General features: G+C 31.3%; 6 protein-coding genes across 9 annotated transcripts; 2 read left to right on the top strand and 4 right to left on the bottom strand.

Annotated features, from left to right (window-relative positions):
• Positions 1-1,271: 1,271 nt before the first annotated feature.
• On the bottom strand, positions 1,272-21,973 carry cad (caudal). Of its 2 annotated transcripts, none has more exons than XM_068771479.1 (3): positions 21,542-21,973; positions 3,499-3,644; positions 1,272-2,831 (listed from the first exon to the last, which is right to left on the bottom strand). In XM_068771479.1, the coding sequence occupies exons 1-3, from the start codon at positions 21,885-21,887 to the stop codon at positions 2,586-2,588; spliced, it is 738 nt and encodes a 245-aa protein (XP_068627580.1). In that variant the 5' UTR covers positions 21,888-21,973; the 3' UTR covers positions 1,272-2,585. The 2 variants fall into 2 exon arrangements, with proteins under 2 accessions (XP_068627580.1, XP_068627579.1); XM_068771478.1 differs by having other exon boundaries at positions 21,527-21,973.
• A 4,534-nt stretch (positions 21,974-26,507) lies between these two features.
• cass (cassowary) lies at positions 26,508-32,394 on the top strand. The gene is made up of 8 exons (XM_068771642.1): positions 26,508-26,723; positions 26,796-26,957; positions 28,673-29,017; positions 29,365-29,562; positions 29,921-30,112; positions 30,734-31,006; positions 31,141-31,305; positions 31,381-32,394. Exons 1-8 carry the CDS (start codon positions 26,655-26,657, stop codon positions 31,660-31,662), a joined length of 1,686 nt encoding a protein of 561 aa, XP_068627743.1. The 5' UTR covers positions 26,508-26,654; the 3' UTR covers positions 31,663-32,394.
• A 264-nt stretch (positions 32,395-32,658) lies between these two features.
• MED7 (mediator complex subunit 7) lies at positions 32,659-35,358 on the bottom strand. Its single transcript, XM_068771874.1, has 3 exons — positions 35,014-35,358; positions 34,673-34,941; positions 32,659-32,956 (listed from the first exon to the last, which is right to left on the bottom strand). The coding sequence occupies exons 1-3, from the start codon at positions 35,200-35,202 to the stop codon at positions 32,752-32,754; spliced, it is 663 nt and encodes a 220-aa protein (XP_068627975.1). The 5' UTR covers positions 35,203-35,358; the 3' UTR covers positions 32,659-32,751.
• Positions 35,359-36,412: 1,054 nt separating this feature from the next.
• On the top strand, positions 36,413-72,560 carry Btk (tyrosine-protein kinase Btk29A). 3 transcript variants are annotated; one of them, XM_068771440.1, is made up of 17 exons: positions 36,413-36,523; positions 36,891-37,042; positions 48,854-48,985; positions 51,567-51,660; positions 55,070-55,240; positions 61,456-61,526; positions 62,870-62,947; positions 63,025-63,089; positions 64,427-64,492; positions 64,611-64,739; positions 64,980-65,170; positions 66,093-66,264; positions 67,396-67,561; positions 68,089-68,184; positions 68,959-69,100; positions 69,994-70,127; positions 71,160-72,560. In XM_068771440.1, the coding sequence occupies exons 1-17, from the start codon at positions 36,508-36,510 to the stop codon at positions 71,247-71,249; spliced, it is 1,965 nt and encodes a 654-aa protein (XP_068627541.1). In that variant the 5' UTR covers positions 36,413-36,507; the 3' UTR covers positions 71,250-72,560. The 3 variants fall into 3 exon arrangements, with proteins under 3 accessions (XP_068627541.1, XP_068627542.1, XP_068627543.1); XM_068771441.1 differs by lacking the exons at positions 36,413-36,523; positions 36,891-37,042; positions 48,854-48,985; positions 51,567-51,660; positions 55,070-55,240 and adding an exon at positions 58,890-58,995; XM_068771442.1 differs by lacking the exons at positions 36,413-36,523; positions 36,891-37,042; positions 48,854-48,985; positions 51,567-51,660; positions 55,070-55,240 and adding an exon at positions 59,184-59,244.
• Positions 72,561-78,563: 6,003 nt separating this feature from the next.
• On the bottom strand, positions 78,564-82,381 carry LOC137928771 (uncharacterized). The gene is made up of 4 exons (XM_068771738.1): positions 82,087-82,381; positions 81,360-81,569; positions 80,853-81,064; positions 78,564-80,192 (listed from the first exon to the last, which is right to left on the bottom strand). Exons 1-4 carry the CDS (start codon positions 82,240-82,242, stop codon positions 80,096-80,098), a joined length of 675 nt encoding a protein of 224 aa, XP_068627839.1. The 5' UTR covers positions 82,243-82,381; the 3' UTR covers positions 78,564-80,095.
• Positions 82,382-90,457: 8,076 nt separating this feature from the next.
• On the bottom strand, positions 90,458-93,360 carry LOC137928752 (uncharacterized). Its single transcript, XM_068771705.1, has 7 exons — positions 93,168-93,360; positions 92,767-92,957; positions 92,457-92,605; positions 92,228-92,373; positions 91,691-91,944; positions 91,123-91,284; positions 90,458-90,706 (listed from the first exon to the last, which is right to left on the bottom strand). The coding sequence occupies exons 1-7, from the start codon at positions 93,358-93,360 to the stop codon at positions 90,458-90,460; spliced, it is 1,344 nt and encodes a 447-aa protein (XP_068627806.1).
• Between the last annotated feature and the right edge of the window lie 25,751 nt (positions 93,361-119,111).

Below are 119,111 nucleotides of genomic sequence, written 5' to 3' on the forward strand. Positions count from 1 at the left end.
TTAGTAGGCTTTTCCCTTTACTTACCAAAATTTCCTCTCATTAACAAAAATCATTCGTTTTAAAAAACAGTGATAATAATGTTAAAAATTACCAAAAACACGCACACATATCTTTCACAGACTAAATTTAAAAAAAAAATATTTATTTTCAAAACACTTCATAAAATAATGATGCATTTTTAAATCTTCACCTTTGACTGTATATTAAGTAAGGTTTATAATAACAAAAATGCGAGTCAACATCATATTAGACATAAAACTGTCAATTTCAAAAATTGACGACTAGACGACAAACAAAATTTATAATATTTCTCAGTCAGTCAAGTAGAAATTGCTCTCAGACAGCAATGTGGGCTAAAGAGTAGGACAACACTCTGTTATTATAAATATGAGTGCTGCTGGAGTTATTTCCGCAATTTCATTAAGCGCCAACGCTTTCCAAACTGATAGTAACGTAAGTACTTCGTAGTAAGTAGTTAACCAGGCAATGAATGAGCAAGTCGAGGTTCGACTCAAAGCCGTGGTTCCTTCCTGGGGGCCCTGTGCAGTTCATTCTATGAAATTTCTGCCTAAGCGATGTAAGATTTCGGGGGCCTGTCAATCGGTTTAAAAAGTAATATAGTAAAGAGCTCCCTGAGGGAGTCTATGAGCTTACCTAACAAAAACGAATTTGCGGAATCTGTACATACCAATAAGGTAACAGTAATCATCCGTTACAATTAAAACTAACTGCTCTGCTATTTAGGACCAACACATGTATTCAATGTGCCAGAAAAAAAATATTAAGAAGTAATATTCGACACATTAAATCACTGACGACCAGTGTGAGAGGTGTAAAAAGTTTCATAAGCAAAGCTTTTTATAGTTTCACGGCTATTAAAAGTAAAGCATTTACACTTTATTAGTATTAAAGTTTGAACCTAGAAAGTAAGAGTAGATAATATTGATGCAATATATTGGATTTCGTGTTTAAAAACATTTTATTTCGTTTATTTTTAAGGCAAGAAGTTGCCGACTAGAAGTTGCTAGTTTCTTGATAGAGAGATCATTTGTAACTTTAGTTATACATTTTAACATGAAGTATACTCGTATGTTTTAAGGGTGTTTTTAATGTACGATAAACGACATTAAAAATTTGCTGTATATTTCAAATGTACTAAATGTTGCATTTTGTTATTTATTATTGTCATTACATGGTCAATGTCCTTCAGTAAAAATTTCTTTTAAAGATGTGAAGAATAAATAATAAAACGGTTGGAAATGGATTAACATGGTTTTATTTAGTTTATCAAGTAAGTTTCGTGATAGTGCCACATACATACTAACAAATCAGTGTTCACAAACGTTTTCAAACATCAACACAACGTTACTATTACAACAAGCGGGAACGAATAAATTTACAGTGAACACCCTAAACTTTAATGTGATTCCGTATTCAGTGGTAGAGCAACTACAAAACGAGCTAAAACTGCTAGCACCATTTCAGACGTTGCTGGTATCACAAAACAATACGATAAACATCCCATCAATTTCAATAAATAAAAAGATACACTGTCACACATTAATTTTAGCTAATAGTGTCAATATGTTCTTAATGGATGATGTCATCAGTATGGTGTGAATGACATTTACAGTGTTATTCTGTTATCGAAACTGTGATAATAATTATAGCTAATTCTAAACTATTATTTACAGTAGTTCTTACGACTACAAATAATCTCATTTAACATGGAATAAAAGTTAATAATTTCTCAAAGCTATGCCGCTGGTGTTAAATTAATTTCACTGGAAACTAGGACGAAACGATAATGAGATTCTTAACTAATTCTTAACTAATACAATAATAAGTAAAATTCACATTCAAGTTTGAACTAAACTCATTTTAGTTACAAACAAAATAAAATACCGCATTTGTAAGAAACATTTTATTAAACAATAAAATGTCTACAAAACTATAAATGCCTAATATATATTAATCTCATAATGAGCAGACACAGATTTGAGAAATATTATTTCACAAAATAAAACCAAATTTTTGAATACTTATATCTTAAAATATTATAAAAATATAACCATCTATATTTACATCGACAACAACACTGGTATTGTTTTACATGTGCAAAACAATACATTAGTAAAGCAGAAAGAAAAAGAAATGTGTTTACAGACAACTGACTGTCAAATAATGTTCACAGCCCAAATTTAAAGACTTTATAAACTAAGAAAGATTCGAAGTTGATAAACAGGACGTAAATGCCTTATATGCAAGTATTGTATTTAGTTAATAAAGCCAGTGAATTTCAGGCGTCAAAGCTTATGACAATTAGTACAGAAGTCTGCTACATTAGGATAAAGGTATACTACTGACAATCGGTAATGTAATCTATGACGAAAATATTCGTACACAAGTTATTGAATGTACATATTCTGTTAAGAACATTGCACTAGTTTATCACATATTTATACAAAGATCAAAAAGATTAAATGTAGTAGTCGAATGTGGTTCACCATCATTTGCGGTTTTTATAATTACGAAGTCACTATCCGTAACTATCACTGTGAACACAGAAGTCCTGTTGTTGTGGTCACAGTAGTGTTACTGGAGGCACTCCCGGCACCAGTGGTTCGGGAACGCCTTGTAATACACCTTGGTGGTAGTGATGATGGTGCATCATACCATTCATCATCTGTTGATGATGCAGCATGGTCGCGTGGTGGAGCTGTGCGTGTTGCAGCGACGCGTGATCACCTTTCTCTTTCATCACTACCTCTTCGCGTTTCTTAACCTGTTTACGTTCCTTGGCGCGCCGATTTTGAAACCATATTTTTACCTACAACCAAAGTATACTAATGTTACTAATTAGAATCCCAATGACTGTATTAAATAAATGATTATAAATTCCCTTGAAACAATATGCGTAAACGAAAGAAATGAATCTGCTTAACCCAGCAGGCAGGTAAGTAGAAGTGGAAGCTGGCAGGTCATGTAATGTGCAGTAAAGATTGTGGCTCGGGCCTAAAGCTTTTGGAGAAAATACTACAGGTCGGGAATCGTAGCGCAAGACGTGTACACTTATAGGGGATAGATGACATTTTTAAGGTTGAGGAAAAATGCTGAATGCAGGCTCCTTCCAACCGGTCTTATTGGAAATCTATAGGGAAGGCTCAACTCTAGCAGTGCACGGTCTGCAGTTGTAATATTGTTTATGAAAGGCGATAGTAACAACCTGAGCGAACATGTTTACACGGTAAGGTTAAAGTACTAATTATTTGTTATACTCAAAACTCTTTTTTGGTCAAGTGTATAACGCATTATTAAAATAAATAAATGTATTTAAAATATATTTCCTATTAATTTGAATTAAAGCGGAATCATCTTTTTTTGTCTTAACAAATAGATTATTTTTTAATAAATAATACCATTCTTTACTAAATAAGCTCACAGGCATATTGAAAAATCTATATACGATATACGATATAATGTTGTTTTAGGCATACCTGTCTCTCAGAAAGCCCGAGGCTTGCAGCTAGTTCAGCCTTGCGCCGGATAGTGATATACCGACTGTAGTGAAACTCTTTCTCCAACTCCAGCCGCTGATGATCAGTGTACACAACCCGGTATTTGTCCTTTGTGCGGGTCTTACCTTAAAAATAATATTAATATAAGTATCTAAGTAGTAATAATGTACAACGATATATTTTGATTTTAAAAAAATAACCTTTCTTAAATAAAGGTGTTTGGCATTAAAAGTAAACTATAAATGAAGTAAGAATGACATAGAAGACAAGAAAATATAATAATTCGAAAATAATATCCGATATACATATACAGGTACACTCTATCATCTTCCTGAGTATAGTAAAAGTATAATGATATAACAACTTTGATATTATTATTAGGTATTAACTTTGTTCCGCAGAGATTATATCTCGTATTTTACTTTAAGTAGTCACCGTTATAAGTTTTGAGTAACAGGCTATTTAAAATATTAAATAAAAAGAAAAATAAAAAAACTTTTTCAATATTTACTAGTTTTTTTTTTACCTTTGATAACTAAAAATTTAAGAACTGGTTGCATTGTTTAATATACTTAATATTATTAATATTATGATATACTTTTACAATATAATAGGCATAAATATATAAAACTTAAAAATAGTTATTAAAATAGAATATATTTAAGTTGTAAATATGCAAGTCTAGTTTTCTCAGTTTAAAATTAAAAATATAACCCAAAAAAGACAATCTTTTTTGATAATTGTATTAAAACCTTATTAAGAGTTCGTTTTTTGTTTAAATCATTGTAGTTAAAAATCTTCACTTCATATTTACCGTGTCACAATTGTGATACTTCTTGTGAAAATAGATAAATTAATATGTAGCCAATAACTTACATCAACTTATATATCACATGATGATCATGATCATGTCAGCTGATAGACGCCCACGAAAAACCTGGGCTTCCCCCAAATATTGCCACTTTGACCGGTTTGCGCTGCCAGCATCCAGCGTATTCTATTTAACTATTTCAATAATGTCTTTGATACAAAATTTAAATTTAAAATTTCACAAAAGGTTACAAATTTTAGACTTAGATTCCTATAAATGATTGTTATAGTGTACAAGTTATTTTGAATTCTAAATAAATAAAATTTACGGTACATTATATAAAAGAATGTCTCGAAGACTTTAAAGATGGTTGTATTTGCTAAGATAAGTTATGAAGGAGTGACGTCCCGAGGGTTCGATAAGGGTAATCCCGCGGCAAGAAGAACTGAAGCGCCGCACAAGTCGACTTACCGCGGGATTAAGCGGGGACCACACCGCGAGATGGCCGCATTCTGTCTGATATTTTATGTATGAAAATACTATTTGTAATCAATTAGTTAATATTAAAAAGTATTATAATAAACAATAATGAAGAAGTTCATTAGTTTATTTTTTTTAATAATAATTCATAAAAAACCCGTGGTGTCCAGATAGGACTTGTTTTAAAAATAAATACGGAATTAATTTTGTGTTCGTAATTTATGCAGCACTCAACCCTCCGTTTATGACCCATGATTCAACACGCATCAACTTACAAACAAAAGAAAATACATGGGATTTTTTGAACATTTCTGATTGTGTCGAAAAATGGTAATTTTTATTTACAATTTTTTATCTGCTTTGTAGATTTCTCAACGAGTAAAATTACCAAGATACGTAGATCTGTGTACATAACACTAAGACACAGCTGAGGTGTCTCCTTGTTTACTCGGAGTGTGTAAATATTCCTTATCTCGGTATTAAGAACTTCATAAATTATGTTTGTCACATGGAGGAGAATCGGCGTAGAATTAGAAGTTACGTAAACGGTGTCATGTGTGAGTACGTCTGTACTCGATGTCAAATAAAAGGTAATTTCATTTACCGCCCGTAATTCACACGCAGACGGATGATCACCCGGCTTTAACCATAGTATTAATGTCGTAAAGAATGATTGCGGAAAAAATCTATTTTTAATTTTAAGTCTTCTCTAAATAATTATTAAAATGTTCTGAAATCTAGAAAGTTAGCGTTAACTCATCTATGATTTCGAGTATTTATGTAATATAAAATGTCTTAAAATTAAAAAACATATTTTAAAGTTACTAAACAATGGACTATGCCAACCACTTTTTAGTGTAATCAAGTCTTTTTAAAACTGAATCAATATGTCCTTAATATGTTATTTATATTTATTGCTATATATATTATTACACATTTGTGAATGCAAAACACAAATTTACAGAATGATTGGTTACAAGTGTACTTACTTCCTACCTGTACAGAAAAAACACTTTCACAATTTAATTATAATTTTTTTGAAATCTTTTTAATTTGGAAAACGGTTTTTCTACTATCTATTTTATACTATATTATGATTAACATATTGTTTTTTTTTTTGTATTTTAAAGTTACAGAAACATTTTTGAGTCTATTTAAGAATAGACATAATCTTGAAAATTAATATAGCCTTCACCTTTTAATTGCAGTTTGTTTAATAATGATCTATTCAGTTGGGCAAATTTCAACAAATTAATATGCGAAGAACTTTTAGAATAATAATAAATACTGATTTAAATGCTTCTTTGATAGAATATATTCTACTTACAACATAACGTATATGTATTATCAACTTCAGAAAAAATATTTTTTATGAGTAAACAATATATAATTAGTTGTAAATCATATTACATAGTGCTGAGTAATAAATTAAGCCGTATGTTTTGGAAGTACAAAACCGTATCTAAATCAGCCACGTACCTTTTGCAAATACAGTATTTACATTAACCATACCGGTAGAGCAGGTCTGTGTATCTTTTATGATTGATGTACCTTGTTAAGCAGTCCCATTGTATTACTCTATTTGTTGTGAACATCGATATATAAACTTTTTGAGAACATACACAACTAGAAAAGATGTTCAATTTTTTTTTTGTTAAAGAATTTGTGAAATTATCTGTGTAAATAGCTTTTTTAGTAATATTATATATTTACAGAGACCATGAGATAAATAACAAGCTAAAGTAACCCAGATGGCCTAGGACAGTGAGCAGGCCACATAGCGCATAGAAAAAGTGGCTTAAGATTCTGGGGAAGAAACCACTGAACGGAAAACGTAGTGTTGGGATGTTCCCCAATAAGGTGGACAGACAACTATGTTAAGGTCTTCAGAAGACGCCAAATTTAGGCCGCTTCCAACTGGATTTAATTGGAAATCTATGGAGCAGGCTTATATTCAACAGTGGACGGCATACAGCTGAAATGATGATGATAATATAAAGATACATTAGTCATATATTAACATTCAATGGGTGTATAAATCTTAATCAAAACTTTTTTGTTCATGTATAAAAAAACAAGACTTGTTTTCTTAAGAAACTCGGTGCATTGTTTGGAAGAATAAACCGTCGAGCCCGTATATCTATTAGTAGATAAACTCTTTGGGAGTGCACGAATGACAGAAAATTATAACTTAAATAAATTTCCTGTTAGGGGAGCAAACAAAAAGCGAACTAGAAAGGCAAACAAAATATGCTCTATCTATAGGCGATGCGGTGTTTGATAGAGGGTGTTAATTTTTGTGGCAAACGTGGACAGGGATGGCTCGAGCGCTCTCACATGTTCATTCTTACAACTTAATTTTCTTAACTAATTTGTCTAATATTGAACTTGGACTTTCGTAATTCAATATCGAACCACCCATATAAAATATTTTTTCTAAAATTTCTTCTTTAAAATATAAAATTATACAACTAAGATTAAAGATCGATAAATAGATAATTGTTGAGTAAAGAAAATATTCGTGATTTAACTTCATTTTAAACAGCATAATCAATATTACATACAAACGAAGCTATAGAAGTTTCTCCTCGCTCAACAAGTATATTATATCAAACAAAATTAAAACTAATAAACTATTCGTATTAACAATAAATAAAAGCTAACCTACATGTGCGAAAGAAAATTGTTTTAAGATCCATTACGCCCTCGTTAATTTTGGCTTTTTTATTTTTTTCTTTTTCACATACTTCTTTTAGGTTTTTCACGGACTCGAATTTTTGGAATTTAAATATATTTTAAAATTATTGATTAATTTATTAGCAATAAGGCAAACCTATTTTATTTTATAAATATTTGCAAAATTTATCGAAACTAATTTTCTGTTACACAAAAACTGATCATTATGTTAAGTAAAACCTTAAATAATCTGTAGTTATGAAAAAAATAAAAATTTTGAAACAAAATCAGATTCTGTTAGTATTACATTTGCTTGTTTTCATGCATTTTTTTAATATCTGTTTAACAAAAAATTGAAAAAGGTAGTCATTTTGGTTATACACTATCATTATTGATTAACCATCATGTCACGTAAAAATCTACGAATCTTCTATCTAAAATAATTCAAACGACAATGTAGTAGCCATCTCGCTGCAGTTGACTAAATTCCGGAGACCCGTAAAGACGTAGTAGAGTGGATTGTATAATTACCACTTCATGATGTCTAATAATTCGACATCATATAATGTTTCAAAACTAAGAAGGGTCCAGAGGCTACCGTGATTTCGTTATACCTACAAACACGCACACGTCCCGAAAAATGGGTAAAAGTTTTTCAACCAATCCTGATTTGGGACACGAACACACGATAGGCAGTAAAGATTCCAAAGTCAAATTGTTTAGTAAAACACAACAGTGCTCTTGATATATGTTATTATTATTTAAGTTATTTCGGCTGGAATATCTTCATAAAGTTACACAGAATTAGTGGTGATAGAAATTATAACATTAAGTAGAGCAAAATCCTCAATGGATACTTTGTAGTCCTTTTCCAGTTGAAATTAAAATTGTAAACGGATTTTGACAACGGTCTGTTATCAAACACTGACGCGCTTACTATAATGTCATGTTCTGCATACAATTGAATACGCTGTACGCGAGCTTGAAGGTTGTAAAAATACAAAATTCCACCATAGATACAATTCGGATACTGAAACATAATTTTCTGTTGCAGAATTCCGCAAAATGACCAAGTTCGTAATGAAATCAAAAGTAATTTGTCAAAAATCAAACCACGTTTTTGTTTCGAAATGAGTTAGCAAACATTGTTTTTTCGATGTTAAAATTATAGATGTTTTCTGTTTTATGTAATTTTGACAGTAAAATTTTAAAAATAGACAACATTTTTGTGTTGTTTAGTTGACAATAAAATTATTTTTACCAGCTTTATGGTTTTGAGAGTATTTTTAGGTTTTCGTGCATTCAATTTCAAAAATGCACTGTAAATTTTAGTTTAAAGTCGAATGGTGAGGAGGGAGTAAAACGGGTAAATCATCCTCACCAGTTATCTTTTGTAAACACACCAGCTGATAAAAAGAATCCGAACATAACGCCGTCGACATCTAGCCAATCACTATATTTTCGATTGAAATTGGACGCAATAATCTTTCTAGTTTTAACAAATTTTTAACTTGAGGCTAAGTATGCAGCAAAAGGTATTACAAATATACTTTTTTTTTCTTATACAATCTTTGTAGAGGCGCACTTAACGCTTCTTTCTTCTTTTATATATACATATGTACTTACATATATAACTATATATCTGTATATATGTGTATGGATATGTATACATATATATATATATATATATATATATATATGTATATATATATATATATATATATTTACAATACACTGCTACATACATATGTTATATAAATAATTCGTTATTATATGATTATATTTATAACGATTCTTCCGCCAACAGGCCTCGAATCTCCTTTTTAAACATAGTTTACCAGTTTGCTGATTCTCTAATGCCGAGAGGAAGTTTATTCCAAAGCAGAACTCTATGGACAGGCAAAAAACAATCAATGAAGTCAATTTTGTGTGAAGGACAATTATAAAAGATTATTTGACGATCTTTGGTTTCTTTCATGGTTTGATTCAAGCAATTGCAAGCATGGAGTTATAAAGAAAGGCGGAGTGTTATACATAAGTAAGAAACAGAGAGTAGTTAAGGCACGCAAATTTCTCCGTTCGCGGATGGGTAACCATTTGAGATATAATAGACAAGCAGAGACGTGGTCATGTTTCCGTATGTTATAAAACGAATCGAATGCAGTTATTCAGAATACGGTCTAGTTTATTGAGAAGATCTACATTTAGGTCGAAATAGCATACATCATCTCGGTGATAGGGAGAATGATCGACTACACGAGTTCAGTCTTGGTCTTGATCGGAAGGAAATTCTTTAGGCGAAAGCACCGGACACCTTTTGAGAAACATAATTGACCTGCGGATGCCAGCTTGAGTTACTGTTAATTAGACATATTTCTTTTCTTTGGTCCCCGAAGAAGATTACGCGCGAAATAAAAATACAGGTAAAAATTAAGAATATGTTGAGTCACGACAAGACAATGTGTATCTTTAATTTAAGTAAATACAGCCTGTAATAAAAAAAACTAAATTTAAATAGAAAAATAAATTCAAGCCTAACATTTTTACATGATGTTACACATCATTAAGTATACAAGAAGCTAAAGCCTAAATTTTCGCGAATCAAGCGTATTTGTAAAATATTTTTCAATAATTACGTTCTAATAATATATTAATTTCCGCAAATGAAAGAAATACGTAAAAGAACCAAATAATCGGTTTATATAATAATAAATCATATTTCTGTATTTAAAAAAAAATAGAATAGAATGCACTAAATCTTGTCCGGCCCACAACATTTCCAAACTGATACTTTCTATCTATCCATTTACGAACTAATATATTCTATAAAATTTTAATAATGAATTATTGAAGACATCTATTTCTAGTGATGTGGGTGAAAGTAGAGTTCATGTTATGTGTTATTTCTCCTATCAGAGTATACAGGATGCTTTCAGTAACGGACATAGGAAAAGTGGAATCCTATTAAGAACGCTGATATTATTCAGCAGGTTCAGATGCACACCCTTTAAAATCTTTTGCAAAAACACTTAGTTTAAGACGTTCATTAAATTGATGGATTTATAATATAATATTATATATAATTTTATTAAATACTAAAGCCTCTTTTGTAAAAAAATACATATAACCGTCATAATCATCTAATCGCGCTTTAACTCAATCTTCAAAGAGGTTTGACCCAGCAGTAAAGCTCTGGGTACAGTGAGCCGCCGAGGAACTTCACCACCGCCCACAGATAAGGGACTGTATAATGTGTGGTATTTATTGCGTATGTAGAATTTAGTAATGACGTCCTGCATATATATACGCTGTTATTAGAGAAGCCAATGAACATTTTGGCGAAAGACGAGGACATATTAGCATTAATAAAGATTTTTTTGATTTGAATAGACACTATTGCCTTATTGACATTTACAAAATCCGCAGGTTTAAGGAGCCAGAGAGAACTTAGATCGAAGTTTTCCTCGGAAACCTTAGTTCCGGTCGGGCTCGGGTTACATTATGTGCAATATTATCGGAATGAATATTTATACTGCAAATAAACTTATTGAATAAAATAAAGTGATGGTGATTTTTATAACAACATAGTTCAAGTTAAAGAAATGGCCAGATAATATATTATTTATGATATAGTAGCTGTCCCCCGCCCACTACGCATTGCTCGCACTGTCTTTTCATGATGTAATTATATAAAATACAGTTACAGTGATTAATAACATGCCCTTAAAAATATTTTGGCCAAGATTTATACCAAAAAACAACCAAAGGTAAAGTTTGAAAATATGCTAGTTTTAATGAACGCCCTTTCAACCCAATCGGGAACGACTGGAATTTCGTAAAATCTGATGAACTATACTCGGTGAAAATAGTTCTATTTTTACCATATGGGCTGTTTACGTCTTCTATAGTAAAAAAATACTGTACGGATTTTAAATTCAGACTAAACTAACTCAGACACTAATTATATTTCACGTTTCGCTTTATACGCATAAGCCGTTTATTGTCGAATTTATATTTCATTTATACATATATATATATATATATATGATGTACAACTACTAGTCTACATTCATTTATTACACTTACCAGTATAAAGATGATTTATGAACATTTAACGGGCTTTGCCATATTTTGGAAGACCATAAAAATATTACACAGTATATAAAAGAAAATGTGAATACAATATGGAATTACAATGCTACCGAAACAGCAGTACCGCGCCTAAAATGTGCGCGGTGAGACGAGGGAGTGTTAGCATCTCCGATCCGTCATATATATATAATTATGGGATTGTATATATAGGTATGAAAGCTTAAAAGGGATAAATGCATAGCTCATTTATTAGCAAAAGGCTTTTAGCATGTTTTTTACACATATTTCCTATCACTACATAAAGTGATTAATCTAAAATATGTAACATTATATATAATTTTTCTATAATAATGCGACAGGCATTGCAAGCAACTTGTACGGTATGATACCGGTACTAAGTCTGCACAGGCAATAGTGAACAATAATTAATATTTAGTATTCCTGAAAGCATTGTATTTTGGGTAGCGTATACTATGTGTGTGTGTCTTTAATACAAGCTTTAAATAAATCTTACACAAAAAAAAAAACAAACATAAATATGGAATAGAAAGCGTTTCGACATTAAAACCAAATAACTTATAACAAGGCGTCAACACTAATAAAATTAAATTAATTAAAACCATAATGGTATTGAATTTATTCAAATTTTATTTATTACAGTTTACATTATTAACTGTTATTATATTTTATTAACTTATCAAATTTTATAGTTGTATTTTATGACAGTTTTATGAGTTAAATACCGTATTATATTTTGCGTTATGAAATTTTGGTTAGTGTAAAACCTTTAAACAATATAATTAATTAATCTGTGTCTATCGCAGTAAAATAAAACGCTATATCATAATGAAATTGTGTCTGTTGAACGTTGACTGTATCAGAGAAAATCGTATTGTTTTTAGTCAATATTCGTCGGATAGGACATCCACTGGACATTCGCCTCCCGGTAGACTTATAATAAGGCCGGTTTAAACCTGCCTGCATCCAAAGTCTTTTAAAGATTTAAAGAAGATCGCCTGTCCACCTTCTGAGTGTACTTGCCAGTCCGTGATATTAACTACCGAACCTTACGACCGCAGCTGTCATCTGTTAAGTCCCATTGCTACATCAAATGTCAATATGCTTAGCTATATTGGTTACTTTCGTTCGTCGACGGTGGTAGAGTATCAGCAAAAATCTCTCGTTTATTGCACATATGGGCGCCTAATAACGACTGAGTTCTAATATCCTGGTTTATTTATAGAGCCGTGATAGTAATTGCAGTTTAACAGACATCGCTTGTATCAACCGTATCTAGTGCAATATTAGCTACGATAACACGTGTACGAAGCAAATAATATGTTCGACACGATGTTAAACGCTGTTTGTAAACGGAAAACAATTAATCGGCAGTTATCGGTTATGCTCGGCGCTTTGTCGGCCTGCCGAAATCCCGCTTTCAGTAATACGCGATTATCGCGGTCGGCCGGTGATAGCGGCGCCTTTGAACGTGTTGATAGAACGGCCCGTATCGCATGTTGCCTTCTTGTAAGCTTGTAATGTATTTTTGATGGACGAGGGCGCGGCCGCTATCAACGCGGGATGATAACGTACGGAGAATCACGATCGCGATCCCGCGAACCGTTCTAAAGATTTAAGATTACATCGAGTGGCTCGATGAAGTAGGTACTTAAGCCGTAGCACTCCTCTGGGAGGGACGTTGTGTCTGAGGGTTCGCAGAGGGCGGGCTGACGAGCGACGCCGCCGCTTTATGTAACGGTTTACGTCTGTTTAGGGCCCCGGAACGACCCGATGACGCCATGCTTGTGTAAAATAATCTTCAAATCACAGTAGTATTTACTTATAAAGAAAGTGAAAATATCTTCGTATTTTGAAACAAATATTCAAATTACACTTTTACTCAAAATTAAATTATATTGCATTATTATTACTTTGAAACAATAACAAAATGATAAACGACTTTTAATTGATTACAAGCGATATTTAAATCCACATTTAGTTAAATAATACACAACAATAATGCAAAATTTAAGTTCATTATGTTTTCTATTGCATTTTATAGCAATGAACCCTTCCGACACTTCAATGTTGTCTAGGAAGTCTTTACATTTTATATTTTATAACGAGACAGGCGTAATCTTTAAGTTTTACTAAAGTTTTTCATGGTGTTGTGCGATAAACAGCAATAATCCGAGTCAGTGCTCCGAGCCGTTGGTAGCTTTATAGTATTGAATTAATACTAAGACTATGTAATAAATAGTAAGTTGCAACTCCTAATTTCTGTTAAATTTTAAAAAGCTCTCTGGGCAGTTGTTAAAAAAAGTTACTGCTATTAAGAAAAATCAACAACTGTTATGAATATCATGCCACGGCTTTATGTGCACGCATTAAAAGTTCAAACATTATTGAATCAATAACAACATTAGCGTGTAAGACGACTACTCATTGCCCAAACAGTGAACTATTAAAATCAATTGCCATATGTTGACAGCAATTGACAGCTTGACACGTACAAACCTCCATTAGTCACGACCGGCACAATAACAAACAGTCATCGGTATCTACTGTTCGCTTTTGTGTTCTCGCTCGCCAGACTCCGCGGGGCGTAACCGCAATAAGAAAGAACTTTCAACGCTTGCCTGAGCTTTCTCATTCATTCCGACATGTTGACAGGCCATTCATAAAAATAAACGAACCACTTTGTATCTCAATTTCATTGAACGAAACGCCAAACGTCAAACCGTCGCTGATTGGGGAACGAATCTGGACAAATGGAGAATTATTTCCACGAACATCCATGTCTTTATGTAAACAAGACTTGACAAATACAGACAGAAAGGTTTGTATACTCAGAGCCGACTAGGTAGGTACGATGTGGATACAGCACTATGTAAATACAAGTGTAAATACAACGCTAGATATCCCTATTGATATAACATAATGCTTTGTGTTTAGATGATGCACGACTGCTTCAAAATGTAGCTAAGTTTAATGCGAATTCCATCGGCGGAAACGTTTTTACGCATTTATCAGCCCTATTAATAAGAACCAAGAACGATTATTAAATTTTGTTATGACTTACAAAGTTTCTATTTTTTGTTACAGCAGTGACTACTGTCAAACTACTTATATTAAAAACTGTTGGTTTGACTTTGTTTTCGTATATAGGAATCGACATTGCATAACATTCGAACGTTTAAAGTTTTGCTCGTATTACCAGAAAGTTAGAAGCAAAGCGGAGCGACGATGCACTAAATAAAGACAATAGCTTGGCACAATTACATTTCTACACGCGACCGCGCGAACTTGCCGAAGATTTAAGTTGTTCGGGTCCCCGGGGCGCCGTTGGCGGTGATTGTCGCCGGGCGTAGCCCCCGTACCGGGCTGCCCGGATTAATTGCTCACACCATGCACTCGATCCCAGGGCACGCGTTAACAGTAACGCTCGACTTCAAAATAACACAAAAGTAAGTAAAGATAATTGCAACGTGCGAACTTAAATCGTTATGATGATAATTATAACAATTTAAATGCATAAAATTGATCGAATTAAATTCTGTTTTACTTACGTTACTTATATAGACCCGCAGTTCATTGTTCAAAGTAAAATAAAAATTAATTACTGATTCAACATAATACACTAAAGATAAAACATATTGTACTGTTCAAGATATAACATAAAAAATGTAAATTCTTATTACATCTAGCATAAAGCTTTGTAGGTTGATAGATGTAATAATTAATTTCAATTATTGTTATGATTATTGTTACTTATAATTTATAAAAAAAAACAATTTGTTAAAATTATAATTCCCGGAAGAGGATCACCCTAAAGGTCAAAGATTAGATATTAGATTTTCTATTACATATTTTTAAAGTATTGAGTGTCGAGAAACAATATCAACGAGTAGTGCTTTAAGTATATGATATTAACCAGTGTTATACAATAAACTTGAAAGTTTCTTTTTAAATAAGGTAACGCACATTTTAACAGATTGGCAAAGAAATTTCACACAGCATTAAGTACTATGTAGTAAAATAGAAAGAAGTATTTCATTAAGTTCTACATACAACTTCGCATTTTGTGCTTAGGTTTTCATTTAAGATGCAAATCGATACCTTAACACGAAGCCTATAAATCTTAAAAAATATTCCAGCAAACATGTTACTTCTTTGTTAATTATATTGTTTATACTTGAAGTAACATTTTTAATATTCTACGTATGACTACTACTATCAAACATTAATAACAATATTGACACTTGATCAACGGTGCAAGAAAAAAGTTATTTAAAAATTAATTCTGCATAAAAATGAAACCTAGTTTTAGTTTTTATTTGGTCACACTATATCTTGAACACGATTTTATTGATGTCATTCGTCAATTTTTAAATATAAGTTCTGTAAGATGTTGTTGGTTTGTTTAGAAAAAAAATTATGCAAAAATTTTCAAAAAATGTTATGATTACTGGAACTGCGCATTTGATATTTCGCTATAGACTTTGTAAGATTGTCAGTTCGCGACGAGATTCGAATTAATTATTGATAGGCAAGTCATAACGTCTATCAGGACGACTATTTCCTTATTACATATCTAAAGTAGTTATGGTCGCTTTTTTATCTAGATTATATTATTCCATAGTACAGGTACAATTTACTGCCATCTGTAAAAGCCGATTAAAAAATAGTCAGGTTTGCTGGTGTTAAAGGTGGGCCCCTTCATCATCAACTCAAAGCGAATCCGATTAGTGCAGCATCATAAAGTAACTCTTGTTTCTGCGATACAGCAAAGATACCTAGGGAGGTCTATCTATCCCCTGGAACGTGCCTTCGTGAGAGATCTTGACGCCACGTTTGATATTTTTAGTGAGTAGGAATCCCATATAATCTCAGCCTTCCTTCTGAAGGACAGCATGTCTTGTGCATTTCAAAAAAGATATGCGAATGATAGACATAGCCCGCAAAGTGTTAACTGTTTTTTAAGTCTCTTTCGAGAGATTAGCGTTGAACACTTAGTATTTGTTGGCGACCTTTTAATCTAATAGGTTTAAATGTACGATCTATAAGGTGATTTTCGATGAGAAAGCTCGTCCTTCGTTTCGGGATTGTTAGCGCAAGTGTTTATATTTTTTTTCTGAACACATACTTTCTGCTGACCACCCTGTTTTTGTTTAACATTTACTATCTCTAAGTAGACCAGATTAGGACAAATAAGTTTCATCTCTAAATCTTTAAAAGACGCCTCTTTGCAGTTGCATAAAAATAACCTTTGTGACGTATATTCTGTAACTTCCAATTATTCACACATACCTCACTCACCACTTGACCTCCAGGATGTCTTGGACATGTTAGCAGCTGGTATTAAGTTTAATTATAGCAGATTTAAAGGTGCATTAATTGCCAGGGCCAACGTCCAGGGGTGACTATTGCCCTAAAAGATACTTATTTTCGTCTCCAGCTTTAGATCTTGACACTTGTTCAGTGAGTCGAAGCAGCGGTATTAGGTATTTGTGATATTACTGTTACGTTATGTACTGAAAGACGTCTCTTCCAGTGGTTTCCTTGATGCATTAGTTTCAGCGCAGTCAAATCTATTTATTTGTTGTTGTTTGAAGGTTTAAACTATTGATACACTTATACACAATATAAGTCGTTATCAAAATTGGAATAGTGCGTCAATGTAACTTTGGGAGAATGTACATTTGTACCTTCTGTTGAGGCATACATAGCCGGCAGATATCTCCAGTTTTTTTAAACATTTATTATTCTTTAAATTTGAGAATTAGTCCTGAATGTATGGGGACTTAATTAAATCATTCAAACGAATTAGTGAAAATCTTACAGCTTACATATTACCATTAATACATTATTTCCTTTGTTATTACGCCGATTAAGTAATATTAGACAGCGTGCGTTAGTTCTTCGGTCAATTAATGGTCCCGCTGTAGGAAATTCCTCCTTTTTCCAATGAGACGCAAATGAACAAAGATTATTTTGTACTTCCGCCATTCACAGTTGTCCTCGCGGCTCGTACTTCGGATCGAAAGTTCTAGAACCAAAACATTAAGGCCAAAACAGTACTCTGTCTTCGTTTGCGGTGCTGGGTAAGTATATGTCATTAATTATTTGAGTAGTTTTTCCAGCGCTGACTTCACGCGTATTTAAAGATGGCGCACATTTTTTTAATGAAATGATGTTAAGACAAGAATACTTAATTTCAAAACGAAGTTGTTTAATTTGAAATAAATTTAAGAATCAATTCTTAACCAAACTTCCTGATAATTAGGTTTAAAAATGCCACCATACACTATCGATAACATTAAAGTGAAGGACTTTATGGACTATTACTACGAAATATTATTATCCGAATACCACGATGATCCTTTAGGGTAATCATATTTAAAACTTATTTCTCTCCAAAACTCTTATATCGACCTATGCAATGTGTCAATTACGTAATGAGAAAAAACGTGAACTATCACAATTGCTCATTCTCCATAGAGGATTGTAACATTGACATTGGTAGCCTGAAGACTAAGCGCTGATTATAACGATTACATCTCGGTCCCATTATCAAGTGTGTGTATGACTACAATGTTTTCAAAATTTGTCATGTGTAAGTTAAGTTTTTTTTAATATTATTCAATCAAAAATTGTGGACGTGTCTCAGCCTGATAGAAATAATAAATAAACATGTGTATATGATTTATTATCTTAATAATAAACAGCCAATGGCTGACAAAAATAAATATTCTATTTCGTACATTAAGACTTTAGTAATAATAAGTTATACTATGTATGCTGTTATTGTACACGATAGTTTGTTTGACGTCAGTTGTTTATCAACTGAGACTAAGTATTATAATTCATTTTTATTTTCTCTTTTTTCAATCTCCACTCCATCCATCATCTTTCTTCCGAAAAAAATTAATAAAAAAGCCGTCCACGAACTTAGCTTCATATCAACATATTTGGCGATACAATGTTGTCTCTATATTTAGATAGATATGCTTAGAAAAATGGAACGTTTTGAATAAACTAAATTTGGTTATTGCAAACTAATTTGCAAAACTAAAAATTGTTTACACCGCTATTTTAAATTCTAAAGAAACGAGAAGAGTAATTTATTTACTTTTTTTTAGTAATTATAAGGTGACTTTAGGTATAGATAAAAAAGTAATAAATCTTATGTACATCCTCTATCAATAAATTGTTCCAACATCCAAATATCCTTATTACATAAATTATAGTCTGATTTGAATTTGGTTTGTTCGCAATTTCATGACTTACACTACGGAACAGAAGATTCCGATCCGACTGATAATTATTTAAAAATTTGGGCACAATGTTAATCACTAGTTGCAACTTTGCGCCCGGGGATAAACACATATGAAATGGACTTTTTTTTACTTTCACTTTCTACGTTTACTTTAACAAATCAGACAAAATACAGATTCATAAAAAATATGTCATATTTTTAATTTCTTTGTCAAAAATATCTATATAATATTTTTAAGCTATAATTTAGTTTTCATTTTTTATATCTTTGTTATAATATATAATAGTAATAAATAAAATTAAAATATTTTCCTTAGCTGTCAAAATTTGATCTAAGCGGTGAACAAACTCATCTTTAGCAGCAATGTTTAATATAACAAATTTTTCAGAAATAACCCTTAAGATATTATCAGACCCTGGTATGTCCAGTCTTATATAAGTTTAATTTTCTAGAATACCAGAGATAATTCTAAATGACAAACTAAATGTTTCTTTTCACAATTATCATTCCCCCAACAATATTTAGGAGATTACGAATGTCGTAAGAAACCTATTACAATGTATTCAAAGTTGTATACTTTTACGTTTCTCTTAAGAGATCTGGCGCAACTTTTCATTTAACATTGTAGTAATACTTTTATAGGCTTCAACATTCACTACAATGCAAGAAGTTACATCTAATAACTTTACTTTTAATCATCGTAAACAAAAATGCACATCGCAATATATGCACAACACAATAAATGCATTAATAAAACTAACAAAGAAATAAAACCCAAACAAATAAAATACAAATATAATACTGCAGCACATTTTAACGATTAGTTTCGCATTTAATCACGATACTCTTTTATATGACCTTCATCAAACCTGTTCGGTTTGGAATATTTCTAACAATCGCCAAGATCAATCATAAATTATTAAAATAAATAATAATGGTAGGATGTGTAAATGCATTTATGCATTACTTTGAATTGTTTTACGCAAAATATTACCTATATCATTCACGAGTCCTATTTTAAGGTTATTGAATATAATATTAGGTTTTTTTTATCAAACCTGAAATCCCCTGCAATCAAACAATGGGGATTTTTTTATGATCTTTACTTAGTTTAACTAACTTGGATAATTTTTATATTCAGCCTCATTTTTGTATTCATCACCCACTGCAAGGCATAGATTTCCCCCAAAGATCGCAATGATGATTTTCTGGGACTTTGACAACGTAACGCGACCTGTAGTATCCGTTGAAGAATCTTTCGGTCCTAACTAGTTCACACGGACAATGTGCCCCACCCATTGTTGGTTCAGACAATTTTTTGAACTACGGCGGTGACTTAGGTTGCATATCTGCCTACTCTGGCTCAATCTAGCAGCGAAGCTCGGAGTATAGCGCTATGCAATGATCTCTGAGTGATTCTAAGCCTTTTCATAAGGTCTATCATAAACAACCGCGTCTCTCTTTTTCGATAATATTCTCATTTTTACTTAATTTCCATTAAAATTATACACTTATCGTAAATGATCATTACAGGGGTTGGTTTCTATAATTTGGTAATTAGCTTATGTATTTTACTCATACACACGAGTGCCCCATTGAGTTAAATACATAATAATACAATTATATACAGTTACATATATATAATATACATTATGTTCGGTGACCTCTTCTTTTCTTATTTTGGAAATTCAGGACACGTGGATCCCGGTATTTAAACTATAATTGATAAAACAAATGGGCAACAAGTTTAAATCTTAGGTCATGCGGATGTTTTTAAATCTTTAAATATAAAAAACCCATTGACAATTTTGAAAACAAAATTTTCACGGTTAAAAGTTATAATAGGCAAAACATGCAAAGTCAGCCTTATCCTATTTTGTGCATACTCCTCATTAAATCGAAATAGGCTTTAGTTTTGATTACATAGAATGAGAATTTTCTAATTTTTGATTATTTTGTATACGTTTGAACACAACAATTAAAATTTCTGAAATTTCAATTATATGTTATAAATCCGTTATTTACCAACAAAAAAGATTACTTTATGAAAAAAAAATGGAGTTAGTAATAAAAAAACTTAATTTAAATTATTGCTATTAAACGTCAAAAATCTTCTCTGTATTATTTACTTGTTATTTCTTTTATTATTTACTTTATTATATATGCTAAATCAAAATTTATTTGTATATTATAAAGTTATTTAATGTTAATCGCATAAAACAAATATATATAGCTAAAACAAATAATTTTGAAAAACCAATGGTGCAAATTTAGTTTAACTTATTTATTTTTAATTTAACATGCCCTATATATCCATTACCATATTAATAACGTTTTTATTATAGATTCGTTCGCTAATAGTATTAATCAATTTTGATGATTTTTTTTGCTTTACTTTGCTAATAACATTAAAACTTCAGAGAATATAGGTAATAGTTATCTAAACATGAAGTAAAATTTCAACACATCTACACATAATTCTTTTCAGTAATACTACTACGAACATATAGGAAATGTATTTATGTAAGCAAAGAAAAATATTGTAACCGCAGGTATTAGTAGAATATATCAACTTAAGAAATTATTATTATGAAAATTTTATAAATACAAAATTGAGGTTATTGAGAGAAGGAGTTAAGAATATAACGTAATTAAATAATTGTAGGTACTTGTAAAATAAAAACCTGGATTAGGTTGTGTCTGGTAATTTGGTTTTTTCATCCATTCGTAGGGCGAACGGGGCGGCGCCGGCGGGTGTGAAGGCTGCGACGGTCTCGACCCCGGCGAACCTTCTCCTGGACTTGCTAAGTCGCCTCGTGCTGGAGACGGCATTTCTCCTACTTCTCTCTCGCCAGGCTCCCGCTTTGGAAAGTGATGTGGATCCGACGGCCATTCTCCGCCGGGAGCACCGTTCCATGCGCACCACTGCTGTTCCTCGAAGTTCTGATGCTGCCAACCATACCATCCTCCTGCTCCATACTGCCCGCCCTTGCCTTGATACATGGCGAGCGAATTGACGTAATTCACCATGCTTTTTCACCGTCCGCGCATCGCACATACACTCGCCACAACACCAACGGGAGCAGATCACGATCGGGGATGCACCGCGCGAGACGTGGCGGACGCGACTGGCAATCACAGCAACAGCACGTACGCCCGCAGCGGCGGGAGGGGCGAACCCGTGGGAGGTACTAACCAATGGCTTGGAGCTCCGCCCCATCGCTGGGCCAGCCGCCGCGCCCAACGCTATCGCTTAATTTGCCTAATTACGATGAAAATAATGGACACCGCCGTAATGAACTCTACTTTAGCCCGCCTGAAAATATAAATAACTTGATAACTCACGCTTACGTTTATTTAAATACTTTTGTTTGTATGAAAATAGTTATTTTTTCCTTAAGCCTTCTTAGAGAATATATTATTTTTGACTGCAACACGGCACGCACAGCTTTAACAAATTTGAGGTGGAAGAGAGCTGAGGGCACTCAGGCTACACCTCGCTACTCACACTCAATATTGACATGCTGACATACATACACACACTAAATACTGTATGTTTTTACTGAAGGCTTCCCTAGGAATTCGACTCGAGCCGTTAAATAATTGATTTCACCGTGATAAGAGCTAATCACACTCTGACTTATACGGACATTCCATGGAGTGAATTCAACAAGGTTGCTCCAGAAGTCCGAACGGCACTATTGGTTACTATCGCGTACTATCGTTTAAACTTGTTAAAAAGTAACATAATTTATTTAATTTACTCGTTATTTATCAATAAATAGTTGAAATCATTCAATAGCAAAAGAATAGAAAAAGTAAATTTACAATATCGTAATATTCAAAATGAGAATATAAGATATCGTTAAAATAATGATACTTGTATAACACCTTTTTTAGTTCTTACTACTGCATATCACAGCAGAAATTGGATTCCATTCATGAAATATTTTATATTTAACCAGTACAAAGGTTTCTTGATTAACCGTGTGATGATCTTTTACACATATACAAACTAAAAAGTTTGAAACAGACACAAACATCTTAATTGTAAACGGCTTGTCACACATTTTCAAACTATGTTTAATGGCCACAAAAAATACAAAATGGAAAGGTAAAAGCGCTTGAAAACAAGAACAATAGTTATTTATTTCCTTACCTGGAATAACTTCTGCCAAAATGTTACGCGGCATTGTTTATATATTTTACAACCATTCGCTAATCCCATTTTAAAATGCCGACAAAGGTTTTGTCTTTTGTTTAATAACACAAGGCGTTAGACTTTATTACAAACTTTTTTTAAACTTTTATTACTGTCGTACTTAGTTATATTAAAAAAGGAAAAATAATTTTAAAATGTGTTTTGTATTTGCTGTCATAAAATAACGCGAGATAAGGCGCTCGCCCAAAGTTGTGATGCTCAGTCCGTTACAATTTTGAGTTAGACTTTCTAAATTCAAATATTTAAAAACTCCTTACTCATATCAATATTACTGAATTGGATACATCTATAGATGATTTTTTATATTTACGCGTTATATTTAGTTTTTTTAACGACTGTTTTCTTGGGTATATAAGCTACAATTACTACGCTAATTTCAAAAATTTGAGAATACACGCTTCGGCTGTACAATTATTATAATTGAAACAATATAAACACGACTAGTAAAGCGCATGTGCTCCCTCTGGCGCACTAATTATAAATTCTTAACGTGATCTCAATGACAGCTCAAGTCGATTTAAAACGCCCTTTTTACCATAATATTAATGCTTTTTTCTGAAAGCATTGATTTCAAGATAGTGTTTACCATACATAAATTGGCATCATATGAGTTATACGTTCACCACTTTAAAGCTTTTTCACCTACAGCCAACTATCTTGCATGCATGCTATAAGTATTGTTTATATATTGAGTATCCAACGGTCTCAATTTGAAATATTAAATTAATATGTAAAAATCGAGGCGAAGGTTAGATGGTTCATCTCATTAGCACTGGAATTTAACTACATATGACGAATTAAAACCGAAGCTATTGTACTTATGGACCACTACTTTGCCACAAATATCGGCGCACAGTAATTATCTATCCTTAGAAGGTCCATCATTAGTAAACAGATATAAAAATGTTTATTCCCGACGCATACATTATTATAAAATGTGTTTAATATTTTAAAATACTTTTTTTATGCATGTCTCACACTAAATTAGTTTAAATTTTTTATTATTTAAAATTCGTATCCCCTTTTTCTTTTTAACAAATTACTTGTCTTTTTTTCGTAGTCCTAAAATATGTAGTGCATTGCCATTATTTAAACCTACTCGTATTATAAATGCATTATTCATAATACAAGTAGGTTTAAAGCAGGCTAAGAATTTTTTTAACAAAATGAAATAATGAATTAACAAACTGCTCATTCAATTTAAAATAAACTATGTAATTTTGTAAACAGAGTGATTGGTTGCAGACGTAAAAGCTTTAAAGTGCTTTGTCAATTAATGTATGGTACTCCGTATCTAAAAATCAATCTGATCAATGAAATTTCTAAAACCAGAAATAATAAATAGTTTATTAATCATTACTACGAATTAAAATTAATTATTGTTGAAAAGTTAACGGTCTGTCGCATTCCAATAGAAAAATTAATATTTCAGAGTTAACGCTTACACACAGGGTGAGTGTAAAACTTAAAAGCCTCTACACATGCAATTACAGTTCTTATGACATTTAGATTTTACTAGAAGTACTGAAAATTATCGGACCCTATAAAATTCAGTTTCCATTTTAAACACAAGAATTTTAAAATGAAATTTAAAACAAACATTGTATTCCACAATTGTTAAATAGGTTTTAAAAATAAAGTAACCTATATAGTGCAAAACCATTTACTCCACTGGGCACGGCGGCGTACGAAAAACGGAGATCGGAAAGGAGTATTAGTATACTATATATATTGATAGTATACCAATCATTATATTTATAATATGTATTAAACCTTATTTATTATAAGTATATATGTTATGTACGTATGTATGTATGTTTAAGTATGTATATCTATGTATGTTCATGTTCGTTTGTTTGTAAATATGTATTTTTTGTACACGTAAACTACCCATTATTAGTACTTTTAACTTTTTCATACTATGGTTGTCTGTAAGAGATTGTTGAAAACCTTGTGTGAAAAGACCGCCCATTGTACTTTTTTGTATATTATTGTAAAACTTATTAAATGTATCTTAACTTGTACAATAAAGAATATTAAATAAATAAATTAATTAAATAAACTAATCTAAATGTTGTATAGATATCATAACACACAATAAGTATTGTAACTAAATTTATTTCTATGTCATGCACTTAAATTTAATGTTTTACATTTAATTAAAACTATATCCAAAATGATTAATAATTTTAATTTAAGTTATTAATAAAGATATCGTGATTAGTAAATAAAAAGGGAATATTTCATATATACGTATGTATAGTAATAGATTTATTATATTTCTTGTACTGGTATTGGTACGTACAAGAACACACCCGCTTAACGAGTCATTGAGAGGTGTGTGATCGGAATTTTACTGTGAAATGACATCAGGAATGAGGAGATTCGTTGACAAACGAAAATACATGATATAACCCAGATTGGCAAGTTAAAGAGACAATGAATAGGCCACAAAGCGTTCGGAACTAACAGCCGCTGGTTTTACAACATAACACAGACAGGCTCGTTTGTGCTTCAAACAGATATCTCTCAACTCTTCTTTAACATTGGAATTGCGTGGTATTTTTTCGATGAAAATCTTTAAAAAAGCTAAATTCTTCGCTGCCATGAAAATCGTTTTAACTTTGTCACCCATTTTCGAAACAGGCTTGTATTAATTCGATAAACTATGGTTGTTTAAAATAAAAATGTAATCAAATCTCTACTTTGTTCATTTAAAATTAATTTAAGCGTTCAAATTCAATTATGTAATAGAGATTGATTAACATAAAATAACTGCTATACATTTTAAATGTTATACACATTCTGGCTGTGTAAGCGGCATACTTTATTAGTTCTTTAAAAGAAAGCATAAATTTCGATTAAAAATTACTACTTTTTGTTAAAAAAAATTTAGTTTTATTCATAAATATTATTCCTCCCAAACAAAAAGAACAAATAATGAATAGAAAGAACAAATTAAGAGAAAGAGCTAAAATGAAAGCTGAAAGCTAAAATATTAAAATTTATATTCATCGTAAGCTTTATTCATCACTTATACTTATATTAATGATTTCGTCTTTTTGTTTTGAAATAAGATTATTTTATAATGTTCCGTAAGATTTGTCCAATCAATAGTACCTACCAATAATTTATTAAATTTCTAAATAATACTAATCGTTTACAAAAAAAAAAATAATATAAAAAAATTGTAAATAGTAAAATAAATCTTTTCAAGTTAATTGTGAACATGATGTGGTCAACTGTTTAAATAATTTTCAGAAAGATTGATTAAAAGATTTTGCTTATTAAAAACACAGTTACAAAATTAAATCACGTATAGTCAATAAACTCATAACTTTTTTTTCATTTCGATAAATAATTTGGCAAACAAAAAATTGGCAACATTGTTTAAATTAAAGCATAGTTTTTGGTTATGGTAAAGAAGACATTCCTTTTGTAAAAGGTGTGCGCGTCGGTTTCTGTCAATATTTATCTATATTAAACGTTTTATTTTAGTTGCGTGGGCTTTAATAATTACTAATATATATTAAATTTACTACATTAATTTGGTGTGACACAAATTTCAATACAAAATGTCTACTATTGAGAAACTTTATCAAAATTATGGAATTCTCGCGGATGCGAAAGATGATATCTCTAAGGTAACTTGAATATATTTCATTACTAACTATTGGTTGTTTATCGGTTATAATATGAAGTAATCTTACTTTTAGCATGAAAAGGAGTATTTGGAGATATTAGCTGCAGTAAAGGGGTCTGATAAAGAAAAACGCTTAGCGTCACAGTTCATTGCGAAATTTTTTAGTAGCTTCCCTAATCTTGCTGAACAAGCTATAGAGGCTCAATTCGATCTATGTGAAGATGATGATGTTGCTGTAAGTATAGTAGTTAATTTCACTAATGCAATTTTATAGGTTAGTCACACCTTACACTAAAATGGTTAGTTCATTTATTTATATTCAGTTTCAACATTTTTTTTAAGTATACCAATAACAATGGTTTTATGATTAAGATACTTGGTAGTTAATGAACTAGTAATGTGTCACTCAAATATTAGTTCCTCAACTTCATCCTATGCAATTTCCTAATAATTTAATTTTATTCTGTAATTAAAGCTGTTAACATTAAAAACATATACAGTTTAAAATATATGGAAACAAATTAACTGAATTAAATTTTAGCCCTTAAGAAAGACTTAAGAAATTGCATAGACATCTGAAACTTTAATCATGCGAAGATAAATATTACCTTTGAGTTACTAAATAATGAAGAAATAAATAGTGTAAGAAAATCCACACAATTTAAAGAGATTCTTTAGAACTATTTTATTCTATGATTAAATATGAAATTTAACATCAAATCGTGTCTCCATGGAGGTTTCTGTATATTTGTATTTTATATCTTAAAAAAACGTGTTGACAAAAAATTTTCACTTTTAATATTAAATTTAATAAAAGTAATAAGAATTAATAAGTATATAACATTGTACTCTAGTACAGTGCTCCATAACTGGTGTGCCATAGGTCAGGTACACGTGTGCTGCAGTAAAAATTAATAAATTGAAATTTTATAATTTTTCATTGTACATATTTTGTATTAAAGACAGTGGCATGTCACATTCACTCGTCTCTCAAATTTAGCTTCTGGTGTCCTCTGAAATTCTTGGAAAGATTTTAGTGTGCCGTAAGTAAGGAACATTGTGGAACACAGCTCAAAGATAAGAAAGGACCAATATCTAGCCACCTCCGCACATGCAGTGGTTGTCGTGCATGAAAGTGCACCTCCCGCCAGCCCGCTCGTAAATGCGCATGCGACAGACAATGCCAACTATACAACCGCCACCGTAAATTCACTCAACACGTGTTTCACCCCTCCACGGGGCATCTTCAGGAGTTGTTACACCGATTAGTGCTAAACACCGAGTGTTTGTAGTAGTTGGCATTGTCTGTCGCATGCGCATTTACGAGCGAGCTGGCGGGCGGTGCACTTTCATGCACGACAACCACTGCATGTGCGGAGGTGGCTAGATATTGGTCCTTTCTTATTTAGGATGGACTTCCGCAATGTAACGCCTGAATCCATTAAACAGCTCTAAGACTTAGCAGCAGCATCTTTTAAAGTTTATCACTAAACTCAAGAGCTCTACTATGGACGCTATAAATTTCAGTTTTTACTTAAGAACCAAAACAAAATGTTTCATTGTAACTTTTTTTTATTTAAATCATAAAGTTTGTGTTTATAAACCAAAAATTAGTTTATCTTTTCATTTTAATTGCTTCTAGTTGCGGGTAATATATTAGGGGGACCAGAAAAATTGATTGATTTTTTCCACTCCTGAAAATTTGTATACTAGATGGCAAAAATTTGTTGATAACGAACATGAATGTATTGATGATTGGAAATAATAACCTAGTAAAAACATACTCATGTGAATTTAACTTAAGAAAGTGCCATTATTTTCGGCTACCCCTAATAATAACATAAAATATGGGTGCAAAGGGTTTAGTACATGCCTTAAATGAAGTTATTTTAAAAAGTTAAAGTAACTGTTTTATTCATGAGTTATATTAATCAATAAATAATTTTCTAGATCCGTAAGCAAGCTATTAAAGATTTGCCAACAATGTGCAAAACAAACAAAGAACATACACAAAGGATTGCAGATATATTGGCTCAACTTTTACAATCTGATGATGTTACTGAAATAAATGTTGTCACAAATTCATTATTGGCTATTATAAATAGTGATCCAAAAGGAGCCTTAACAGGATTGTTCTCTCAAATACACCAGAGTACAGACAATGAAGTAACCAATGAAATAGTTAGAGAAAGATGTATAAAATTTTTGGCAACAAAGGTAAAACAACTTGGCAGAGAAATAATCAACAAAGAGGCAGAAGAATTAATTATTGTTGAATGCAAGAAAATCTTAGAGGTATGTAATGTAACAGAAACTTTTTGAATAAATTAATATTTATCTTATATATATATATTGCAAATTTCTTTTAATAAATAATACTCTTATTAATCAGCCATGTTCTATTGTTGGGCAAAAGTTCTGCCTAACTGTATTTCATTTTTTTGGTTTTAGTGTAAAAGTTTATTTTTTGCTTAACTGGTCATTTTTTAAATTATAAAATGTCTCATTAAAAAAGAGTAGGCCAATGTCAAAATTAAATCAAGTGATAAAATGTATAGTTACCAAGTTAACCCTCAAAAATATAATCAGGTGGAAAAATATTCTATGAACATAAGTTAGACACAACAAAATTGTGTTTTCAGGATGTTGTTGCAGAAGAATTTGAACACATCATGGAATTACTGACATGGTCTCGTCTAGGTAAAACACCAGCAGGAAAAAAAGAATTAGCGCAGCTTGTGGCAGCTTTGGCATTTTCAGGGGATGACTGGCACCCTGAAGATCCTGAATATGTAGACAGAGTTATACAGTGCTCACAACATGCTCTGCCCTTATTTTCTGTGAGTTTTTTTTTAATTAACTTATTCTATTTACAATATATCATATACTACATACTAGCTGTAATTTAACTTTAAACAATTAAGTTGAATTTAATCACAAAATAAACCTACTACTGGACAAAGACTATTAATTTGTAAAAGCTATCACTGAATATTAAAAAATTTGAACAGTTTGTCTTTGCTTCTTCAAATCAAATCAGGGCACATTTGGTATTTTCAGTATGTAATCAGATTGAAGAATGCCATTTTCACTAAATTTTAATTCACTTCTATCAAATCAGGTTCTTCAGTTATTCTTCTCGTGACATATGAATGAATGTTAATGTTATTTTTGTAAAATTCTGATTCTTTTCAACAGATGCAAGTAGAGTCTACTCAATTCGTGAATTTTTTTTGTGATCTAATTTTGAAGAAATGGAATGATATAAATGCGGCAGAGGGAAGTGACACAAAATTGGAATTATTAAAGATATTTGCCGAGATGACTGAATTTTGTGGAGATTTAGAAAACTTACAGAGCAAAGTAGACACAGTTTATGATGTATTAATGGTAAATACCTCAAGTTTTTTTAATTTATAATATTTAATAAAGATAAAAGAATTCATTGTTGAATCCTCTTAATTATATACATTTCTTAATTTTAACAACAAGTCTTTCTTAAAACTCCACTTTGTCATTCTTTTCTAAAGATAACTTTTTATCAGAAATGTTGTTTGATGTTAATTATTTATGTTGTATCAAAAAACAGTAACATCCTGTAATTAGAACAGAAACTTTGTTTTATTTAAATTTTTGAAATTAGGCATTAATAACAAAGGACTTTTCAATCTTTTTGTTGTTGCACATTATGAGGTTGTAAATAGTAACCAATCAAAGAATTGAGCTCTTTTGGGTACACTCAAGTTGGATTGTTGTATGCACATCAACAGGAACATTCACAGTATGTCTGCCTCAGTGCCATAAAAGTATGGTTGCCTCTGATTTCTGTGTAAGCTTAGAGGTTTCAACTAACCTGCTAAAAGTTAATTTTTCCTAACATCTTGATCGCTAAAAGTAAATATTGTCATCATAATTCCATCAAAGTTAAAAGCTCCTTTTAAAAATATATTACCATATCATACTATACCACAGCGTAAATTTTACTTACATCTGAATGTTTGTCTTTAACAGAACTACTTACCTGAAGCACCCATTGAAGTTGAAGGTGAAAAAGAGAAACCTGAAAATATAACTGGTAAAACCGAAGAAACTAAAACAGGCACAGAGCCATTGTTACAATTTTCACATGTTGAATGTGCTCTCTTTGCATTACATTCTTTGTGTCGCAAATCACCAGAAGTTCTCAGTGCTAACCCTGCCAGACTCAAGGCTCTTCGTTTAAGACTTCAGTACACAGCAAGATTGACTCAAGGATATATAAAGAAATTAAAAGAAGTGACCGAAGTAAGTCATCTTGAATAATTTTACTTCTTAATAGATGAAACACTCATTAACATCTTTCACTTTAATTTATGCTTTAATTTGTTACAAAGTAATAATGTTAATTTTTTAATATTGCTATTTCTTCCAATCTACAGAGCAAGAAAACGTCAAATGATACATCTGAAGAGAATAAATTAAAAATAGCAGCACTAAATACGACTTCTAATATCAACACTCTCATTAGAGATATATTTCGAACACCCCCCAGCTTTAAAAGCAAAGTTCAGTTGTCATTCCAGACCAAAAAGACAGAAAAAGAGGTTTGTTTATTATTAGATGTTTTTGAATATCTTTTTGTATATCTATTCTTATCATACAATTTTTAATTATTTCAGGTTAAGACTGTCACACCAAATGACAAAGATGAGACATCTGGACCAAAACGTCACCGACCTATAACTTTTGACAATGGAGACAAAAATGAATCTCCAGAAAAAAGACCTCGAAGTGGTGATAGGAATTTAAAAATGTACACACCACCATCGGGAAAGTACAGTTCACGATTAAACAATAGTGGACGATTTACTGGAAATTTTTCGGGGAGGGGAAGAGGGGGTTACGGTAGAAGGGATTTCCGTAATAACGGCGTTCCATTTAAAAGACGGAATAACTATTAAATCAAAAAAACTTTACTAAGATGCAATTTATGGAAACAACAAATAATGAAAACTGCCATATAAGAATTGACCTGTTTTCATTAAAGAATTTCTACAATATTATTGATGAATGTTTCTGTAATTTAACATCACAAGATAATAAAGAAGTATAAAATATTTACAGAATGTTGAAATATCAACATGACGAAATTTCTTATTGATATTGAAGGTATAGAGTTTAGTCTGGGTTGTTTGGAGTCTTGTTTCTTTTCAGATTCTCCAGTAGCAGTAAAAATAAGTTTAATTTCTTCAGGTATCTATTTGATGGCCGATAAGCTGTTTCCTAAATTAAGTTCTGGTCAAAGTAAGTATATTGTATTATACTTAGGTTATCCAAGGCAATCCAGAAGACTTCCAGCAGATATGCAGATGTAACGTCACCTCTCATTGCGTAAGTAATTGCTGTAGATGAAACAAGTTTTATATTTGTCAATTCAATTATATACTACTTATGGGTGTTCGAGCAGCATAAGGTTACATGTAAGTATGGTCTTTAATTATTTAATAAATGAATTCTTTTTTATAGCTTTCTCACCTACATTGGAGTATGAAGACAAAGCTGATTTCAAACTTTTTCGAAAATGGTTTCTATTTCAGATAACTAGTGTAAATTTTTTTCGTTACCAGCCAGGACTTCTCAAGAAGATTATATATTTCTCCATAATATTATTTAAATAAAAATGATTTATAGTACATATGTTTCATTGTTTTCTGATACCTTTTGAACATAAAATTATTAAATCTGAGATCAATATGATAGGTTTCTACTCAATAGATAGTAGCTATAGTGCATGCTACAGCCCACATTTCATGTAAAACAAACCTAATAAGAAGGTAGTCACTGATTTAAACCCAGGCCCACACCTAATACCTTTGTTTTAAATCACATGATACTATATAGATTTTTAATAAAGGACTCATAGGTTTTCCAAAATAGAAAAGTTCAATGGTGGACTTTTCAAAAATGTAGCAAAATTATTTATTATTACCAGCATACACAATTTATTTTAAGTATCTTAATTTATAGTTTTACTGTCTAACAAAAAATGTTTATCTCATGTTATCAACAATATTACACATTAGACGGTCTAGTTCAGAATATGAATCTACATTCGCACTATCACTAGGGCTGCAATCCATTTGTTCAAATATCTCCATAGGTACTTTAAAGTTTGTTTCAATTTCATTTTGATCTGGTAAACTTTGGAGTGCATTTTGGAGAATATCTTGAACTTTGTCAAGGTGTTTCTGAAATCTGAAATATAATTAAAAATTTTAATGGTAATACACACATTGAGATTTTATTTTAAATTTAAACACAAAAAATTATCAAGTATGAATAGATATTATTTAAAAAGTTTTATAATAATAAAATAATATGGGTCATAAAATGCTACAAATTATTCACATAGTGTAAACAACTGATTGTTGTTTGAAAATTAGCTTTCAAAATTAAATATTTCAGCCATTTTAGTCTTACAAAATGTAAGAAAACTAATCAAATTGTAAAGTTAGTTATAATATTACGGAAATTCCATAAATATTTTGTAAATTAAATAAAGAATTCTAAACAAAATCACTTTGTAATAATTACTTAGGAAAAATCATTTTTCAAAATGCTAAGCAGGTCAGTCAAATCCATATGTTTAACATTTATATTTCTATATTAATATAAAAATCCATCTCAAGATATTTTAAATAAAACCTTTTTAGTAATGTTAGATCCCATTATTAATTCTTGTTTTACATTTTATATGAATTACATATAATATAAATACCAAAGTTCCACCACTTTGGATTTAACCATTGTTAAAATCACACTAAATAGTCAAATACATATAAACCTAATCTCAAGTATCAAGTTATCATGATCAACAATTTTGCAAACTAGTTATAAATGCAACAGATGGATTATAAGAAAATTCATTTCTTAAACAATTAGTTAATAAAGCAAGCTTTATTAAAGATCATATAATCATTTGGTTTCATTTGAAAATAACAATATTGTTAACTTGAGGGTTTAGTTAGTTCTAACTCAGACTTCAATGGAATTGCTACTCAGCATAGTCCTGCATTAGACTCACAAATAGAGTCCCAAAATATATTCAGAGAAGCCCTCTCCAAAACAAAATAGCACACAAATCGGCTATGTTGAACCTAAGTTTACTTAAGCATTCAATTAATTGTCAAATTGAATAATGTTTTTTAAAAAAGCAACCTACCAATTTTAAAATTTGATTATATTCTATGTAACACTAGACACAATATTAAATTTTAATCACTGTAACAATGTTTATTTATTACAGGGACTAGTAAGTAATGTTTCTGTTGACATAATGAGTTGTACACAAATCGGCTATGTTGAACCTAAGTTTACTTAAGCATTCAATTAATTGTCAAATTGAATAATGTTTTTTAAAAAAGCAACCTACCAATTTTAAAATTTGATTATATTCTATGTAACACTAGACACAATATTAAATTTTAATCACTGTAACAATGTTTATTTATTACAGGGACTAGTAAGTAATGTTTCTGTTGACAGAATGAGTTTGTATACTAGATGGCAAAATGTTCTAATGAAAATGAATATATTGTTGATAAGAAATAAAAACTTGTTAAAGATGTAGTATGTGAATTTAACTTAAGAAAGCAACACTTTTTTCCAAGGCCCCTAATTCAGACAGCAAAACAGACAAAAAATAATATCTACTAAAATAAACAAGTGTTAGAATAATCTAACACAAATAAATAACTAAACTCTGCGAATATTATGAATCTGATTTAATAATTGTGATACCAAAACAGTGAAAAAGATTTACAGTACTATAAATAAAAAAATTAAGAAATTTCATATTTTAAACAATTTTATGGAATCCTGTTTTAAACTGGATAAACACACTTTGAACCATTTAAAATAGTTACATTAGCCTATACACACTCAACCCCAAATACAGACAGAAAATATTACCTCATTGCAGTTTCCACTCGCTGCCTTTTTTGCAGCTCCATCATCACCCGTAAGGTTTCTCTAGCTTGATGGGGTCTGAATTCATTGAGTAAATGATGAATATGAATAAATAATAGACTCAAGTCTTCGACCTTTTCTGCTCTTTTCGGTGAATCTGGACAATGAACCAATAAATCTAAAAGATCTAAAAAATTAACTAGTAACGAATGATTCAGTTTCTTTAACTCCCGTCTTCTTTCAAAATGCATAGGATATAAACGACGAAAACCCTGCAAAAACTTAACTATAAAACCACAAGCAAAGAAACATATTGTAAAAGTTAATAGTTATGTTATACTCACTTGACTTTCTAAAGATCTTATTATAGTATCGTCAGCGTTAAAAGCATGTCCAAACATTGAATAGGAATCGTGTATTGGACGCGGTGGCAGAGGTGCTCTATTTCTGCGTACGTTATCATCAGTGTAAAAGTTTATATACTGCATTGGCGGTAGTGGTAAGGAACTAACTTGAGCGGTGTCAGAAGACATTTTGTGATATTGAAGTAAATGTGTATTTGTAAATTATTTGTTGGCAATATCTTCTTGAGAACGATTTCAAATAATTAAAACATGTATGCTTTTTCTAATCTTTGTAAATTGGGTCCAAAATATTTGGTAATCAATTTTGACAAACGCGAAACATAGTTCTTGGTAAAAAAAATTGTAATGACAAAGGCAATAGACTAAGAAGTCCTCTCTGGGATATAATATTTTGCTTTTTTTTTGCTTTACTAAATAGACCGTGTGCTCTGGAATTTTGGTATCAATGTTTTTGATTAATATAATAATTGGCAAATGTAATTATCTATTTGGAATTTCAAATTATTTTTTACTTAACTGATTTATTCAACAAGTGAAGAGATTTTAAGCGTTGCATGAAAAGAACAAATTTTAAGTGACAGTTTTTAGAGAACATTTTAAAATAACGAGGAGTTCAAAAGTTCCCCTAAAATGTATGTTGATATCAATTTCAAATTTTTTCTAGAAAAGGATGTCATCGCGGAAAATCTTCCAAATTAAAAAGGTCCGACCCTGTCCACATGCAATGAACATGCTTGCGAGCATATGTTTCCAATACTAATTGTTGGACAATTCGAAATGTTATATATTATTCAAAAGGAACAGTCTGGCATATCAATCAGACTTTGTCCAACGCTTTGGCTTTTTTGTGAAAGATGATTCTCGTGTTAAAATTCCTAAAGTTGCTCCGTTAAAATGATTCATGATGTGGTGTACTTAATGGGTGCAGAAATGGCATGAAAGTCAAATTATTGCAATTGGGCGTTGAAAAACATTTGAACTTTTGTAGATCTTCCAAAAAATTTTTTATAAAAGTGAAATGTTAATATATGTCGATATTATAAGTCAATACACATTATTACCTTAAATCTTTAACTAAGTTGTAACAATAGTGATGCTATTTTTTTTAAAGTGGTCTAATATCGTAAGCTATGTTGTGTGTTATATACTTCTCAACCATTTTGTATCTAACAAAACACAATATTATTAAAAAAAATATTTTAAAAAAAATTACTAAATATTGAAGGAATTTGTCCTCGCTTAGATTAGCAACTACATATAACAGATGGCGGTGACTTTAACGAAGAAACAAGTTTACTCTGTCTGCGTTCTCAATTTTTACATATTACTCTACGGTCAGGATGTTTTATTTCATTCCTAATCTCTAATGTTATGTTGATTGTGTTTGTTGTGTTCTAAGTTTGGGTGACTAATTTATGGAATTTTAAATAAGACTTGTGTCCATATTTCTTAATATTGAATGATAATGGTTATATGCTGATTGTGACAGGTATTTGTTTTTCCATTTATTGGTTTATGTAGCCGGTCTCCTTGTGGCCGGTAGTATTATGTATTTTCCTGATTCAATTTTAGGGAAATGTTTTTGGAACAGTATAGATTAAAATACAGAACAAAATTATGGTCTTCATTGAAATTTAGTAGCATACATTACGATTTTTAATATTTTTTGTATTATGTACTTTATATTATTATATATATGATTGTTTAGTTAATGTTATATTATGTTTTTGCACAATATCGTATCAAAAAATTATTAAAATTTGAACATAAATTGGTATTAAATTGACATATTGGTTAATTTTATCAGTGTACATGTTTATAATTATCGTTATTTGAGAATAACCTTTTGTTTTTAGAAATGTCTATCAGAGACGAAGATGAAGTAATATGCCAAACATTCATGGTTAAACGATCTCAGAATAAGAAGCTTTTTACGCCTGTTAATTATAGAAAAAGATTTTTGGTTCTAACCAGGAAGGCTCTTATTTATTATGACTCTGATAATCAGGTGAGTGCTGGCCATATAATGTTTCAATATGGCAAATATTAATAAGATTTATTTAATAAAAAAGTTTTAAACGATATTTAAAATAATAGTGTATTCTGTCTTTTTTTGCTAACAAGGCTGTGTAGTAGAGCACATAAAGGTAAGAAACTAATACTAGATACTATTTTAGTTTAGGAATGTATTTATTAATTTTTAGTTCACTTTTGCAAGAGGCATTACGATTTATTGCTACAACCATAACCTCTGCTTATGAAAAGTATCTAGAAGCTAAGTCGATTAGGTAAAGAAAAGTACATTCATTCAGTGATGCAGAATAAGTTTAGCTTTTGAATGAAATCAAATTGTATAATTTTTGTTATTATAAATTATGCTGTTTGTGGAAAGGTGGTCAAAGTACCAGGTGTTTCAACATTGCCATTGATAAAAATAATGTGTACAAAAATTTTAATATATTAGGATAACTTAATAACCAATGATTGTTATTAGTTTCAAAAAGCATTTTCAGCTTCACTTAAGTTATTTATAAAAAAAAAATTGTCTGCTAAGAGGTTGAAAGAATAACAAATCCAATATTTGCATCCATCAATTGATAAACGCTAAGGATTGCTCTATCCTCATATATTGGCCTCAAACTTTTTTTTTATATAAATCTGTTGCATTTATTAATAATATTGCTTGGAATAATCTGTTTAGTTTGGGGATAAGTATGGTTGGGTCACTTGTTTTTTTAAATTATTTCTGAAGCATTTTAAAAAATTAATCAAATACTATATAAAATAATACCATAGATTAATTATGACTTTATTTTTTGTGACACAATACATATGTAAAGATTAAATAAATTAAAGGATTATCATAAATTATACTGTCAAATATGCCTCTCAAGACACAGGCTTCTGGGAATATATTTTTACTATTCCTTTTGTAAAGATGTACTTTAGAATTATTATTTAATAGCTAGTATATAATTTACGTATTAGGAAAAAATAATTGCACCTTTCATGTTATATTAGTGATAAGCTATTATTATTTTTAATAAAGTAGTTTATATTAACAGTTTTTTTTCAGTGTATTTTATAATATCATCTGAATTCATTGCAACACTTACAAATGAAACATTTTTTTTCTTATAAATGTGAAATAGCTCTAGCTAATGCTATCAATGTATGCATCTGTTATTATGGAGTTAGACTCATCGTTATTTTTTGTGTGCCACAAGTTCAGAAGTTCCTTTTGTTCAACATACCTTTACGTGTGTATGACTCATGCCCATTCCCGTGGTATCTTATAATTATTGACTGGCTACATACACGGTTCCGGATAGTTTTGACCAACAAAAAATAATGTTTAAACAAAATTAATTCTTAATTATATTTACCCGTTATCTCAGTAAGGCTTTTTATAAAAGCTTTTCTTATTTTTATGCTGTATTTGTTTCCTTAATAGTGCCACCATTACATATTTTACGTTTCCTTAAAAACATGGAGTTTCATGATTTTAAGTTATTTTTACAAAAAAGACGTTATTTATAAATCGTATAGAGTATGACCAATAAATCAACAATGAGTCGTAGTTTAATTGCTAGGGCAGGTTGTAGCTAACTCCAGGAAAATTATTTAGAATTCTAATTTACGTGTTTAAAAAATTACAGTCATTCAAAATAGTAAATGTAAGAACATGTATATACCGTGTGTCTAATAACATCTTGTATTTACATTGCTTCGAGTAATGTGTTTGTTGCAAATGTTGGATTTCACTTTACATATGCGGGCATACTGACAATTTTTGAATAAAACAATGTAAATATTTCTGTCCACGAACCGATAAACCCTGTGAAAACATTTAAGCAGAATGTTAAGTAACATTGTAATAACTTTTATTTCGAAACCAGGGCATATTGTGCTCAACTTTTATGTACTATATGACAGTCAATGTAGTCTATACTATATAAATATAAAACCCCGACATAATGCAACAATATCTACAAAACCGCTATGAAAGTTTCACAATCAAATAAACTTATAATACAATGTGTATTTGAATGTAGCTTAATCTAATAGTCTTTCTGCGAAATGGTTGCGAGTTTTATGATGATGAATGGTAATAGACGTAAAGGCTTTAAAAAGGTGTACGTATTGCTCTTTTGCTGTCAATTAATGTTTGGTACATTTAATCGAACACTCATTAGTTACGGAAATTATAAATAATGAAAAAGTTTTTATTCGAAATCCGGATTACTATATATTAAAATTAATTGTTTACTATCTATACTTGCAGTATCAACTAACAGCTATTGACCTGACGTATTCTTACAGTTTCTGAGAGATCACAGGATGATTGGGAATAGGTTAAAAAGTTTTAAAACTTCTTGCTGACAAATGAGCTATACATTCACTCATTTAAAGCTTTTACAAATATAAACAATCTCCCTGTGTAATACATCTATTAATAAGTAAAATCGATGGATTATTATAACAGTAGCATTGTACAAATAACACAAAAAGATCTAAGAACCGTGTCGCGTTTATATCATATTCTACAATGTCTTGAATGATCTTTTACAGAATTATTAATATTGTAATATACTACAGATAGATAGTTTTCGCATATCTCTGTTACTTCATGGAACCGGAAGATTTAGAATTAGTCACTCGTCGAAGCCGGTTGCGTAAACCTGTGTTATAGCAGGGTATACCGGGAAATGTAAACTGGATTAAGAAAGAGGTCAAAAAACTTCCCAAAGAAAGAGATTTAATAAATTATAATAGCGAACTTACTTCGAATTTATCGGACAATATGAAGCTACATAGAAATTAGAAGAATATCCTAATGTTATTTATACTGTTCAGAAAGAATTACATTTGCTATTTCAAATGTAAGATACGAAACTCTCGTATGTATTATAATAAACAATTATATACAATGTTTCAAACCAGTAGGTTGGCTAAAAGGATGTGACGATATTATTCGTTCTGATAAGCGTAGAGCATTTTATTCAGAGGAAAATAAACGAATTTGATAACAATATTTATAACACAAAAGTTCAATTATACAATAATCTATGATTATTTTTCGACCTTGGTTAGCTTATTAGTTAAATTCAACAAAAAATACCAAATAGTGTTGTAAGCTTTCTCGACAAATTGCATTGAATGGTGTCATCGTCATCATGTAAGCCTTTAGGTGTTCACGGCAAGGCATAGTTCTAGTCCAAAGATTGCTACGACCGGCTTTGCGAAGAGTGGCGTTTGTATAATATTTTGTGCAATTTTGTGGATACAGACAATTTTATTTGACAAGGCTTCAGAGATGCCGGGTATACAAAAATACTGAGACACATTACCGTAAAATATTTAATAATTATATATCATTACAAAATTTAATATTAAAAGTAATTTTTAAATTGTTATATCAATAATAAAAATATATCACGATTTAGAGAAACGAATTTTCAATTTGGCATTTTTTTAAAAACATTAAACGTATTGTCACGTCAAAGAGATAAAGATAATAGACCATATTAGTAAAGAGTAATAACAGACCTCGGAGGTCAGTGAACTGCAATGCCAACATCTTTAAAATAAAAAAATATAAAAGACCACTAAAAGAAGAACAAGAATAACACAATTAATATATCAAAATACAAAAAAAAATATTTCACGAATTGAAAAAAAAAAACACATTAGGGTTAGTTTCTTTGTTTTCTTTTGTGTATTGTATTTATTTTTATTATATAGTATTTATTAGTATTTTTATTATTAGAAGTGACTATTTTTAGTTCAACAGAATTCTTTTAAATGAGGAAGTATTTACTGAACTTTGCTTATCTCATCGTATTTAGATTAGAACAGACATTTAGATATCAAACACATAAAATCCTAATAATAATCCCGTTGTTAATGAAATTGTATATCTAATATGTTTATCGATCTATATATAATGTAAAAAATAATCGCTATATTTACTGCTGAACGCAAAGCTTAAGTATGGCTACAGCAATTGGGCAAATTTTTCGTATTTTAGGTGTGAGGAAAGAAAAAAATTAGGAAAATAGAAAAAATACTCTTTTTTCCGAAACAGTGCACAAAGTAAAAAACCTGTTCTTAGCTATTAAACATTTGATGTTATTTCAAACCAACAAAACTCGTGTTAGGATACAACGAAACAAAAAATATCGTGTCCCATAAAGCAATACAATGAAAGTGTAATCATCACAATATTAGTCTTAGTGTTTGACATTGAAAAAATATTTTCTTGATTGTTGTCCATTATTAAAACACGATCACAAGGTCGTCGAAATACACTGACGGTTTTTATAGAGGCCTATGTCCAATCGATGTCCTACGGCTGAAATGTTGATGAATAAGACATCAAACCAATAAAGAAAATAACTACACTCTGAAATATGTTTTATTTATTTTTTTATCGGACTATGATAGTCCAAAAACATCAAACAAGATTAGTTTATTTTTAAAATTTGCACGTATAAAATGTTATATTATGAATATTAAATACATTTGTTTGTCTGTGATGGATATATCACATCTGCATCTATAACATTTCACTTTTAGAAGTATAACAATCAGTTGCTGGTTTTTTAATTGTCTGTGTGTATTGTTTACAAATATTTTTTATTTATTTAAGAATGCTATAAACTAGATAACATTGTTATAGTTTGTATATTAGGTTTTTTTTAGTTTTAGTGCTATCGGTCTTTTATTATTTAAGTAATTAGATATTGTTTCGTTTTTTACTATACAAATTGTCGCTCGGAACAGGGAGATTGCAGTTAAAATTTTTCGTGATATTACAACTGTCGAGGTGGCTAGTTATACTACAAATTAAACGTTTCATCACTTACTTATACAATATATAGAACTAAGACTTAATTTCTTATTTAGTAAATGTTTTATGAGCACTGTAAAAGCTTTTAAAAAAGGAACCCAGATAAAGTTTAAAAAGCTTCTATTGTTAGATTTTATAAAAAAAAAGAACCTATGTGTGATAAGGATTACTGCACTGCAAATAACGGTATAAGATAGCAAACCTTGGAAATTATGTGCTCGCATCCCGGCATTTCAATGTAAAAAAAAGTATTTTATTTGATACGCAAAAATATACATATAGACCCGAAGACAATTTTTACCTGCTCTTCCAAGGCATTTACTATCCGAAAAGGTAGTGGGCTCAACAACAATAGGAGATATAATCTGTTAAATTTAGAATTAAAAAATTTCCTATATGAATCTTAAATAATTAAATTTTGTCGCTTAAAATGAGTCAAAACGTATGCAAATATGAAGTCGAAATTATGAATGGAGCAAAAAGATTCACAATTCCGCGGACTGTCACATGTGAAAAAAATGGAGGTTCAAAATTGGAGTTTACGAAAATTTATCTGCTTTCGATAATAAACAAATATAATGTTAGTTTGAGATCATCTATGAATATAGGCAGGTAATATTTCAAGAAGCTCAGTAACCGTTACTAATAAAAACTTCCATATTCCATATTCAAAACAACGCAAGGAGATTAGCAAAAAGCAACATTCTCATGTTTTTCTTATCGAAAACTTGATTCGTGGTTGCAACTTCTGGATCGCAAATTTTAAACGGAAACAGTTAAATTTTGAAAGCGGTGTTTGAGGATAAAGGTCTGAGAACCTCAGGAGTAGAGCTTCGCGCATGTGCGGTTAGGGCGTGTCTGCCGTCAGTGGCGGCGGCGCCCGACGGCAGTCTCGCACCGGCACCGGCGTTCGCCCACTGCTCTGCTAACCCGGTAATACATTTCACTATCACTATTTTAACTTGAGTTATTAAACCCGTTATACTTCAATTCTATTGAAACTCACTAATGTTGGTTGGTTTATTCGAGTAATACTATGTACACTTTGATATATCTTGATAACATTTGCGCAAAACAGTTATAGTAGTAGCAAAAAGGCACTGATTAATCTAATAAGTTTTTTCTGTATCCTTTTATTTTTTAGTATTGGTGATAATTTTTTGTTAAAGAATTCTTCACTGCACTAGTCAAAAAATGTTATCCAGCCTTTATTAATAAAATGCCATTATTCTACGATTTTGTCTAATTTAACAAATTTAGGGATGATCGGTTATAGCCGTAAAATCAAATGGGTAAATGTATTGCTTATGTGTGAGCAAAATCATTTAAAGTTTTACCCTGATGTTACATTTATTTATTTTACCTATTACAATGCGACGGGCTAATATCTTCTGGCATTATAAAGTCTGCAGGGAAAGATAGTAAACAATAATTTATTTCGATATTCAGTAATCTGTATTTTGCACATGCTTTTTCGTACTTTATTATTAAACCAATTGTTATTTTAAAAGGTGTAGCGTATATTAATGGAAGTCAAATGAGCTGTACATTCCTCCCTTTAAATCTTTTACATCTATAACAAAATGATTATCCTGTAAAAAAAATGTTATGTTGATTAATTCTAGTCTTTAATATTATTATTGTTAAAAGTCTGCAAAATTTTATACATATTTTCTTTTCAATCACTTTTTATTAATGAGTTTCTAGCAACCTAGCTAAATATCTACAGTATTTTCCGGTTTTAAAACAGGACAATTGCTTTTTACGCTGGTGTTTTGTTAAAAAAATAACGTTCGGTTGTTTAAATTGACCTATTAAAACTATGAAATAGTTTTAATTGCAGAGATGTTATACGAGTTCTTTTATAGTTGCAGTGTTGCAGTTTTTCGAATATATTTCATATCTAATTTGTAAGTTTTCTTTCTAATAATTGAATAATTTAATCTATTAAAGGTTTTTCTTAAAAAAGCAATTACAAAAGTGACGAAAAAGAGAATAAACGTTTTTATTTATAGATTTAACGTGCATTGAACTTATAGAAGCACTCCATTTAATCATAGGGTCCGCCCCCTAAGTATTACAACACGTGTGTGAAGACAAGCCACGGTTCCTATTCATGGGGTCGTGAGTAAAGATTTACAGTCTTAAAAATATACAGAATTATTAAATTAAATTGCCTTTATTTATATCCAAACTTTCAGAAATTGACTTCCTCTTCAATTAAAAACATTATTGAAAACTATAATTTTTTTTTATACAGGATCATTGGTTATAGATGTAACAGCTTTAAAGTGGTGAAAATATAGCTTATTTGGTGTTATAGCTTATGTACAGTACGCACCCTTTCTTTGAAAAAATAGGTGTTAAAGCTTTAAAGTGGTGAAAATATAGCTTATTTGGTGTTATAGCTTATGTACAGTACGCACCCTTTCTTTGAAAAAATAGGTGTTAAAGCTTTAAAGTGGTGAAAATATAGCTTATTTGGTGTTATAGCTTATGTACAGTACGCACCCTTTCTTTGAAAAAATAGGTGTAAAAGCTTTAAAGTTGACAGAGGTAAATATATTCACCCCTTTAAAGCTTTTACGCCTGTAACCAATCGCCATGTAAATCAAAATATGAGTGCCTAGCTTTCTTTTAGGTTTTAATGTAGATCTTAAAGTTTTTGTGAATTAATTCACCTTTCAGTAATTATATGCTTAATAAAAAAAAGTTTAAATCTCTGAAAGTCTATGTTACGAAGACTTTAATGAAACAAATATCATTCCCGTGCGAAGATTGGCGCTATTGTTTTAAAGTGTACGAGTTATATCAGTATAAAGTGTACCGTATTTATAATATAGTTATGTGGACATATAATTAGTAATTACGAGAAAAAAGTTTGTTTCATTATGAGTTTCATGCACAGCATGATTGGTTAGCTTATATAGCTTTAAAGGCGTAAAGTTCATTTACTATCACTTACACAGAAATAATTGAAGATAAAATAATAAGTAAAAGCATTTTCAAAATACGGATTACTATATATAACAACTGTTTACTATCGTCGTATTCCGATAGAAAAAATAAATTAATGTAAGATATGTCAGAGTGAATGGTTAGAAATAAAAGCTATACATTCACCACAATAGAACTTTTATACTAATTACCAAACATCCACAGGGTATGATATTAAAAAAGACAATTTCATAATCGTGTTTATTGAAATACATTTGAACCATTATTACATTTGATTAAAATAGATTCAACACATTTTATAAGTAAGTTAAGGTGCTTTTTAAAACGAGTGGCTGCAGTAATTGGTTGTTGAAAGCTGTCAAGCGCATGTCATAGATAGGGTAAACTTTAATTATCCTTTGATCTTTTGTAGAAAAATTAGCTTGATGTTTAAGTATTTTATATATATTACCATCTTTTCGGCATAGGAATCCTAACCCACTATCTGTTCCTTATGGTAGCAATAACTGAATCACAATTCTCTCTTTGTTACTTATGGTAGCAGTAACTATCAAATACTCATTTTTGTTGCGTGTTTCGCGTGGGTTGAATAATTTGGCCCTACAATTTGATTTCGACATTTTTAGTGTCAAACCGTGTGTATTATATCAACGATTTCTTTGGTTCTCGACTATAAATGAATTATCAATTTGTAAAACTTTGTTACATGTACGTAATCCCTATCCCTATTTATACTGTAAAACTTATTAAGTAATTTTTATTAGCTTCGATGTAGGATTTCGATCCTTTTGTAAGTCCATACTATATTAATCATTCTAAAGGCGGAAACCCCTAGCGCGATGACCGCCTGTTGTGTATGTCGCCAATTATCATGTAACTAATATTTTGTTTCTTCAATGTGTAATATAAAAATAAAATAAATAAAGTATAAATAAATTATTAAAATTTATAATCGGATAACATTTACGTTGTATAAAAATGCTAAATGCGTGACCCAAGCATAGATTCTCTCGTGGAGCAACCGTCACTACATAGACTGTTAGTCTATGCGTTTTTAATAGCCTTCCGATCCATAGTAAATTATGTAACAGTTCCAGCCAAAGCTTCTGGCTTTCATGCTTTTTTATATTCTTTAAGCTTGACGCCTTCAGATATTTTACCTTAACTAACTGAATTCATGACTCCTCGAATAAATTCCTGCCTTATTGTGGCATGGGAGATAAGTAGCCGTGGACTCGTTACCACACAGTGAAGCTAAGGTGAATGTATATGGTCGGTTCAAGGCGTAAAAGTTCGAGGTGTAGGCTCTAGGCCGTATTAAAAAGACGTGGTAAGGCAATTTCAAAGACGAGTAGGTGGACTGTGGAGCATAGGTAGAGTCACGGAGGGAGAGTATATTTGATGCTACGATGCGACGCACTCACTGCCGTCCGCTACTAAGCGGGGATGCACCGCGGTTGCGGCAATAATGGGTGATGATCATTCTTCATTCCAAACTATGGTTGGCGGCGTAGCCAAAGAAGGGATCCGCCTTAAAGGGTGAGAGCGCTTACGTGTGGATATTCGCTCTAGGACTGGATCCTTACTTCTCTGCGAAAAGAAAAAAATGTGAATTTGTGCCATCGGCCAAATAATTTGTCCATGAATAAAAAAAACATAAAAAAAATTGAAAGTGCGGTTAATAAGTATAATGACTAATTGTGAAATTAACATAATTAGTAATGGTTGATTTAACATAATTGGGGACTGACTAATTTCACAGGTATCTGATTTGAAAGCTCAATCGGATCTGTATGTCATTATTCCATTCGTTTTGGAAGAAATTAGTGTTCTAAGTACGAGGAACAAAATAATATTTAATTACATTCATAAATTTGAGTGTTTTTTATGGAGGAGTTATGGTTGTATTTAATCATATAAACAAAAAAAATGCTTTTAAATTAAGTGCAGTTATAAATAAACAAATTATCGATTTTTTTTTCAACATAGGAAAATATAACTTTGTTTAATATACAGGTTGATTGGTTAAATTTGTAAATGCTTTAAAGGTGTCAATGTATAGGAGACCATTAGTGAAAAAGCTTTGAAGCTTTTTAATTTACTTTCAATATCTCTATATAAAGTAATTAATCTAAAATATGTTACATTTTTTGTTTCTTTTAGAATGCGTCAGGCTAATAAATTCTGTCCGTATAAAGTCTGCAGGGAAACATAGTAAACAATAAAACCTATATATATATATATATATATATATATATATATATATATATATATATATATATATATATATATATATATATATATATATATATATATATATACTCGTAGATATCAATTCCAGTTTTGAAAACGTAATTATTTATTTTATAATTGTTTCGTTAATATTTCTGAAACCATTGATTGTTAGATACGGGGTACTATATGTTAATTGACAGTAAATGAGCTATATATTCACCCCTATTATGTTTGGATTTGAAAATCACTTGAGTGTTGACAAGAGCGATAGCGTAATTTCAGTTCAAATAAATTAAACAAAAATATAAAAGTTAAAAGCGTTCTCTATCTTGCGGTTTGAAGTTCCGCGCGGAGGAGGTCCAAGCTTGGAAATTTTCACATTCCGATTTTTGTTTCCGCCGCAACGAACTCAATTAGAGTTAACTGTAGCGTGAACCGTTTTTACATTGTGTCATTTTTTTCCGAACCTAACGTGTAATTTATCGCAGCGTTTGTGAATAATTTTTTAAACTTTTATTTAACCTGAGAACGTTTCTTGTTTATCACTCTATGGATATGTTTTTTTATAACTTCTTTCTTCTTTTAAACCTCAATACGAAATGAACATAACATTTTGGTCATTTGTTATTATTTGTTAGAAACTGGACATATAGGTTGATTGATTATAGTTAAAAAAGCTTAAAAAGGGGTAAATGTATCGCTCATTTGCTGTTAATTACTATATAATAAATTAATTACTATATAATAAATACTATCAAAAAATCAATGGTTTTAGAAATAATTTACTCCGTAAAGCAAATATAATAAGAAACACTACTCATTAAAATTAATTATTATTCACTATCCGTCCCTGCAGAATGTACTGACAGAAGTTATTGGCCTGTCGCATTCTAATTAAATTTTTTTTTCATAATGATGACTTCACACAAGGTTTTTAGGAATACCTGTAAAATCTTTAAAGCTTCTTGCTGACAAATGAGCTATACATTTACCCCTTTAGGCATTTCAACATATAAATAATAAATCTGTTTATTTTTACAGCTTAAAATAAGGATATATACAACTATGTAAAATTTAAGAGGAATATTTACAAAATGTTTTGTGTTGTTGCAATAAATATGCTGTGATGTTTAAGATAGTTTCAGAAAAGAGAACAATATTCTTGGGAAACGGGGACGGTAGGCATTGTTACGAGCACTGGAATGTAGCTCAAAGACAATTTTCTTAAAGTACGTCTACGTGCTTAAAAATGCCTACATCAAAATTTCTTGTGGTTTCAAACAAGATTGTAAATGTGTTGTTTCATTCCTGTATTCAAAAAAAAAGTTTTTATACTAGATAATTCAAATTTATTCGCTATTAAGGGTTTCGGAATCAACGGACAGTCTCTTTCTATTCATCTATTATTTTGTTCTGAAAATTTAGAAAAGCTTACAGAATAATAGTAAATAATAAATGTTAAAACTAAAATTGTCTCAAGTTTGCTAATAATGAACTCACACTTATACTTTATATATATAAGCATGTACCCACAGAAGCAATATATACTAAATACTAGAAAACATTTAACCGATTAAAACTTACATGTAGATATAAGAAAAGGGTTTGAGCTCAATATACTCTCGTTACTTTTACAGAGTGCATCTAAAAATAATTCCTACAATTTTACGCCTCATTGCCAAACTATTAGTGCATAATAAAGAAAATATATAAACTTCTTTGTATAAAAGGCTGATGTGTCCGCGGAACATTAATTTATTCCTTTTTTTATAGAGGCGGAAGGAACGTGGGCGCATTCCTACGGGCACCATTCATACGGTGGAGCACGCGCAGTTGGGCGAGCTCAGCAAACAAATACCAGACGAGGAAGGGGAGAAAAGCCCGTTGTATAGGTATCCTTTTCAGGTAAATAATATCATATTCCGTACTGCGAGAATATGTACATTAAATGAGGAATTGTTCATATCATAATATTTATTTAACACAATGCCTTGTCACAATCTTGTTTGTTATACCTATCTCTTCATAAAATTAGTAACTTTTGTTGGCAACTGTGTACGATATTACACACACTCCCATATAATATCTCTAATAAATTTAAGAAATTAACTAACTAAAACTAAACAAAATTGTAAAAATATTCTGTTGTAATATAAAACATTTTCAAGTGATAATAGAGCTTGCGTATGAATTGATTTCTCTACTGTATTAACACTAATCATACCATAACGGGTCAAATGACCCATTTTGAACTTTTGCATTGATAATGCACGTATTATCTTATTACTTCTCCAAATTTAACTTACTGACTTTTTCTGACTAATTAAGTCTAGTGTTCTTGTACTATTTTTATAATTTTTTGTTTTGTTTATTTTGAGTAATAACTGTCGTATATCGTTGTCTACCACATCGGGTCATTTGACCCGGAGAACATATTTTTTTGTTTTATAAGCTTATCAATACATATTGCTTATCTTATTGTATTCAGTAAACTGCAAATGTATGCAAAGACTGTAACGTAAAGTAGTTCAATCAAAATAGCTGGGAATAATTCAAGAAAATATAAAAATTTTAGATTGAAACTAGATTTTTGTGTGAAAAAGGTAGCAAAAAAAGAAAAGTTTAGTACATAGTTTTTGTTTTATTTTGATAGCTTTATTAGTGATACAGGTAACTATTTACCCATAAAATGTCGAAACGAACGAGACAGTCCAAATTCTTAGAAGATATAAATGATATTGGAGAAGAGCTTTCGAGAGAAATCAGTGAAGATGAATTTTCTGAAAACGAAGATATATTGGTTACAAACGAAAATGAGTCTGAATCTACAGATACTGACGATGAAGAGAAAAATATTGTGAATATCGGTTGTGGACGAAAAAGAAGAAGATTACTGTCAAGTTCTGAAGAAAGTGAAGCAGAAATAAATAAACAACATGTTGCATTGATGGATCTGTTTGGGAAGAAATACAAATAGGTGGCACACCTGGAAGACCACCACTTCATAACATTTTCAGGCAAGAAGTAGGCCCAACAGGATATGCTAAACGTCATATAATGAAAGGTAAAGTTAGTACTGCATTTTCATTGATAATTGACCACCGTATTATGAACCATATAAGAACATGCACAATAGAAGAAGCAAACAGAGTGTTAGGATTCGATTGGAGTTTATCTCAAAAAAAAACTTGCTGCACTTATTGCAATTTTATATGCACGAGCTGCATATGGAGCAAATAATTTGGCGAGAATCAAATGGCGAGGAAATTTACTACAAAGTCTAAGTCTTGTAGATGGCTACTCCAAGTTTATTTCAATATCCTTGATTTAGTTGGTATAAATGCTGGATTTTATACCAGCAAACGACAGCAGATAATATCTCGAGACAAGAAGAGACGAACTTGCCGACGATTTTCGAGTTGCCCGTGAACAACCAAAAGAAAAAGCAAATACTAAACGATCGTTGCCTAACCCTGTTACAGATTCTAATAAACGTAAGAGGTGTCAAATAAGATACTGCAAAGAAAATAAAACTAATAAAATTTGCTCCAATTGTAAAAAATTTGTTTGCGGGAAATGTGCGACGGAAACGCTTATGTGTAAAAAATGCGATGTATAAAAAAAACTCTTATTTTTTGCGTTTGAAATAGAAACTGTAAAAATACTATTTCATATAATTATAATACATATTTTATTATCATTATATTTTTATTTCCTTTCCAACATCCATATTTCATACATAAAAGTAGGAAACATAAATTTCGGGTCATTTGACCCGCTATGGTAAACAAGGTATCTAATAAGTGTTGGTATGATTAGTGTTAAGAATATTGTAAAAGTGACCACAAAAAACCCTTCCAAGTTTGATGTGGCCTCTTCATGGTTTAGAGCGTGTTTAGAATTTTCGTAGGTGTAAATTGAAAAATGCCATTATAGGACAGTTCAATCACATTCTAGTTTCTTTCAAATTCGACACTTTTGACAATCTGCATTTGACCTACATAAGTGGACAATTTAAATGATCACAAATGGATTACAATATAAAAGAAAAATAAACTAATTTACTTTTGGGTTTTATGGGTGGCATACTTACAATCATACAATGAGTAACCAAGATGGACGTTTTAAGAGACTTAAATTCAACCTTTTAATCGAAGCATGGAATTCTAATACTGTTCTAAACCAGTAAGGACTCTTTAAAGCACTGTACTGTGAGTGTTTGTGTCTGTAGATAAAAACGCGTTGTTCCGTACATATGTAGTCAAGGAAGACAAATCAAGTTGAATATGTAATGGAACTTCCTATACAACGGACTCTCGAGGCAATCATCGATCTTATTATACAAAATGTATGAGACAGGGAGAAGTGAACGTTAACGAGTAAATAAACTTTTTGCCTTTATACTAGTCTAAATAAAGTAGTAAATACTTCGTTTGGTCCGTGTTTGAGTTTTGATAAATTTGACGTACTAACCCCTTGTGTACAGGTCTCGTACTTGGAAAATAACACAGACTACACTCTATATCTCGTCGCTGGAGACCACAGCGAGCGACTGCGTTGGATTCACGCCATAAGAACAGGTACATAATTTACGTAAACATTAAAAAATAACAATTTAATTTAACGTGATAATCAAGCAGTTTATCGGTTGCATTGTTACAAGATTGTTAGTAAATTTTTTTAGATTTTTGAATTGTAATTTTTTTAAGAATTAAGAAAATTGAGAATCAAATCAATAATTTAATTACGTTTGTTACATTTAAATCAGATCCATATGACATATACGTTTCATAACAAAGTAATAAAAGAAATGAATATGAAAATCGTGTTTTAGTTAAATTTAATTGAATGCAAAAAGCCGCCACTATTGCTTAATTATCGCCACTATGTATTTCAATTCTTTGTTATCGACTTGTCTTCTGCCGCAAAAGGAAGTCCTTCGTTCCTTCAATTACCCGAACTTAATGACAAAGTAACCAAAATCGGACTTAATTAAAAAAAATATCACTAATTTTTAGTTGATGTAGCGAATTGAATGATGACAGGTAATGCAGTTTCAGTCACTTAAACGCTATTTTACTGTGTTTTAGTGTGAAGGACGACTTAGTTAATGATCATTATGCCAATGTTATATATCTCAAAGCGCAAACGAGATAATTAGGGCCTCATAAATTCTATATAGGATGCAGCAAGTGTGTCCGTTGTCACACTCATCACTGGAGACTGCCTCTTTATTTTTTTAATATAATATAGCATGTTATGGAATAAAGTTTTTAACTTGCCAAAGCCGTGCCATACTCTTCAAATTCTATTAGAGATGCATGGATTCATCGAGTGGGTACAGAGTTCATCGCGTTTTAGGAAGAAGTAAAGAGTACGGTTCTCGAGGTTGACAATTCGGCATAGCAAGTGTATGGAGGCCTTCTTACAATGCATAGGCGTTACAACCATATTCCTATCCTTACGTAACCTTGAATTTTATATGATCCTACTAACAATGCTTTGAAAGTCTGAAACGACCTCTTGACAGGTTTGAATACTGCAGCAGCTTATAGAAAAGCTTCGCTGTTATACCTCTCTTTCCATCCATTTTCTTTATTTTCCTCTTTTTTATAATTCACGCATTTTAGTAGATATCCTTAGGTATTACTGTCAATATAGTATTATCATGTCTATGTACTTAATTTATTTTGTTTTCACTTCATCGATTCACCTCTATTTTTCCTTTTATTCAGTAACGCATTTGACGAAGCTATCTTGTTATTAACATTTTACGTTGAATTTGCTATTTTTATAAACACAAATGTTAAAAACATGCTCCCATGCACTGTTTTTAGAACAACAGTTACGGCATTTGGAATTTTAGAAAAGCATTGTTAGTCTGCAAAAAGTTTTAAAGGAGCCTAATCGACAGCAAGACCTATGAAAAGAATAAAAAAGGAAAAAGGAATAACATAGTATCATTCACACCTTTGTTACTAACGAGAAACGTTTTTCGGCTTTAGTCAGTGTTGCTGAGGTTTATTTGCAGGCGTTTTTTTGTGCAAGGTATTATATTTTACAATTTTTTAATATTAAATATAATGATCCATGCAACTTAATTAAGTACTTACTAATTATTCATAATCTTTTACTTTATCCACATTATAAAAAAAAATCTTTTAGTTAAGACTTCGTTTAGATGCTTTCTTTTTTAAATTAAGCGTACGTAGGTTTCGACTTATTAGTGAATTTCGGTGGTGCAGTAATCTTGACGAAGATCTTAAAGATTCTGGAACAAAATAAAATGAGTACTCAGTAGTGTATATATTTTAAAACGGTGCCCATGAATAAAAATAAATTAAATATTCCACTTGTTTTCTATAAAAGCTTCAAGCTTCTTAATAACACTATAAAAATTTTCTTTTGTTAGTATCTGATAATTTAGTATTATTATGAGTCAGGAATAAAAAAAGTCAGTTTACATACAACTGATCTGTTAACAACTACAGAAAATTAATGAAAAATGATTTTCAACTGGACATTAGTCTTTAGATAGCAATATTAAAGTTTGTTTAGCATTAGTAAATATAATAAAGTGTTATTCAGATGATTCGTTCCTTTTCAATTTTAAAGATGAAAGTTTATCTAACAATTCTGGGCATCAGAATAGCAAATAACGAATATGATAATTTATTTCAAAATATATTTTCCTCACTTGCATCTACTTACATATTCTGTTAACAAACTTGGAAACAACTTCCCATATAATTCTAGAGTGAAATGTATAATTGCGTGAAACTTGTTAATTTTTTTTTCATGTTAATTTTTTAATCGTGTTGTTTAAGTTTTTGTTTTAATTTATATGCATGCGTGTTAAAATTCAAATAATTTTTTGATGCAACTGATTGTTTGTACTTCGAATACTGTTAACTTTGAAATGGAAAGAAATAGTAGTCATGATTAAATGAGGGGCCAGGGAGTGTTTAGTTTTATGTACTTTGTGAGGGAATTCACCCTTCACCAGTAAATCTGTTTAGGGAGAGGGGCTTGCGTGTTAAAGTATGTTTAAAATTTTATCTAAAGCCAAGTTGAAAATATTGTTACTGCAATATTTTAACTTGCCTTACTGCTGCATTTAACAGCGATATGAACATGTTATTTATTTAAATTCAGTTTAAGCTGGGAATTATTTTACAACTTGGTTTGAAATTTTCTATTTATATAGAATATTTATTAAATATTTTTCATTTTTTATTTTCCTTTATATCTTTAGTTAATAAAGTGGTCTAGGTGGACCAAGAAGTGTTTACAGGAGACTCCTCGAAGTCGACGAAAATAAATGTGCTTCCGACAGTGAAGAAGAATGTTAACTTGACTTCACCCAATGTTGGCAGATAATATTTTAAAAAGCTCAGCGACTGTTACTTAATAAAACTCGCATACTCCATATTCAGTACAAAGTGAATCGATATTTTCAAAGCGTCGCTGCCGTCCGCAATGCTTGCTCGGACGTGCAAAGGGACAAAACGCGACCCGGGTTGTGTGTGCTTGCAAACTATTAATTCGTGCTGGACCTCAGCCAAACTATCTAATCTTTTGGTACGCCGGAACCGGTAGATAAATAAATTTTGAATTTGGTGTTTGAGAAAAAAGTCTGAGAACCTCTAATATGGAGATTATCGTTTAATATACTTGTAGGGTTATTTGTGTTAATAATGTTAACATGTGCTGTCACCTGAGCACGTATCTGTCTCCTCTTGACGGCGAGGAAAACTTTTTGTGTTTATTTTTACAGAGACGATTTACATTTATAACCTTATCGCAATGGCAGGCGCCCACATCGCTGATGGCGTCAGATTTCAAATCAGCGTTCAAATTTTCAGAATTCGAATTAGAACGCGCGAGAATAATATAATATAATAATTTAACACTGAAGTATTGTGGCCAGTGTTGGCCAGCAATACGGAGCATGAAAGTTACATACTCAATGGGAATGTTTTTTCGCAGTGTGCGTTTCGAACTCGCGGCGTGCGAGGTACCACCCGGCGGCGTGGTTCGCGCGTCGCTGGGGCTGCTGCCAGGACGAGAGGCGCTCCGCCCCCGGGTGCACGCTCGCCACCTTCTGGCCACTGCCGGAACCTGAAATCGAGCTCATAGTGCCTTCCAGCGATACAACACGTGGGTATTCACTTTTGTTTAAGCATTAACACTATATATTTAATTATATACATACCAATTTTTTTAATTAAATATTTGGATCATCTGTACAAAGTAGGATTGTGATTAATTCTTCTGCTTGTTAAATATTCTTTTTTCACGCTGAAACATCTTTACTTTATTACTATAATAAATTTATCTTTCATGACATACCTGTCAAATATAATAATGATATTAATAAAATATTAAGAAAATTCACATTTTTACTCACTTTTTCCTGACTTGTACACCTATAACCAATCATCATGTATACTGTTGGCCTATCGGAACTCTTTATTTTAACACGAACTCGCCCTTGAGTTTGTGTCACAATAAAAGCGTATCATACCACACGCCAGAGTTCATTTGTACTGGACTATTGCGTGCTATATGCGTCCATGGGATGTGACGTGCTATAACCGTCCAGGATTTTATTTTGAGAAAAATTTACAGTGCTCTTTTGTATTTTGTTTTCATTGTGAGCAAGCAACAAAATGCAAGAAGTAGGTATATAACATTGTTGTTATATGTCTGCTATTGAAGTAACATTGGAGACAATAACTCTGATCACTTTGCGGTTGCATATTTGGTTCAGCTTACGAGTCCAATTATTTTATATTTAAACCAAATTAATTATAATGATTATACCAAATTTTTAAGTTTAGATTATAATGATTATACCAAAAGCCCGGCCTTGCTAAGAAGAGGAAGGCAAAACATTTCACCTCATAGAACCTTCCATTTCACCAACTAAAAAAGATGAGTTTCAGCTACCAGATACAAGTAGGTTGTGCAGGTTTCTGAAGCTCGGAAAATTCCGTATCTCTGTGTCTATTAAACGTAATTTGCTGTGTTCTCTTGTTGATTACAATTGACGTTGAACAAGTTTGGTATGGAAATAAATATAAATAGGTTAGAATGAAAAGCTGTTATTTATGACAGTGAGATTTCTTTTCTCTTGAAAATTATTTGAATTAGACTCATTTTAACATTGATGTGAATTGTAACTTTTTTTAATTGCGCGGTACAGATGACATTAAGCCAAGCTTTAAATTATATTATTGTGATGTTCTAATCTTAGGCAAAGCTGGCTTATGATTTATCGCCAAATATGAGTCTAATGGGACACTGGCATGAAACCAAGGTGGAAGGAGACTTATAATCATTTATAATGAGTTTAATTTCGCCCCGTTATTAGAGTTTCAATCCACAGTTTAAATATCCGCCTCATTAGAGATATGTTAAATTCTCAGTGGTTTGGATGTGAAGACCTGTGAACGTGATTGCTTACCATCTATTAAGTAGTAATTACGTAATAAGGATTTGTAAGGTGCCACAAAAATTGTTTTCTGTTCTGACCGTCTTTCTAAGCCAATACAAACAGGCCTTTTGCTAAATTTTAGAAATTTATTGTGCAATCTGTGTTCGATAAGGATCATAATGAAAATACTTTGGCTGTGAATAACCAACCGTCGATTTATAAAAGGTATAAATACCACTAAGTCCAAATAATTCATAGAGATTTATCTAGTGTAATATACTATTTGTCGCAAAATGATAACTTGTGCATTAATGTTCCTATTCGAATGCACCAAAACTAGTGTAATTCACTGGCTAATTAGGCGTACCATCTCAAGTCTTAAGGCGAATGGACACAAATGTGGACATGTATCTGTGTCGCTGTGTGCCGTTCGTTTAACATTTTTTTTTAATATAAAACACTCAATAATTTCTTTGTTAACATTATTCAGCTAAATTGGATAAGCATTTTAAGACATTTCAAGGTAGCGTAGGATTTGACAGCACTTGCGTATCTTTTCAGCGCTAAAACTGGTTTGTACTTTATTATCATATTTCAGAACGTGTATTAAAGCCGTGTTTGTTTTATCTCATGACATGTTTGACAATTAAAATGGCGACAACTTTTAAAACGAAATAAAGCCAAGGACCACTTGGTTTTGTAGTGTAGCTGTTGTATGCAAGTGTTGCGTTGATTGTTTGTTGTACAGTGATGAATTATAAGGCTTATCGATTACTTATAGTTGGTAAATCATTATCTTTTCAGCCGTAAGACGTCCTCTGCAGGACATGCTGGATAGGTGGCGGCCTGCATCTAGTTTTTTCCGAAGACCTGACCGGGGTAGTAGTAGTAGTCTAAAAGTTTGGCGGTCTTCCAATCCGGTTAAATAATTAATGTGCCCGAGTCGAGGCTCGTTGTAAATGCGTTAGCCGTATAAATGTTTTGCTCTCTACCTTCTAAAACATTGAAGATATAAATGTCCACGTAAAACATTATTCAATGAAAACTATAAGAAAGACCAAAAATTCTTTTCTCTCCTTTAATTGGACCAAGATATGGGAATGATCTTCTTCACCTTCGAATAAATAACTTTAAGCTAGTTAGTTACTTTTACTGTACGTAATATTTATCTTTTAAAAATGTGGAAAATTTTGTATATAATCGCTACTCAAATTACACTTGAATAGTGGCATAGGAATTCTACTGAAAAAGAGTTCAAAATTGATCGAAATTCATTCATGTCATTCAATCTGATTTATTCTCATAATTTTCTTACATAATTCATACTGAGTTCATAACGCCCACTAGGCATAGCTTTTCAGTACCCCTTGATCTTAATTTTTTGCCATGAAGCTATGATTCATTTAGGACATGATTTTTGTTGCCTCCTTTCTCCGGCAGCGTATTTTCGATTCCTTCGTTGTTGTTGGCAATAAATATTGTACGTGTTCATTTCGCATATCGTGTTCGAAAATACCTTAAAGATATTTTCACATATGTCCTCTGTTGAGCACACGTTGTGTTTATCTTCTATTACTTATTAATTCCCACATATTAATGTCTTTTAATTATATTGATAAATTTTATAACAACCGATGTCTATAACTACAATCTAAACTTGTAGGAAAGTGAACTTTATAGTTATTGTAATAAATGTCATCGCCAAAGTGCAATACTTTTATTCACGTTAGTTGCCTAATGACGTAAATCTTTCATCTTCTTCTTACATACGACAATATACATTAGTGAAGTGAGAAGAACTATACGCCTGCGCGTAAGCATCGAACGGTGAATGTAGGCCGCGTGCGACCATCGTTGATGCCCTCACTGCCTCGTCTCGGCCAACGTAAAGCCTCGTCCTGCGTGATACTCATTGTAAACTTTCTTTAATACAACTATATTTTTAAATAGATAATAAATTTACAACGGGTTATTCAAAAATATATACCATTAATTTTGTATATTAACGAAAAATAGATGTAAGGCGTTATATGTAATTGTTTTACGTATTTATTTTTAGAATCAAATTTGAAGTATAAACAAAATTGTTACAATTGAAGGCTTCAAACTATATAAAAATATTTTTACATAGTTTTAAGCTTTTCGAATTTAAGATGAAAAATGTAATTGTTTTATTTTGATTGCGTTAACAAAACAATGCAATTTTATAAGAAAATACATGTGTTTACAATGTTTTAATTTTTGCTTTAATTTTATTTAATGCTGAAGAGTTAAAAAGTTTATCATCAATATGTAGCGAGCCTTACTAACACAACGGTACATTGACACGCCGTTCGGCAGTCGACGGTGAAGTGTTGCGACGGACGTCCGTTCGCAGTTTCCATGTTGCAAAGCAAAGTCGACGAGACGATGGTTACCAAGAAGAAGTCAAAGATACCTTGCCTCTCTTTATCTTCGTTCCTTCCTGCATTAGAGGGTACTTAATTCGGTTGACCTTTTTTTACGAATGGCCTTGTCGCCACCGGTTGCGTTAAATCGTTTTGTTGCACTCACTTTCTTGTCTCGATCAAGTGTATGCAATGCGATCAGTTTGTGTTCAGTGATACCGTGTTTATGTTTAAAAATAGTGCTTTTGATGTTTCAATTTTGTTGATAACCATCATACTTCCTTAAGGCTGTATCCATTTCTGTGTTTACTTTATTTTCAATAATATGTTTCTTCAGTGTAAGATTCTAAATTTGTTTAATTTACGGCATTAAATAATGTTTATTTATAAAATAACAAATAAATAGTATAGTAGTGTATACAAACAGTATAGTTATATTTGTACATTAAATAAAGTTTAGTTTAAATATAAAATTAAAGATGAAAAAAAATTAAACCAAATATTTTTCGCATCGACAGATTATATTAAACTTACGTATAATCAATAAGCAGAAGGTATAAATATTTTAACATATTATATACATAGAGATAAAAAATCGCCTTAGAAAATTCGAAAGAAGTTTGCCTTTCGAGAAATCAATTCTTTATCCAATGTAATAAAAACATTTTGGCCAATTCAGACACCGTTGCAAGGATAACCTCTTTTTAACTTGATTACTTACGTGTGTTTTCGTCTTTTATGTAATTTTTACCTTATTCAATATGCCAGTTGTTTTGAGTTTATCTATGTACATGCTCCTATCTATTAATAAGAATTATTACAATATTTTAGTGGAATTTTTTGGATCTACAATAACTAATTGTCAACGGGAAAAAAATTCGTTATAAATGTATTTGTTATTATAGTTTTAAATATAAATCATTCGTTTCTTGGACCAAAATTAAAACTTTTCGGAATATTTGACGTTGCAGTAAAAGTACAATTGCTTTAATACGGCTGTAGACTTCCAAATGTGATAACTTAAACACAGTTTCTTTATTTGTACTGCCTGTTTACTTTAGCGCTGGGTGTTTTAATAAATCCATGTACGTAATATTACTCAACCATAAGTGGCTCGATCAAATTTGTAAGATCGTTTGTGTAACACTCAAACTTATCAATACATTTTTTTTTCATTTATAGTAATCTGTAAAATATAAAACAAAGTCCTGTTAGTTCAACCATATATAACTCGAGAAGCACTGGACCCATTTATGGTTTTTTTGGTTTTGAATTAATGTTCGTCCGGAGTACGATAATAAGTATTTATTAATATAAAAAAAAATAAAAGATCAGTGAAAACATAGTCAAGCATTGTAAAAATTGAACGCTATAACTTTGTTTGCATTTGAACATCCAAAATCTGTTTCTTCATTATTATTATGCCTTGACCAACGACATGGTCAAGGTCACGGAGTGTCGCTGAATGCAGTCCAAAACCTTCCCTGGCGATGTTTAGGGGAGGCCTATGCTTTGCAGCTGACATAGTAATGATGATGATTACCAATTGCGGCACGAAGTTCGCTGAATCAGCTAGTTAGCTTATAAACACTTCAAATCATCGTTCGCAGTTTTCATATTTATCATGCTTGATAATATCGTTTAAAGAGAAGCCGGTGCGTATTAATAAAACCTTCCAATTTCCAAACACTTGCCAATAATTTTAATTTATATTGCAAGAAATGACGCGTGAATACATTTTCTATATTTAATTTATATATTAGGATAAATAGCATGAGGCATTAAATTTTAAAAATAAATTGCGGACGTTTCTAAGTGCCGAAAACAAGTCCTGTAGCTTATTGTTTCTCATAATATTTATTAAAATCACTGTAAATATCAAATTCAATTTTTAACCAATTTTTTTTTCGATGCATGTTTACATGTTGTGGTCTCCTGTAAGCGAGGAACACGACACATTGTGAATTGTAAACATTGTGATTTTCTTCTCCATGTATCACGTTTATACCTCGTTGGAAATTCTAAAATAAATAAATAAATGTTATTTTTTTATTAACTTTCACATTTGAAATACAAATACAGGATTGGTTATAGGTGTAGAAGCTTCATCAAAAAGGCTTAAAGCTTTTGTGCCTATTTCCAACCACCGGTTTATTTTTTTTAAATGGTACTGGCCAGTAACTTCTGGCAGTGCAGTGTCTAGAAATTGATATTAAAACTTAATTAATTTTAATATTTAGTAATCCGAACTGTGAAAAAGCTTTTTCTTACTATATTATCATTACTTAATTTTTATTTCTGAAACCTATCGGTGATTTTTTAAAGGGATAAGCTGCACATATATCACCCTAAACCTTTTACTTCTATAACACACTCTGTATAGCACTTAATAATTTTAACTGTTGTGGCCAGTACGAATCGTTTTTTTAAGTTATATTATATATTACGTGACTTTAGATCTAATTGCTTAATATTTTAATTATGTACATTTATTAAAAGCGTTGGTAGTGGTTTAAAATATTTATAATTGTACTAAATATTTGTTATAGCTGTGACAGCGGCCGTCACAATGCCGGGGGGAGGAGCGCCCCCACCCGGCACGCCATCCTCAAAACCAAAGGTGAGAGACAAATATTATTCTTTGTATAAACTGAAAAACTGAAAAATGATGTCTTTCTGCCTCAATGAGTAGAGCCCTAACCAGATGTACTGACTGACTGCACAGTAAAGATCGAGGGAAGTCAATGGGTCTAACGCAAGACTGGTCACTGCTGTGATCTTTTAGAGGCCTATGTCTTGCGGTGTGTGCGTCTATCGGCTGATATGATAACGATGACCACCTCAATATTTAGAAGCTATATATACATTATGCACAAGTCATTACCATAATAGAAGAATTTTTGACAAGGGATATTTCTGAAACAAAAGTGACGTATCTAAAAGTGTATGTCACGGTCCACCAAATAGATCTATTGTAGATGACTCTCAAGTCTTGTAACGTATCTAAGAATACGTAATTGGTCGTTATAAATAACAAAGTAGGTGTAATGAAATGAAATTCAAATTTAAAGTACATTTTTCGCAAAGATATTGATAAATTAATTGTAAAAAAATATAAAGTAACTCAACTTTTAGTATCGCTTTCTTCTCTCCGCATCGTTTTCCTAACCGCAGAGGGTCGCGAAGTAATGCGTGTATTATGCTGAGCGCAGTATGAAGTTTGGTATGCTGTGTCAAACGGATTTAGTTCGACCATCAGGTGAAACTACGATTTCTTGGATGTTTTGCCTTGACTTTTTCGATCACCATCCATTTGTCGAAGTTATGTCCGTCATTCCAATGTGACCGAAAAACCCCAGCACTCAGCGCCGGCAGATGATAGTAAGCCCGGTTTAAATATTTTTAAATATCGTTTAGAATGAATTCGTTGGTGAGGAATTCGGTACAAGAAATCTACAGCATCTTTCTCCAGGACCATATCTCAAAAGCATCTATATGATCTCAATCGGCCTTCGAGATCATTCATAATACACAACTAATGTTCTATTTGACTAGTTTGTTAAAACTGTTATTAAAATGTATACTTTATTTCCTTTTGAGGATTTTGTGATGACTTATTATTATTTATGTAAAATATTGGCCGACCAACCTCATACTTATCAGAGGGAACGCGACGTATTTTCTGTGATAAAAGTGTCGATACCTATAATATTCTGTTTTAGTTGATTTAGGAACTATTTACTTTTTTCCAACCGTGATAGATTTATTCTTGTCTACGTTTATATACAGATTATGTTACAGAACTAAATTGTAAATTGTTTCACACCAGACAACCATAAATTTTTCTTTTTGTCGTAAAGTACCATTTTCTTATTCTAACAAATGTTTCAATGTATGTTATTTTTCAGATAAATTTAAGTCACTAAATTTCTTTCAAATAATCTGTTCTATATTTGATTTCAGGAGAAACAGAAAACCAAAGTGGTGGTAGCTTTGTATCCGTTCAAAGCTATCGAGAACGGGGATCTTTCACTCGAAAAAGTACGTTTGAATTACATTTTAAATAATAAAAAAAAATGTTTTAATTCGATCGTGAATTTAAATTGGTTTCATTACAGGGCGCCGAATACGAAGTAGTGGATGATTCTCAAGAACATTGGTGGAAAGTTAAGGATGAACACGGGTAAGGGAAATTAATTATTTTTTTTAAATTCAAACTGCAAGGCTTAGAACTCCCCTAAAGACAACTATTTGCATTACGTTCATGTAATTTATTATTTCATCAATCATTTTTTCAAAGGGTTTGGTGCCATACATTAAATGATTGCAAATATATTCACTCTAGTTTCTCACCTATTATACTTCGCTCTGTTATGTACTGTATTTGTATATGTGTAATTTATGTATTATATCATTTAATGTATATGTTTATTAGTTATTAGATAATAAGTATCTATCGTGTGTATTTTATATGTTTTATAATATTTTTTATTACATTTACATAACAAATTACTGGTTATTTCTACACTATACGAAATTAAGTCCGCATTGAATCAAGTAAAAAGGATAAATATCGAGATGTATCTATCTTTAAAGAAATAAAAGAAATAGCGGGATCCATAAGCTTTAATTCATGATCTAAAACCTTTTCAAATAAACACCTCCGTAGTTGATAATTTTGCCTTATTTGTTTCGAAGTATACATTTACATAGAATTTTGGATTTGATGATAGGCATGAAAACAATTAATGGATCGCAGGCGATTAATTCTTTGTGATATCATCTGTTAAATCAATTTGATTGCTCGTTGTAGCCATGTTGGCTATTCCGTATTGATGCTATTAAAATAGTTTGTTGAGTGATGACATAATGTAGATTTGTTTATACTAAAAATTAGTTATCTTGTTGTCGCAGACACTGGATGCAGAACGCTCTCAATTGATTCTATCGGAAATCTTTGGGAAAGGTCTATGTCCAGTATTGGAAATCCCACGTGATATAGTTATCATATAAATATAAAATGTGCTATATTCAAGAAAATAAACAGTGCAAAGTTAAATAGTTCCAGCGGCTTCACAACATTAAGACTTTCTCTTAAGTTTTATTAAGACTGTTCAAAAAGATAACATTTAAGAGTTTTTCTAGTAGTAAAGTTATAGGTTGTCGCTTACATGACGTATTGGGTTTAACGTAGCAGAGCATTGAAGGTGCTTAGCCTACCCTTCTTATCCGTTTTTACAAACAAGATGTCAATGTAAAGAAACATCTTTAGCATTCTTTCATTCATCATTCCAATCATTCTTAAAGTCGAAACGAAATATTCGATAATGTCTCCTTATTTTCGTATACCAGGAGTTCTCATAAGACTCTTTAGTTACCATTCGTAAGTCCCAAAAAACGTATGTTAAAGTTAGTATTATTATTGTCAGCTGTAAAGAATCTGAGAATAAATAAAGTTCTTGTTAATATTACCGGTTCATTGTTGTGTGAATATAATAAAATTTAGTTGTTTTGTTACAGGTCTGTTGGTTACATTCCAAGTAATTACGTCAAAGAGAAAGAAACAATAGGTTTACAAAAGTATGAGTAAGTAATTCTTTATTTTCACTGATTTAGGTGTAAATATTTATTTCAAATGGATGTTTTTTTTGATTAGTTAAAAAGTTTTACCTTTGGGTTGTATAAACAATTTGGGTAATTCCAGATGGTACGTGGGAGAAATGTCACGTCAACATGCCGAGTCGTTGCTCAAACAAGAGGATAAGGAGGGGTGTTTCGTTGTGCGCAATTCTTCCACAAAGGGAATGTACACATTGTCACTCTATACCAAAGTGTTAGTATCTTGTTTGACAAACTATTAAAAGATCAAAAGAGATCAATTAAAAAAAAATTGGTTACATTTTACCCGATTTGGGGTATTTATATAGTGTTATATATAGAATACTCTAGATAGTAATTATGTGAACGATGTTTATTTATTTAATTAGATTAGCGAGTATTTCTTCTTTATATTTTTGTAAAAATAAATATTTAAACCACATACAATTAAAAGATTAATTTTTGTCGTTTCCAGTATCCACCCGCAAACAAAGCACTACCACATAAAGCAGAAAGAGAGCGGCGAGTATTACCTGTCGGACAAGCACTGCTGCGCGAGCATACCAGAGCTGATCAACTACCACAAGCACAACAGCGGCGGCCTGTGCTCACGGCTCAAGGCCACGCCCTGCGACCGCCCGCCGGCCACCGCCGGGCTCTCTCACGGTACCTACCTCTGTATTTTGACTTCCCGCTTAGCGGTGTATACTTACAACTGCCAACACGCCCAGTTTATAAAAGGGGCATCTTGACACTGCCGATACTTGACATATAAAGTCAATGATATAGTAAGCGGACGCTATCATTCCGACGCCCTGCCATCCTCGGAACGAGAAATGTGCAAGAATCTACGACACGACTTTAAGACAAGCATCATATAAAATCCTCGATATATGATGTAGGATGAGAGTTGCTGGTGTTCTTTCCGTCAATTCTTCACCACTAACGTTTTCCAAAGTGGTCGTAATGTAAGTTAAACAAACCGTGGTTCGGTTTTCTCGGGCGCCTTTGTAACGAAATGCTAAACGGGTATTATCGACTAGTGAGTGACAATCGGAGTCGAGGTGAGGTCCTCTCATGGAGCGTCTGTTGTAATTCTAGCATGCAGCGGTCCTAGAGCTTCTCTAGTTAAAACAGGTAAAAGAACTCTTTAGGCTAAGCGCCATCTGCGCTCTCAAACATGAAATACACAAGGCACGTGGACTACACTTTTAATCTGTAATAAATTTTAGAAATTTAAAGAAAATAATTATTATTGCCTACGTTTTGAATTCGGCCAACGTAGTAAAACTATTAAAAATTTGGAAATGTACATGGTTAACACTTATTTCATTTTATTTAATAGAAAAAATCGAAGGTCTGATTTAATCCAAAACTCCCAGCTCCGTTTGTTTGTATTTATATGAAAACAAATTTCAATCAAAATCACTTTATAGACTATTGTCTAGTTTAATGATTACATCTCTGATAGGCATTCTGAAATTATTGTATGTTTAAAGTCTGGTGTACATACATAAACTATTATTAAACCATACAAACAATTGATGTTCGTGCGAAAATATTTAAATGTTTTAACATACTGTTACAGATAAGTGGGAGATAGATCCGAATGATCTAGTATTGCATGAGGAGTTGGGCGCGGGTCAATTTGGCGTGGTGCGCAGGGGCAAGCTGTTCGGCACGAGGGACGCGGCGGTTAAGATGATGAAAGAGGGCACCATGTCGGAAGACGATTTTATCGAAGAGGCTAAGGTTATGACGTAAGTACATTCATAAATAATCAGATTTTTGTCATTTCTTAATTTGCACCTGAGGTATTATTTATATTTTAATACGCGACGAGATCTTAATTTATATATAACTACAACTATTGTAATTTTTTATAGAAAATCACGGATGTATTACACAAACCTCGTTCTTGTCCCAATTAAGCTGATTGTTAAAATAGTTACATCAACATAAACTTTTTGATTATACATGCTTTCATTGTTTGTATGTATACCATAATGTAAATTGTATAATTTGTATGATACTAGCATAAAATAAGTATGTTTATTAATATTGTCTAAAATTCAAAATGTCTATTCAAATAGGCATTTATATGCACTTTTGTATCCTCGATTATTTTAACACTATAATAGTAAGCGTCCACCGGAGCATAATACAAATTTGCCGAGAAAACCGGTAGAAACTCAACAGTTGCTCTTTTAAACGAAATTTAACTATTTGTGATGTATAAATTATAATGTATATTCAATGTAATAACATCAACCATGTGAATGAGTCAATAAACCACGTTCCGCTCATTCCGGTGAACTAAAAACTTTTGAACGTTATAACATGATTTATTTAACAACATACTTTTAATTTAAAAATTAAGAAAAAGAAGGTCTCGAATATCTTGTGGAATTTTGTTATAAATATATACACTCACACTCATGTGGGATTTGTTAACTTTTTGAAGACGAAATATAGGCGTTACTAGTTTTTTTTTTAATTTCTTGTATTTATCATGTGACTCACTATTTTTAAATAATTTTTTTAATCATTGCGCATAAATAGTATGTAAGTAATGGAAGCCCAGCGGTACAAGACAGACTTGCGGTCGTCGGTCATGGGTTCGATTCTTGGGATACTATCTTATGTTATTCGCACTATGTGCATTAATTAGCTCACAAATAAGAGTCCAGAACATGGGTAGCAGCGTCCTCTGCGTACCATAATACGATACAGCGATCGCAAACCCACTTCCCAAGCGTGGCGATTATGGTATCTTAATTTATCTCTTACTTTATTTATAAATAGTACGTGCTGTTCCTTTTTGTAAAATAAATATACAATTCCGTAATAAAATATTGTGTTTATAATCGAAGTGGAATATTAATTTTCAGAAAATTACAACACGACAACCTCGTACAGCTGTACGGCGTGTGTTCGAAGCGTCGACCTATTTACATAGTGACCGAGTACATGTGCAACGGCTCGCTGTTCAACTACCTCCGGCGCACTTCGCCTGAACACCTGGGACCTGCGGTCTTGTTAGACATGTGTCTACAGGTACGTACACCCTGTAGTAATAATTAAATATGTATATATAGGCGTTGAAAGCAGACTAGACCCGTTCACTATGCCCCTTATAAACTATAAGCGAAGGCCTCGGGTTGGTTGGCACGCGCTTTATGTCGCCTTATACTGTATTCAAATATGTCTCGTAAGTTTATTCGATCGATTCGAATCCATCCATCCGATCATATGGTGAAAGCCAAAAAGTCATGACCTATACATATGCATTCCAAATCACACAAGAAAGAATAAACAAATTAATTTTCCAATAATCCAATATTCGAGTGGTTTACTGTACAAGTATTTTTAAATTAGTGTTATAATTATACAGAAACAATATAACGATAAATTCTCCTACACGCATTACACTTGTAATATTATTATAAAAGCTTTTAAAATGTCATTGAATATTATATGTTAACTTTCCACAGATTAATAAACTATGCATGGAAGTTACTTTAACAGTTAAGTGATTAAATCTTAAAAGTCTTAAATTAACACCTATGTTTTACAATTTCCAGGTTTGCAAAGGAATGGCATATTTAGAAAGACATAACTATATACATCGAGATCTAGCCGCGCGAAATTGCTTAGTTGGTGAAGCTAATGTTGTCAAGGTGAGTCAATATTTTCAGTAATATGGAAGGCCTCGAAAAATGTATTAAAATTTACCATTTGGATTAGGTTTCGACATCTTGCTCACATTCACTAAAAGATCAGTTATATTTACTGTACTTGGGCCATAGATGTAATGATTAAAAGAAATTAGTATTTTGGCGGTTGCTGCTCAATTCATATATTATAAACATTTTGTTTATACCCCAAAATTAAAGTTATTAATAAAAATATTTAGTGACAACTTAAGTGACAAATTAAGTGTACAATAGTTACAAGAAATAAAAATGAATTTGTAACGTCCAAATTTCATTTTGAAAAGTTAACATACTTTCAAGTGTATATATGTGTAAAAAAATTACCACGGGATATCTTAACCTTCCTTTTCTAGGTTTTATATCTAAAACTCAATGTATATCATTTAATAAATATTAATTAATCGTTTTTAGTAGATGTATGAAACTTAGTTTGGTGTGACTCATTTACACAGTTGATATAATAATGTATACATAAAGTATTATTCAATTTTATTTAATAAGAGCAACTATTACAGCACAATTATTGATTTCAATTTGCATCTAAATACCTTTTTGAATGAATAGCTAATATTTTCCATAAATAAATTTAGTAACCACTTACGAAGTTACACATATCTGTAAATATTGGCATATACTTATGTGTACAAAATATCAATTGGCATATTGAATGCCTTGGAAATTATAACGATATTACTGCTAATTAAAAGAAGTATAAATATTTCAACTTATAATTAACAGGTGGCTGATTTTGGCCTGGCGCGATACGTATTAGACGACGAGTACACGAGCTCCGGTGGCACCAAGTTCCCTATCAAATGGGCGCCGCCCGAAGTCCTCAACTACATGCGTTTCTCATCTAAATCAGATGTTTGGGCCTTTGGTAAGGAATAATATACAAAAAAAAAATTACTTTTCAATGTCAAATCGGAATTTTAAGTCCAATAGTCTTATTTTGGACTTATGCAACTAAATAAATGTCCGCCTTAATCCTACTAATACATGTAAGTATCGCAGAAATCTATTTACAGTGACAGGGTTACTGACATATTAGCACTGTTAATTTCCTCTAAAAATAACACTTTTATTTTTATTTAATTTATTTAGATAAAAAGAAATAAGATATTTGTCAATAAAATCATATTTTTATGTAATAAATACTGTATGCTATGCTCCACTTGTACAAGACTATTGTTCTTTACATTTTTCTTCTTTAAAGTTTACTTTCGTTATTTAAATTTGTATTGATAATGATGTACTTCATAATTGGCGGCGTAGTTGATCTTTAAATGTCCATATTTTGTTATGGTTGTATACATGTGACAGCTGAGAAGGACCTCGAAGAAATAAATAAAGAAAATTTACAAGTAAAGGCACATTAACAACGCTGACACAAACTTTTACGAAAAACAGCACGCACATACAAATAAAGTGTTATTTATACCATTTATAATTCAAGAATAGCTGAACCTATTTTTAAGATTTTGGTGATTTTTAATTGTCTTCTTCTGGAATAGGATAATAAGTATAAAAATGTATATTTATCAACTAAAAAAAAAACACTAAAACATCGGTCTGGCTGTGAAAAAAATTTAACTCAAAAATCTTGGGTGAATTTGAAAATTCTAGTAATTCATTTACTGTTATATGGGAAGATGTTGAGGTTGTGCGCAACGTCTTTAGATAAATTAAGTAAAATAATAAAAGTTTATAACAAAAATACATAAAGAAGATAATAAAATACAAATGATTTAATAAAACTTATTATCTTTTTAGGTGTTTTGATGTGGGAAGTGTTTACATGTGGCAAAGTACCATATGGTCGGATGAAAAATAACGACGTAGTTGACATGGTTCAGAAAGGACAAGTACTGGAACGGCCCAAGGGATGCTTAATTGAAATTTATAATGTAAGTGAATTTTTTTTGTATTTGCTCAACTTTGATTATTTTTTAATAGCCCATTCACTTGTTACATTGCCCGGAAAGTATTGTTTTCTATGTTGACATGAAAACTATTTATTTATACTTTTTTGGTCACCTTAGACAATAACTAGACTAAAATTTTAAGTACAAGAGACAGTCTTATCGCTGGAGACGGTCCCTACCAGACAACCGTATGAAGCGTGTAAAAATAGTGATAAATATTACAAAATAGTGATGTGGACAAAATTAGTAAAAGAAGTAACTAGAAGCTAGTAATATCTTTTTTATGGATTTCATTAAAATAGTTCTTTCTTTTGAAGACTGTTCTCTTATATGCAATTTTTACAATACCTCTCAGTTATCATACAATAAGTTAAAAAAGTTAATTAAACAAAAATTTCAAATTTGTTAAGAATTTGGAATTGTTCTTATTACAGTGTTAAAGTTGTTTGAGTACAAAAAAACGATTGATTTTGTTGTAAACTTTTCTCCGGACAGGATGCGTTTGTATCTATTGTAGTCAAGTTTTAAGTTGAGAGGTCTCATAATAAGGGAGCTCAAATTGATTAAAAGAGGCCATTTATAAAATCCGTTACCTGAAATTTCACTTGTCTAAATCCTTCACACCTAACATCACGCTATCTGCGAGCCCTCAGGAAATATTAAGTCTCAAAAACTTCATTGAAGTGCCCCTGTGCTTTAAAGAATAATGGATAATTATACAGTTAGGTAGTTAGTTTTAAATTTTTTAATTATTAATTATTATATTTTAAAATAAATACGTTCTTTATTGTTGAGATATTTAAGGGTTCCACAAACATTCGAAGACATCTATAATTGGTATTGCAGTGTCCTGGCGGTTATCGTTTAGTTTTCTTACTCTCCGGTCTCCCTGTGTCGCTCCATGCGATGCTTAGCGATCCCAGATAGAGCGAATGTATTTATGAACGGCCCCAAAATACAAAAAATAATGTAGTACATAGATGTAATTTAATTTTTTTTGCTTTAATTTTATAGGTGATGCGAGCATGTTGGCGCCAATCGCCCGACGAGCGGCCGTCATTCCGCGCACTCAAGGAGGAACTGAGCGTAATGCTTCGCGATTGACTGCGCCTTCTGCTGTCGCTGCTGCGGCCCCAACCACCCCCCTCTCACCGCACCGCCCTCGCACCGCAATTCCTTATCCTACCCGCTTCCCCCGCATCGCCCCCGCAAACACCTCGCGCGACTCATAGTCGCCCCTCTGCCTCCTTACCGCGCAGCCGACGGTTACACGCCTCACCCGTTTGAAACGGTTTTAAATTTTCGTCCGTTTGATAATTAGGGCTTCTTATTAAGCGATATCTTATCTGTGTGTTCAATAGTAACGCACTTTAAAACTCAATTTGCATTCAACTCTACAGAAATTCAGAGCCATAAATCAAGTTTTCTTATTCCAAGGCAACCATCAATTATATATATGTATATATTGAAAACGAATAAATACATCGCGAGAGAGAACAGATAAATCAGTATAAAAATAACATAATAATTCCTATTGTAAATTCCGATGACAATTTATCTATGAAATTTTGGAATCAAGAAAAAAGTAGCGCTTACGAATGTTATATTGTTTTACACATTCCTTACATGCCTTGTTTATAACAACGATCGAGTATTTAGATACATATTTGCGTATATTTTGTGCTGAATAATTATGGAAGCAAAAATTTAGTTACTCATAGATTGAATTAACAAAAGGTTTTTTATATCTGGAGTCCACCTAGGCAGGTGTATGTATCAGTAGTAAAGGAGTTTCCCAATTTTTTTATACATGTAGCTCTTTCCAAAATAACTTTAATTTTTAAGCTTTTTTGGAGTTAAGGTAAAAATTTATATGTATATTCAATCCTTGCACATAAATTATATTAACATCAAATGAAGTTGATCTATTTTGTTTACATTGTCTAGTCCAGGTTAACAGTTATATTAAGCAGTATTACAGTTACATTCTTCGAAAACAAAAGGCTTAGATAATTTAAATTGATTATTTGTATTATTTTAATATACATTATTGAATTTTACATGTAAGTTCCTAATTTCATTTATACCTTAATTATTTATATTTTTGTGATGCATCAAAGGTTCATTTTTGAATATACTTTGCTATTACTGGACATATAACATTTTAATATATAGATATGATTTAATGCGCCTTTGTTTATACATTTGAATTGATGTAGAATAGTTGTAAATTCATTTATTCCAAATATCATGTTTGCAAAATTAACCAATCAGAATAAATCGAAAATATTCGCCATTATGACATAAATATAAATCTCTTTAATATAATATTTAATATACCAGCACTGGAATACCAAGACGTTGTAAATATTTACCATTTTAGTTTTTATTGTATTCATATATCAATCTCCGACGCTTAAGATGAATAATTATTTTTTTCCTATTCTTATTTTCTTTTCGTTTTATTTTAGATATTGTATCATATACAATAGTTATATATAATAAAAATATTTATAAATATAATCAAATATATATATAACAATACTGATATGCAATGCAAGCAATGCAAAACTTTTACATATAGTTGTAAATAATTTTAAATTTATACATGTTTAAATACACCTTTTTAGGGTTAATTTTTTCTTAATATTATGATGAAACTTGTTTTTTCCATTTATTTTCATATGATTTATGATGTATTTTTTTAGTTATAGTTTTAATATGTTTACCAATATTTTGATTCCAAAATCTTTTTTGGAAAACAATGTACTGTATTGTGTTAACAAAGTTCCAAGTGACTTATTTAGAACATTCGCGCTCTAAATCTGCGTAGTAAATACATCACTATCCATTTACACAGATTATTTTTCGTTTTTGATAGCGTTGTTTATGTGTTATTTAACAATTTGCCCTATTGTTGCATTTTAAGACGGAAAGGACATTCCAGTGTCACCATAATTTAAAGACAACTTGTCAAATTTTATAGTGATTTATACAGATTTTAATTTTTAACAGTTTTTCTAGATTTTTTGTACAACTAGTTGTATGATATGACCTATAAGCAATATAAATGATCGATTCATAACTAATGTGTCGTAAAAAGTTTAAATATTATTATGTATTTTTGTTACAATTAAATATACTAAATTTGCAACATGAATATGCCTTTTTATAAGTAACAAATGCAGAATTGTAATATTTTTATGAATCTCAAACTTTGTTGAAGCAAATAACATATATCTGTTACATGTGACATATATTTGTTATAGGTAACAGTTTGTGCGTATACACAGTTGCAATTGGAATTGACATTTTAATGTAGACAAATACTGAGTACAATTAATTAATACTGAAGGATTGACTTAATAGCTGCCAAACTAGGACAACGAAATAGCCTTTGTATAAAAAGAATAATGAATAGCTCAATGCATTCCATCTGAGACAATAACACTCGAAATAACAACATATTGATCTGTGACAAATTTTAAACAGCTTTATGGTATAACATTAGCAAATTATTGACACAATGTTTATACTTTAAGGATTAACCTGTTTTTTATACTAGTTAGGAACTTTTTATGTAGGTAAATTTTTTTAAACGTAAACAATGCCGGTTCGTTACATATCCTATTTCAAAAAACATAATGAATAAGGTTGGAAAACTAAAGGGATTATTTTTAAGACATGTTTATTTGCTACATTTTTCACAATTATAAATACAGTTCAATAAACAATTTATGATAGATGCAAATTTTTATGAAAATTCAAAAATTATTGAAAATTTGTAACTTTAAATTTTTAACTAATGCATTTTATATCTACTCATAAATTACATATTACACTATTACATGTAGTATCAGTGGATATGTCAGTAAAATAAATTTTAGTATTAATTCCAACACATGAATTGCATTAAATTGAAATAATCGTAATAAATACATTTTATAAATTGCTTTGGCAATATTTACTCATTATTACATATCAGCTTTACCTTTTGTGCTGTACGGAACAAAATTAAAGACAAAATTCGTATTTTACCTTTAAGCAGTATTTTAAGTAATCTCAATCATTTGTTCCATTTATTACGTACGTAGATTTGTACATATAAATTAGTTTAGCTGCATAATTAATAAATAGATTTGTAGTAACCATATTACCAGGATGTAGTTTTAAAATCGTGACATTTTTTGTATTGTTTTCTTTATACACTAAGTTAGTTTTTGAGTTCCCATTTTCTTTACAGGATTCATTGTTGAATTCAACAATATTTAAATATTTTAATAATAAAATTTCTAGTATTGGAGTTGTATGTAAAATGAAGATCAACAAATAAGTAGTGAAAATTAAATAAAATTTTAGCAATGTCACAAAAACATGGCGATAGAAACATTCAAACCTAGTCACTCGTTTGTCGACGCGATCACGCACTGTATAATATTCTCATATACACGTTTTATATTTTTTCGTCCGTCAACACAAGAAGACAATTATTGTCATATTGTCCAAATCATCACGCAAAACGTCTTTTCACGGATCGTTTAATAACAATTACATGTCTTGAGCAAATGTTGCTTCGAGTCGCTGTAAGCGATATGCTTGTGATATGAGATGTTTCGTCGAGTAATATTTCTCCCGGCGGAGGCGCTCTGTGCCCCGGATCTTCAGCGACACAATTGTGCCAATAAGTTTTGCGATGACTACTTAGTATGGAATTTATGTAGATATTATTTTTAAGCACAACTCTGACTGAATATTGTGTATAATGATTTGCAGAGTAGTTCACGAAAGTTGATTTAGTGTTGATTATTTATAAAACGGTACTTTTTTAGTGTTAAGATTTTAGTTTTTATTTTTTAATATTAATATTTTTGTGATCTTCAAATATTTAGTGATAAGTGAAGTATTTATAATAATATCCAATAATTTTTATTTGGTACTTTTTACCGTATTATGTAATCAATCCTATAATACATGCTGTTATTCTTAAGTTTTTCAGTACAATAACTTTTTTGAGTGGACATGAATCGTAATTTGCATGAAAATTGTACAGCTAATAATTTGTATAACAGATTTTTTTACTAATAAGTCGAATAAATATATGAAATCAACATATAGTTTTATTTATGAATCAAATATATTAGTTTTTGATCAAAAATCCTTAGCTTATTGATAACTTTTTATTTAAAATGGTTAATGTATAAGTATAGAAAAGATAAAAAATAATATTGAATATATCTAATTATCTACACATAATCGGTTGCATTCGCTTGGATCTACACTCGCGTGCAATCGATTCAAACCTAGAAAATGTACATAGTATTTTACTATACATTTGCTTAAACTATGTACATAAAAATATATATTTTTTGGAAAACTAATCTTTCAACCATTAAAGTTGTATTTTTATTTTTAAAATCCGTTCAGTAGATTTGAAATAATTTATGATCTGAGTGGACCGAGTCCCTGTTGCAGGAATACAAATTGGGAGGCTTCTTTGGATGTAGTATCCAATTTGCTTAATATTTGGAGATCGCAACTTGCGGAGATATAATCAAGAACACGTCTGTTTAGCGACTGATAAAGGTGCATTGTCTTCGGAAGCTTTTACAGGGGGGTGCAGCTAGCTACTTCTGTATGTGAATTTCCGATGCTCTCATAAACATAACGATATTTTAAATACTACTAGGCGCATTTAAATTGTAATAAAGTCATTTTTAAGCTCAAAGGCTATGCTTTTATATATACATGTACATGTATACGTAGTTTGAGCAAAAAACTTGTAGATTTTGTAGGTTTAAGTCGGTTTAGTCCACGCGTGTGTATATAAATTCATTTACTAAAGGAATGATTATTACCAGTCCATATATTGTTCTATAGTTATGAAAAGGCGTCTGTTGGCGTAAATAATTTTACATGGTTACACAACAATTATTAAATGTTATTAAATTAATGTTGGCCACTGACTGAGTCATTTAAAACCTATTATTTTTATTTGTTTTTTACATTGACAGGTTGTGTCGCGATGCAGTTATGCATGTTCGTTTGTTCTGTCAGTCTATTGTTACGTATTATTTTACTGTTATTTAGTTTTGTAAAATAATAATTAAATTACCAACATCATTTTCATTTATTTAATCCGTTAATGTAGTCCACACGCTCGCCTACATTTTTAATATCATGTGCGAAGATGAGTTGGGATGAATTTACTGAATATACTTAATACAAAATACCTATTGACATCACGAGTCCACGTTAATAAGATTTTAAAATGTGATTACTGTAATAACTAATTTATAGATTTTTAAAGAGCATATCATGGAGTTGCCAATAATGTTCAAAACGGAGTATTGTGTTTTATGCACGGTATGCTAAACTTAATTTAATTGAGCTATTTTATCGACGAACGTTTTATTTTATATTTGCAAGAGTTGTTTCTAAACGTGGTCGTTTAAGAGAAAATTAAGTAACTTTCTGCGTTACACTTGCTGGTCCGTGGTCTCCACTCCAGAACTTTAAAGACCCAGAGACCACGTATTTTGTGCTGTTGCCTGCTTAGCGACATTTTAACTTGCTATTCCGCTGAAATAACTTATTCGTATGTAATGATATTAACATAATTCGCGTGGGAAAAAAATATTTCTCTGCATGAGTCTTTGGCTACCAATTTAAATGGTAACGTTGATACTATTTGAATCCCGAGGCCCGGCCTAACCTACATCTGAAATTAATGGCTTAGGCGGTTACAATAGCTCCGGAATATAAATGTAGCTCGAATATGAGATGTGGTTGACCTTTGTTTGCATCATCCTTCTAAGATGACGATATAAAATAATATTAGTGTCATGCGTGGCTGTAAGCAAGTGCTGTGCATGGTCTTGTTACTTGGACATCCGCTTTGAACTGTAGGAGGTAATATCTATCACAATGTGAAACTTCGTTAGCAAAAAAATAGTAGAAAAATTATGAAGAGCAGGCTGGGGATCATAGAGGTCAGGGTTGCTATAAAGTTGTAAACGTGGTTCCATTAACATTTCGGGTCACAGCTCATTAGAGGCGTCCAATTCAAACCGCCTCGTAGCTCAGCGTCTATTCCTTGGCAAGTGCCACTAGTAAACGTCGCGTGGTCAACCTGTAGACCCTCCAGCTCAACTCATGGATCTCACGTGTTTACCGAATCGACATTGCGAAGTCAAGGAGAGATAATCACGGTGTACGGATTTCAGAGTAGTCTATCAGCGATTAGTACCAGGACTTCGTGCCTATACCATTTTTGACATGTTAGAACCAAAGGCTAGAAATGATTGATGAGGAACGTCGAATCGCCTACGCATTTATTCTCGCATGAGACACTCGCGACTTACGAACGAAGCTATCCGGTGACACAACGTAAAGAATACTTATCGCAGGAGGTGTGACTTTTTTACGGCTCCCGCTAATAAGGACCTCTTGTACAAAACCTGTCTAGGGGTTACAGGGACAGTTTTTACTAAATAATTCATTCACTTTCTTTTCTTATTATTTCCTCAATCTTGTTTTGTCCGTCTCAATACCTCACACTGGTTTTTTATTTTTCTTTTACACAATCTTTCATTTCTTCATCTTACATGCATTTCCTCCTGGACTGCTTTTATTACATTTTTTTAATCTGTATTTTTAACAACTCTGCTTATAGTTTTTAATTTCTTTTATTAATACTAGTTATTTATATATCAACATTTTTTGTCAGTCAATTATGTATCACAGCTATTTTCATTTTCCCTTCCAAAGACTTGTTTTGTTGTATTTTATTAACTTACGTATTAGCTTTCTGCATATTCTAGAAAGGTCTGGAAACTTTTCTCTTCTTCTTTTAAAATAGCGATGTTTCCTTCCTCTATTTTCTTCAGCAAAGCGAACGGGCAGTGCATTCCGCACCAAATACGGGACAGCTGGTTATCAGTTGCGCCACGGTCTGGTGCACCACACCAAAATCACAGTGGCACGAAGGACTTTCCTTGAGTTTAAACCTAAACAAATGTCCAGCCTAAGCCGTCACTTGTCGAATGAAACAGAGCATCTCTCATACTCTTGTTACCTTTTACTCTTCAGGGAGGCGGGGTTGAGTTCGGATGCCTCTAGTAAGCAACATTTTAATAACTATTCTTCGTATACACCTAGTCGACGATAATAGTAAGATCAGTTTTGCTATATATATTTTAAATAGTAATTAGGCCCTTTACTTTTAGGTTTCAGTTTATCCCTTGGCTAAATATGCTTATTGACATTAACATTTTTATATTATTAACAACAAAGACATGCAATCCGGTAAAATAAATGATGTAATGGGCCTAATAGATGTTCTTGAGGGAGTCCACGCCACTTCAAATTAGGTGAAGCTGTAAATGCCAACAAGAAAACAGTCCCTGACAAAATGCATATTTTATTAAAACATCAGGTACATTTGTATCCATACATTACAAATTATAGACTATAGCAGAGGTAAAATACGAATAAACGCATTTAATTTAAACTTTAAAACATATAACCAAATAAAAACGGGTGTACCCTGTTCTTAGTTCAGGTATTACAAATATATAAAAAGATGCGCAACCATTTCTGAATGGTTCGATATACACATGATTGATTGTGTATTAGAATATATACTTTATGTGATGAGCTTTAATTTTGTTTTTTAGCAAGAGAAGACGGCTCTGCAGAGTTATTGACTCTGCAGAACAGTCTTGTCTTGCTATTAAAAAGATTATAAGTAAATATTAAATTTTTTAATTACAATGTCCCTGCAATTACATATGTGACAACAAATCAAAATTTATTTGTTACTTTATATTTCTTTGATAAAATCATTAGTGAGTAGTCTTATGAAAGCTGTATAATAAACTAGTATAAAAAAGTTTATCTAAAGCTTTCGTTTGGATAGTATTTTCATAAAAAAAACCTTTGAAGGTTTTTTCTTAAAGGACTTCATCCATATGTTAAACAATTTATAAAAGAGTAAAGAAAAAATTTAATAAGAAATAAAAAAAGTGGAACTTTAGTAACAATAAACTCAACAGTTGTATATATGGCACATGTTACATAACAATGAATAACAAATATAACAGAGCATAATTATTGTACTATACTGTATCCTACTGACAGAGTTAATTCAACAGAATATACAACTTGTTTTATTAGTAAGACATAATGAGCTTCTAATGTGTTTACTATAAGTTATTTACATAGTGTGAACACATGGTATTCCTATTAATTTGTTCCAATTACTCCTATTTAACTTGTGTGTTTTTGACAATGATGACAATGTAATGTAGAAAAATTATAAACTCTTATTTGAACATAAGTATATTCATGCATTTTAAACCACAAATGTGTAAATTTTTTATACTTGATGAATTCAAGTACTTTACTCTTTACTTGCTACATATACATCGATTAATTAATAAAATTGAAATAGTGCTAAATTAACTCTGTTCATTGAATTAATTATAGGCTTACTATAAACATTGAAACAATAACAATTTTTGATTATCATTAGTAACCAAATAAAAATATAACTAATATTTAAATATTATTTATACAATAGTTACATTTGAAAATGTCTTTTAAAAACTCTAAAGTTGTTTTAATGATTAACTTTAAAACATACACAGTTGTACTTGTAACTAACATTAATACTTTAAAATGTATTTTTTTTAATTTTTTTTAGTTGCAATAATATGCATTAACCTCATAACCATGGCTCATTTTGACTGCTAGATTCAATTGTTTACTTTGTATATTTTCGACATATGGTAAATGAAAAATTGAAGATTTGATTTATGAATGTAGCATGATATGAATAATCTCAAAATAACAGACAGCTATAATATGTAAAAAAAAGATAAGTTTAGATAAAGTCACTAGTGATGTTTCCTACCTTATAGGTTGAAATATAGCAAGTTTTAATTTTTAGATTACATATCAGTTGGTAAGATATCAGGTATAAGATATTGACAAAGATCCATTTCAGAATTCACGAATGTTACTTTACCAGCTGTATTTTCATCTAACCTGAAAAAAATATTTGTGAAAATTTAATAATTTTTATTTTATACCTTGCGCTATGTAAATTCTATTTAATTTCAAAGACAAAAAAAGGAAGTGAACACACAATTTTATTACATTAATCATCATCACACTCTATAGATTTAATGTGAAAATGTGAATAATACACAAGCTGCGAAAAAAATATTTTGTTGCATTTATAGATCTTAGATACACTGCATAAAATACAGAATGGTAAAAGTTACACAAAATATTTTAATTAGGCAGCATATTCAAATTGGGTGGCCAATATTCAAATTTTACACAAAAGCAAGTATTTAGTATTTAGGGTGTGTTGGATATAAACTGCTATATATTCAAATAAGTAAAGCTTGTTATATTAGTATATAGCATAGTATTTTTAAAAATATTGGTGATTTTTGGAAGAGGTCAAACATAGGATTATAAGAAATAACTTTTGGCAACTACAACAATAACAAAAAAATCCTTAGTGAAAAAGAAGTTTTATTATATGTTCAGTGAAAAAAATAATTGTCAAATTGAAAATTTGTTAGTAAATATTTTCACCATCTATGTTTTGGTTATATAAAAATTAACATCTTAAACTGCTTGTATTGGTCTATTGAGCTGAATAAACTATGCATTTTGAAAATTAAAAAAGCTTACCATCCTTTAATAACAGCCCAGCAGCCAGAGAAGAAAGTTGGGGCATTAATGATGAGGCAAATACCAAGCCTCTCTGGGTAATGTCTACTTAGCAGCCAGATCAGGTTTTTAAGAACTTGATAATCCATACATGACAGTGTAAAATTGTTTAAATCAAATACAATGCACAAATTGTCCACAACTTCTTCAAAACATTTCTTACTTGCTTCTTCCTAAAATGCATATGAATGCACAGTTAAAACTTAGTTAACAATTCAGATTTTGAATTGTAGTTTAAATTTTGAATTCAACAAATTAAAAAAAAGAACAAAGTTTTATACAATAGATTCTTAGTAAAAAGTGAAATATGTTTTCAAATGTTGTTTTATAAATTATTCCTATAAATATAGTACATATATAAAAATAATTTAAAGTGACTTTAAAAATGTTTACTATTTATATAACTTTCAAATGAGTAATTATTTCTATAGTAATTAATGATTACTGTAATTAAAAATTACAACTTACCAAACAATACACAATAAATTTAGTAAGATCTTCAATATTTCTATCATTTGTACTGTGGTTTTTAGCTGGAATATAAATAATTGGTCTTCCAACCATATCTCTATGTTTTAGAACTCGAGCCTTATCACTGTATTTTTCAATGAGTTCTTTATTCTTGTATAGTTCTGCTACTCCATATTCAGATCTCCATTTATTAGTTTTTAATATGGCCTAAAATGTTAAATAAATAGTTTCGAATTATATTTAATTACAAATAAAATTTGAATATGTAATGAAAAAATAAAAAAAGTTAATTGTGTATTAATTTTTACATATGAAAAGTGATTTAATTTTGTTTAAAAGAGCATCTGTTGTATTTCTGGAAACCTTTTACCAGCACAGCATTCTGAGCTTTGGTAGTTTATCACTTATATTGTTAAAATAATTGTTGATTCAGAAGAATATGTAAATGCCTACTTAAATTATGAAATGTTGAATTTGATTTTTTTGATAAAAAACCGGTAAAAGTCTTATCTTAGATATAATTATGTACCATACCTTTACATTAATACTCAAAGTAGCAGGGCCCATAAAAGAATTAGATGTGGTAATCACGCGCAACACTTACTTTTCAAAGAAAACAAATTAATTATTTATTTAATTAAAACTTATCACTAAAAGTCCAGAATCAAAAGACAGTATAAATTAGGCAAAAAAATAGTTTTATAATACTTAAAGAAAAAAATACCTGAAACGAATTGTTGACAGTTTTGAAAGCTCGTAAATATCTTCTTAAAGAAAATTCATTGTGGTATTGTGCGGGATCTGCGCTCGCAATTAAATTCATCCTTTCCTTTAACTCCTTTAGATCATCTTCATTTACAAGTTTCGATTCCTCTGCCATTGTAATTATTTAAATAATCTGAAAAATATTACTCGATGTTTTAAATAAAAATATAAAAAGGTTGGAATATTTTCAGGGAAATAAAGTTATTATTTGTTTCAGTGCATAACTATTGAAGAAATAATATTGCGAACAGATAGCGTACGTCACGGAGATAAGCATAGACAATGGTTTTAAAATTTAGTCAGACTGATAATACTAGCATACCAAATTCAGTCACAGAAGCCAATTTAATACATATAGATTAAATATAAATTCTTTTATAAAAGTATAGATATATTAGTGCGACTGTTTTAACAGACGGGTTATTCAGCAATGGTTCCCTGGTCCTTCGTAGTAAAAGTGCGCTATATACCTTATTTTTCACGGCTCATGTTTTTGGGGACTTCATTTTACAAAAATTTTTTTTTCATCATATTATTAGCGTTTTCATTTTTTTCCTTTTCAGTGTCATTTATGCATTCTTTACAAATTCCTTTAATTTTTTTTATAATCCTTTCATTCATCACCTCATTTTCGCCGCCTTCCCACCAGAATCTGTAGTATTCTTTGTAGTTTACATGTTGTTCTGTTTTGCTTTATTTTTATTCTCTTGTTTCCTTCTCTATAATTTAATTTTTATTTGTCTTATTTTTACAGATTTCAGTATTTATGTTGACAGAATACTTTTTTAGATACTTTTTTGCCTACTTGTTCCTTTTAATGGTTTCTACTATGACCCTTTTGCAGTATTATAGGAGGGTGTCCGCGATTTTTGTCATTGATTATAAGTGACCTTGGACCCCTTGCTACATGCACACCTTTCTTTTATTATTCATTTAAAGCGGGTGGCGGACTTACTCGAAGAGAGACCGGGTAATTACAAATGCGAGCCCCGTTCAGTTGAATACGGAGGACCTGGCATTCTTATATTAATTTTTTTATTTATGGTCTGTATCAAATAAATCATTTTTAATCCTTTTTACAACTTGCTCTTACAATAAGCTTAATAAGTAAATAGATACTTCATAATAGAAAGTTTTTGAAATCAGTGGAAGAGTAAACGTTAGCTAGTTATACTTAACGCATGTTACAGCAGTTTTAATAGGAGTGGGAATTTTGGTCTTTGTGATAAACGAACTGTTTGAACGACGCACATACTGATATGGTTTTGTAGCGACTTTCTCATCTACTTGATATTGAACGTTCCCAAAGGCAAAATCCCTAGAGTCCACGAAGTCATTCTTTCACTCGCGCTACTCGAAGATATGAGCTGTTTATTTTGAGAGTGGCATAAGTATCTTTTTTAAAAAAAATCGAGGTAATGGTATAACTAAATATATTTGCAACGGTATCTTTTCATCTTTAAAAAAATTGCTATCAATAAGTTGAGAAATATTGAGATTTATTCGAGAGAAGTATTGGTAATTAACGGTATAACAAAAATGTTTATTATGAAAGCGGCATAAATCGTACTCAGGAAATTAATTACGGGACTTAGTGTGAAAGAAACATGTGATAAGTATTGTTTTGAATTATTATTAGTATTTAAAAAAAAGTTGTGATCATTGGACATATTTTTATAAGTGCGAAAGAATAGTCCAGTTTTGTAAATTATATTATAATATACGTCACTATAGTGACATCTTATATAGTACACATATTTAGCATTATTTTATTAATATTACTTTTATATGATGTTATCAGACAGCGAATCAAGTAAAACATACTTATTTTATTTATGGAATTAGGTGGCTTTCAACACGCATTATTATTTTATAGAAATATTTTCTGAATTGAGCAAAAGCGTTAATCCTAGAAAGAAACATATAAGAGTGATTTCATCAGATGAAGAATCGACTTTTATGGAGTCATCAGAAAAGGAAAACTGCATAACGGAAAGGAAATACCATACGATTTTACCATGATATTCTGCATAAAAAGTTTTATAAACTAACTTCAGATGAAAAAGATAAATTTCTAACTTTGGATTTGTCACCAAAAGGAAGACCTAGGCGTTATTCACAAATAAAGATGGATCCGCTATACGCTACAAAAGCATGATACCAATAACACAATATAAAGACATGATGGACTTGCATAATTATATACTCCCAATATACCATAGATATTTTAAAATTTGGAACAAAACACGATTTCCGAGGATTTAATCACTTCTATGAATGATGAAAATTAAACTGAACTCATGTATTTTCATGTAAATTACTTAAGTATATGTTTCAAAATGAACAAATTATTTTTGTAATTAAATGTATGAATGTTAAAATAAAAATACTTAAATCAAACCTCTATATAAATTAATTTATTCAACAAAATTAGTAAATTACTGTCCTTTCAAAACATCACTTCAGTAAAATACATCGGACGTAATTAATATAAGCCAGTCATTTTTCTAAATTATTTGTTATGAAAGTGACTTTAGTCACTTTCCCGTAATGAAAAGTGGTTTTTTAATGTTTATGCGAAATATTTAAACTAAGAAAAATATTAGTATCATGAGATAACGAATACAAGTAAATCTTCTCGAATGTTGCATCCATATTCTAAACTTGTCAAAACGCAAACAAAATGTGACTTATGCCACTTTCAAAATAAGCGGCTCGTCTATGACTCACCTTAGAAATTTCTAGCTGTGGTTTTCTCGTGGATCCATGTAACTTACGCTACGTATAGCATTATTATATCAACTGTCATGGTTTCATTACATCAAAGTAGAAGATTATATCCCTGGGTTTAAATGATGAAACCCTCTCTTCTAAGTTTCCGGGATATGTACCAACAATGGGCGTACCGCAGGGTTCAATATTAAAGCCTTTATTAATTTAATATATATATAAACGATTTACCATACTTAACCCAAAAGTTTTGGGAGATTGTACAATTCGCAGATGACATCTCTTTTATTTATTGTGGATAGAAAGAGGATAATTTTGACGACGTAAACAAAGCTCTCGCGAATATTGAACTAGTTTAAGTATGTGTAACAACTTATTATGAAATTCTATAAAAACTAAACGTGTAAAATTTTCTTTATCGAATGTTAAATCAAACATCCCTCATAATAACAAATTAATGATGATTTTTTAAGCTTTATGGACTCTACTCTGCGAAAATTGAAAATATATTTTATTTCAAAAGACAACCATCCGTGCTATTTACGGCTTAGGGACGCAAATTTCCTCAATCTATTATAAATTAATCAATGTTACTGTAACGTAATTTAAGTTTTCAGTGGATAATGTGTTTATATTATCGTTTTCAACTTTTTACAATTTGTGTTTGGTGTGGGTTTCTTTTACAAGAGATATTGAATGTCGTGGCTCCTTGTTAATGTTCCAAGCTGTAGTGCTATTATTAAAAATATCATTGTATCGTAACTTGATATAAAACTTTATTTAAAAAAGAAACAGGCGATGTTATTAAATAACGTAGCTATTAAATATTAAATGATATTGCACTTAGCTCAGGACCCAAAAATTCTGAAAATATGTCTAATGTCTACTAGTCTTTAATGGATAACACAACTTCTTAAGGAATATTATGTTTCAACATTGGAAAAAATATTTATGTATACTATAAAGAGCGTTTTTGTTAAAGTAATGTATCAGAATACATTTAATAAATGGTATTGCAGATGTTCCTATGACTATAAAAACACAAAAAATATTACATATTTTTCGCACTGGAAAAGCGAAATAAAGTGATGTATCGGTTTTGCGATGTTGCAAGTTAGAAATTGTGATGGATGTTCGTTTCGAAAAAATTATTTTATAAAAACTTTTCGTTACATTAAATCTCAACGGCTTAATGTAAGATTTATTGAACGGAATAAATCGGTGTTTTGTTTCACGATGTTGCGTTTGTCAGTCTCTTAATTTAATTATTTCAATCCTGATTTATCAAGTGTGATAATCATTTTTATAAGAAATTTGTAAGTCTCATTTATAAAGATCGAATAAAGAATGTAAATAATGAAAATTTTGCTCTAACTTAACTAGTATAAAATTATTTCGGTTAATCGTTATTCTTGATTTTATACAGTTCTTCTGTTAGCTTATCTTGCTTGGTGTGAAAAATCAGGTTTAAAAATTCTTTACCATGCTTTAATATATGATTAAAAAATATGTGAGAAAAAGACAAACCTTGGAAATTTTCGACTAATAAATAGTGAATAATTAGGAGAAAAAACATTTATTTTTATGTTACAATTTGTGAAGAAGTTTTGATGTTTACAAATACGACACATTGTACACGAAAATTGTAAGGCCAATTTTCTATTGTAGGTCGTGAGCTAGTTCCATCATATACCTACCTAGGTAAGTACCTATGTATCGTCACCGTAATCCCCGTGAAAACCGTGTGGCACAGGTTTCTTTTATGTGGAAAGATTAAAGAGCAGAAACTGAATATGTTTACACATTATTTATTAGATTAAAGATTTTGTCAATCCTAACCTTTTTATTATTTGCTCTCTGCCCAGACAGGTTTCATACTGTCCAAACTCACTGGCCAGGCTCGGTTCATTCATCGGATATTTCAGAATGATTCATATCATTTTTACAAAAACATATTTTCTTTTTCAGACTTTCTAAGACTTCAGTTATCGTATGTTATTGTATATTTTGTACACGATACTTTGGTTTATTTCATCCTCACATGTCTTATTAGTGAGTAATGGTAGCCCTGCTGTTGAGGACTGAGACTTGCGATCATAGGCCGCGGGTTCGATTCTCGGGATACTATCTTATGCTGTCATACCATTGCTTACAAACAAGATTCCAGAGGATAGGCAACAGCGTTCTTCGTACCATAATACTATATTGCTATCGGCAACTCGTCCGCCATGCTTGGCAATAATTGTAAATCCTCTTATAGATATCTTTAGGGTAGGCTTATGCCTTAGAGTGAGTATCCATCGGCTCAAACGACAATGTCTTGACCTCATATGTTACATAGATATGTGCAACATATGATGTCAATCAATGTGGTTTCAGCTGTTCTATAAGAACCTTTGCAGTTAGAACACAATTGGCGATTTATTTTTATTTAAATAAATCTTATTATTATTTTCAATTAAGCTATTTTGTACAGCCATTTGACAATAAAACTGAATAATATTAAATATCTCCTTATATCGTTATGTAACAGCAAAGAAAAATTAGAATCTAAAGTCGAAATTGACGTGGCTATGTTAGGATCTCAGTTTTAGTCAGTTAAATTTCGCGACTAGCACTATAAAAAAGCTTAGCTTAGCTGACGGATAGGGTATCCAAGCTTATGTACTTTATAAACGAATGCACCTAAAACAATATAATAGTTATAATCTATTAAAACATTTACCTCGAAGAAACAGGTCAGAACGGGAATTTGCTTCTTATCATCATGACGATGGTAAATGTAAAGTAATCGGTTCTCAGCATTACGCAATTGCCTTGCTCTGAGTATGTCAGAATTTCACTTTATTATAGTCAGCTCGTTCGACGAGGGTTAGATAATTCTGCAAAGTGGAAAGTCGAAAATTTAGATATTTGTACAAGAGACGACAGAGTTTAATATTTTTAGAACACGAGATAACAGCGTTGTAATATATACTATTAAATGTGATATTGTATTTTAACATTTTTAAAAGTATGTTTCGCAACATTGACGATAATAGCAAGAGAACATTTTTATATCACGGTTTCAATAATTTGTAATGATAGATTGATTTTATCGGAATACCTATTCATGGTGCCGTCATTCACTACCCAGATTTAATTAAATAATTACATTATGTAATTTAAAATGTATATTTGAACCAATAGGTTTATCATCATCATTGGACAATTAGGCTTGCCCCGTAAATTTATTTCCTCTTTCCTCAAACGGAAGGGACTATAAAGGGACTGGCTGGAAGCGGCCGGCGACTAGTGTCTTCCGACGACCTTGTTTAGTTCGTATGTCCACCTGTTTAATTACCCGTATCTTTATCCAACAAATTAATCACTACATAAGTAAGTTCGTTTTAATAATACTAAACAGCTGTACTATGAGCACGCATAAATTGAAGAATCTGAAGATTATATATTTGAAAATAATAAGAAAGACTGTAATTACAAAAAAGAGATGCCAAGCACGAAACAAACAAACGAAATTAAATTGGAAATTGGAAAGGAAGATAATTAATGTTAAATTATATTCACTAGAAAGACATTTAAATCCAGGGAAAAAAGAGACGGATTTTTTTTCTTTTTTGTGTTAAGGAAGTGAATTTAAATCGTTTTTATTATAATAACTGATTCAATCTTCTACGACTAAAACAAGAATATGATAAAGGATAAACATATTGTTTGTTCCGAAATCATCCCCGACCACATCAATCAGTAATAACTTATGAAATGTCAGTTAAATATTGCGCATGAGTTGTCAATATTACATAAACGTGTAATATCTAAAAAGATGTTATTATCAAAGCAAATTTGGTTTATTGATTTCGTTGTCAATGGAGTAACAAATAACAGTTTTGGATAGTTCCGCATTGAACTAGTCTAATCCAAAAATTGTATTATTATTGAGATGAGACGGAGTAATTAAAATATAATTGTATAAAGGGTAACTGTTATAGGCGTAATAGCTTAAAAAGGGCAAATGTATGGTTCACTTCATTTTTTTTAATTTTATTTTTACAAGTTCAGGAATCTTAAAACTACATTTTAACAGTTTAATTTAAAATTGTTATTTTAAATTAAATTTGCTATCAATTGATGTATTTCTATCCTAAATACCTATCCAAAAGTCAATAATTTCAAAAATATTAAGTAATTTAATGATAATATATAAAAGAAAACATTTTCTAAATTCTGTTTGTTTCTGAAGACTTTGTACTGTCAGAAGTTATTGCTTCTGACAAAACAAAGCCTGTCGTATACCAACAGAACAAATAAATTAATGTAACAATAAATTTCAAAGTGATCAATATATTATACATAATAATTGTCAAATGAGAGCTCTACATTTCCTCTTCAAAGCTTTTACATAATCTATTACTAATCGCTCTGTACACATTATTTACTTACTAGCCCTCGGAATTCAAAATGAAACGTGGGCTCCGGATCGTCTACCTTAATTATATTATCCTATTACTATATCATGTAAGGTTTCGGTAAACTTAAAATATAATATTCATTATCCAATTGATGATAGTGTTTTGTTCAATGTTGAAACAATGTCGTTGAAAAACCTTTTTTTAAAAGTAAGTATTGTTTTCAACTTATTAATGTTTTAGTAATATTTAAAATATATAATTTACTTTTACTCCTATAATATTTAATAAAGAATTATCACTGGTCTCAGAAAGTATAAAAATCGAGAATTCGAAAATAATGTTTAATACTTGATTATACAAACGCCTCTAACGTCATCGTGAAACAATTCATCAAATTAATCTCGATAAGTTTTTGCCTAAATAATTAATCCTTTCACAAATATTGATATATTGATTTTGAATTTTGACTCAGTGAACTAGACATTACTTGAAAATACTTAAGCTTACCTTGAAAGTGGGTACCTTGTTATTTATAATGTTTCTTTTAAATTCTCTGCCTTGGAGGTTATTGTTGACTACAGATTGAAACTTTATTTCGAAATTGTCTAATAAGTTATTAACTATATTAGTACCATTATTACTTTCAAAAGCAAAAACATATATTTATCTTGTAATACATCATAGGATATTGTGGTTATCAGGCGAAGTCATTAATTTTATCTGTATAACAATCAAAAACTTGAAATGTCAAACTGGCATAAACTGGTACCACAAGGCGAAATTCTTTCACCAATCTTGTTTTCATTATTTATAAATATCCTAAGTCCTGAACTTCAGTGTGCGTATCATCTTTACAGTTGTACCGACACTCGAGAATCGAAGACTTGCCCGTTATGATCAGAAATATAAATAACCACTTAACTGTGTTATGGGCTAGTCTTTTTCGTCATTGTCATTTGTATATTATGTCCCAATTCTAATATCTATAGGATATCATTGTTATTTCAAATTCTTCATAAAAATTCTCCGTAAAAAATCTTGTAAAATTTAATTATATCATGTTAAGATTAGAATAATAAGATAAATTCAATAGTAAGGCTTCTCATAAACAAATTTAGCTTGCTGGTCAAATGTTTTTATTTACAATAAAAATGGAGATCATCGTATTTTTCTTTTGGAAAATTTGTTTTGTTATGTCAAAAGTCCGTTGACAGTGAAAGAGGGTAAGTGCCCTATGGTCCTTCTGAAGTCGGCGATGGTACAGCAGAAGCTGTAGCCAATATCGACGCGGTCGGGTTGCCAGCCGATCCAGCTGAAAGCGTTGTTGTTACGACAACGGTCCGTGCAGAATTGGAGAGCGCGTGCTTCAGCCAACGTGAGATGAGGGTTGTTGATGCCAATAAACGCTGTCCCGATGCGACGAGATGCATCATATGCCACCTAACAACAATCACAGATTTGTAAATTTTGATTTGAGAGAATTGTGTTCGATTTATTTTAGATTAAATCGTTGGTGGATACTACTTTAAATAAATGTCTCTAGTGTAAACAGCGTTTGGTAAAATGCCGTTTGCTCTTGAGAATTTACAGGTTTTCCGAGTTTTAGTTGGCAGAGCTTTAAACAGTTATTGTAGAACTCTGTTCAGTAGTTTAGCTCGTAGGCTTCTTCGTGTACTTCGACTCAGGTTGCTATGACATATTTTTTACCGAATTTGGACGTCGCTCAGATCACAGGTGAACAATAGAGTGACAACGCAAAGCAACCGAAAGTAGACCTTGGCTTGAGTTTCACTCAAAACAGATGTTGCGTTCTTATTCAAATATAAGATCCGTTGTAATAATCGAATGATACATACCTTGTAGAAATACAAAGGTACAGGAATTTGTTCATTATTGTTTTCACGGTGAAGATAAATATCGACGAGGCGGTTATTTGCGTTCCGAAGCTGGGCCACTCCGAAAGTACCCGTGTAAATGACGGTGTTGTAACCAGCACGAGCGATACGGTTGCGCAAGTTCTGAAATCACAAAAATATCACATAATTTATGAATGTATCATTTTTATTTGATCACATACTTAAACACGACAACCGTAGTATTCTAGTAGATGTTTAATGACAATAACAACAATAATAATTTTTTTCTGTTATACATTATTATTTTACTTTGCCAAATCAGGTAACATATAATGATAGAATATAAAGGAAATTGCTGCTCGTTATGATATCTAATCGTTTTAATCTAAACTGAGTGTTTTAAACAGCTTTATTTTTTATGAATATCATGAATTTATTTGTATAACAAGATTGTAATATAAAAAATCAAATATTAGTATAGTAATTTATATATCAACAGATTCGACTTCTCGGGGTAATGTAGGTATGGTAATTGATAAAAAATTTATTACACATTATAAAGACTTACAATCTCAAGTCGGTTCCAGTTTCCAGCGTTGAATGGCTGCCATTGAGGAGCGCAGTTGATGAAGTAGAAGGTGGCGCGTTGTCCCGTCGCGTAAACGTAATCACTTTTTGCGGCGAGGTGACCACGGGCCAGGAACTGAGTGTTTGTGATGTATTTGTTAGCCAGGTTGCTACCCACATAGCCGGCTATAGTAGTTTTTTGTTGTGCTTGAGTGTACCGATTGTTGACATTAACACCGGGGAAAAATGATCCAGCTAAAATAATAAAAATGCTTTAAAAATTAAATGATCGATTTCTGTTCAGCGATGTTGACTTATGGCAGTGAGACATGTCACTCATGGAGAGGGTTATACATTTTCATTAAAACGACATGAAAGAAATTACGACAGAATAAGACTTGTAAATATTGAAATAAGGTAATGCGGTGCAATTAAATGCAAACTTCATGGTTTAAAAGTTACTTAACTAGATTAAAATTAATGTAATTTGATAAGACTGAATTATTAAACAAAAAAGAAAAAAGTATAAAAAAATTACCCATCCAACTCGGCCTATCAACTCCTGTTTGGTGTACACCATTAGATGGTCTCTGATCATACCATACATATAAAACTTCCAACCGTCTCTGATCGAAGCATGACCAATATAAAGGATAAAATACATTATTCACGGTGTATCCAACTCTGTAACGGTGACAATAAAAATCAATAAAGTTGAAGTCATTAATCAATTAAATGATTAAAAAAAGTTGTAGATGTTTTTATACCTAATGACGATGTTGTTGTTAAAGCAGCGATCGTTTGTTCGTACAGCATCATGCATAGAGTGACCGGAGCATGTTAACTGACGGAATTCACCGTTTCCATTCAACCAACCAGATCCCGATACTTGCGTACCGCTGGCACAAGTAGCAGTCTGTAATATAACTAATATTATTAAATTCTACTCTAGACTTTTTGAAAGTGATTGGATACACTTTAAAAAAGTTAAAAACGATAAGGAGGAGAAGGGAGCAGGCGGAAAATCTCGACAAATACTAAAAATTTTCTATAGAATATTGTACAGGTTTTTCTTACGGCAGTATTAACACTACGAGTTATTCTTGGGTGTGCGATAGTGCGTCCTGAGCCAGGGCAGGCAATAATGACTTGCTCTCCACCATTTAGGCGGATTTGGCCTGAGTTTCCATTAGGCGCGAGGTAATTATTTCTGTGTATGTACACAGGTTGAGGTTGTCCCAAATCGCCATTTACTCTTAGTGTGCATCCTGAAAATAGTTGAAAATTTACATTCACATGTCAATACCGTAAGTTGTACCACCTATTTAGGATTAAAATTAAATTCTCGTTTAGATTATTTAAAATTTACTCCATTTTCTTCACTGTAGTCTTATTGGCGCGAAAAATGGTTTTTCTATTCTTTAGATTTGTTTTAAATACCATATTTTTAAAGTAATAGTAGTTATAAAATTATTTACCACTTCTAACATCGGGTTTAGTAACGTTGGCATTTTTCTTTTGTTGGATTTCAAACCATGCATCTAAGTAGTCTTCAAAATCTTCTTCGTTGAGAACAAGAGCAAGATCGCTGGGGTCAACTAGATCAGGCCATTCAGCGGGAAATGCTAACGCAGTCGACGCAAATACTGCTAGGACAAAGATTAAACGCATTTTTGCTATAATGCGATTTTGAAAATATTTATTATTTAAGGATGACCCTTAGGGTCAATCTAACTAAAGGGAACAGTGTCGATATCGTTATGGTATCGCTGGAATATATATATTCCTGCTATCTTATTACAAAAGCTAGTGAATGTAAAAATTAAAAGATAAGAGTATTAATAAGACAACAGATATGTTAATCTTTGTTGATATCAAATGTACATATATTTTTTAAAATTTTTAAAAATTTGTTTAGCGTGTTCGGCATAGCTCTAAAAATTCAAGAGATGTTAATTATCAGGCAAGTTGAAGTTGAAGCGGGCAGGTCATAAATCGCGCAGAACAGATGGTCATTGGAGAATTGGGGTCCTAGAATGGGCACCACGGGTCGGCAAGCCAGTGTAAGACGTCAACTCAGAATCTGTCTAAGATTATCTAGTTAAGATCGTTAGCAGCGACTTCCAATGATTTACTTCTCTACTTGTCTTCCTTTGTGAGCGGACGCCCCCTGACTGATTCCTTCCAACTGATCTTATTGGCGTATAACAAACACTTACATCATCACCATCATTAATTTCATCTGACTGTATGGCACTTTGTCATAAGTACATCCTTCCCATACCAAAAAGTAATAAAAGGTCAATAAATCTTTTGTATAATAGTTACATCAACTAGTAAAATTGTAATTTGAATCCTTAAGAAAAAAAAACTTTTTTTTCCTTTTGCTTTGTTTCTTTTTTTCGAAACGTACGTAATGCAATTTATCTTGTTAATATATTAACTGAAATGTGTGAGTGACATTTTTGTCCAGCGGTATACGTCCCCTACGGCTCAATTTATAAGGCTAAGGTGTATTGAAGATTTTAAAATTGCTAATCCTACTTTCTGATTTCCTTGTTATTGAAATTAAAGTATCCTTAAGTTACATTCATTTTAAAACTATGCCTGAACATCGCTGTCTTCTTGGGTAGAAAATTGAATACGGCATTTATTTCCTATAGGGTAAGTTGTGAATATCTAAGTTATGGTTAACTTTTTTTTTCAACCAACAATAGCAACAAGGTGTAAAGTTCGGCCTTTAGGGCAAAAAATATACTACAAAGTGGAAAAAACAAGGGCTAGACAGCTTGTTAAACTATAGGGGCTACGATAAGTAAGGAATAATCCACTCATATCTAGTTAATAGTTTTGATATTTAGGTATTTTAACTCATAAGAAAAATTATTTCTTTATGAAATTTCGTCATTTTACTAAGAATTAAATAATATCTTTATTAAAAGTAAGTTGCTAAAAGTTAACCCTAATTAATGTTTTTATTACATTTTTTATATTTCCGTATTTATCGTAAAATCAATATCAGTAACGATATCATTTGACATGACGCTTTTTTTGTCGCAGGCGTGGCCACGCATTGATCACGATTCTTTAATCAATAGTGAAATTAAATTACATTAAATAGTTTTCCTTTGTCTCATTATTAAAGTTTGTTTCAAATTAGAAATTAGCATACGATATTTAATAACCGACGTGACCTGGACCGGCCATTTTGAAATCTCTGAAGATATTAGCACACCCCAAAGATAAGCTTAATTAAATTTTCAACGCAATTGTTTGGTAACAGGAGTTATAATTTACCACCAGGGTATATTATTTATAACACAGGATTATACTAATAACAAGCGAAACGACTTTTGTTCATTCTTTTTTTAAAACGTTATAATTATACAGACAAAGAATAACAGGAGCACATTTCTCATTAATTATTCGTAATTAACTAACAACAGTGCGCGTTAAGCAAATTTTATATAATCTAGCCGGAAAGAAGATGTATAAATGAAAAAAGCAATTAAACAACAAAGTTTTTACGGTTTAAATCTACAGAGTATAATGTTGACCTATTAGGATGGTGCTTGTACTGCTTGTAGTCAATGTTTACGAGTATGGGCGTACGTGTTTAGAGACCGCAGGGATTACTTTAGGACAGAACTGTGTGCTCAGCCCTTACCATTTTCTTTGTAAAATATAAACTTGCTTATAGGATAGGAGAGACAATCCATTTCAATCCTCTCGGGTAACAAACTTATTTTTTTTTACATCAAGGAAATTTAAAAAAAAATATCCATCTCTAATCATTTGGTGCCAGACTTTGTACTTACTTCGTACTTTGTACTTATTTTGCTTAATATATTCCAAATGAACCAAATTTAATGTTAAACATTAAATAATAAAAAACTAAACTTAAACGAATTTGAATCGAATGTGCTGATCGGTTGAAATAATTAAAATTCGAAAAACGCACTCTAATGCTAAAGTTCTCTTACTTATATATTTTTACCAAGTAGTTCAAATAAAACCTTATATGGACCAAGAATACAGAATTTCTGCTTCATAAATTCAGATTAGTAAATATATTATATTAGTATTATATCAAAGCTAAGAGTTATACGTTTTGGTTTGTTCATTTGATAGCATGGAATATCTAAAGTAACATTATACTTCCTGTACCACGTTATCCGCTTAATGTTAGAAATTCCGTGTTCCGACCCGTAGGTCTAACGCAATGAACCAGATGATGAGTAAGTAAAGCAAAGTAAACCGTATTAGCATGTGCCAAGGGATCTTACGATTGATGTGACATTCTACTAAATCAGCAAGTCATTTTTAAAAATTTAAATTAAAAAAAGTTTCTTTTATTTTTTAACAGTGTCGTTTATTATCAAAAACTGTATACAAGGTTATAAAAAAATGGTCATGTAGATAAATTTTGAGTGGCAAATCATGAGGTGTAAAGCATGCGAAGATTAACTTAGATTGAAAACTGATTAATACGATTAAGATTAAATGCTATCGGATTTATTTGAAAGATTACTTAAAACGAAGTATAAACTGTGTGTTATTACAGGAATCAGTATTAAAAGGAAGTGCAATTCAAATGACGCACATTGTTACTTGTCAAAATCTTTTATCAATTTGGTGTTGAAATAACGGTCTTTAAGAAAATTTGCCACGATTTTTAACTTTACAATACAAATATACAGAGATCACCCTTGGGGAAAGTTATACGTGTAAACCATTTAAAGGGGTGTATCTGAGATCGTGGAATGTCAATTAATGTACTTTACATCCTATCAAAAATTAAGAGTTTCAGAAATAATAAACAACGTAATGATAATATATATTAAAATTAATTACTGTTTACTCTGTGTCCTTGTAGACTTTGTACTGCCAGAAGTTATTGACCCTTTGTATTTCAATAGAAAAAATAAATTAATGTTACCTATTTGGTTAGAGATAGGCCTTAAAGCAGAGTTCCCCAAACTTTTTTGTGTCGTAGACCCCTTGCCATGTTTTTCCGTGTTGGGTAGACCCCCTACTTACCTGATATTGATTTCCTGTAAATTTCTAACTATAGTGAAGCTTAGTGTTAAAAACTTAAAGTAAAAACACATGTTAATTTATACATTTATTAATTGAATTTAAATTAAAACAACTCAAAATAAAACTTTGTATCTGTTATGTAAAATATACGTAACATTAAAAATAATTTTTTCGCTGACGTAGACCCCATGCAGGTTGTCATAGACCTCTAGGGGTCGATATAGATCACTTTGGAAATTACTGCATTAAAGGAAGGCTTGAAGTCAACCAGAGAGCAACGGAGAAAGATATACTATAACTTTCACTATACCATTCAAAAGAAAAGATCCGTACACGAATCAAAACCACCGACGTACCTCAAAGAATTTTTCGTCTGAAGTAGCCGTGGGCGAGGTTATGGTATAGGCTTATGTAACCGACGGTCATTAGGTTCGGAAGGTTCTAGAATGGCGATAACCAGCCGGTAGTCGTGGTTGGCAAGCCCCGACAAAGTGTTCCGACGACGTAATTAAAGCGGTGAAGTCGCTGGATGCGGGCAGCGCAAGACGGGTCATCGTTGCGATCTTTGTGGGAAGCCAATGTCTTGCTGTAGGTGTTTATCAGTTGATATGATGATGTTAATAATTTCAAAGTGATCACCTTAAGTTGTTAAGCTTATTGCTGACTAATGAGCTATTAGCATTAACCCTATAAAGCAATTACCAATAACAACCAGTCATCCTGTATAAGTTTATAATACACATAGTATAAGATTAGGTAAAGTCTTGTTTACGTAATATAAACCATGCAATATTTATACAAAATTATGTAGTCTTCTTCATAAATGGCAGCCGGATAATTTGCGGTCAGACTCTCATCTTGGGCATCGTGATTTTACGTGCCCTCTTGTAATTTGGCGGACCACTTTAAAGACATTTGTAAATTTGCTTCACAGAAATTTTAAATGCGTCAATTTGCAAAGGGAACGCGTAGTGACCATCTAAAGGAAAGTGTCCGTTTGGACGCAATCCTGTACATAATTTAAAAAAGCTAAACATAATGTTTACTGTCTCCAAATAAGAACAGAAACCTTTTCATTTTGTACGGACAAACAGAAAAATCCACGCAAAAATAAATTAAAATGCGTCACTTGTAAAAATATTTCATGAATACTTATCAAAACAACTGTTAAAGATTATAAATAATCAATCATAATTGTAACTATTCATTCATGTTTCTAATTAATTCCTTTGTTAATTTTATAGATAAAGTTATAATTCATATAACACGCTTTCCGGCTTATAAAATTTTAAAATAATTTTTTTTAAAAATTCTCTTTGGTCTGTTAGCTGCGTTAATAACATTTTACTTGCAGATGTTTGTACGGCTCACCTTTAGTGGAAAACAAAATTTATTCCTTCCACTTTTTATAATAGTTTTTACAACAATATTAATTTATATTTTAATGTTTATAGAGCGAGAAGTCGCTGCAAGCAGGCAGCGCAAGACCGGATATCGTGGGGATATTTGGTGGAGGCCTATGCCCTGCAGTACAATGGATGCTCCATTGACTGATATGATGATGGTGATGATGGTGATGATGGTTCATGTAACGAGTGACATGACATGACAAAATTCAACTACAAAATTTTAAGATTTCCTTTGTTTTATTTCATAATATGACATGAAGCCATGTTCTTTACATGGCTTAAATTATTCACAAAAGCAAATTAATCGACAATCTTATCGTATAGGCACAGTGCCACCAGTACGTCAATAACACGCCTAGCTAATTGTCTAATCACTGTTAAATTAATTATCACCATTATTATGTCACGCTCCAATCACGAATTTGCGAACACGTCAGAAGAATGTTAATGACGGTGCACCTTGGTGTATTTCCGTCTTTATTGGATTATAGTTGCATATTTCTCTCACATTTCACGTATTCAATTCTGTATTTAATATAGTATTTAATCTTTCTGTACTTGGTTAGGAAGTTGATATATTTATTTTTAGCTAAATTGGCAAAACATCCACTAGGCAATTTTGTTATTAACTTACATTATAACCAACATTTTTTTCTAATTTCAATTAAAAATTTTTAAGCCATCACAATACTTTAGAATATCCAATGGCATTAATTTTAAATACGGGTTTCTTATGTGTATTTATCTATTCTCCTTTATGTGTATGTTTAATGTGATAGTTCACATGATATAAGAAAAATAACGAAATGTTCATCATTATTTGAGCAATAGTACCGTTCACAGCTGGACATAATCCCCTCCCATAGATTTTGTAGGCATAAATAAGAAAAATATATTCAAAGTTTAATCACGTAACAGTAAGAAATAATGTATATTTTTTTCAATTAGATTATATCTCTCGTAAGTGTAGGCGTTTCATTGTGAGCTTACTAATTGTGACTTGAAGTATTTTTCTATTTACATAATGTGCTTGATAATTTTATTCAAGACATAATACTCCAGCTTCTTTGAAGTCATTAATCAGTGAATTCTTTTATGAATAGGTTTTGTTGGGTGTTTGCCTGATGTTTAGCTCTTGTGATGTCGCATAACTATTAGATGCTACATAGTGTATTGTAATACAATATCCTACGCAACATCACATACATGTTCATCACCTTAGCTGAGGTGATATCTCTTACCTCGTTGTCCATCATTATCCTTATCATTTCTGCCGTAGGACGTACATACCGATACGTGCTTATAAATATTTTAGTATATATTAACAGCTACTTTGAACTCTAAATTTTTCATATAAGAAAAGTTGCCTATACGTACTAAAAATTGGAAAATATTTAGTATGTTATGAATAATAAAACTATTTTAAGGAAAGTGAACGGCGATAGAAGTCTAATAATGTGTGAGTGGCAAAAAAGGAGAGATTATTCAGTGTTGAAAAATGTACCAAAATTATTACTTATTGTTAAAAATATGTCTACTAACTACGCGAAATAGGCCAAGGTTTTTACAGATCTCTGGTTGGCGATAATTGGTACCAAAAACTTGAAAAATTGAGGGCTCTAATGGTCACAATTCGAAGCGAAGAAATTTCTTAAATTTTTACGTCTGGAATTATAAAAAACTTACTAACGGTGTATTACTAGTAAATAAATATTATGAAATGTTAAAGTCATACCGTATCTATTATAACTTATCTGTATTGGATTATGGATCTTAGAGTGTATTTCCAAGGACACAGAAATATAGAAAATGTATGTGTAAATTATTTGAGAAACTAAACTTGAATCTATAATCTATAATTGGGAACTACAGCCCATGTGGTTCCATTTATTGTTTACCATAAACGTTATTAGCACCGTGAAATGTATGTTACTGATGTGGTGATGAAAATAATAAACAACTATATCGCTAATCATTTTATTAAATAGTTTTAAGAATTAATATGTTTTTAAAATAATTATTATACATGTTAAATAATACAGTATTTAAATTGAACGGCTCTAACATAAGACATGAAAAGGATTATTCATTGATATATAGCAAATCTTTTTAGTTAATGGTGGTAATTGAATTTCTGGAGTGCTATGGTAGATAATCTCCTCATGGTGCGCCCTGGGCAACGGCCAGTGGTCTCTGTGGCCGCTGGGTGGTGGTAAATAATCTGCCGCGGTAGCGTCTTTCTGGGAGTTCCTATAACAAGCATAGGGCTTACTGAAGAGGCAATGGCGAGTTTGATGTTCCTAAACACGGTCGCTGGGCAGACAGTGTAGAGTTAGTCTCGACCCAGCCACTGTAACAGATAGTAGATCCATAGGCGAGTAGTGGTTTATGTCCAGCGGCGTTTCCGGGAACGAGGCCTTATCGCCCGGACCGTAAGGATGTTTATCTCTATAAAAAAAACCGAATGCCAAGTGCTGGCTCGCCGTAAAGGAAGGCTGTTGTGAGGTTTAGCAGCGTTCATTTGTTACAAAGCCAGTAATTATTACACTGAGGATGACACAAATCTATGAGCTTAAAATCAAGAAAAAAGATTATTCTAAAATAAGTGCAGTTGATATTACAAAAGGCAAGTATTATGCACATGTCTATCAACGCCTTTTAATCCCAAATCCGTGTCGTCACAGATTGAATCAGCGATTCCGATAGGCTTATTGATTGCAGTCAATTAACAGCTTGGACTTAATCGGTTTATATACATTGCATGAAAACGGAATAAATTATTGGAACGAAAAAATGAATTTATGGGTTCGTTTCATATTATGGTTTATATTAAGCATAATCGCCTTTGGTAAATGTTTATGGCATTTATTTTTCTTGTTATTATGAAATAATGTAAAGCTATGCGACATTTATCTAATCATGAAGATTGCAATTAGCAAACGGATACATTAATTTACTCAGTACAATCACTCATACATATACATTTAATACTATAACTTCAATCCCTAAATCTAATTAAACAACAATTCATTTTAAGACTATTTCTTACATTCCGACATTCGTATAGATTTTTTTTATTTATACCAGCACGATGACATAAAAGTTTTGCAGTGTCTCGTTCACAAACAAATTAGCGTGGTTTCTAGTGCTTCAACTTCTCGTCTTTTGTTTTACCGAGTGCAACTACGAGTGCAACACAGCAATAGTCCGAACATAAAATTTTGAATATAATATTTGTTTCCTCAGTTTGACATAACATGGAGGTTAAGTGTGTTAATTACCTCATGTAAATTAATATTTTTTTAATAGTATTCAGGTGTACGCTTCCAATTTAATTCTGCTTCAAACTATTTACAAGTACATTCTCATTACTAACATATTCATTTACGAAAAGCATCTAATTTTACAATGCGAGGGATTACTCCTAAATCTCCTGTAGCGACTAAATTGCCAAGAAACAGGCCACCGGTTTAATTAGCTACCGTGCTCAACGAATTTGTTGTTTTCACGCAGTAAGCAAAACAAATAGAGGATATTAATTTATAATGTATTATTAAAACAGAGTTAATTTCAGCAAATGTTATGCTTACCTCATGTGTTAGTAATGATGAAAAAAAGATGCGTTCACATGGATCTTTCGGTTTTCGGTCGATAAAAACACTCTTTCACGCTTATGTTAATTGTTCTTGTTAACCCGAGAACTGATTTATATTTGACCTGTGATTTCGCGTATTGCATTAATTCTTGTTTAATGTTTCTTGCCGTGTTTATCGGACAAGGATAATATATGTACCGGAAACCAAGCGATAAAGCTATTTGAAATGATGTTTCATCAATCAACGGAAAATGATTATTTATTTTACATAAACTGTCACATTCTTAAAAAATTATTAACGTGTAAACGCCTGTTTAATTTTTTTTGCAATTTTTCAGGTTCACTAATTACTTTTACTTTCATTTGCTTACAAAAGTGCAGTTGAAAGAGTTCTATATTAACTATGTCCAACAACAAAGCACCTTGTCCAGCCATAAGTTCTGTTACAAAGAAAATATCCGATAATTTATAAAAAAAATATTTTATTTCAAAGTTTTATATGTGATATGCAGAATGTAAAAGATAAGTTAACGTACTAAAATAATTATTCAAAGTGTGTACCCTTAACTTTAACGCACGCTTTTAAACGGTAGGGTTATGCGTCGATGGATTTACGAACGGTTCTCATTAGAAACTTAGTCCAAAGGGTTTAAGTTCGGACTAGCCGAAGGCCAATCATCAGCCTTTAAGAAGTTTGGAACCTTTTGCTTAAGCCAAATTTTGTAAGTACGCGCTTTATGACCCGGGGCTGAATCTTATTGGAATGTCCACCATTCGTTTTTGAATAAGGTGTTGTTGACAAATGTATTCCTTTGGATAGTTAAATTTTGCATTGTTTATAAAGTTCCACGTAACTTTAGTTCTATTTTCTGAATTCTTTACATATTTATTATTCTAAGCTTTTTAGTCAAATTAATTTATATTATTTAGACTAAAAAGCTTAGAATTAATTTTTATTTAATTAATTTATAATTTTTTTTTTTAATTTTTAGCATAGTTATTAATTATTTACCTATTGTTACTATTTGGTGAAACCCTATACGGACATAGCAAATGTATTTTTTCTACTACTCAATTTGCAAATCCTCTTTGTTATTTTATAGACGTAACTTTAAATTTTTGATCTGGAAAACATAGATGTAAGATCTAGACAATCAAATAGCTCATAGAAACAGTTGTACGCCACATTGAGGTCAATGGCACTGTATACATTACTAAAGGACCAAATATTAAAGTAGTTATTAAATAGTTCCAAGTTGCGTGTACTTTCAATGCTTTTAAATGCGTACCAATAGTCTAAGCTACAGGTTTTACAAATCGGGCACCGCAGCAAATGCGCCGTGTCGCCCGAGAACGCTTCGCTTTACATATCTGGCCGTTGGATGCACGGATATTGCGAATTATATTGACAATATATGTTCTGGCCAAACGAGTGGGTTCATTAATAGAAGATTTCAAATTAATGGTCATATTATACTCGGATCAGATACTGTCGATGGTGCGATTAGAATTCGACAGCTCACCAAAGCAAATATTACAAATGTTACATAGGTTACATGACTACGTGCATTTTGTTTAGATATTGGTTTTGTAAAATATTTTTAGGGCATTACAATTACGTGAAATATCGTATAATTTAAATTTATTAGTACGTTAAATTGAAAAAACAATACTTCATATTTAATTCCTTATTACAAGTTTTTAACATTTAAGTCAGAATCTAGTCTGGTTAGCTAACTTAATATACCGCCTGTTTGCTTCATTAATTACGGTGCCGTGCAGATACTTGCGACAGGTCAATCTGCCACGTGTTTTTGAAGTTGCAGACAGAAAATGTAAGACATCCTTTGAACTATTTCAGCATAAATTCTGGCATTTGAAACTGATTAATTTAAAAAATCTCGAATTTAAATTCCAAATTTAATGTGATATTTTATTTCTATTAGTATTACCTTATCCAATAAAATATTATTTAATGTTACCAACTAAAGCGTTCATGTCAACAGAATATATAGACTACGCTAAGAAAAATATATCTTGAACTAAAATTAGCTGCCAACTGGAAGTAGACGAAATAATAGTTTGTCAAGCTCATATTATTTACGCTGATATTTTATAGCAATTTATGATTGTATGAGCTCCACCTTTTCGGAAGTTTTTTAAAGAGTTTATATGAACATTTTGCAACAACGAAAAATTTTAAAATTACGTTCGTACTTATAGTAGTGTCGTAGAAGTTAGTAAAGTAGATAATAAATTTTTTGGCAGATAATACTTTTGATAAATAATAAGCAGAAGAATACACTAGGTTAGTTTGTTAAAAAGTTTTCTTGCGCATATACGAGGCACTGGCCACGTAAGTCTCTGCTTTAAGCACATGTAAAAAGTATTTGTTTTCGTTAGTTGTATCTTTAATTTATTTTGAAAGAATAACAAACGGAATGATTGTTGCTCTCAAAATTGTGCTGAAAGAAAGTATTTCGCCGCACTCTTTCGATTGCCTGTCCAGTTCACGGTCCGAACGTCACGAATTTAAATTACCACGTATCAGTCTACCGATTTAGTTTTTCTTTATTGAAAACCTGCAATCTAAATATACAAGTAATTTTTACGCCGTAGACCTGAGAAAGTCTAAAACTTGAAAATTTAAGGTTTGTACAATCTTTAATCTTCAAATAAATGAGTTAAATAAATTTAAAAGGCATTTCCTCGAATTCTCTTCTAATAAAGTGATAATGATTTTTCTGTACATAAAAAGAAAAAAATTATTAGCCTTCTGCAATTGAAAAATATTGGAAATAAAATTCATTTCATTTCATTTCCGAATGTTAAGCGTCGAGTTCCTGATTTTCATGAAGGCGGTAAGAAATATAATTCTTTTAAATTTTTTAAAATTTTTAATCAGTAAAATTAATTGTTAAATGAAAGTAGCCATGATAAAATAAATTAAATATTTAAGTATTGGAATTTATTTTCAGTTCAATTATAGCTACAGATGTACAGAGGTGTTAATTCAAATTTAGCATCGTATATAGGACAGAGAGTAGAAACATTTTTTTACTTTAGGTTCAATATGCGTTTAACTGGGTAATTTGTAGCAAATAATCTCTTTTATATTCTTTCAATTTAATAAATTGTTTTATGTGCTCTGTAGTTAAAATTAATAAACTCAAGAAATTGCAAAGTTACGAAATAAAGTTATTATATATGGTATGAAGAATGAAGTATCAAGGATGTTGTGTATTTTGTAAATCAAAATTTACAGAAATAGCTGGTTGTAGCCGTAATTATTATTCCGTAAATGTATTTGTACAAATTACTGTAATATTCTAAATTATGTTCATCGCAAATTTTTTTTTAAAATTGTGTAGAATTTTTAATAAAATTTGCATCAAAGTGTTCTTTTAAATTTATACTCACACAGCGTAAAAAGGATTCTATAATTAGGTTAAAATATTAGTTAAATAATAAATCAAGAACCATTGTGTAAATAGATAAAAAATGAAATTGACGAAAATATTATAGACATAAACGTAGCTATACGTTTAGTGGATCTAATGATATATAGCTGTCGGTATTCATAGTCTATCTAATTGCAATAACTTGTAGTAATAGAAGCTCACAGCACAAAGCAAATGCGTTAACAGGAATGCCTTTGTATCACCGCTAGCATTATGTTGGCTCGGTAGGAAGCACGCCTTGAGAACTGACGGAATCTGTATTATCCATATCACGCATTAGACAATGCTGATGTGTGTGTGGTTGGTATTTCGGTTGGTTCAGTCTAATAAAAATGGGTATCCAAAACCAGAAGCAGCAGATCTTCGAACATTTATTTAAATATAAGCTTCTGTGACCGCATTATGACAGTTCAGTTGCTAAAAACAATTCATGATTTTTATACAAAACAAATGATTTAGATTAGATTTAGTGCATCCAAAATTCAAAGGTTTTAGAAATAATAAGTATACCTTATTCGTAACTATAAGTAATAACTATTAATAATTATTGTGTGGAAATATCTTACAATAAGAAAAAGTGGTTTCAAAATTTCGTATCACTACATATTAAAATCCAATATTGTTTTCTATATGTCCTTGCAGACTTTGTACTATCAGAAGTTATTGGCAAGTCGCGATCCAAGGGAAGAAATAAATTAATACAACGTATTTTAGAGTGATTACTTTATATAGGGTGTTGCTGACAAATGATGATGCATTTACCACTTTAAAGCTTTTACATCTATAATAAATCAGCTCGTTTATACTTTTACGGACTTTATGAGATAAGTGCTAATTTAAAAAAAAACTCATAATTTGAAATGCCGAATGTAGGCTAATATAACGTAAAAGATAATAACTACATTTACTTCTACTACTAACTTCATTTAAAATGGAAATTTACTGGAAAAAGTTCTATAAATAACTGCATACATAAATACTTATGCACATAGCAACATGTTGCCAGAAGCGCCTGCTATAGAATTAAGTGATCTGGCCTCCTGTGAATATTTAATTGAGAAACTAGTTAACCTCTCTCAGGGTAAATCCCCGGGGCGATGTAAGAACACGAGGCATAGAGATTACACTTAGGGTATTTTAATAAGGTACATCCCAGCATTTTTATTTTAATACTTTATATACCACCTTTTAATTCCACGGTCTACATAATCACCTTTTCATTCTCTATTATTTAAAAATTGTCAGGTATTTCAAAAGTTTGTTATATTTTATAGCATACCACGAACTCAAAAATATTTATTTTTAAGAGTTATAAATGTCATGATAGATGCCAACTGCAAAAATCTTGCGCTGCCCGCATCTAGCGATGTCGTCATATATGTCATATTATATATGTCGTCAGTCCATCTAGTTATAAATGTAGTTAAGTAAATTTCTTTAAAAATAATTTAATTATACAGAGTAGTTCACACAAAAGAATTAAACAGAATGTTCAGAAACACGATTTTAATAATGATACAACGAGCTGAAATTGCAATTATAGAGTATGTATGCAATTTCATCACGTTAATAATAAAATTGAACAGTGCATAACTTTGCCTTTATTAGGATTCTGGGGTCGATGTAACCTCAACTATAGTAATACAATTTCATATTAAATGTTGATCCATCTATACATGTGACTGTGTAATATTTCACTTTTATTAACAAACTTCAAGCTACACAGCGGGTTGTATCTAAATCGTAAATAATTGTGGATACCACTATATATAATAAATATTGAATAAAAAGTATAGGTTTTGTAACAAACGATAGAATAAAAGTTGTAAAACTAAACATTTGATTAACTTTATAAAAGTAACTTTATTTCTAATTAAATATCTTGCTTTAGTCCCTTTTAACCGCTTTAAGCATAAAATTAAAAAAGTTTTCTCATTTCCTTTTCATCTACACCTTTAATCTCTTGTAAGGTAAGGCAATCGTAAAAATGTTTAAAAGTACCAAAAGTCTAGAGCGTTTATTCATGACATGTTATAAAAGACGGCTAGTGATGGTGCCATTGGTATTTGATTTGTTTTGCTGATTGCGCTGGTTGGAAAGGGTAGGGCGCAGAGGGCGTTTAGACTAAAACCTATGTTAAGATAGCGGTGCTCGGGCCGCTACATTGTACACGCTAACCAGATTTGATTTATTCTTTTTTTGTTGGCATCAACGAAATAATCTCCAATACGATAATGTTTATACGTGTTACCTGCATTTATGCGTTTAAGTGTGTTTTGTGTATATACATATATTATATATATATCTAGAGAGAGAGAGAGAGAGAACAAATATGAGTCGTTCAAAGAGTCAAGTATTAAGTAATATTAAGAGTTTAAAGCATTTTGTTTTAAGCTGGTATACTTAAACTCCGAGACCAATCGTAGACTGTAATCAGGTTTATATTACTAATGCTTGGAAGACTCCAAAATAAATAATCGACGTATATTTGGTATTTGTGTCCTTAAGTCGATATTAGAAGACAATCCATTCGTTTGCTCAATGAAGTCGATTCCACGACTGCTAAGCTATTCTTATCTATCCTGATCACTTGGCATTGAATATTGTTTTGATTGTTGTCACCTTTTTCAAATTTAAAAAAAATGTTTTAATTTAATGAATTATGTATTTTTTACAGCATACTGCCTTAATGTAGCACGGTTTACCCCGTGCTTTAATTTCTTCCGGAATCTCGAAAAGGACATACCCTTTTCGAGATTTTTAGCCAATAAGCTTTCTTTTTTGTTTAAGGTACCAGGCAAGCGCAGTGTAGATCGACCCATAAGATGGACAAGTGAAATTATTAAGGTCGTTGGAAAACGCAGGCCGCTTCCAGCAGGTGTTATTAATAATCTATGGGTGAGGTCTTTATCCTGCGATGAAGCACAGTGTTACAGCCCTTTATCAAGCACTCTTTTGTACTTAGCTCTGACTAAAATTAAGATTCAGATTCCAATTCGTACTAATATGATGACTGCCATTACGCCGTATGAGGTTGGTCACACTTTTTAGTGCCTTCAAAAGAACTAACTAACTCTTAGAGTTATCACAAATTTAGAAAAGCTTAAAGATCTCGAAAAGCGCATACTCTGTCGTTCTTTCACATAATTCTTTTACGTTTTGAATGGCATCTAATTTTCATTTTAAATGTAAATGATGAAAAAGTTCTTTATTCAAAATCAGTTAAAACATTTCTGAACGAAATTCCCAATGAAAGTTGTATTAAAATTTAAATTTATTACTTATTTAATATATAAAGATTAAGAAAGTTATTTTATAGCAACATAAATAATGTGAAAAAAAATATGCAAATTTGTATGAATTGTAAACTTTGGGTTTCCGCACCGTTTTTAATAATTTATGATAACGCGGAGTTTCCGCAGATTCTTTATGACGTTTTTCACGCTAATCCTTGAGATAATAAACATTCTTTCTTAAATATTATTTAGAAAATAACACTGTGGTAATTTTAATAAATTGAACGTTATTAAAAATGCATTATTTATCTATTTTTACGAGCCTAAACGAATCTTTTATATGCACCCTAATTAAAAGTATTTAGTGAATGATTGAGGGTATGGAAGGTATTTAATTTAATTATATTAATATTATGATGATTTTCTTCTATGGTTCATTACACTGTGTATATACATCTACGGCTATAGTCTAACTTCTTGCGACGTCTTCGGTGAATGGGTGCAACTAATACCAGTTTGTTAACCTAAAAAAACATTTTTATGTTTATATATTTCGACGAAGTTGTAACAGCCCGCAAGGCTATCTGTGTCGATTTCAATCGAAAGAATACGGCTGTTTGGGGCTCGTGGCGGCCATGCACGATGTCCTTTCGGCCCCAACGGCCATTGGTTGAAATATGTTAATAAACTCCAAGAAATAAAATATTTAAATTTACGAAATAAAATTTCGGAATTAAAAGTACATTTTCGAAATTCTTATTACTACTAATCAAAGATTAAGAAAAATTACAGCCAATCTACGGCGTAGCAAAGAATTTATTACGGAGCAACGTTTTGATTTGTAAAACATCGTATCGCATTGCTTTGTAAGCAAACCTGTCAGTTTAATGAGTTGGCGACGAGCCAAGCTCTAACTTGGAAACGAGTTCTTTGGTTATTCTGAATAATCTACAATCGTTCCCTTCATTAGTTTCCGATAATGTAATATTTTTCTTTATATAATACCTGCTTTTTAAATACAAATATTTTTCGACGACCCATCTGGCAACATTTATTGTAATACCAATTTCCCAATTTAATTTTTTAATTTTCAATCGCATATTTTAATAACATATTTTTTTTGATTTGAACAATTTTAGTATGATGCCAATAATGGGAGTGGTTAAAGACTCATTCAATGTTTACCTTCATTTTGAATACGAAACTATGCACTACAACAAAGATATATGAGACACACAGACAGTGTCAGACAGTGTCAGATTATGGACTAAACTCTCATGATCCACTTTGGCTTCTTAATGAAAATAACCCTGCTAGTCGGATCAATATGTATGTGTATTTATTTTGGATGGTGCGTGTTGTGTTCTTTTCAAGACTCAATTTTATGAAAGCTATGTCTCCTTCCTTATCAATATTTCTTTCAATAAGGTAAACGTTGCGGATTAGTATCAAATCTTTTGAGCTAGCTAAGGCAAAAATGAGAAATTAGGATCTTGTCGAAACCAAAGAAGTTTGTATGGTAATCAACACTTCAACATTCATCCATAAATTCTTGAGTTCTTGGGTACAGTCTTTTTGTCTTCATTTTAAATAAATACTAAATTAAATGAAATGCCTAAAATCGCAAATTAATGCCTAGTGTCATAAATATTTATACATTTTGTTAAATAATAATTCACAGACAGTTTCTTTATTGAACAACAAAAATCACTTTCTCTTTGAAACACTAGAGATATACGAAAATTTCTAACGTAATTTTCAGTTCTCAGTTATTTCTTACATCCTGTCAACGTCAGACGCACTTTCTTTATTACTATACATACATAATATGAGATTTTCTGTGCGAATGAACGTTCTAGAATCGCGTTGAGGGAGTCTGTTACCGATCGCGTCCGATTCGGGTGAGCGTGCCCTAAGGATCGGTCCTCGGGCCGCTTCTATACACGCTTTACACCATATGTATATTCCTCGTGTCAAGGGTGTAGAACTCGCCTTCTTTGCAAATGAAACCTGAAACCAAAGTCTTGGGACAATGGTTCCTGAAATGGAGGATTAAAATTAATTCCTCCTAAAGCGCGACAATGCTCTTTTCGAAGCGCAACTGCTCTCTTCTACTGGTTCCGATTTTACCCATGAATAGTTCAGTGCCAAGGGTGACTCAAACCCGCTATATAGTAATAGCAATCGGTCAAGTAGAGGTTAAGATATCTCGGGCGCCCTTGTGTCGGAATGCTAAGCAGGTATTATCGACGAGTGACAAGTCGAGTTCCCCTCGTGTAGGGCTTTCAATTTAGTCACTTTACGGAGCGATCACCGAAGCGATATTAGAGCTCGGCGGCCTCCTAACTCCTCTGAGGCTCCTCCAGAAAGTCTCGTGCTTCGCTACTTTAAAAGAGGTCATAGGCTAGGAGTACTCTGCGCCCTACCTCTTTAAACCAGTGGAATCTTTAAATGCCCTTAGGAAAGTAGTGAGAGTCCGGTCTGAAAAATACAGTATCGTTGTTGTGGCTATTTCTGCCGTAAGAGCTTATAAATATTATCACGTTTTTGCTTGTTACAGTGCTAATTGCAAAAGTAGTGATATGGGCTGGCCGTACCACTTATGATCAGGTGAATAGCCTGTTCGACATGTCATAGTATGATATTAAAAATTGACGCTTAAACAATAACTTCTAAAGATAAATATTTTAATTAGCATTTTGAAATGGTTGCACATAGCAGGTACCTACATATGAACCTTATAACATTCCATACGGAACACTATTATAGAAAGCATTACGGAATTCGAAAAAGTTACAGCGCTAAATGTACCTAGGCTAGGTTAATTCTCGCTTTAAGTAAGATAGTTTTAGTAATAGCTCTAGGCTTCTGGGCATTCCAGTGCACTATTGTACTAATGAAGGCTGCATACATAATTGGTAATACACTTCCGGTTGTTTGATGTCAAGCGCTTGTCTTAAATGATTAATGAGATTCGTTTGGTTATGTCCGGAATTTATAAGTAAATTATGTGACCTCAGTGGAAGGTTGACGTTTATTACAATTAAGTCAAGTTTTATATAGCTCGTTGCTTTTGTTTCCCTGACATCTTAGAAGCGAAAACGTCCACAAAATTATCAAAGCATTTCCAACCACTTTGATGAGTTAAAATTTTAGATGTATTTATGTGTTTATGTTGTTCAAATTTTAATGCTATTTGAATTAAATGAAAGCGTAATAAAAGGGATTATTTAACACTAAAAATCCTTTGATGGAAAGTTATTAAAATTTTCGGTCGCACCATAATTTATTATAGTAAATTAGCTTAGTCAAAGGACATATCCATTTTCAAATAAGAGCATAATTTAAATACTTTCTTTAAGATATTTTTTTTATAAATAAGCATTAACAATGAAAAAATGTATAACAGATTGAATTTTTAATGTTCAAATTTTTTAAAGGGCTGTTACTGTAAATCCATTTAAACATTAACATTTAATTATTAAAAAGATATTTTGAGTAAAACACTTAAAGATATTGTACAAGACAGTAAGGTATAAAATTTCTTTGTCAGTGATTGACGCTTATATGTGGATATTGTGCATTGTACTTCATAATAATTAGTCGAAAATATTATTTTATCAGATTATAAATAAATTTTAAAATATACGATGATCAAAAGGTTAGCTCTGGAAATAAAGATAAGTTCGTTATACCTTTCTCTAGATTACATAAAATTAATAACTTTGTGGATGAATGTATACATTACAAGACTTTCTTGTGTGTTCTGAATTTTCATATAATACAATTAAGAAATTTATTAAAATAAAGACGTGTAAACGTCCTATTCAAGTGTAAAGGACTTTTAAGTGATAATAAAGTTTGTGAATGAATTGCTCTACTACTGTGTTAAGGATATTGTTAAAGTGACCACAAAAAAACAATTTGAGTACGTTGAGAGCTCTTCTGAGATCAAGGCGCGCTTAAAATCCTCTAAGCTTTAAGTTGATGGATATAGAGCAGTTTAATCTATTTCTAGTTGTTACCGCTTTATCTATAGATTCTAGTTTATACTGAGCTGTTTTGGTATTATCATGACGTGGACCAAGGGTCACTTTGAATCGTATGCCTATTGGTTGGGATCGTAAGTGCGGTGTTGAGCTGCAGTTCCTGCATTAACTCAATTTTGAATCAACCTTAAAGCTGTGATTTATACTTGCCGCTGATCGTTCTACTCTTTTCTGGGTAATCTATGTGAATGACAACACGAAAAAAACTATGATGTGACCTAGTTGGCTGACAAACCCACCTTGGCCTGCTTCAATGTATTTTCACCTGAAGAAAACCACTATTTTGACTTTTCTTTGGATTCATATTTCTTCTACATTTATATAGCGGCGGAAGATCTCGTTCGGATTACGGTTTAACATCGCCACGTATTCTTTTATAGTTTCAATTCATAAAAATTGTGATGTTGAGTTGAGATGCCTGTAGCCTCAGCAACATCAAGTATATATATTCTCTGATCGTCCAATAGTGTTCTGAGAATTTCATCGACGAATTCTGGTATGGCGAAAGCTTGAGCGATCTGAAAGTATGGCGTTCGCTTGTGCTGGTATGATCACAACGGAACTCAGTAAATCTTAAATATTATTTTTTTTAACATTGATATTAATGGGGCAGACTTTTTATAATATTTATCAAGTCTTTTCTTGGTTACAGCGATGATTTTAATAGCAAAAACAATGCTTTATCAACACATCAAAAACATTTTTTATTATAATTTATCACGATTTTATCACGAGGTTATTTGTTTGTAAGGGCTGTGAAACACCAATTAAATGACGCAGCTCGCTTAAAACTTCACAGAAGCCTATTAAGAGATGATAATAGCAGTATTGCATTTAAAGATAAGTGCAAGAGAAATTTAAAAAGTTACGGAACTATTAAACAGCCCCCGCATTACTTTTACTTAAATGTATTTTTACATTACTAATGAATTGTAAATGAACTAAGTAATAGTACTAATTACACAGCGGTATTATGTCTACTAATGAAATGTAGAAATTTATATTGTATTCGACATATTTTACACTCGCTTCCATTGTTATAAATATATGATAATGTGCTACTTTGTTTAAAGTGAATTTGCTACGTTTATTAATACATTTCAGTTTAATTTTCTGAAAAAGATTCAAAAATGTCTACTAAATAGGTCAGTGTTATAGAGTTTGCGTGTATCTATATTTTTTTTATTTATTTGCCTGTATAATCATATCATTGTACATTATCTGCACATTTAAAATATTTTTTGTAAATGCATTTTCATTTCAACTACGTATGAAGATCATTTTTAATACGGTATATTAATATTATATCTTCAAATGTTATATGACTTTATATATTTTCAACTTTGGACACTCATTTTAATATTTATAACAAAATATTTAAAATTTGTACTATTTATTATTTTAGCTTTTGAATAATCGTAAAGTGGATCTCTGGTTTAGGCTACGAATACTTTTATATAAAAGAAAAGTTTGTTGACTTCATTTTATTTTTTAATTATGTTAAAAAATAATATTACTTGTATAATTATTAACAACCACATCTGGTTTTATGGTTTTTCACTCCATTTTATATTATTTTTACTAACCATCCAGAAATATTTTTACAGCACTACGAAGGATTTACTAACCATAAAAATGATCCCTTACATTATATAGATGTAAAATGTATAGCATCAAATAAGCGGCATAATTATATAGTTTCTAGAAAAACTTATAAACTCGTCGGAAAAGTGGGCATTATTTTTTTTGAGTTAGTTTGCTATAATCAGCACATATTTGCGCACATCTTTTACTTACATCGTTTTTACTAGCGTTTACTTTTTGCTGTGCAATCTAAATTGTGTAATGAGCGGAAAAAATCGCCTTAGCCGGTGTTGCTATTCGACATCGATAAAAATACGTTAATGTGATTACTACGACCGCGACACGTGTCCCTGCATGTTTTTTTTTAACCAAAAAGGTTTCTGGTTCTTTTTTATAGTTTTTGAATAAAGGTTTTTGTATAACACCTCCTATTTTTTCTCTTTGATTAGATACCTTTTATAAGCAACAATAAACTCTTTGAATAAACGTAAAACGATGCCTTCAGCCCTACATTTTCGATACAAAAAGCAGTTTGTTTTCGTACGGGGTTTTTTTTATAATTTTTCTATAGTCCTCATATTAAACTAAGTAACTTTATCATACATTGTTTTAACGCCACACTTATACTTTCGGCTGACACCCTTGACTTGATGTCACCATGGCGAGATAGTTGAATTCGAAAGAATGAAATTTTTGTAGGTTTAACTCGAGTGCTTTCGGGAGGCAAAATTGGGGATAATTCCGAAAAGGAAAAGCGAAAATCTCACAAAACCGACGTCACGCGACCGTGAAAGCGAGCGCTCGAACACGGCTATGCGAGATCTCGTCGGCCATCTTGTTTTTTAGACTCGCCGTACTTCCATTGTATATATATATTATTATTATTGGCCCCCGCTATTGGGGACCTTTCGTTCCACCCCTATTTATTTGGGAACAAGGTTTTTTATTTCCTCAAATATTTTTTCACATAATTTTTTATTATCTTTTTCATCTTCTATGCTTCACATTGTCTTTTTTCTACTTTCTCTCATTCCACAAACCAATATTTCTTTCCCTTCTATTCAGTTCCTCTCATCCATCCTCAATAACTGCGGTTTTGCAGTCTATTATTTACAATGTTTTATTGATTTTTATTTATTATGTTTCCTAAAGTTATTTTATATCTTAGCTTTATATCACAATTTATTTCAGTTACATTTTAATTTATTTCGACTATCATTTTTTCTACATTATACTAAACCAGGTTCTATGTTTACATGTTTAAGTTTTATTTCTTTCCATTACTTTATTCACCACAAACCTGCAGTAATCAAGGAAGGCTTCCCTTTTTTTTTCGGTCAAAATGGAAGCGCTTGTAGCCTTCTCTATCCTTGTGCCTATCCGGCATTCGGTCTCGTAGCGGAGCCCTCTAAATGCGGGACATTCTGTTGCCAGGTGGATCGCGGTCTGGTCCACGCCCGGTTTACAGAAGCACGACGGGTCCTCCCTGAGCTTAGACCTATGAAGGTACTCAGGGAACCTCCCGTGCCCCGTGAAGAGCTGAACCAAGACCGCGTCCACCTCCATGCTACGGAGCACGCGATAGGCCATGACCATGTATATCTAGCCCCTCGATTACTCGAAAACCTCCATCCTGTAACTTCTCTCGATCTATTGACGCGACAGTTCTCCCGGACAGAACCAGGATGGAGGTTCACGACGTATAGCAGAGTTTTCACATTCCACACACACACTTTCACATTACCTCCGAAAACATCTGGCATTTGCGAAATTCTAGATGGCAGGCGCACCGCGTGTAACTTTATGGCATTTTTTCTCGATATCAGTGTTGTTTTCAAAAGCCTAAAGGTTCCATAAAGATTATTAATATTAAAAAATAAATATAAAATGTTACGAAACCGATTTGGAGAAGAACTTAAATAATAACCTAATTTTAAAAGGGAAAATTTACACCAATTCGTACTGTAATCTACTGTTGCGTTATGACTCGCATATTCATTTTCTCTTTGAGAGTAGCTTTGTTTCGCAATGTTACCATAAATAAGGCGACAAAATCGCCCGTGTAAAATCAATATAACTGTACAATATAATAAGTATCGAGGTGAATAAATTGGGGAAGTTGAGTATTTAAATATTCTGGGACCGAAACGCTAGCTTCACCGCAGGTTAGCGTGTTTTGTTCAAACTCATTCATTATTCATTACAAGCTCAAACAATTACGTTTTCTGTTTCAGACATCAAGAATGAGGTTTGTTTGTCAATATAAAGTGACGCCTCGTTTTTGTATAATATTAATTAAATTAAAATATGAATCAACATCTACAGCTTAAACAGGGCACTGGATGTCAAGACTACATAACTAGAAAACACCAACTGACACATTTATTTTTCATTAATAACTTTATTAAATTCAAAAAAGTATTGTTAAAGTTATATTATTATGACAGTAGGTAAAACTAGTGTTTGTATTAAGAATACAAATATCTTCTTTTTTTTCTTTTCAGCCGATAGACGCCCACTGTAAAGCATAGGCCTCCCCCAAAGATTGCCACGAAGGCGCTACTCGCATCCAGCGACTGTCGATGGTCTGCCAAGCATGGCAATTATGGTATACCCCCCCAATGAATGGTACACATCGCTTGTGCAACCGATAACCGTTGGAGCCGAAAGGTTCTCGAGTGGCGACCACGAGCCGGTAGACGCGGCGTGGGTACCCCCCACTAGGTGAATCGACGACGTAGTTCAGGTTGCGGGAAGGTGCTGGATGCGGACAGCTCTGGACCGGAGCAATATTTTGAGGCCCATGACTTGCAGTGGGCATCCGTCGCCTGAAAAGAGAGAGTGAATGGTACAACTAACAAATACAAACATACGTTTTGCATTTCATAATGTTCAGACAAACAGATTCAGGTTTATGAGTGGATATAGGCGTAAAAGCTTTAAAGGGCTCAATGTAAAGCTCATTTCCTGTCGTTAAAAGTATGGTAAATGTAAAAAAATGATAGTTTCAGGAAGAATAAATAATATAATGAAAAATTTCCTTACAGAAGTTATTGGCCTGTCGTATTCAAAACCTTAAAAAAGTGTTTTACTGAGAAATAACCTATATATTAACTCCTTTAAAGCCTTTATATCTAACCAATCACCCTGTACAAACAAAACATGAAATTTGTCTTACATGAACTAATATCACTTTACTTTCCTCGAGCTATTTTGAAGAAAAGCCAGTTACTCATGTAATCCTATACAACAGCTGACCTAAATAATTATCGACCATTCACGGACGTTTTCCTAATGGAACTTTAAGCGACAGCAGTTCCTCTTAATCCGATGCAGCTGTTATTCAAATATGAAATATGAGCTCTATGGAAGTACAACAATATTTATAAGTTTTAAATTATTAAAAGTTTTTGTAATTTTATGTATATAGGTGGTTTTGCTAACTTACATTTGTTTGACTTAAACCAAATATAAGAAGTTAATACAAAAACGAAAAATTAATATAACAAATTAAGATAATGATAAAGTAATTAATTTAGATATTAATTCGATTTAAATGCAGATCTCAACAAACTAGACCGTCTTCTCAAAAACTGCATTCGATTCATTTTTAACTCTATTAAGACAACACGTCTCTGCTCGTGGATTTGATTCCAAATGTTCGCCCATTGATGCTGTGCAGTATCACTTACAACCACACTATCAATTAATTGACTCGAAGAGATTGAGAATCGATAAATAATCTTTTACGTTTATTAATGCCTTTTAGTTCGAACCGTTCTACTCTGGAATTAACTTCCCCCACAGAACGAGAGAGTAAGTAAATCGTTATTTGTTAAAAAAAATCGAGACCTGTTAGCCAAAGATTTTATGTAGAACGAAGACGTTATGTACATCTTTAATCTATTTGAATAAAATATATACTTCTTATCTCTGAACCAATTGAAGTTCACTAGTGGGTTAATAGGGCATTCAGTACGGTATTATAAAAAGTGTAAATAAATACAGAAATAATGTATGTATAATGTATAAATATTATTTACCAGCGATATTTAACGATGAATACTAAATTGGCTTGATTGTACAAGAAAATAGATCGGTTAAGCTATGAGGTCCTTCCAAGTAATCTTACCCTTCACTAATTAAACTTATAACATCGCGAGCTTTCCACTTATCTATTATCGCACCTTTGCTTCATAGTTTAATAGTTATAATACTAATAAAATATAATATAATTATAAATTCAGCTTATTAAATCTTATTAAATTTTGGGACTTTTGTTAACTATTTATCTAAAACTGTTACGTAAAATTTAATTAAACGGAGTCTAGTTGAAACCATATAACCTAACCTCTAATTATTCAAAACAATAACCTGATATGGATGACAATGCAATTTGTGCGGAAACTGGGATCAACTTCGGGCTACGCTACACGGATCAATTACATCCTATTTATAATGTATGTATCCGAAGGTCCGTCTAAATCGATAGATTGATTAGATAATGATGAAGATATCAAATAAATCTGATAAAGCTATTTGATTTCCACGTTAATACCTTTTTATCATGCTGCAAAAGAAGATATAATTTTACAATTGCAAATGTAAATGTGTTCAATTATAAAGGTATCTCATGAACGTCATTAAATCTGAAAGCGCAATTGTTGTCCGCTTGATTGTTTCATATGCAATTAAATGTGATAATGTCGTAATACTGTAATATAAAACGTAATTATTACGCATCCCCGCTAATTAATTAATACTAATTGCACAGGTAATAATAACACAATATATTTCCATTGAATACTTAATAAAATTAGAGTTATACTTTCATCGTGTAATAATACCGGCCTGTTGTTATTTACATAAACAAAGTAATTTATCACGCATTGTCATCTAGGATGGTCATAAATAAATCAGCTCTCAGCTAAGTTATATTACATAGTGATAGTCGTATTCGGTCAAGGTATTGCTTTTAATTTCTTTTGCTTTAGTAAGACTCGACTAGTTTGCTTAAGCTGTGAAGAAAATCTCCTACCATGTTTTAT

Source organism: Battus philenor, unplaced genomic scaffold (assembly GCF_028537555.1).
Source record: "Battus philenor isolate CCGP_79_NKW_IND1 unplaced genomic scaffold, ilBatPhil1.0.hap1 SCAF_4, whole genome shotgun sequence".
NCBI lineage: Eukaryota > Metazoa > Arthropoda > Insecta > Lepidoptera > Papilionidae > Battus > Battus philenor.

Bases quoted from the DNA above. Each gene is read 5' to 3' on its own strand.
- cad (XM_068771478.1), bottom strand. From the start codon at position 21,887: ATGGTGAATTACGTCAATTCGCTCGCCATGTATCAAGGCAAGGGCGGG. The intron at 3,645-21,526 runs GTACCTACAATT...ATTATTTTTAAG, and splicing joins TCCAGGTTTTTATTTTACAA to GTAAGACCCGCACAAAGGAC. The intron at 2,832-3,498 runs GTATGCCTAAAA...CTTTGGTTGTAG, and splicing joins TCGGGCTTTCTGAGAGACAG to GTAAAAATATGGTTTCAAAA.
- cass (XM_068771642.1), top strand. From the start codon at position 26,655: ATGTCTACTATTGAGAAACTTTATCAAAATTATGGAATTCTCGCGGAT. The intron at 26,724-26,795 runs GTAACTTGAATA...TCTTACTTTTAG, and splicing joins CGAAAGATGATATCTCTAAG to CATGAAAAGGAGTATTTGGA. The intron at 31,007-31,140 runs GTAAGTCATCTT...TCCAATCTACAG, and splicing joins AATTAAAAGAAGTGACCGAA to AGCAAGAAAACGTCAAATGA.
- MED7 (XM_068771874.1), bottom strand. From the start codon at position 35,202: ATGTCTTCTGACACCGCTCAAGTTAGTTCCTTACCACTACCGCCAATG. The intron at 34,942-35,013 runs GTGAGTATAACA...AAGTTTTTGCAG, and splicing joins TAAGATCTTTAGAAAGTCAA to GGTTTTCGTCGTTTATATCC. The intron at 32,957-34,672 runs GTAATATTTTCT...ATTATATTTCAG, and splicing joins CGAGTGGAAACTGCAATGAG to ATTTCAGAAACACCTTGACA.
- Btk (XM_068771440.1), top strand. The intron at 65,171-66,092 runs GTACCTACCTCT...ATACTGTTACAG, and splicing joins CACCGCCGGGCTCTCTCACG to ATAAGTGGGAGATAGATCCG. The intron at 67,562-68,088 runs GTACGTACACCC...TACAATTTCCAG, and splicing joins TGTTAGACATGTGTCTACAG to GTTTGCAAAGGAATGGCATA.
- LOC137928771 (XM_068771738.1), bottom strand. From the start codon at position 82,242: ATGGCAGAGGAATCGAAACTTGTAAATGAAGATGATCTAAAGGAGTTA. The intron at 81,570-82,086 runs GTATTTTTTTCT...TTAACATTTTAG, and splicing joins CTGTCAACAATTCGTTTCAG to GCCATATTAAAAACTAATAA. The intron at 81,065-81,359 runs GTAAGTTGTAAT...TATGCATTTTAG, and splicing joins AATTTATTGTGTATTGTTTG to GAAGAAGCAAGTAAGAAATG.
- LOC137928752 (XM_068771705.1), bottom strand. From the start codon at position 93,360: ATGCGTTTAATCTTTGTCCTAGCAGTATTTGCGTCGACTGCGTTAGCA. The intron at 92,606-92,766 runs GTAAGAAAAACC...GTTATATTACAG, and splicing joins CTCGTAGTGTTAATACTGCC to ACTGCTACTTGTGCCAGCGG. The intron at 90,707-91,122 runs GTATGTATCATT...GATTGTTGTTAG, and splicing joins TACCTTTGTATTTCTACAAG to GTGGCATATGATGCATCTCG.